General features: G+C 38.1%; 2 protein-coding genes across 5 annotated transcripts in view; both read left to right on the top strand.

Moving 5' to 3' along the window:
* Positions 1-46916: 46916 nt before the first annotated feature.
* Positions 46917-136811, top strand: LOC139463995 (serine-rich adhesin for platelets-like). Of its 4 annotated transcripts, none has more exons than XM_071245480.1 (9): positions 46917-47062; positions 66515-68249; positions 72834-72869; positions 120684-121219; positions 128456-128561; positions 130829-130920; positions 131676-131822; positions 132544-132622; positions 133209-136811. In XM_071245480.1, exons 2-9 carry the CDS (start codon positions 66569-66571, stop codon positions 133400-133402), a joined length of 2871 nt encoding a protein of 956 aa, XP_071101581.1. In that variant the 5' UTR covers positions 46917-47062; positions 66515-66568; the 3' UTR covers positions 133403-136811. The 4 variants fall into 4 exon arrangements, with proteins under 4 accessions (XP_071101581.1, XP_071101579.1, XP_071101580.1 ...); XM_071245478.1 differs by lacking the exon at positions 46917-47062 and adding an exon at positions 53119-53501 and having other exon boundaries at positions 66519-68249; XM_071245479.1 differs by lacking the exon at positions 46917-47062 and adding an exon at positions 53119-53501.
* Positions 136812-142542: 5731 nt separating this feature from the next.
* The window catches only part of LOC139463989 (arsenite methyltransferase-like), a 12266-nt gene continuing 10629 nt past the window's right edge, over positions 142543-144179 (top strand). The window contains exons 1-3 of the mRNA XM_071245468.1: positions 142543-142685; positions 143298-143448; positions 143772-143902. Coding sequence (XP_071101569.1) covers positions 142543-142685; positions 143298-143448; positions 143772-143902 — 425 coding nt within the window. The remainder of the gene's footprint in view (positions 142686-143297; positions 143449-143771; positions 143903-144179) is intronic.

Below are 144179 nucleotides of genomic sequence, written 5' to 3'. Positions count from 1 at the left end.
ACAAAACAACTCCTAAGCATGCATCATAAATCTGATCAAGTTCGGTGTCACTCAGAGATTGATCAAGACCCACCCCAAGGCCTATATTCAACCCGCAGCGAATGTCAGTACAAATTCCCAAACTGGAATCAATAATTTCCCAAGTCATATGTTGTTACAGTTAATATGTTATATCACAAACATTATGGCTTTGTAGACATGGGTAGAAGTGTTTTGTATTTCACTTATAACAGGACCACTAAACAGTCTCATTGCTCAGTTCAATTTATTCCACTGAAATTTAAAAAACAATTGAAAGCAATGTATAAAGACAATGTTAATATACCTCTAAATTCCAGAAACTAAGAACTTGTAAAATCCCAGTTTTGAACAAAATAAGAAATTTTATTTATCCTGACTTATTGCTTATCTCTCTCTTCCGAAAAGTAGTAGAAATGTCCTGTTCTGTGTTCCCAGAGAACAGTGAAAAACATTTCACCCCAACGCACCCTGTGTCCGAGCAGGTGAACCGTAACCACTTGACCAAGACCAGTAACTTGTCACTCTCTTTTTCATGCCATCTGTATATTTGTGAAAAAAATGTCTGTTCTCATAATCCAAGCTATCTGTTCAATACATTTTTGTCCCAAAGGGGCCTTATTTTCGGAACCTAGATAACTGTCATCCGCTTTACCAGAGATAATTTGACAATGCTGTTTTCTTGTTAACAAAAATGACATCATGATCACAGCGTTAGAAATGGGCACTAGTCGTGTAGTCCTTGCCAAACTGCCCAATAGTTAAGGTATCACAAGGACTAGTAGAAATTTGCCCTTTTGAAGGGTTTTGCTATATGTTATGATTGTTATCTGATTATAAGGACTAGTGGACTAAAACTGTTAGTTTCTACCGCTGGATCAATTGCATCATATTTGCCAGATCATTCTTTCTACAAGTTTGGCAAGAGATGGAAATATGATGGTGCAAATCTGATGAATACGGAGGATGTTTAATGAGTTTAAAGCCAGTCATGCACTCTAGCCATTGTAATAACAGACTTGTGCACATTGTCCTGGTGGAATAACACACCTTTAATGATTTTTGTATAATCTTTAGCCTTGATATTGTCACACTGTTGCCTGAGCAGATAAGCATAATATTGACAGACAGACCGGCAGACATTATAATAATGGCCATTCATGGTCTGCCCTGTCGACCAGGATTGCTGTGGAATCCCAGAAAACCAAAGCCATCACCTTGCCAGCTGATGAAACAGACTTGTCCTTGTATGGAGGAGGAGACATTAGATGTTTTCACTGATTTGACTATTTGGTATAGTTTCTATCTGATAGTGGTGAATCCAAGATTCATCCATGGGTTAAAAACTTTAGCTGGGTCTGCTTCAAAACGATGTAAATTCTCCCTAGAAAAGATGAATGGGGAGCGTTTCTGATCAGGAGCCAAAAGCCTTTGAACCCAGCATGCTAAAACCTTAGTCATTCCTCATTCATCAGAATGTTCCCAACTCTGTCATGAGATATCCTCCTGTTTTGGCGATGTGATGTGATGAGTGATCGATCATTTATAATCATATTATGTATTTTATGAACATTTTCAACAGTGGTGGTGGTTAAAGGGACTCCTGATCCTGGATCATACTCAAGGCTCTCTCTTCCTCTCTTGACCCCACTGTCCACCTCTTAACAGTGGCAGAGGAAGGAGCATCTACCCCAAAGTTGACAACATGTCTGCATGGATGGCTTTTGGAGTTAGCCCATTCAGTTGGAGATGCTTTATAACAGAGCTGTGGCCAATTTTATTAATTTTTATTAATAGAGAATTCCGAGTCACATTGTTGCCTGCCGAAATTAGCTGTCTGGTTGTGTATTTAGTTCAAACACAGCCTGTAATCATGGAAAGTTTTGTATTTAATACATGCAAACTGTTATGGGTGTACTATACATGTTTCTTGGTTAGGCTCAGAACTTTTCAGCAACCCCTTGTTTTTGATCTTGTTATGTGTATTTGTATGCAATTCAAAAGTATTTGGGTTATGGTGCTTTATTTTGCATATAGTTTATACATATATACAGCTTGTCTGGAGCCCTGATAAACTGTATCATGATAAGAATCACAATCAGTGCTTGATGTGTTTTTAAGCACCATCTTCTTCTTTGAACCATGAATACATACGTCTGAAATGCAATGTAGTTGGACGCAAGTTCGCCTTAACATGTTTAAGTCAAAAGTGAGGTTGTGATAACTCAATAAGGTCTAAAGAGCCTACTCCTTGTGAAAGTCCTACCATTGCCTGATATTGAAACAATATCCTATCAAAAGAAGTTCATGGTGAATGTGAGCCAGACCTTTAATTCACATCAGAAAACACCTAATATCGGTGTCTTATGGAAAACAAATGTCAAATGTCTATCACTTATGTTGACCAATATGGTCATTCTAGTCCTTCCTATTATTTTGGGGCAGTAGTTGTCCAAATGTGCCTCTGGACAAAGATTCTTAATGCACATTTGTACTACTAGCGTTAGGCTCTTCAGAAACATTTGAGTGAATCGTCATTTGTTGATTGAACTAACTATATTCATGCTGTTCACATAAGCATGATAAGCCACATGACATACAACCCCTGGAAAGTAGTTATGATGTTACTTTAATGGATAATTTTCAAGTTAACTTTCATTGGAAACAGACAAATTAGCAAACTGCCAAACTTTTAGTTTTTACCTAGCACTTATAATTTAATGACTTTGAATTAGTTCACAGAACTCCCAGAAAATTAAATTCCTGTTTTTGTTAGGTACACTGAAGACTACAACTAGTACTGGTACAAGGCTGAAAGAAATTTTGTTTATAGATCTGCTTACTTTTAAAATATATAAATACACAAAGCCTTTTAGAAAGTGGTCAAATTAAAATAATGTTATATTTGTGATAACACTTTCTCAGTAAAGTACAAATTCTGGTACTTTTTTGGGTAGAGTCCAATCAGGGATTCAAACCCACACTTTCAGAGTGAGGCACACGCTCTCATCGCCAGCACATAAGAATGGGACTCAAACGAAATAAAGTAGAAGAATTTGTACTTTCCTAAGAAAGTGTTTTCCAAATATAACATTTGTAACCTTAAAATGTAGGGGCAAACAAAGAAAAAGACTAATCATTGTACTTTGCTGAACGCAAACTTACATGTTCACCATTATAAAAATATGTGCTTACATCATGGAAGAGCTGCGAGACGGGCTTCAGGAAACCTTTTGAAGAATTAAAAAAAACTTAGAATGTCTTCTTTTATGTTTTTTGACACTTACTGACTATTCTTTTTCACTTTATAATCCATATAAACCAAAAACTGAAAGAAATTAGGCCCAGGCAAGGTTAATAATGTTAAAATATAAACATTTTAACCATGTTTTGACTGAAAAAGGTGAAACAATGTTTTCCAAAATATGAAGGCAGAGATATGGTATTGATTACTGGTATCATGGTATGCAATGAACAATAAACACTCAGTTTCAGCTGCCCCAGATGACATATTATTTGTTTTGCTCTGCCAAAACCATAGAAACTGTTGATAAAAAAATTAATGCAAAAATACCTCCATCATACTATCTCGCTGTTGAAACGTATTAAAGAATAAATATATAACATGCTTATATCCAAATCATAATTGTACAATTTGTGCAACATTTGCACTGCATATAAAGTCAGTAGAGCGAATAAGCAAACTAATTTGGCATCTCCAATGGCTGAAAAATCAATATTACCTTCATGATCACAAAGTAGGACAAACTCATTGTCAGCATTTGTCATGAAATGCAAAACATATTACAGCATTAGAAACTAACATTTTTAGTCCACTAGTCCTTATAATGGTAACATATAGTAAAACCCTTAAAAAGGGCAAATTTCTACTAGACCTTATGATACCTTAACTATTGGGCAGTTTAGCAAGGACTACACGACTAGTGCCAATTTCTAACGCTTGCATAATTACTACTACAGTGTTGACAGTACACGTAGGCTGGTTGTAGGAGGCGAATGAATAGATCATCAGGTCGTCAGGCTCCCTGACTTGGTTGATTGCATGTCATTGTATTCCATTTGACTGGACTGATGCTAATGATGTCAGTGACTGGATTGTCTGGAATGTTGAGTAATGTGTTAATATAAGAAACCAAATTACCCAGGGAAGAATGTTTTTTACATTTATAACTGGCAATAAAAACTGTCACAAAATCTGATTTATTAGTGTTCTCTTAACCACGTTAGACAGGCCTCCATGGTCTAGTGGTAAAGCATTGTTTGTCCGGAGAGCGGATGGTCCGGGGTTTGATCCCAGGCCACGTCATACCTAAAGACGTTAAGATGTGGTACTTGTTGTTACCCTGCGCTCAGCATTAAGGGGCTAAAACAAGGACTGGTTGTCTCGGTGTCAGTATACTGTGAATGAGTAGGGTATTCATGTTATACATCGGCATGGTATCTCAATGGGCGAGCACTATAAAAGTGACACCAGCAGCGGTAGAAAGTAACATTTTTAGTCCACTAGTCCTAATCAGATAACATTTTGCAAAACCCTTAAAAATGGCAAATTTCTACTAGTCCTTATGATACCTTAACCATTGGGCAGTTTGGCAAGGACTACAGGACTAGTGCCAATTTCTAACGCTGATCAGTCGGGAGTAGTACAAGCAGCCACACACACACACAAATGTGCATGTTGTTCACTATTTTAGAGCCATAATCTTGGATGCGACCCATTTCACCCCATTTCACCTCACCTTAACCATGTTAAGGCACCAGGTTCTTACTGTAACTCCTCCATAATGAATCTAACGGAGCCTTTGTTATGATTGGTACTCTAGTACAGGGAATTTGAACCCTGTATCTAGATATATATGATGTAGGCTAACCATCTCACATAAGAATTTCAAACTTATCTGAACGATACCATAAACATAGGGCATTTTCCTTCCTGCAATTTGGATTGTGCCTAATACTTTCCATGTTCATGTTCGTGTGCAAAGTGTCACCATGTTCATAGGGAACAAAAGCAAAATTGTTTCTTTGGATTTGATTAATATAGAAGGTTAATACATATTCCATCTTACTTCAGTGTGAGACACACTTTCCAGTAGAAATCTAGAAATGTTACACAGCAGCATGTGTTGACTAGTGCTGTGGTTGGGTGAGACACACAGGCCAGTCTGGCGCCAGTAGAAACCAATCAATGTTACACTACAGGACTATCACAAATGTGTTTTAGACTAGTGCTGTGGTTGGGTGAGACACACATGCCAGCCTGGCACCAGTGAAAACCTACTAATATTACACTACAGCACTAGTCTGAAATGTGTTGTGGACTAGTGCTGTGGTTGGGTGAGACACACATTGCAGATTTTCTAAATGTAATATATTTTTGTAAACTTGCGAGATTGTTGAAGAGCATATGTTCAGCGTGTTTTGGGGAATGGCATCACAGCCTTATTACCATCATTATGCCAGAAATCCAAGCGATATGCAACAATCTTTAATCTAAAAATTGTGAAAAATTGATATTTTTGTTTATGCAGTTTGCAGAATTGGCTATGGAATTTACAAAAAAATCTTTGCAGCAGAATAGTTGAGTGAATAGTTGTGGTCTGCTGTAAGATATTAGATTTCATGTAGTCAATGTATTGAAGCATATCCAGACATAAAGTTTAAAATATTAATGCTAATATTCTTTGTTCACTACTGTTACATAGGCATGCCGAGAAGCCGACATGTAGGACCTTCACTGGTCACAAAGGTTGCTGTATCGTACGTAGAACAAATGAGTTTATACATGCTAGACCTTATAACCAAGTGTTGTCAGGGTAATAACAGAACAATTTCATCTCTGATGGCAAAGCAGCTAGCAGTTGGATTTAATCATGTGAAGGTTTGGTGTTCATTTTGTCATCACAGTTTCATGTGTAGCAGTGTGATTCAAGTGACATGCATGTCATCATGGCCATGTTTGGGATATTGGTTAATCGTCCTTTGTCTCTTTTCTCCCAGGAGCAACACATGATGTAGGGGTGCGGTTAGGTCGTCCTTTGTCTCTTGTCTCCCAGCAGCCACACATGAGGTAGGGGTGTGGTTAGGTCGTCCTTTGTCTCTTGTCTCCCAGGAGCCACACATGATGTAGGGGTGTGGTTAGGGATGACTCTAGGTCAGGACAGTTATGATCTCAGAAACATTGTTTTAGTCCATATAAGTTATAATCCTTACCAAGAAATCATACCAGGTAGAAGTCAGTGTGACCTATTGTTTATGTGTGATGGAGTGGGATTCAGTTATGTTATTTTAGGCCTTTTTTCACACATTTGATCATTTTTTTGTTATCAAATACTATATTTGCTAGGGCTGGGACAGGTAACTCAGGTACTCAGGTTGGGTGGGTCCTGAGTTGGACCCGGGTACCCACATTACTACCCGGACCCATGGTTAGTCATGTGATATATTGTTTAATGACAAAAACTCACTATAGCTCAGTGGTTACACTTCAAGTCGCATTTCTTTCTGCTGATGCACACGTTCCTTTTTACTTGTATATGTTTGAGTAATGATAAATCTTCAGTCAACTTCAGTGTGCATCTGATCTGATCTGAACGTTTGATACATGTATCTAAAAGATTTTTGCCAGGGCCAGGGTCAAACAATTCCCAATCAGACATTTTGTTCCTATCACTTGAGACCTACAGTGGGTACCCGGGTAGGGTCGGGTGATAAGGGGTCGGGTACCCAGGTAGTAAATTTGGACTCGTCCCAGCCCTAGTATTTGCTGTATTAAGTGCTTGCTTATCTGTGCTTCCTGACCAACTTGTAGACCATTTTGTGTATAGTGTGTATATAAGACCATGTATAGTCTTCATACATGTCACAGTGACCCCTCCTTAGACGGAACTTTTACAAGACAGTCCATATTTCCTTGCATTTATTACAGATATTTTACAGATATCAGGAGTACAGAAGGGGTATACAATTACCAAGTCACAGCTTTGATCCATTTCAAGAAGGGTTCAGGGCTTTGTTAAATTTGCCTTGATTCATTGGTTTATTGACAGGTTGATTGCTACAATGGGTTTAGTACTTGTGATATAACAGCATTATTGACTGTCCTCCACAGACATCTCTGAACCAGCAAAACAGTTGTCAGGGAGTTGGAACGTGACGCTAGAATCAGCGACATGTGCAGGTTGAACAGATGTTCATTGATCGTATCTGTACTGATACTTAACGTCAATAGCTGGGACTGATGATGCATAGATATGGCCATAGTAATCCCATTCTAACATATCACCTGCGTATATTTCACTTTGGGAGTTATCGTTGCTGTTTTGAAGTGTCACAGATTGTAACTGTATATTTTGTTGTGATATGGTGTCCCTTTATAATATTGCAATGATATGATACATGAAAACTGTATCTTTTAGTGAATGAGTGAGTATGTTATTGGGGGACACCAGAAAGGGGCTTCACACATTGTACCCATGTGGGGAATCAAACCCAGCTCTTCGGTGTGACGAGCCAACACTAACCTACAAGGTTATAGGGCTGGCAATTAAGATCGATAATCAGAACTATCGTCGATGGGAAGAAATATTAACAATTATTGATATGAAAATTGTGTCATTTATAATATCTTACATAAACTATTGTGATGAAATAAAGTTTAGATTTACCAAAACAGACTTGTCATTGTCAATAATGGCAATTGCTGAAATGAAAAGTAATTATTTTGTTATATTTCAAATGTCCACAAAGTAATCCCTGCATAAACGTGCCTTCACTCGCCGGTGGAGTGAAATATGTTGATTTCTTTCAGAATTTTTCTTGAGTATTTCCGCAAAGTTACTTCTTTGATATTTATTGATAATTGATCGATATTTAGTTAACGATTATTGATTTCGGATCAGTATCGATAGCCAGCCCTACTAAGTTACCTGACCACCCCTACATTTGACATGTTAGGAGACATATTTCATCATCAAAGAGTATGAAAAGACACCCAACAAAACACAGTAGATGGGTGTTACTTAATGAAACTGTGCCTTGAGACTTTAGAAATTACAAAGTTTCAATCAATTTTCATGCAAATGTATGTCCCCTCTATATGCATGTGTATCATTGCACAATATGTGCACAGAGCACCAGCATTGTGATTCATGGAACATTTGGTTTTTCATAGTACTCCCTGTCACAGAGAATTGAAGTGGCCTTTGACACTTGCAATTGTAGCATAATAGTTTAATGCTCAGATGGATTAATCTGCATCTGTGTATAACAAAATTTTGGCATCATTAATTGAAATAATTTAAAATGATTTGAAACAATTTAGAATTACATAGAAGTTACCATATTTTAACTTCAGTGGATATTTATCCTACCGATCACATCAATAATACCTAATAAATTATTTTGTGACATCTGATCTTGCAATCTCTTATTATGAACATGATAAAATAAACCAATTTTTGATTGGCATTCTAGAAGTTGGTGAGTAAGTAAGAAAACATAGAACTTTATTGATAACAACTTCTAGTTTATTGCATATCGCAGTGTTTCGATGTAGATTCTTTCACTGTCATCAGGCTGGGCTATTGCATATAGAGATGTAAACTCCAGCTTGATAACGGTGTCATAATCTACATCGAAATATTGCTATATGCAGTACCCCAGTTTGATAACAGTGAAAGAATCTACATCGAAACGTCGCTACATGCAATAAATTAGAAGTTGTTATCCATATAGCTGAATACTAAACCGTTAAACATTGTACATTTTCTTAAAATAAACTGTGTACTAAATAACCTTCCTCCTTGCCTGGGATGCCTGGAGGTGAGGCCTCCTTTCACAAGCCTAATGTATCTGGTAATATGAAATATGAATGTTATTCCTCATTCTAAGCTCATCTGATGTAAGTTGAGGCCTGCCTGCTTGTCTGTCATCCGTCGTGCATTGTAAACATCATCTTCTGCATAACCTGTGAAGCTTAAACTTCCCTTGCTGATTCCAACCAATGATGACACCCTAATTTGTTCTAGAGGTTCAGATTCTAGTTTCAATAAATGCTGCCATATATATTTTTTTCTTAACCTTTAGCCTGCTGAATTGTTTTCACACTTCTTACCCCTGCCTGCTGGATTAATTTTAGCATAAGGCGCTGTAAAGAGGGTGGGTGATTTCAAGCAGTTGGTGATCATAAGAGAAGGGCCAATTGAAGAAATATTTTGCACATTTGTTCCCGATAGAAAACTACACATTACTATCTAAAAATATCCTGATGTTTTAAATCATACCAAGGTTAAGACCAAAGCGAAACACAAAATTTGTAAATTTAGATTTAAGTTTTTATCAACAAAATAATAAACATTGGTAAGTTAATTAAAGAAAGCACTATTATAATAAACATGATAACAATGTATTTTAGTTGCAGAATGACAAGTATTGTCGAAATGTAGTTACTAGTTTCATCTTTATCAACTAGTCCTCATTATTTAAGATATGTTTGTTGTATAACGCTGCTCTCGCTCTCAGCAATATTCCAGCTATATGATGGCAGTCGGTAAATAATCCAGTCTGGACCAGACAGTCCAATGATGACGTCATGAGCATCCATCCACACCATTGGGTTACGATGACATGCATCAACCATGTCAGCAAGCCTGACTACCCAATTCCATTAGTCGCCTCTTACAACAAGCTTAGTCGCCTTTCATGGCAAGCATGAGTTGCTGAATACCTATTCTAACCTGAACCTTCATGGGAATCATTTTTAGGAAGAAAGTATTTGGATGTCAACAGGGCTGGCTATCAATATAGATCTTTGAGATCAATAAGCTAAATATTGGAGAAGTAATTTTTAGCAAATATGTAAAAGCTCAGAGACAAAACAACATATTTCATGTCACTGGTAAGTGGTAACACATGTATGTATGGATTACTTTGCGGACATTTAATATATAACAAATCAGTTATTCTGTCTTCAGCAATGGACAAAAACAAGTCTGCTTCGGTAAATTAAAACTTTATTTCATCACAATAGTTTATGTAAGATATTATCAATGATACAATTTTGATATTGATAATCCTTAATATTTCTTCCCATCAAAGATAATTCAGATTATCAATCTTTTAAACCAGTTCTAACTGACACTAGTGACCGCAACTTTTCTTAATTTGATCATTTTAAACATTTGACTACATTTCCAGGTGTGCTACATCACCAATAAAAAGTGACATTTTTAGTCCACATGTCCTTTTAAGGACAACATATAGCAAACCCTGAAACATGAAAAATGTTCACTAGTTCCTATGATACCTAAAATTTTGGCAGATTGGCAAGTGACATGGAACTCACATGTACAGTGACAACACCATCTGGACATTTCATGATTTTATCAGTTTTTGATAGGACAATCTCTGTGCAATCACAAAATTTGGAAAAACCCTTTTGTATGACAGTTAGTTATTTTCCTAGAACATGAACCTATCTAAAACCCTGATGTATTTTTATTCAATGCAACTGCATGTGCAACAAATTCGCTAACACAGAATTTTTGCTTCTGTTCCCAAAACAGTGCACATTGATTGTCAATTATATTTCAACAACTAGTTGTAGATGAGCTGGTCTGTCATAATAAAAGGAATTATTTCAGCAACAGAATGAAACCTCCCGCAGAATGTTCATTTTATATAAGTTAAATAGAGACATGCATCAGAGTGTGAGGAAGCCTATCCAGAGAAGCCGGTCCTGAAGCGCATGGCTGTTACCACAGCCATATTGGAACTGTCATTTTTTATCTAACGTGAGTGAGTTTGCATTGACACTGTTTCTGTAATATTATGGTGTGTAAGCTTCATTTGGGTGGAAAGCTCAAAGTGTTTGAGGTCATAGCTGTTTACCACTTTGGTGACATCCACACACCTGAGTATGGTGCTGACAAACTATGTGATAATATTCATAACAAACCTGGGAATCAAACCCAGGATCAGTGGATGCAGGCAATAGGATGCAACTCACTACAAGGAATTTGAGACGCCTCAGATGACTAAGTCAGCAGTGCCCCCTTTACTGTTTTTGGTTGAAATTTAGTGTATAATTCCCAAGATAGTATTTCCAAACATGCAAAAGATGCTTTCACAATTCCAATTAGTAACATGTTTGTCCATTTCTCAGTTATTTGAATTATTCATGTCAAAGAAAGTGGAAATGTTGCTCATGCAAGTGCCCTGTGTATCTTGTTTCACAAGTAAACGCTTCAGTTAAGGTTAGTTTGTCTGTGGTCCTCCACATGTAAGTTGTTGCTGCAGAACTTGGTAGAATGTCTTTGAAGGGTTGTAAAATGCCCACCAAGAAGCCAACACTGCCCACATCTGTTCTTAGTGTACTGAAGTGGCAGTGGAAGATTCAGGGAACTTGACCAGCTCTGCCTTGTGTAGGCTATGGACTATGAAATCTTTCATAATACACTACATTTCTCATCTCTAAATTATTTTTTTCCTGATGCCTTTGATGGTTTTGTTTTCATAAAATACATATATTCCAAAGTCATGGTGCAAGACTATGCCTACAGGCTTGTCAGTAACAGTTTGTTTTGTCATGTAAAGGCATCAGTAGTCAATCGTTTGGCCAGACTGAAATACCGAAATCACCGTGATTAGTGCTGTTTGCTCTTAGAACATTAGCAAAGGACTATGAGAACTAAAATGTTTTTTATAATAGTTTCTAGGCAATTATATACTGCCTTTGTGCTCCTTTTTTTCTCTGTAAAAAATCCGTAATATTCGCAAGAAAACATGGACTGTGATGTAAATTTTTGGTCTAAATAGGTGAAGCTTATAAAGATTACTTAAAAATTGGTCTAGGAAATGGTCAGGGGGCAGTAATTGGACCAGGGCTACCTCTGCAAAGTGATTGTAGCCCAGCGACTGATGTAAGGGTGTGTTAAAGTATGGGAGTTACGATCGTCTCAGCGCTACGGTCGCTTTGTGGAACGGGGTCCAGGGTGATAAGTATGGCGAATACGGTAAGTATACTGAGAAGACCACCTACGTACCCATTCCCTGGATTAGTAAAGTGATGACTACTGAGCTTGCTAACACAGAACTCTGCTTTGTAGCTATTGATCAATAATGGGTGAATTTATTGACTTTTATTGGGTCTGTGTGGTTTGTAGTTTGAAACTGTAAACTGTTACTTAATGACTGACATGTCCCTTCATTTTATTCAATACCTGCTATGTTGAAGTTATTGAGCATTCACCTCAAAATGTCATGATTTGATAGTTTGGAAAGTACAGAATGGCATGTGATTCTCATGTCTGTAAAGTTATTGGGCTTTAAATAAAAGCAATGTGGCAACATGGCTATTATCTGAACATAAACATAGATTAATCGGGATCTAGTAGTCGCTAAGCATTATAAAGGTAATGCATTGTGAACAACCAATATCCTATTCATAAGAGAACATTTCACAGTGTGGGGATGCATGGGTGGCCCAGATGTGCAGAGTTGCATCCCTTAGGTTTGCCAGAAACCTATGATTGTGTGTTCGGAATCTTAGATTTGCCCCAGTTATGTTTCCAGGTTTGTCAGCGCCATTCTGGTGCTTTTGGGTTACAACATAATGGTCTTCGATCTACATCACCAGCTGACAGTCTATGATGAAACTGAAACCAAAGTCACTCATTAGAGTAAATGACAAATTGGTTACACTCTTCCAGGAAGGAATATCTCTTTTCAGAGATTTAAGGGAAATGTTAATCCAGAACATACTGGCAGTGATCAGTGAATGGGATGGATGAGTTTGAAGTCCAGGTTAGGAATTCTAGAAAAAAAATCTTGAGTTATTGACATGATTAAGGATGTACCGGTAGATAAAATTCTTTTGTATCTCATCACCTAGGCTGTAGATGTATCTGATCTTTCACCTTAAATGTTATGCATGTGATGTTAGTATTATCCACTTGAAAAATCCTGTTGACTTAACTATATTCAGAATGGATTTCTGAGAATCCATAACTACAGGTACACGATGGTTGATGATGTTTTAATAAGGTGAAAAGCCTGTCTAGATAACCTGATATACATACCCTACTTAGTGAGTGTGCATGTTTGTTGTTTAAAGGTGCACTCTGCAATATTCCAGCTATATGACAACTGCCTCTAAATAATAAAGTGTGGACCAGACAATCCAGTGATTGATATTGTGATTATTGTTTGTTTGTTGTTTAACATGTTTAAAGCCACACTCAGCAATATTCCAGCTATATGATGGCGGTCTGTAAATAATCGAATCTGGACCAGACAATCCAGTGATTGACATCATGAGCATAGATCCACGCAAATGACCACGCAGCAAATCTGACCACCCGATCCCATTAGTCACCTCTTACGATATTGTAAGCATGATAAGCAACAATCTACACTGTCAGGGTTTGATGACCCAAAATCAAATAAATCATCGACCTGACCGCCTATCCATTTGCTTGCTGGGGACCAATTCTTTCTTCTTTTCTTTACTGCCACATAACAGATTTGGTGCATAATTTCTGAATTTCTTCTGAATTTTGTTTATATCCACATGACAGACAATGCATATTTGTGGCATTTGTATTTGTGTTGTAGTTTGGATGATCTGCCCAGCAGACATTCTGCAATATGATACTTATGGACATAGTGAGACTATAATATGAAGTATTTAACTTTATGTATATAACATTGTTTGATTGTTAAAAAGTCTACTTTTTGCTTTGATATTACATTGTTTCTCTTTGAAATAATGTATTGACATATACAGTTTATTGTGAACAAAGTATCATGATGCCAATAATTTCAATTGTATTCTTAAGAACGAGTACAGTACTAGTCCTTGTTACTAGTAATTAAGGTTGAGTAATTTGTTTATATTTCATCTCGTGTCACGACTTTTTCTCGAAAATAATATTATTATACCTGTTTAATTTTATATATTCCTCACAAATGTTTCATACGAAACTAAGAGTTTACAGTTAATCTTTTAATAACAACATGATGAATCGAAAAGTAAACGCCTTGAAGACTGAGGTACTCCGTGATGTAAATGTCAGCATTTCAATTAAGGGCACCTGCATGTTTGGGAATAAAACAAAATATCAGTTTGGGCATAATTTTACATGCAATGTGGGTTCTTCAAAGTATCCGCCCACATGACCTATTTTGCCAGCAGGCATTCTCAACAATTGATATTGATTTTGTTTATGTTTACTGGTTTACTAGAGTGAGACTATCAGGCTTCCAGTGAAGACAGGACATCCGCAACTTGCTCACCGCTACCAATTTCAGGTGAAATAATCTAGTGAGCATGAGGAATATTTCACCAATGTGTGCCTGTCCTCAGATTGCGATTCTTCTATTTTTGTGTGGACTTGATCAGGTGGGATGGGGCAAGTTACCTCGAGACTTGTTTGCTTCAAGACAATGCCTGTATTTTTGCCATGTTTGACATGCTGGGAGCAATCAGTGAATCTCTACGCTATGTATCTTTACAGGTTTGATGATACTGGGACTGTTTGAACTAGTTGCCAGGATACATGTATCACCTCTGCCACTCTGAGATGTCAACTCGAATGCCAAGGTAAGTTCTTGATGTTCGTTGACATTCATGGAGGCTTTTGTGCCCATCTTCTGTCTTGACAAGTCATTGTCATTGCAGGTAAGTAGGTGAGCTTGTTGATAGGGAAATGATTGAGGCCTGACAGTGCCTTTATAACCAATATTAATTCTATTTATTATAAACTGAATTACAGATGCAAATACTGATATAACTGTTATCATTCTATTTGAAAATGATATATATTTATTGTTTGAAATTATTAATTGCTGTTACTGTTCAACATTAGTAGATTAAAAGTAGTGAAATATGTTGTACTGTATCTGTGGCAAATATAATCTGTAAAGGAAATTAAATTGGTGCCATTATTCAACTACCTATAGTCTCAGATGAGCATCACAAGCTTAATTCAAATTCTGCATCCACCCCATACATGACAAAATGCTATTTATTTTCTGTTTGAATTTCATAAATATATTGTCTTAAACAATGTTTTTGAATGTAAAAGTTTCTCTGGTTCAATGAATTTGCCAGCACCAAATTGGCACACTGCTTGGAATTGCTCTCATTTCACTGTCAATAAAGGTATTTTGATTAATTCATACTGCTATTGATGTTCTATATTCTTTATTATGTTTTGTATTGATCCAGCCTACTGGTTTGTTTGACCATATTCATCCAGTGCAGGTTCGAGGTTGGGTATAGCACCTTGTCCATGTTGTAGTTACAGACTGGTCATGCTACTGTCTTGAAAATATTCTGTTAATATTGTACATCTGGTTTGATTACTTGTTTGTAAAATGAAATAATATCAATTGTTTGTCAGTGATCAAATTACTCTCCAGTTTTTGCTGTGAAATATTATAGAAAAATAGAACACAAATAACTTCTTAGTAAATTCAGTGCTCAAAACTAAGGGGGTCCTTGGGGTTAACTAGCATAGCAATACCTCAAACAGTATATAGTTTTGATAATAGGAGTATTACAAGGAACTTGACTTTTATGTTTCCCCCAGGCGATTCTAGTTTAGAATTAGTCCCATGTAATGTATGCCTGTTGTACGAGGCGACTTAATGGATTGGGTGGTCAGACTCGTTAACTTGATTGCTTGCAAGCCATTGTTCCCCGATAGTGTGGATCATTACTCATCATATCACTCACTGGTTTGTCTGGTCCAGACTCAATTATTGTTAAGGTGCCATAAGATAGATGGAAGAAAGCGCTGCAAGCTGCTGTGCAGAGTTGCGTCCCTTGGGCACGCCAGAAACCTATGCCTGTGGGTTTGAATCCTGGTTCTCCCCGATTATGTTTCTAGGTCTGCCACCATGTTAGAACTGGAATACTGTTCAAAGCATCTTTAAATCCAACTCACTCACTCATATAAGTATTTAACATGCTTACTTGACACAAATGGTGCAAGTTTTGGATTATTAATCACTTTTGTCACATAAACTTTTCTTTTGAATGATTTTTATGTTAAACTGTTCATGTGAGTTTTGAGTAGTTAGTGTTAGTGTATTGAGTAGGTTAAATATGAACATAACTTTGCATTATGATAGCCACGAACATAATTTAGTGAGAGATAGACATCCACTGGATTAGACATGGTTGGTTTATTGCCTTTGAAGCAGCTGTGATTCACCGCTATTTCCACAGTATCATGAGCTGTTTATTTCCACCAGCTCACTCACAAATGAAATTAGAGTTTGTGCACATATACATTTGCTGTAAGGTCAGGATTATGGTTATGTATGTGATAGACATATTGCAGTGTAAGCTCAACTTAGGCCATGTGGGCAGGCACTTTCTGTGCCTCTAACCGCTGGCCTGAAGTCCCTGCCTGTTAATATTTTGTTAGGCTAGTACACTGTGCTGATGATTGACCATGGTACATTGTGTGGTGCCATCATCAACTCAGTGAAATGTTTATCTCACACTGATAACATATATTCAGTATAATAAATCACTACAACAATATCCACCATGATTTTGTTATCAGGATGTTATACTCACTCACTCACTCATTCAGATATGTAAAGTCAGTGTTAGAAATTGGCAATTGTCCTGTAGTCTTTGCTAAACTGGCCAATAGTTAAGGTATCATAAAGACTAGTAAAAAAATACTATTTTTAAGGGTTTTGTTATGTGTTATTGTAAGGACTCGTGGACAAAAAAACACTGATAAGATATATTCAATATAATAAATCACTACAACAATATCCACCATGATTTTGTTATCAGGATGCTATACTCACTCACTCACTCACTCACTCACTCACTCACTCAGATATGTAAAAGCAGTGTTAGAAATTGGCACTAGTCCTGTAGACTTTGCTAAACTGGCCAATAGTTAAGGTATCATAAGGACTAGTAAAAATTTACTATTTTTAAGGGTTTTGCTATGTGTTATTGTAAGGACTCGTGGACCAAAAATGATAGTTTATAACCCTGAAAATATTTTGTCAATGGATTTTAAGATCACAATAATGAAGGTTCTGGCTTTTGTACATGTTATTGTGCAATCTAAAAAGATTACATGACTGCATCAAATGTTGTCTTGAGTAAAAGTAGTTACCTTCTCATGTCAGTTGAGAACTTCACACACTTCATCACAAGCCAGGGACATGGGTGGTCCAGCCATCTAACAATGCATGCAGAGTTGTGTGAGTGAAACCCCTGATAACGAGTTTGAATCCTGGTTATCCCTGTTTATGTGTCTAGGTTTGTCAGCACCATACTCGTAGGTTCCACCAAAGTGGTGGACATCTGAAACCTGCATCACTTTGGGGTTTTCTCCCACACCAAGCTGACACTATGATATAATTGAAATATTTTATTGATATGAGCATTCATTCAAATAGAATGGAAACATAAAGCTGTAGATGTGCATGCTGTGTCCTAAAAACCTTTTGAATTTATTTTAGTCAATTGTATTTGACATCGTCCATTGGTGGGGTAGTTTTCAGTAGTTTTTGGCATGTCGGGCAAAAGGCTTGGTTTGAATTACAACACTGGCACTTAATGTGAAGCTCTTTCTTCGGCTGTGTTGCTAAATGCTGTGAAAGACATGACACATTTCTCAATGTTTTGTGAGGTGTCTGACTGATTTAATTCTGGGCTTTCTTATTTTCAAATTGTAAAGGCAGGATGATGAAACAATCGATTGGAAATTGAGGTGCTGGTCTGGGCTGACGTCACTGTCTCATTTTAGGTTTAATCTTGAAAATTGATCCAGGATGAAAATTACTGGTATTTTGAATTCAAGAAAGTGTCTCCATTTTGTCAAAAATAATCTCGTTCTGTCTCTACAGCCAGTAGTAATCAGATCACTAGTACATAATGAATGCTTTAAAATGTTTTAGCCACAAAATGTGTTTGATCAAAGGGTTTAAGATGGTTCAGGGTCGGTACTGAGACCTAGGCGAGTGCCTACTGTACAGCTCAGTGATAGATTGCTGTGTAATTTGTTCGTCTTTTTGATGTATTGAGGAAAATTGAATCGGAAATGTGCAAAATGGATACAATTATTTGTAGTATTGATGCATTAATGTATTGGTATTGATATATCCATTTATCATGTGTCTTTCATATTATTTCTCTCATAGATATCAGTGTGTTATATTGGTCTTCAGCAACCCATGCTTGTCATAAGAAGGGACTAATGGGAAAGGGTGGTTAGGCTCAATTACTTGGTTGATGCATGTCATCATATCCCAATTATGAAGAGTGATGCTCATGATGTCAATCACTGGATTGTCTGGTCCCGACTTGATTGTTTACAGACCACTGTCATATAGCTGGAATATTGCTGAGTGCGGCGTTAAACAACAAACAAACAAAACAATGTGATGTAATCATGATGAGAGGTTTTATCAGGATATTTTTAGATCTACTAAGGGTTGACTTCTGAGAGCCTATATAGGTATAAACTACCAAACAAGTTTTAATAACACAATAACCCATAGTCCAGAAGTTGAATGAACATGGGATTCAGTTCGCCCCGATTATGTTTCTAGGTTTGTCAGCACCATACCCGTGCTTGTGGGTTTCACCGAAGTGGTAAACGTCTGCATGACTTCAGGCTTTCCTCCCACATTAAGATGACAAGCCTTGATATAACTGTAATACTGTTAAAAGTGGGGTTAAACCCAACTTACTCACTCACTCACATTTCGCGAAAATGTTCAGTATCAAACATGGCCACCATGGAAGCCATATTTATAAAAAAAAATTGCCCGTTACTATTTCTAGTGAAGTTGCAATATCCAGAGTGTGATATGTCCCATGACACATCTTACAGTTTGATATGTTTTGTGATATTTGTCAGAACTACCTTTAATCTTTATGAATCATGTCTGAATCATGAATCAGTCTGCATTTCAGTGTAGATGCAGTAAGAATATCTGTTGTGTGTTACTTTTTGATAATACTTCCTGATCTTATGACATGTATATATTCCAGAATAATTCAGATGAGTTATAATGCTTGGCTCTTTAGATCTCATAAAGATACACATGTAGTATTTAAATCTTTCCTAATCATCAGTTTTCATGACCTGTATGTGACATCCTGGGGTTCCTCGAAGGTTGAATGACAGTATTAGTCGGCCGTGCCGTATCCCCGACACACTGACCGGTCTTACCTGTAAACCAGGAAGACACTTGTAAGTATCCCACTGCTGACTTCAAGGCTTCCTTCATCAATTAGCATGGTTAGTCATCAGCATGTTAGAAAAGAATGTGTAGATAACATTTCTAAAAAGTGTGGGCTCATGTTTATGATGAGTTGCAGTGGGTTTCAGGAAATGTACCTCAATCACTCCTTCCTGTGCTGGTCTCATTGAAGTAATGACACATTAGACTCATGTATGAGTTGTGTTTAAAAATGGATACATTTTGTTTGTGTCATGATGAAAGTATGAAATATTTGGAATGAGGAAACAGCTTGCAAAAGTAGGTACTTAGATTACTTTCCTGAAAGTTTCTCTGAATTTCTGTTTCAAAAACATTAAGAATTTCATACCATAAGATTGTTTTATCTAATAATGAATTGTATCCTATTTGGATGTACCTGTTTTAATCACCTAGACCTGGTAACAGAATGTGGATAGAGACATGCTGATATGCGACAGTCATGCACGGCTACTATCTACATTAACATGACATTTGTATGTCATTTGTAAGGGCTGTATGATTAATAATACTTAAGAGTGCTTTCTAGCTTTATCATAATGCAAATTTTATGTATACCTAACTTATTTTGTTGAATCCAGTTTGTGTCATTTAAACAAAAAGGGAAAACCTGAAAGTTCACAAGATTTATCTCTGGTAGCTACGGGTACAAAATGTGAAGGCCCGCCATGAGTACTGGGCTAACCAGTTATGGTGAATTTAAATGTGCAAATTGTTTTTTGTTATCCCAGTTTAATATTATTAAGTCATTTGTTGTTTCGTTTATGAAGCTATCAATATTAACATAGTCACAATCTGATGTATACACTATCAAATACTTCTAAAAATATTACAGTCATCTGTCAATATTGAAATATAAAGTCCATGCTAAACAGGAAATAATGCAATGACTGTCTGTCAAGGAAGTACTGTGGAGCTAATTGCTCTGTTTGGCCAGGTGTACCTTGCACTGTAGTTGTTTTGAATACATTGACATATTGAAAATGGTTAATCTGATACAAACTGGTTTCAGTTAGCTAAGTAACTGATTCAAGATTCTCAAAATGTGACTTTCCTAGAATTTGACATGAAAGTTTAAATAACATGATTAAATCTTTCCTGAATAAAAGCATGGCAGTATAAACATTCTAACTTATTATTTGTAGCAGGTAAACACCACACATGAAGACACATGATATATCATGTGTATGAAAGTTATCCATAAACACCTGCAGTCCTTCCATGAACTGTACCCTGAGTATATAACAGAGTTAGACATTAATTTTTATGTTCACTTGTATTCCAAAAGATTGTCTGCTACTGAGATGCAACTTAACGGTTAAAGTGGGCATCCACAAGGAAATGTCACCAGTCCTTCCTGAAGTTTACTTGTCTCTGACTTGTGGACTTCCGTTAATTTCTAACCCTGAAATATATCATTAATCATGGATGATGTTTAAACAGAGTCACATGCCCCGCTGGGAGGTTACCAGACTTGCCCTGTTGATACATTGGGATGTTAATGAATGATTGTAAAGATAATGAATTCATGTTCTGCCATGTTTACAGAGGGTCCAGAATACTGCAACAGAAATTAATGGGTCATGGGATCAACGTGATACATCGTGCTTGTTGCTATTACATTTGAATCCAGGACACTGATTTATATAACTGGGTGCATGGCAGCCCAGTCGTATAAGGTGCTGCATTTTGCTTTGCAGAGTTGCATCCCTTGGGCACGCCAGCGACCTTTGATTGTGGCTTCAAATCCAGATTCGCCCCGATTGTGGTTTCACCAAAGTGGTCAACATCTCAAACCTGCATCACTTTATGCTTTTCATCCACATCAAGCTGACATGCTGTCATATAATTGGCATACTTTCCAAAGCATTAAACCCAACTCACTCACTCACCCGTTATATAACATTCATTAGGGTTACAATGATTTTGCTAGTGGCAAATGACATATACGAAGACAGTCAACACCCATCTGTGTTATGATGAAATCCCACAGCCAAGTTTGAACCTGACAAACTAGCCTTCGTAAATAAAAGGCCTGTGATGTCTGTTGTATATCAATACTTCCTGTGAATGGTGTGAAGGGTAGAGGAAGTGGAACTGAGTCACCAGGTGTCGACACAACGGCAGCAGCACACCTGAAGGAAGCTATTGTGTTAGGCCGAGGTGGGGTCTTGTCATTAGCCAAACACACTGATCTCACGTCTCATCATCAAGATAAATAATGCACCTTGTTTTTGCTGTTTTTTTAGACTGTGTTGCATTCATCTTCTGCTAGAATTAGATAATGGTTTTTTAAATCTAGGGGAAGCCTTTTTGTGAAATACTTTTATGAAGGTTATTTTGAGAGGTTTGAAGGTATTTGTTGGCAGGGAAGCTGTCTGATATTTGGACAGATTTTGATTTGACCTCCTGCTGTGACAGCTTTGGCAGACCGTGAGGTAAATTTAGTCCACAAACATGACACATGATAGTTGCACTACTACATAGTTATTACTTTCACATCAGAATCAGACTTGTGGATGTATTAAACTTGCCCTCTCACTCATAGGTCCTGCTACAACTGGATTTCAGAAGAGCAGAGGCTCTGGAATGGTAGTTTTATTCTTGAGTGAAAATCAGGTGCTGTATGGTAGCCTAGTGGTGCGAGTTATTGATGGTCATCCTGAAGCCTTGATTTGATTCCCCACATGGGTACAATGTGTGAAGCCCATTCCCTTGTACCTAACTGTAACAACCATGACAAGATGGCACTTCTGGACTTCATGGGCTGGACCAATAATGTTTCACAGGATATTTATGTTATCAGATAAGATATGTTAAACATACCTGGTAAGTCAAAACTGGTTTGGTTGTTTGATTACATGGCCTCCACGGGTCAAAAAGACTGTCTGTCGGTAATGGAGAGGAAAGTGTGTGTTCTGTTGACCCCACTTGACCAGTGGTCAACATATCTTAATTGGCCAGTATCAGACATGGAACTTGTTCTCACAGACCACAAGCAGATAGACTGCCAATTGTGATTAGTGCTATCAACATCTACAACCGATACACTGATAACAGAATGGCTCAGTGAGTTAATGTGATGGGGTCTATACTTTGCTTCACCATTTCCAGACCTACTACCAGTTTCTTGGGTTTCACATTTGTCTGTGAGGGCTATGAGCATGCTGACACTAGATTAACTACAACACTAGATTAACTACAACACTAGAACTACAAGAATATTTTTGATGCATTGTATCTTTTAACTCACTCACTCACTCACTCACTCACTCACTCCATGCATATATCACTCGCACTGTTATGTTTCCTGAGACAAGCTATTGAACTCCTTACATCGTTTTCTTCAAGTCTCCATGAAAATGCTGTAGCACTATGTATGTAAGCATTGGCAGGATTTGATCGATGAACAGGATTATCAGCCTCTGGGGAGCAGCTCTCCATCCTGAAGGTTAACTGTAGATCAAATCAGTCAGTCCGCTTCGGTCAACTGAGAGCCAATGTCCATAACACAGACTCCCTGTGGCTAATGCAGTTTGCAGCATTTACCGAAATATGATGATGCTATTTAGTTTTATATGCAGAAGGGGGTGTTCTGGAAGGATGAATCAATAGGTGATGGTGCGAACGGAAAGAGGGTATGAAACAATGTGCCTATATATTGATTATTGCTTTATCGCATATCTTTTCTAAACCTGACTAAGGGCAACTGATTCTCTTGGACTTCATGGTGAGACGGCTTCTGTTGCAGAGCCAATTTTGTATTTTGTGATGTCATTTCATAGTGGAACAAAACACAGTGGTCAGGAACTCTGGAAGTGATAATTGGTAATCAATGGCAGGGTGATTTGACTTTTGATTCTCAAGGGGTAAGCTTCTGGCTCGAGGGTGTCTTGATTTACCAGTAATTGAAATCTCAGTGGTTTCTTTATGTCTCTGTATGTATTTTGTCTTAGGAATTAGCTCGTTGCTGATGTAGCAAAAACACATGTCGATTCTTCTTCATGGAATGAACACTTGAGTTGCTGCTTCTGTTGATTATGTTGATAAGCCACTGGTGTGACAATTTTGAGACCTTTTTTTTGGTTAATGTTTGTGATCTTGATTTTTGAGACAGGAGTTTTCTGTTGATTGCTATTTCTTGCATTTTGTTATTTGTGCATAAAATTCCCCAAAATGTCAGTCAGACAACCAGACTGGTAACTTGGCAGAGTTACCAGACCAGATAGAATGTTGCAAGTCCAGAATTTTCTAGACTGACAAACAAAAGTAACAAAAGGGTAAACAAATATTAGCACTGTGTAATGTTAGTTCTCAGAGAATAACAATAAATTGGTGGATTATCAACTTAGTAACTTTAACTCCTTGAAATTGTATTCATGAATAATGTGTTTACAGTGAATTTACCTCTTACATTAAATTAAACTAAAATGGTTAGGTAATTTAGGGAATACAATAATAGTGCGATCAGTGTATGCATCTTTTAGAAACCATCTGTCAACAAAATAGACCATCTCGGACTGTTGGGTAGGCAGGTATTTTAAACACTGGCAGTAGTCCAGCTATATGACAGCTATCTGTAAATAATTGAGTCTCGACCATACACTTATTGACATAAAGGATTGCAATCAACCAAGTCACTGAGTCTGACCACCCATTCCATTTGTTTTTTTCTTATAAGCATAGGGGCATGGGTGTCGCAGTCGTCTAAGGCGCCGCGATTCGCTGTGCAGAGTTGTGTCCCTTGGGCACGCCAGAAACCTATGATTGTGGGTTCGAATCCCAGTTTGCCCCTATTATGTTTCTAGAATACTGGAATACTGTTAAAAGTGGTGTTAAACCCATCTCACTCACTCGCTCTTATAAGCATAGGTGTATGTTGATCTATTCTAACCCGGCATCCCCATTGGTGGATTGGATGAAGATATTAGATCTATGGGTAATATTCACCGTATCCTATTTATCTAGGCAACTGCCTTCTTCTTCTTTTTTCAAAACCCCAGCAATCCTGATGTGAGTTTGACAGAATTAACACAGTGTGAACATGTATGAGGAGGTCACACCAGCACTCATATTTAATAACACAATTCACTTATTGAAATGTAAGCATTATTAAAGGTCACCATTATCTGGTATGATCACTGAATAAACTGAAATAAGGTATCTTATGTGTCAAAACTCTTTTGAGCTTCAAGTTCCAAGAATATTGAATATCTTATTAAGTGAACAAGTTTTGTTAATTATAAAACCATTTGGAAACCAAATTTCCTGACACATGTACCTACTTGTGTCTGAAGCATTTGAATGAATTGAAGAGGTACCTGTATAATTATTATAACACCAATACAGATATGTGTATAAGTGTGATAACTGTCATAACTAAGCTATAATGTCCAAGTGAATATTGTTAGTATTGAATATGTTCTTGTACCTTTGAGTTTGATGTGTCTTACAATTGAGAGATGGTGGTCAGGCTCGCTGATTCGGTTGACGCATGTCATCATATCCCAATTGAATGGATCGATGCTCATGATATTAATCACTGGATTGTCTGGTCCAGGCTCGATTATGTACAGACCGCCGTCATATAGCTGGATTATTGCTGAGTGTGGCGCTAAACAACAAACCAACCAACCAATCTTACAATAGATACTATTCCCTACATGTCTTTGTTTACAGTCATCCTTGTTAATGTTAGATCTCTTTCCTCGTCTATTGGGTTGAACATCAAAGTCCTTTCTTCTCCCTAGTGTACACAACATTACAAGTGAAACATCAAACAAAACTATCTGTTAATGACAGTCCAAATACTTGACAAGTAACAGTTATACATGATACAGCAGCTCTCATCAGGATGTTCTTAACGATTACCATTAATGATTGCTGAAGTAGGCGTTTTCACGGATGCATGTCAATTTCAAGGTCAGATATACATTCGAAAATGTGGAGTGATCTGCACGTCTCTCTCTGACTGCATGAGATTAATCAATAGTCTGATGGCTGAGAAATGAGCAATCTATACCTATGGAGTGAGACGTTTGTGACAGGAGCTGTTACTCTGGAATGTATGCTATTCTCCGGCAGCTCACCTGAGGATAATCATTCATTTGTATTGACCCTGTACTGTAAAACTAGCACGACAGGTTACAGGTGAGAAATATGTTCATGAACTTTCCTTCTTTTACTTGTGTATAAATTGTGCAAGATGCTGAAGTTAATTTTAATGGTGAAAATGCATGGATGATGGGTTCTATGCATCCAGCCATGGTTGAAAAAGTGTGCTGTTTGTTTTTGTGATGTCGGATGTTGGAGCAACTATGATGGAAAACAAAACAGTGTTGAGTCAGCACAGCCATTAATTTTCCTGGAACACTGGAAGCTACAGTCACAATTTTCAAAATCAGTAACAGCTGGTCTGTAGAAACTGCCAATTTGTAGTTGTCAGCTGTACCAGAAATGCTCTTTGCCTAACACATTTACCTTGATGACATGTGGTAATTACTTGGAGGCATATAGAAATTTATACTGCAGGTTTAACAGTTGTATTTCAGCAGAGAAAAAGTCACAATTTGTTGATGAATTTTCCTCATTTGGTTTGTATATGAGTATGTAAATTATCTCTTGGGAATGCTGCATAAATTCTACCAGCATGATCAGTATTATGTTTGGAGAAATATTAAAAGGAGCATCTTATCATCTATTATGGTACAGATAGTGATGAATGGTGTTGCATGAACATTCCCACAAAGGGTGTCACATTACCCACACCTCTGGATAACCCTGTGAAGATCTGGGTAAGAATTAATCTTCAGCGACCCTTGCTTGTTGTTATGAGGAAGACGAACAGGATTGGGTGGTCATGCACCCTGGCTGATTTGGTTGATGCATGTCATTGTGTCCCAGTTGTGTAGATATATGCTCATGATGTAACCACTGGATTGTTTGGTCCAGAATTGGTTATTTGCAGACAGATTTATGCTGGAATATTGCTGAATGCGGCGTTAAACACCAAACAATATTTGTAACTGAATACTGCATGTGCATAATTCGTGTGTGACTTTCTCCATGTTTTCTGTGGCCCTGACAGCAAGAAGTTGTTGTTATTTCTACTGTATTATGCAATCAGTTAGCATTTTGTTTCACTATAGGCTGTAAGGTAAAGCTAGCCAAAGAAGTCATCAGGCCAGGGTATTGTAAAATGCATGTAAATATTACTTTTGGACAATGGAAATGGCCTTAAAACATAAATTGATACACTGGTAGGCGTATCGTGCATCATATCAGGATAAATACATCAATGTATTGTGAACTGTGACAGCCCTAATTCATTCTGCATGCACAATGTTACTTTTGGTGTACATGTTAGAAATCTACAGTCAGTTGAAGATAAAATGACTATTTGTTCTGCTTGGTGTCATTATGCTGGCAAAACAATTGATGTGTAGTCAACTGCTTTGTTTACAGCAAATGTACAATCATGTATGTTACCTACTTGATGATAGAGAAGTTCAGCTTATTGACTTATCATGTCATCTGTTGGTTATGACATTTTTATTGAAATATCATAGCATGGTCTACTGTGGAAAATGTCTGACTGTTAGTATGAGATAACTTGAGGTAGGTGGTTTGTACAGTAGGGACACAATCTACTGTCGCCTTAGTTTTCTTCAGGGTAAGGTCAGAATTTAAGATTTAACCAGCTTCAATATACTCAATACTCAATATTTTCTTACTTCTGAAGTATAAAAGACTTTAATTAATGTGGAAGTAGTGGTCCGTTATTATAAACTTATTTTCTGTTCCCTATGGCAGTGTTGTATTGAAACCATTCTGTTGAGATCATGTTCAAGTGATGTGGATCTTTGACCATGCTTTGTGTTAGTCTCCGATTTGCTTGGTCCAGATTTGTTTTTTAACAACAAAAAACTCCGGGGATAATGCGGAAATATTTCTGATTGGCTGTTTTATAACATTATTTCAGTCTGTATGTGTTGAGACCTATTCATCCAGACAGTTACATCAAATCCCAGTGACATAATTTTGACTAACAATATTACAAATTAATTGAATGTGGTACCTGGTAATGTCCTTTTGATTTACAATGGATTCAATACAAAGTGTAATCTCTCAAATGCCGGCGTTCATTATTGACTAGGTCTGGTCTGGACTAACAATCCTATGTATATTTTCAGGCAGATGGCATTACAAATCTATTTACTTAAAAACAAATCCTTTTATTCAAGAACCAGGTACCGCAGAATTCATCTTTTCCCTCCATCACATCAGGAAAGCAGCCTGTCCTTGAGTAGAAACAAACTATAGGCAAGATAAGACATGCAGAAGAACATGTCTCAAGTGGCACTTGAATGAACTTCCACAAGATGTTATCAGACTAAACATGCTTGAAGTATTTGATTTAATTGATGCAAATAAATGTTTTGCAAAGTCTGAATCCATGTACTTGAAGACTAAGAAAAAAGTCTAATGTTTCAAATGTTCATGTTCTTGAAAGTGACCTTTTCTCTTCACACAGATGTTTTAGGTCATGTACCTTCAGGCCAAATCATTGTCATATATATATCATGTTTGACAGCTTGGAAAACCTTTAGCACACCAAGTGAAAATTGGGTGAAAATTCAGCAAGGTAATTGCCATAATTGCAACTGTAATAGGTTTTGTCAGTTGTCAAGAGCTAGCAGTAGTGTAATGTTCTTGTAACAGAGTGTGAGTGACAGATTGTCATGCATACTTCTTCAACCATAAGGTTTGAGATTTCGCCAAGGTAGGAGGGTGATAAGGATGACAGTGCAGTGAAATTAAGCATGAAAGACAGGGGGTCCTGGGCGTTACCCTAATGCTGTAAAGATGGTTCCCTAGCATCACACATCATAGCATCAAGCCTCAAGGACCCCAGGACCCCCCTTAGTAATGTACACTGCATGATATGTAGAATTAAGGCCAGAGTTTGTTGAATCTGATGATGAGGGGTAATTAGTGTCCTGAGATTTTGTCAAAGGAAAAAGGAAAACTCTTCAGAACATTACCTGTCCAATTGATCATTTATGTCTCAGGTTATGCTGTCTCTATTTTGAACACTGTCTTTGTACTGATAAAATTTCTCACAATACCCTTGCATGTGAAGATCAAATATACGGACTTGAAGTACTTGGTTTATTGTCATCATTTTGGTAAAGGTTCTCCCACCTGAATGACGTCAGTGATGATCAGAGCTACTGATAAGCCGAGTATTTGCGTAAAATACCCCCTAAAAATATTAAAAACCCAATTACTTTCGATCAACTTGTGTACAGAAACGCATGCATAAAATGAAAAGCTCAAATGTATAAAAACAGCTTGCGTAAATTCCCCAAAACACAACTACGAGCTAATTTACTTTCCGAGTCAAGCCTATATATTTTGAAAGTTATATACATCTAAAACATTATTTCATTTTTTTTAAATCTTAAAATGTTCACTAAATTTAGGAAAAACCCAATGGAGTGATTAATAGATGATTGAAAAAATATTGGTTACGCCAATGAAAAATGTCGTAACCCAATTAAAATAGAAACCCTAGAGTGAAAACTCAATTGCTCAAAAAGCTATCTGGAGCTCTGGATGATGCATGCATGGGTAATCACAGTGTCTTGGTATGTTTTACGGTAATTGTGTGTATGTGTCATGTTGTCACGGATCAATGTTGCAGATTTTGGAGGTGTGTTGATGTGACAGAGTTTCTTTCTGTATAGGATTTACTGATGGTACAGTCACGTTGTGTGGGCACTCTGTTTGTGATTACCAATGTCATCTTAGCAAGCAGTGGAATACCTTAGTGGACGTTGGTCAAGTAAGTTGCTGTGTGTGTGTTGATGTGTGCAATATTGATCATCTTAGGCAGTGTAAATCAGTACGAGCTGAATCTGACTTCTGCATATCATTTATAACATATGTTGTGTTCATATCTGAAAGTAGGAAGGTATCTATGATAGTTAAATTGTGTGGAATCTGCCATGTGGCTATGTTATTTGCATATTTGAAAATGATGTGGCTTCTGTTTTATGGGTACCACTATATGTTTGAAAATAAGGTGGCTAAGAAATTAACACAGGCCAGCTAGCCCAGACCAGTTTTGTATCCTAAGGGCTAGTAGAATTTGAAACATTTGGAGAGGTATTACGGTAATTATGGTAATGGTGTTGGTAATTTGTTCATTGGTTTATGCATGTTCAGAGGTGTAAAAGTAATGAAAATTCAAACTTATGAACATGCATAAGTATGAATTTTCATTACTTTTACACCTCTGTCATAAATATAACATCACTTCAATGAACTCGCTTAATATTTTTGCCAAATGAAAGCTATTAAAACCAGTATCCAGACAGCCTTTATAGAATGATTAAACTTCTAATTAAGAATTTACTTGTTTTTCAACAAGGGCATATTTTCTCTATTCAGGAGACATTAGGACTGCACTGAGTGAACTGAAGACGTGCACACATGTTGTCTAATATACAGACATGAGTCTAGCGCGGTGATGCTGCTGCTGTTTATAACAGATGTGGTGCATCATGGGTGTATTATGTTGAAGGCGAGACAGACTTCATGTCGCACAACGAACATGACTAATTTGTTTTGCTTGCCTGAAATCTGTTGTATCATTTTCGTTGGAAAATTATTCAGTTTAATATTGACTAAATGGTCCCATAGCACCCGAGTTGATTACAGAGCTACTCAAGGCAATAGCTCTGCAGATCAGCTGCACTGTTGTCCATTGGTTGGAGATATTAGATATCACTTCTCTGGCAGGTTTATGATCATGCGATAATTGCTGTTGTTTGTTTTTTGTTGTGTTATATTAAAATTGAATCAAAATTCAGAGATTTTTACTTTTCAGAGAGCTTTTATGATTGGTTTCCATGGTGAAAGATGACTCTGCATACTGTCTGACTTTTTTCTTTGATTTTAATGGTTAGCAAGATCAAAATTAAATTGAAACGATCGACTGAATGAGGTGTAGTGTCTAAATATGTCTAGGGTGATACTGTTCTAATCAGGATTAATATAGAATGCTGTTGGACTGTCAAATGATTTGTGATATATCAACGTCATCAATATAAACCGATAAAATGTCTCAATTCAAACACATTGGTGAATTCAAATATGTTTTGCCATAGACAAGGGATCTATGGTAATTCCTGTCAGTTTGTTGTTTAGCACCTCTCTCAGCAATATTCCAGCTTTGTGATGACTTGATAAATAATCAAGTCTGGATCAGACAATCCAGTGATTGATATCATAAGCATCGATCCACACAAGTGGGATATGATGATATGCATCAACCAGGTTAACAAGCCTGACCACCTGATCTCAGTAGTTGCCTCTTACGACAAGCATGGGTTGCTGAAGACTAATACTAACCCAGATTTTCACGGGTTTCATGTTATAAAACCTTTGTTATAAGTTCATGGATCCTGCCACGCCTAAGGGACACAGTTGCGGTGTTTTGATGTCTGAGACACCCATGCCACAACTATCAAAATTGAAAAACAATAAACATATTCAAGAAAGATCATTTCTAAGGTACACTGAATGTTATACTTCATATTGTTACACCAATTTGCAGAGGTAGACACCATGAGATAATTCCTGCTGATCCATAGTATATTTCTGACTTGTGGTATACTAGATTTTTTTAGAAATCAAGTCTTTCCTGATCGTCTCTGTACTAGTGGTCGTGTCTAAAATTGACTTGAAAAATAAAAGCATAAAAACCCTTTCCACAAATCATAAGAAATCTCAGTCCGTTGTACAAATCCGACTATATGTACACCAAATTTGTGTACTGATTCCCTATATATGTACTATATTGTACACCATGTCTACTGAATCTTTTTTCAATCTTATTATTTAACGTTTCAGGTTTTATGATTTCAATTTGTCAAACTGAAAACAAATTTGTGTTTCTTTAATGATGTAGATTGAAGGAGGTTCTATTTTGCCTCAAGGTGTATGTCGGTCACTTACATTTCAGTGATATTTCAGTGTTTATTTTGCGTACTGCAACAATACTGTTGATGTGGAGACTCAAGGGAACTGGCTTTCTCTAGTTTACTTAGAACAATCCCACATTTATGTGTGTGGTGTAGGAGAGGTTGTATTTCTCTCTGTGAAGAAGGCCCTGTAGCATGATGTAAAACACCTCCCTAGAACTGCTGAAGGATTTACTTTGGCAGAGGTCTGGAGTGTGTGTTTCCAGGAGCAATGTAGGTATGAGCTAAGCTGCTCCTGAATTCCTGAAGGCAGTCATCAATTAGATGTCCCTCCTTGCCACGTCTGTCTCGTTAGCTGGTGAAGAGGTCTCTGCCTTAATGTCCTGTCTAATGGTCAAACACAGATTCTGCCCATTTCTTCTTTCAAGCCTGAATCATGTCGTCACCTTCTTGTAGGAAACCTCCACAGGGTCTGTAGTAGATAAAAACTAGATTCATCTTCACTTCTGTCGCACAATATTGATTGGTTTGAGACTTGGACACTCTCTGCAAATTGGTTATTTTTGTTGGGTGAGGACAATTTCTCGACCCAAATTCTCAATTCTTGGTTGAAATAAAGTTGATTGAGTTGTGCTACTCAGACTGTGATTTCATAATCAATGATAATTGCTGATATGGTCATTGAAATCAGATTGATTTTTTACAAGTTTAACAGCACAGGTTTTGTCACACAAATTCTATTATTGCATAATGTGTTTGGAATAAAAGTGGCAAACCCTTTCAATAATCAAAGAAATCACTGCTAAAACCAGAGTCCATTGTACAATTCTGACTATATCTTAAGCATGTGTTGATGAATCACTATTAAATGGTGATGATACCAGGTGTTTGCAAAATGGTGAGCCTATTCCTGCTTCACCAGTGGCGACTGGCGACCATCACAATACATACAAAGGCAAGTCAATTGTTCATATGAAAAGATTTATTTCCTGGTCCTTTTGCCCATAACCAGCCCAAAATGATAGAGGCTTTGCAGTTATTTGAAGGTAGTCGTTTGTGATGAATGTTAATAAAACTGTTCAGATTTTCACGTCATATTGATACACTACAGATGACATAAGCCCCACTAAATAGTTTAAAATTGGTATCCAAATCTTTAAAAAAGAATTAAGGTAGAAGGCAGTTTTTTTTTCACACATGATTCTTTTTAAGCAAACTGTTGAAGGCATCTGTGTACAATAAATATCAACAGATCTGATTCACATGGTTCATGATTGTGTCATAGGATTATGTGTATATATTTATTTATTTGTTGTCAAGTACGGAAGAAGGGAACATACACTCTGATATCCTTCGTCTGTAGGTACTGGGGACAATAAATGATGGGTTTTTAAATGGCCTAACAAAAACTACAAGGGTATATATATTTGTTCATATCAACATGATAGAATATAGCCCTTAGCTGTACGGTTATTTTGTAGGGTTGATTATTTTCAAAACATGACCCTGTGGTTATATTTTTATTTACTTACATATCTATCCCAGTGTTTACCATTGTTCCTTCAATGAGTGAGAGCTAAATTCCCTCGGGTTACAAATGCTTGTCCTGCCTACATTGAAATAAACAGGAACACAACAATCCAATCCAATTCATGATCTGAACCTTTTATGTTTTCCTATCAAAAAGCAATTATTGGGTTGTATTATAAAATGCAGTATTAAAATAGCCTCTGGTCTAGTTGGTGACATTGTGCCATTATGTTATGTTATGTAATGATACAGACCACATACCCTTCTGTTTCCGCTTTCTGATTTACTTTAAACTGTTTTTGATGCAAATGGTATCCCAATGGTCATTACAGAATAAAGGTCAGGGAGCCTCTGTAGGGAGCTATTGTTTGTGGGGATCAGCTGGTTCTTGATGTGTTAAGATCAATCAAGTGAGGCAGTGTTTTGGTCAGTGCTGTAGGTGGTGGAAAGGTAGCTGGGGTCAGACTCTCACACTGGACACTGGATACTGTTGGATGGATGTGTGGCATTGTTAGGATTAAGAACACCCTGCCTCAAGAAGGTATATGTTTTTTCTTCAACTCTGCTCCAAATACTTTTGTGATACTTACATTATGTGAAGGATATGTGAATTGAATTTTTTATCAGTTAATGATTGTTTCTAGATATATTATTGTTTTTTTCTTTCAAAATTTATATATGCTTTGAAATAAATGATTTCTAGTAATAATTTTTATTTGTTGTGACATAAGTACTTGTTGTTTACTTTGTTAATTCTTGGCGAAGATATTGCTATAAATATTGTTAAAGTGTGTTTTTGGTTAAAGTACATAACATGCATCATGTAATATACCTTTTAAATTGTTTCGTGGAGCATCACATGGTTTGGCATGGCATTTTCTTGGCAGTGTTAAACTTTAAGAAGCCTACTTTGAGGGGATGCAGCATTAGAAATTGGCACTAGTCCTATAGTCCTTTGCCAAACTGCCCAATACATGAATAGTTCAGGTATCCTAAGGACTAGAAGAAATTTGCCCTTTTTAAGGGGTTTGATATATGTTATCATTATAATATATATGTTATTTTCTATTGCTGGGGATGTACAAGAGAAACAGTATTTAGAACATAATCTATGGCAGATTGGTAAAACCATTCCTCACTTGTGTACATCAAAATTCTTTTTGATTTTTTTGTGTTTTTTTTGTGTTCGGATATTAATGATTCAGGGCAACATGGGTGGTCCAGTTATCTACATTTTGCTCTGCAGAGTGGCATTTCTTGGGCATGTTAGGTGTGTCATAAACCTATGATCAAGGGTTCAAATCCGGTTTCTGGGTTTGTTGGTACCATACCCTTGCTTGTGGGTTTCCAAAGAGTGATAGTCACATTGGACTTCCCTCTTATATGAAGCTGACATGCAGTGATATAATGGAAATACTGTTGAAGGCAGTGTAAAAACAAGACCCGCTCGATTGATTCAGACAGGCAACAACTTTCCCAGACTTTGTGTACCAGAAAAGCCTTGCATGACATGTTGCAATACAAGGTGTGAATAATCTACCTTACAAATGTAAGTCAACGAACATGACATATCCCCTCTCACTATTCACACGTCATGTCTACAAGTTCTGTTGAGGCTGGGATTCAACAATAGGTCCATGTAGGCCTGCTGGGAAATTCTTCTGATACCTTCTCTAGCCTGTCCTTCATTCCCCACCCCTACCAGCTCCTGTGTCTCCTGTTTGATCTCCAGACATCAGTAAACACAATACACTGGGGGGTGGGGACCAGGAATGCCATACTCTGATAGCACAGGCTTCACCCCAGTGCTCCACCCCTCCATGTAGGTTCAGGTGAAGGTTGATTGCAGGGTCACAGAGGAAATGTTTTGGGTTGTGTTGGTTAACACTCACAACAGGCATTTTTGAGTGTCAGCTATCATACCCTTTCTTATGGAAACACAAAGGGTGCTGACTAGACCGACATTTGGTCCCAGAATTAAAGTTATCTTATCCAAATATATCTACAAAATAAAAATAAATAATCCAAATGGAGCCCAGAACATCCCTAATTTCAATTATATTTTTAATTTGTAGAGCTGAAACTATCTAGACTTGCCAAATCATTGTAGACTTGAGTTGGACTCATTTTTTAATTTACACTCTAGGGTCTTGGAGGCAGACTAGATACTGCCCTATTGTAAGATTTGATGATTTCCAAAAGGTTTTGGTCTTGTTTTGACAATGAATGGCAGATTCAACAGTTACAAGGGAAAAAGAAAAAAGTAGATCTTTGTTAATGTGGATGTTTGGTTTGAAGTGTCATGAATTGAGTGTTTCCAGCTGCTAGTTGAGGTTCTGGTCTGGTGAGTTCAGGAGCGTTATGGCATCACTCCACTGTAAGAAACAGATGAGTCTCACAAATGATATAAAAAGTCCTTTATCATCCATGAGAATATATTTTTTCAGTCTGTTTTACAGCATGAACTATCATGCCTTATTGATCTAACTCATTACAGCTAATGGCTTAGAGTTCAAAGGAGCACCTTTACTAGTTTTCAGATTGCATTAGTGACATTCTTTATGTCTACCCTGTATTTGAAATTAAAGAGGGTCCTGGGGTCCTTGAGGTTGTTCCTATGGTATTAGCATCTCAGGTCCACGGGAAGCTATAACTTATGACGTTAGGGTTATAACAAGGCCCTCTTCTTTGTTTGAATTTCAAACTCTGTCTACCCATGTCCCAATTATGAACCACATTGTGATTCTGAGGTAGAACGTGTCTGCGTAATCCTATTTGTCATAGGAGCTGAGAGGGCAGTGGTGGCCCAGTCATCTAAAGCGCTGTAATTCTCTTGCGTCCCTTGGGCATCCCAGAAACCTCAATTGTGGGTTCAATTTCCGGTTTATGTTTTTTCCGATGATGTTTTAAGTTTTTTCAGCACCAAGCCCATACTTGTGATAATTGTCTGAGATGTGCATCACTTTCCTCCCACATTAATCTGACGTGCTGTGAATACTGTAACAATGTGTGATTTGACTCATTGTAAGAAAAAGTATAACTTTATGGATATCAACTTTTGTTGTTTTGCAAATAGCAATGTTTCTATGTAGATTCATCCCCCGTAATCAAACAGTTGGCTCATTGTGTATCGGTGTGCCCTGACAGTATGGATCATTGCTCATACTGTCACCCACTGGTTTCCTTGGCCCTGTTTCCATTACCTTACAAGCTGAAATGAAACGGTTGGAATATTGCTGACTTTACACAAAACAACATTCACTCACCCCCTTGTGTTTGGTGCAGAAAGTGAGTTATAGGGAGAAAGTGACATTTCATTGTGTAAGCATCCCCGCTGAGACTAAACAGAATTTTAAGATAGACATTTTTTTAAAACATCACCTTCCAAATGAAAACCACTGTCTGAACCTATAATGACCATAACTATTGCCATGCATTGTCAGTGTTTGGAGAGGAAATATTGATGCTGGCATGTGTGTGAAGAACAATAAGCAAACGCTGCTATTTATGAGTAGTCGGCCAAAATACCATTTTAAATACGCCAATCTGCTGCCTGCCCAGTAGCTCTCTTTAGCTGGTCTTTGTAGAAACTGATCACGACCAGGGGGCAGCAATCGGGGGATGAGGTGTCTGTTTTCATGTCCGGGGAGAAATTGCTTGTCCGTTTCATTGCTGTTGAAGGTCGTGTGTACCAAGTTATACTTACAGTTTTAGTGAGGGAACAATTGGTCTGGTAGCCTCCAGTAATTTGGTTACATTTTAGATGGAAGTCAGTCAGTGCATTTTTTGGTCTATTAAGTCAACAGTACATGGGAGCTGGATGTGTGTGATGAGAGATAATGCCTATAATATTACTGGAATGGAATTCGAAAACGTGATCTTCATCTTAAGAATTAGCTTTGTTTGTTCCCCAACTAATGATATAAGCTGCAATCATACAGATGAAACTGAGAATATAAATATAATAAGGAGATGTGTTCTTGGTTGAAGGTTTATGGGGTAGCCAGTTACTTTAAAACACTAATGCAAGAGAATAACCAGTTTAACCTGCTGAAACAGATGCCATTGGTAAGAAAAGGCCAAATAGTGCCAAAGTGGTGAAAAATATATGATTTGATCACTGAAAATCAGTACTGACACAGGGTGACCAGATATTGACAAAAAGAGTAGGCATGTCCTGCCCTAGCGTAAGCATATGCTACTGACAATTTGTGTAAAAAAGTGTTTGTTGCCTAATGACACACAGCATTACTCCTGCCAGGCGATGGCATCCTGTAAACAAAAAATAATCCCATTCCCTACTGGTGCCTGTTTATACAGTTTCAATATCAATGATTGATTGAACCATGGAACTGAGCAGCGAAAATTTCAGAAAGTCAGAAAGAAAATAAATCTTGATTCCAAAAGATTTGAGGTTGTGTTGCGGTTGGAGGTACAGGTTTGCAACTTTTTGTTCAGACAAAATCTTCAAATTTCAAAGAACAGTTCAATTCAGTGAATAGCAGCTATTATCATCATAGTTCTACTGTGAAAATAGACAGCATCACTATCACACGTAAACATGGTAAAACGAGATGAAATACATGAAAGATGGTGTTAGTCAAAAATACTTCCTTGGTGTTGGTGATGCTCCACAATTTCTGCTATTTGGATTACCTTTTTGCAATGATACTGTGATTTGTGTGTTTTTTTCATTCTGTATATATGGTATGTCTCAAAATGGAAGTAAGTTTTTTTTATCTGACATCCAACTTTTGAAGTGCTCCCTAGCTATGAGGAAGAATAACAACGTAACATTGTCCTGGCTTATTGTGGTTACCTGTAGCTTTTCCAGTAGTGTGGATAGTTACTCAAGTGCAAAAAATGCTGGGGAAAAATTGTCCTCCGAAAACCCAGTTAGCCAACATGGCCACATTGAAATCAACAAATTTTTCTTTTCCCTCCTTTTCTTTTTTCTTTTGAATGGGGGGCACTGAGGTGGCTAATGGTTAAAGCGGTTTGATTCTCCCCAATTTGACTGTGTGAAGCTCATTTGCGGTGTCCCCTGCCGTGCTGTTGCTGGAATATTGCTAAAAGTGAAGTAAATCCATACTCACTCACTCACTCTTTTGAATGCCAGATATGAGCACGAGTGATCATGGCGATGTACTGATTATATGATTTTATTGATAGTGACGATGATTGAGTCTTTAAAATTTAGTGCTCTAAAGCAGTTATTCAAAAAGGGTTTCTGAAAAACATTTTTGTTTTAGCTACAGTGTGATGTGCGAAAGCTCAAATCATGATTGTTTCCTTTCTTGTCTGTCATATTTCACATTATTCTTATCAGAATAATTCAAACTTTACTGATTGATCTATAGTCAATGTGTTTTTTTTACTCAAAGTCAAGATTGATATTGTTTTTTAAAAAAGTTTTGTCCAAAACTAATGATTTAATACTAATTTAAGTGATCATAATAGTGAATTATGCTTTCCTAACTTTGTTTCAAGACTATATGAAAATCCCTTTTTATTCATATTTTCTGCCGTTGTATTTTATTCTAGGGTACCTATTATCATGATTATGTTTAAGATGAAGGTTATGAGAAGGACCCTTGATGTTATTCTTTTTACCAGCACTGAGGATGGAGAGAAACATCGTTTACCCACTCATTGGCTGTGATATATGGCTGCACATTATCAGTCTGTGCCAAAATCTTTTGAGTCTACTTGCCCGAAAGTGTCTCTTGACATCTTTTTCAGTAGATCTTAGTGTTAATGAACAGATTTCTATTCGCAAATCTTACTAGACTAAAGACTCGGGCTACAGACTAGTGGCTAAAGTGACAGACTGCACTATTACTGAAAGATGTGTGAAACCTTATCTCAACTTGTCTTGCTTTTGCCTCACTCACATAACTTTTATGAAACTATGAAACAAGTCTTTACAGTTAAACCTCTTTTGTCCAGATCCTGTTAATCCAGTAACCTCATCCACTGATGATTGCTGATGGGAACGTTTGTAAATATTACTGACTTCTTATCTGGAAATTTGTCAACATGATTTCAGAGAGAACACTACTGTCCTGATTGACAGGTGTCACTTTTTATATCTGATTTGAACCTTATTGGATTTGTAATACAGGTGTTTTACAGGCTCAAGACCCTGGAACATCTAATGATAGTACCACATCTGTAGTGTCCTTTATTCTCACAATTACCCTAATGGTGAGGCAGTGTGGTCTAATTGCTCTTACCCCTCCCCCTGCCCCCCAGTCTTACCTGCCATGATCCCAGATGGTGTTCAGCACCTGACGCATGCCTTCCTTAACACTTGATTAGGAACTAACTGGAAGGCAAGCATCTTCTGTTCTGCCTTAGTTTCTCAGTTGCCACACCCCTGAGAAGGGGTGGGTTGGTTGATGAGCCTAATTGTTGTCATGACCATGCATACATTAATCTACATGGCATACTGTCATGTTACGATGTGTATCCTACCTCCACAATTTTGTACCAGTTTGGGACCTATTTATTGAGAGTTGTCAAAGATTACCTTCAACCTAAAACAATAGGTATCAAAGTTAGTAGTTACTAGAATAGAATTATGATCATGGAATAAGTTTGTTTAGGTCTGGAATGTATTGCAGTTCGAGTGCTGAGAGTATTGGATCAGTATAGGATGATGTGGAGAAGTATTTTTCTCTGTAAATTGGGGGAATGTTTGCTTGTATAGATTTTATGAACCATTTATGTTGGCTTACTACTTATCCAGCCTGTGAGAAAACGTGGGTCAGTAAGGTGTCCAGTAACACATGCTTTTGGAAAGCAATCACAACCAACTGATAATACAGGATTGGACAGTCAAAATATGTGACCTGACTGATTGTGTGACATCGTTACCTGACTGTACAGATAGTTGTTTGTGCTATGAACCGCTAGTTTTCCTGGCCCAGGCTCAATTATTACAAGTCTCTTTGAAAAAGATGAAATTTTGATGACTGCTGCTTAAAATAACAGTCACCAACTCACTGTCCTTGTCCCATATCAATCCTGGCAGTAAGACCGCAGGGGATTACCTGTCAAGCACCATTCTTTGCATCAAGTCTTATCTGAGCTGACACTGGTCTTACTTTGGAAGTGAGACAAGCACCTGCCCTTCATGCTGCAGAAAGACCTAGTTATACTTTTGATGAGCCATCAAACTGTCAAGTTCAGTTAGCATATAATTGGTCCTTTTCGTGGTTCAGAACTTTTTCTTTCATGTTTTATTGCAGGTCTGTGATTGTGACTGTCTTGACCTCCCAGTCATAATGATAGTTCACATGGGAAATCAGTTGTTGATCAGATTCACTGCTTAACCTGACATCATGCCTCGGGTGACTACATCTTGTTAACCTACGTCCAAGTAGCTAACTTCTACACTCTTCATAACAGGCTTCTTAGAAGGCACGGAGGACATTTGGGTAGGAAGATGAAAAAGGTTGAATGGAGATACTATGAAGCATTAAGAAGGTTGATAGTTTAAACAGTTACTGGAGTAAGGTTGAATGAGGATATGGTCAAGGATTAACAAATTTGAATGAGGATATAATCAATGATAAAATAGCTAAATGGAGATACAATGAATGAATATAAAACGCTGGAATCATGGAATGTAGCTAAGAGTTATGTAAAACTTCGCTCGCTCGCTCGCTCACTCACTCACTCACTCACTCACTCACTCACTCACTCACATGAACATGTCCCCTGATGGTTTTGGCATGTTTGTTGTCTCTTCCTTTCCTTTTCTTTCCTCTTCTTTCTGCTCTTTCCCTTCCTTCCTCTCCACCATGATTCCCCCAAGTCCAGCCATCTTGGCTTCTGACCAGATGCCGTTCACTGGAACATGATTGGAATTCCTCCTGTCCCTGGCAGAGATGGCCAGCTTCTATTGTCATGTAATGATAATATACACATGCCCATCTTCCTCCAACATCAGCAGCAGCATCGTCTGTCTGTCATCACCTCCCAGCAGGCACTGGACAGATTGGGTCTCTGCAAGGACATGGATTCCACTGGATCAGGAGGAAATCACAGAACTAACAAAAGTATTCAGGTTGATGTTTTGGGGAAGTAAGACAAATAAATCAGGACCTACTGATAGCACACTCTGTTTCTTCCAAGAATAGGAGTAAGTTGATTTGTATCGATGATAATCATATCTGGAATTAAATTTAAAGAAGATTGAAAATATTGTGTGTTGTTGCATTATTAAAGTTGGTTATCTGTAAACACATACACATTAATATTTTGAAATCCTATTTTATTGATCATTTTGTAAGTTGTTTGTTTTTCATTTCGTATAATTCAATTCTGATGAGGACTTTATGCTTTATATCCTTTACTGGTAAGATGTTTAATTATTGGAACAAATAGAGTGTTCATATGCAGGGCCAAATACACCATGAGCTGACTTATTGAAAGCTTTTTTTGGAATAGGGGAGCAGTCATCTAAAGCACTGCTTGCGCTATTTCCTGGCATGCCAGAAATCTATGGTCATATGTTCGAATTCCGGTTTGCCTTGATCTTGTCTCTAGGTTTGTTACCACCCTAAAATGCTCTTGGGTTTCACCAAAGTAGTAAAAGACTGACACCTGCATCACTTCAGTATAGGAGAAGGGTTTTCTATCATGATGATGTTGAAGTTGATACTTCAAACTGTAGATGTCATACTTCATTTGATTAATAGAAGTTGCAGAGTACCATCCCCAGAACACAAGAAGCTTGCCCCAAACAGGACTCCCATTATCTGGGCTATTTCACTGTCAGCTGTTCCTACCTATCACTGCATGACCTGTTTGCAAGCAGCTGTGATGACTAATTCATTTATTTCCTTGTACCAAACTATCTCACACTTGCATAAACTTGCATTCTTACTGAGTATACATCTTGGAATCATCTGTCTTGTAATTAGTACATGTGCAAGAAGGGAATTCTAGGTGGGGGAGGGAGGGAGTAGTCATGTCATTATCTGTAATGTAATGTATATGGTTATGATGACTGTTTGTTCTGCTGGTCAGGTTAAAATTAACATAATTAAGTTTGCTAGTTTGAGACTAGTAACATTCAAGAAAGGATGAGTGACATTTCCTTGTTTTTTTATTGTGGACTTTTACCATTGGGTAGATGGCAACTGATTTTTCAGTGAAAATAAAATTAGGTTTCTCACCCTGCAGATGATGTTACAACAATTACAGGTGACTTAAGACCTTAGAATCAACTGAAACATGACTCAGATGAGAAATGAATTCTGCGTAAATTAAAATAAGTGGAAACTGATATTTAGGGCAGGCTGAAACACCACTTCACAGTACACTATGACAAAACATCTGCCTGACTTCCTTGAAACCTATTGTATTTGGGAAATACTTTCAGCGATAAAACATACATTTGATGGTTTGTGCTATCCCTGCTGAGATTGTAATGGCTTCAGTGTAGAAGAAAGTTCAACTTCATGACCCAAGGTAATTTTCGTCTTGAAACCTCAGTGTGCATGGTGTGGCTCTGACTTAACCTCCTCCTACTGAACTTCATAAAACACAACTTGCAGGGGAAATGTAGATCACTTCCCTCTGCTTATATTTCCCAGTTGAGCAATAATTGCAGTGAAAATGATGATAATATTAAGCAAAGATTTTAAGATATATTTTTTTCATGGAAATGATGATATTTTTATCTTCCAGAAAGTAGTAGAACATTCCTGCTCCAAATTCATGTGTTTTGAATGGCCTCTGCAGCAAATGTTATCCTTGCTATGTAGTTCAGACAGATAAACGTCGGATTCTCTGATACCGATGAGAGCTGAGATTCACCTTCCTCTCAGAAAACTAATGCTGAAACTAATACAGATGTTACAGGAGTACCACAATTCTGAAACAGGAATTTACACCAGTGGTTTATGGCTGCGTAATACGTCCATAGAATGTTGCACATTTCTTCAATAAGTGATGTGAGTGCTATTATTTTTTATGGTGGACAAAAACTGACTTCACTGTCAAGCTGTTTCAAAGTTAACCAGTAGAGACATGAATCATGGTTCAGCAGTGTCTTAAAATACTTGTATAAACGCCTAATCTTTGTCTCATGAAAGTGTTTTCTGAGTTTCATATAGACCAATATTCACTCAATGTGTATTAAATTCAGTTTTATGTAGTCACTGACATGGCATTGGTGTTCACTCTACTAACTATCGCTTCCTCCAAACTGGCTCATTTGTAAGCATAAGCTCATCACACATACGTTTAGGGTTCTTTTCCCCAAGTTGGTGCAAGTGAACCCTGCAGAACAGGTCCCAAAGCTTGCTCTCACTCACTCGCTCGCCCACCCACCCACCCACCTGACCGCCCGACCGCCCGACCGCCCGACCGCCCAGCCACCCAACCCCCCAGAACCTATGATCTTGAATTCACATTCCATATTCGCCTTAATCATGATACATCCTTCTACATTAAGCTGACATGCTGAGATATTACTGAAATACTGTTCAAAGCAGTGTAAATCGAACTCATAATGCACAAGTGTTTACTGGTATCTGTAGTTTGTTTATGAATTCCCAGAATGATTCACTGCTCTGAGTACTTGATCTGAATATGGCAGCATCAGGGCCAGACCCTCCATCACTCGTGATCAGTGCTACCTGAGTGGTGTGATATATCAGGGCACACCGTGTGGGTGGTTGATAGTGATACCACCCTGCTGTTTTCTCAACAAATAGGCTGTCTGTTTGCTAAGTTTCCTACACGTTTTACATTCACCATATCTACGCAGGAGAACCCGCATAGGCATACTCTTAAAAAAGTGTGTTTTCATATGTAGATGTGATTATGTCAGTTGTGACAGACCCACTTCTGAAGTGATACTTAGTGGTTTTTGTTTTCTGTTGTGCACTGATATGAGAGGCTTGAGTGACAGGATTTTTAATTTACATGTCATTCTCTCTCCTCCTCTCTCTTTTCTCTCTCTCCCCAAACACACACACACACACACACACACACCCCCCATCACCACCACCACCACCACCACCGAAGTAGTCTTGGTCCAAAAGCTTCCGTTCCAAACTGATGTTGGAGGTTTAGTATGTGTTGATCGGAGCATGAGTTGTCACAGGGTTAGATTGCTAATAAGCTGTTGATGTGTGATTACGGATTGTTATTCGAAAACTTGATTAATATTTGTTCATTTGTTAACATGTTCAGTGTTTACTGAGGGTCGGAGAGTGATAAGAATTTACAGAACTGGATCCTGTACACAAAGCGATCTTAGCACACTACAAAAACTTTTGAGACGAATAGCCCGAACATGGTTCTTTGCATAATTTTCAGTAGAATTTAGTGTCATTGTATGGATTATTATTAACTGAGCCTACAACTAAGTACAAGACCGAAACCAAATTTTACTAGACTCAGGCTTCAGACTAGTGGCTAAAACTGCAGAATGCAATTCTAATTGATAAAATCACCTTTGCAGACAACAACCATTGAGTGTAGTAGCTCAAACTTGGCTCTTAGTATCATCGTCAGTACATTTTATTGTAAACATATGGTATTTTATTAGCTGATCTTACTGGACCAAACAGAATTTTACTAGACTCAGGCTTCAGACTAGTGGTTAAAACTGCAGACTGCAATTCTAATTGATAAAATCACCTTTGCAGACAACAACCTTTGAGTGTAGTAGCTCAAACTTGGCTCTTAGTATCATCGTCAGTACATTTTATTGTAAACATATGGTATTTTATTAGCTGATCTTACTGGACCAAACAGAATTTTACTAGACTCAGGCTTCGGACTAGTGGCTAAAGTCACAGACTGCTTAGTTCTAAGATAACTATAATCCTGGTAAGGATGTTTTCAAGGAAAGTGACAATGTTTTCAGCACTCCAAAAATGAGATATCCCCTTTGTGATACCTATAACATTGTTTGACACGGGATGGGGATTGATGCAGGGAGAATCTCACCCACATGTGTTTTGATGTCAAATATATCAATACAGGCTGTTGAAGAAACAAAACTCAGGCTTGCTGAGGAGGTTTTCTATTTTCACTAATGAGTGTTGTTAAATTTGATATCAGAATTGTGACATTTTATTTATTATCCAATAACATTCTTACCGTATTCTACGTAAAGGCACTCTCAAAATTAGAAATAGGATGCTCTTATTAGAATGTTATTTTGGTGAAAAAAACCAACAGATTTGATAGATAAATTTCGTGGTTAATGCTGACAGCCTGAAATGTTTATGTGCGACAGATATATTTTTCAAGAAATTTAATTGCCCATAATTACAGCTGCATATAACACACCAGTGCGTATAATACGCTAATAAATAAGTCTTGTGTACATTGATCAATCTGAAGGGATGCTATGTGGGACTGTTCACTAGCCAATATATTAGAAATATCGCCGTGGGTGCTTATTAGAGCGGGGCGCTTATTACGCTGAATACAGTAATTGTTAGGTACAATGTGTTAATTTGATGACCATCTTGAAATTATAAAGGTGCACCTCACCATGCTCACAAAGAAACCCTATTTGCAGTATAACTATTTTATGTAACGGTATGATATCTAAGAGAAATTCCCACCTAAATGTTGTATATACATGTGTTAATTAATTTAAAACCGAAATGTCCTTTTGTATGAATGGTAAATTAGTCAAGAGTTTAAATTCATCTGCAGTCGGAGATGAGGACATTGTAACATTTCTATTTTGATATCATGCCTATAAGACACTTTCACCCTGCTCCCAATCACATCGGCATTAAAATAAGTTATCAAAATTTATTTTAATTAAATCTTAGAAACATAATGTTCATAGAATCACTTTGTGTTACATTTGAACATTTGAACCTCAACCTTTCACTAATGTCAATTGACCAATGGATGTTCAGGAAAACAATATCTCCTGTAGCCAGTATTTAGTAATACATTGTTCACCAGGGGAAACCTCCAATATGGCCTGGCTGTGGTGGGTGTGTAAGTTTACCCAGACTATTAAGCAATGCTCTCACTGTCGGTCACTGTTGTGGGCCACCATCATGTACCAGAATGTAAGATTCATATCTGCTCACAAAGACTGTGGAAAAGTGCAATTCCCCAGGAATGTTCACTGGAATGTTATGTGTAAAGGTTGGTGAAAATAATAGCTCTTATTACCATGATTAGAATCAGTGGAAGTTATACATATGTTTGATGACATAAGGCAGGTGTTGTGAATTCACTCAGTGAGTAGAGAGTGAACACTCTCACACCATGAAAGGGAAACTCTATATACCAAGATTACCCTGTCAACAACTGCAGGAAAAGAATCTGTACATAATCAGATAAAAACAAATGAAATTGCACTTTCTTCCGACAGCAGTGTTTTATCAGCAATGAACTTCCTTTTGCAATGTCTTCAAAGTCTACACACTGTTACTTTCATCTGATTCTTATAAATACCATAACAACCATGGACACGGCATTGTCAGTAAATTTGAATTACTTGTAAGTTCAAAGGATTGCAAGTTAACTTCCATAACTTATATATATGACTATGATTAGCTGAGGAATGCATATAGTTCTCAATAATCTTGAAACATGCATGAAGTAATAATTAAAGAAAGTGTCTCGCATTAATAACACCTTACCATGCTTTTCAAACAGGGATTCAACTTAACCTGAAGCATTTACTAGACTGAAAGTGATAATTAGGACACCCCTAAAAGGCTGAAATTCAGCCTTTGGGATACCTTTAGGATTAGACAAACCGACTGGCTAGTGCCAGTTCACATCCCTGCCAAGGGTAATAATGACAAAATCTTGTTTTCAATTATCCTGTTTCATATTTATTTTGGTGAATGATACGGGTACTTAGCCCAGTGATATAATACTGTTCCCATGTTTTCATTCTGTTCAGAGCCCCATCTGTTTATTATGGGCATTGTATGTCGCTGACACTAGTAGTAGTAATGTTACACATTAAACTGGTGTGTACAGTAGCCTATGAGTCAGTGGGGCCGTGCTCACATATAGGTGTATTTGTGTGTATCCACATGGATCGGCAGATCAACTTCCAGAGGAGAGTGTTTGTGTGGGGAGAAACACCCGATGAAAGCCTTGCTTGCAGGACCTCCTGGCTCCAGCTCCTGACAATTTGTAACGTTCCCATGGAATAACTTTATTGGCGATACATTGATGCTGATAGCAGTCTCAACTTTTCAGCTCCATAATAGAGGGTAAGTCTGCTCTTTCCTCACTTAGGAGAGCTTCAAAAGTTTTTCATCTGCCTCAAAGGGAAATTTACTTGAATAACCTGAACGGGTTTATATTGAAAAAGAATGTATTGTGAAACTTTTTTTTATGTTTCAGAAGATTTATATATCTTAGATTTAAGGACAGTTATCAAGCAATAGCAAGCAGTGTTAGGATTGTGTGGAATCTGGGGTCCTTGATGTTTTCTTCCATTGTATTTTAATAATCTTTACCTTTAACAAGGATAACTTGACTTTTATCCATAATTTTGAACAATTATAAGGATCATTACGTCATGCTTCGTGAAGGTGCTGGTACTTGTATCTACCAAACCTTTATCTAGTTACCAACTGACTGCCAAGAGAAGATTAAGATAACTAGGTAATAAATCATGATTCTTATTACGATGGAATTCCTCATTGAAAACAAGAAAATGTCATTGAAATGAGGAAGGAGAGATTCTGTTCGGTGAGCCAAGTCCATAATTAGTTCTGAAAGGTCCCAGTTGGCATACTATTTAAGATGCGCAAGTTTGATAGTTTTTTCATCCTTCCTCGTCTTTACTGCGGCCCAATGAGTCAGCCTACTAGCACCAAAGGCCTCTCCAAGTGCATGTGTGATGGCCTACAGCCATGCTAACCTAGATAAGATCCAATCTCCCTGGTGGTGAGAGGTGCAGGCTATTTACTAAAAGACATGTCTATTCTTCCCTGAGCACTATTGTGAAGCTTCTGCTGCAATCACACCCTGAAATTTGTCCTAAGGTTATATGGTCTTGATGGGCTGCTTCAAGTACTGCTGGCATTTGGTACAGGGATACCTCTAGACTGGCTACTATCAAGTGGCACTGGCCATGTTGTTTGACTGTGGGTTATGTATGTTTACACATGTCCTGCACATGAGAATTGTTGAGTTCTCACAAGGGTATATGTGGGATAAGTGATATGTTTATTATGTGGTTGGGGTATGCAAACAGTCATTTGGGAACTCATGTGAAATGTAGGATGACATGAGAAGTTCTCTTTGGTACTGAGGTCTTGGCGTAGTGGTGAATGTATTCTCTGGTCCTGCTTATCTGGGTTGATTCTCTATGATTGTACAGTGTGTGAAGCCTACAACTAGTGGCCCCACCACATTCCTATTGTTGCTACTCACTTTGTGTTAAAATGAAACTAACAAACACCGCTGTAACCAGAGTCCATTGTACCAGTCTGTCCTAAGCCAGAGTTTAATAGAATTCTGTTTGGTCTAGTTACATCATCTAATACAATATGATAACACTAAAATGTGCTAAAAAATGATGGTAAGTGCCAAGTTCGGCCTAGGACTCTATAACAGAAGCATGTGTTTATAATTCACTTTCAAATGGTGATCACAAACACATGCAAAGGCAAGTTAATTGTCCACCTGAAAAGATTTGAGAACATATAGTACAAGTCATACTTGGGAATTACAGCGGACATAATTTTTGTCACTTAAGCATGGTGCATTGATTTTATATTCTTCACATTTTACATTGACTTATATATTCCTGTTTAACAAAACTTTGGATAGAATTTGTTTATCATTGCTTTTCCTTTCTGTTGCTTATTGGTTAGCCATTTTGAACAGTGTATTCCTATGTGAAAATTTAAAAGATAAAACTCTGACTACAAATGTGTTTTGATAGGAGAACCTAGATATCAGAATTGTTCAAATTTCAACACACACACATGATATACTAACACTGTAAAGGTCTTATCACCATCATCAGCCTTGATGACAAAATTTGTGGATGTCTGAAAATGTTATCATGGAAGCAATGATAAGCATGGTTGCTGACAGATACCAACAGTAGAAGGAAGATAGCAATTTGGAAATAATTAGGTCACACCGATTTGTTAACCATGTTCAGAATGTCTAACCAAGGCCAGTGTGTGGTGTGGGAGATAATGTTTACGTTCTTACCTCCGCTGACAGTTTTATGATGAGGAAATGATAATCTAGTCTTCTTCTTTAATCTTGTAGAGAGCTTTCTCCTCTGAAGTCTACTTGAGTCTTTTTAGTATTGATACCAAACATATATATATACTTGAAAAAGAGAGGGTTAGGGGTCATGATTATTTTTCGAGATTTTAATATGAAATTGTGTGCTCAGTCTTCACCCCCAAAATATCCCCACAAATATTCAACTTATTTGTTCAGTATAGTTTGTTTAAAGTTTTGTGCTTTTCGTATGATCAGATGAATAAAATAATATGCATATCATAATCATGTTCTGCAATAAATCATGTGTTTCTTATGATAATCGTGTAGGGATGTCAAGGTGTGAAGTGTAAGAGAAATAGTTTTGAATGATATATAATTCAGAAACTGAGGAAAATCTTGTTTCATTTAGAGATTTTGCATTACAGAAAGGGCCACGTCGAAGGGAAAATAAAATGGTTCAGGGTCTGTGATACACCCTAGATTGTAATAGATTAGGGAAGATGGATGTGTTAGGAGGGAAGGCATAGCAGGGTGTCTAGATGAGTGAGAGTGTCAGGGGTGGCAGGGTGTCTAGATGAGTGAGTGTAAGGGGTGGCAGGGTGTCTAGATGAGTGAGTGTAAGGGGTGGCAGGGTGTCTAGATGAGTGAGTGTAAGGGGTGGCAGGGTGTCTAGATGAGTGAGAGTGTAAAGGGTGACAGGGTGTCTAGATGAGTGAGAGTGTAAAGGGTGGCTGGGTGTATAGATGAGTGATAGTAAGGGGTGGCAGGGTGTCTAGATGAGTGAGAGTGTAAAGGGTGGCTGGGTGTCTAGATGAGTGAGAGTGTAAAGAGTGACAGGGTGTCTAGATGAGTGATAGTAAGGGGTGACAGGGTGTATAGATGAGTGATAGTAAGGGGTGACAGGGTGTCTAGATGAGTGAGAGTGTCAGGGATGGCAGGGTGTCTAGATGAGTGAGAGTGTAAAGGGTGGCAGGGTGTCTAGATGAGTGAGAGTGTAAAGAGTGACAGGGTGTCTAGATGAGTGATAGTAAGGGGTGACAGGGTGTCTAGATGAGTGATAGTAAGGGGTGGCAGGGTGTATAGATGAGTGAGAGTGTAAAGGGTGGCAGGGTGTCTAGATGAGTGAGAGTGTAAAGGGTGACAGGGTGTCTAGATGAGTGAGAGTGTAAAGGGTGACAGGGTGTCTAGATGAGTGATAGTAAGGGGTGACAGGGTGTCTAGATGAGTGATAGTAAAGGGTGACAGGGTGTCTAGATGAGTGATAGTAAGGGGTGACAGGGTGTCTAGATGAGTGAGTGTAAGGGGTGGCAGGGTGTATAGATGAGTGAGAGTGTAAAGGGTGACAGGGTGTCTAGATGAGTGAGTGTAAGGGGTGACAGGGTGTCTAGATGAGTGATAGTAAGGGGTGACAGGGTTTTTTAGATGAGTGATAGTAAGGGGTGACAGGGTGTCTAGATGAGTGATAGTAAGGGGTGACAGGGTGTCTAGATGAGTGATAGTAAGGGGTGACAGGGTGTCTAGATAGATGAGTGATAGTAAGGGGTGACAGGGTGTCTAGATGAGTGAGTGTAAGGGGTGGCAGGGTGTATAGATGAGTGAGAGTGTAAAGGGTGACAGGGTGTCTAGATTAGTGAGAGTGTAAAGGGTGACAGGGTGTCTAGATGAGTGAGAGTGTAAAGGGTGACAGGGTGTCTAGATGAGCAAGAGTGTATTAGGTGAGCAGGGTGGCTAGATGACTGATAGTGTAGAAGCTTCCTTCCTGGATGATATGTTGATGAGGTTGAGAAGGGGAGTATGGAATGAATTAATTAGGTGTGTTATATTGAAACAGTGTTTTGATGAGTAAGAATAAGTATGGGGAGGTAGCTTCGGATGGTGTTCAGACAAGTGACAAAGTTTGAAAATACTCGTCTCAACTGTATTGATGTTTGCAACACCATCTACAATCTCTGCAGTAGACCCACAGTACTTGGCAGCTTGCACAACAGCTGGCATGTTGACATCAGTTGGAATACACAGTTATGACTCAAACATGCAATATACAATATATGCATTATGCTCACCAAGTTTTATTACTCAGACTTCGATCCCAGTCTACCTGCTTTGATGTAATTATGCTGCACACAGTAGCCTTGTCTCATTGATTGGATGGGACTATTTGTGGGGCATATCAATGTCTTGTACTTTCATTACACATATATATGCACTGACAATTATCAAAATGACAGACCCGCTATATATCATTAGGTGGCAAAAGGACCCATCTTGTATTATTTCACCTGATAATTGGTAAGCTGAGAATAAGTTATCAGTGTTAGAAATTGGCACTAGTCCTGTAGTCCAGAGCTCCAGATAAGCTGCGTATCTGCGTAAAATACGCATCAAAAATGCAGAAATATGCAGTAAAATAAAATCCAAGCGTATCAAATAAGCAACGAACATTACAGATTCGCTACAAAAATAAAACCTGTGCGTAACATCAAAATATTGTGAAGTAATCCTGCATATTCGATTAGCCAATCAGCAACTTATTTTGAAATTATAAATGGACATTCCGTCAACCTTGCCAAAATCCACGATGACAGTGACATAATGATCATTTGCCATCACACTTTCTTGAGTCCTATAAAGCTCTCGAACCCACACGACACCAGTTTGCAGGGACTAGATGTATAGTGTTTTTAAATATTTAACTTAAATACCCACATGTGTAAAAACTAGTGGGTAACAGAAATTTGAATACGCAGATAGAGTTACTGATACCCAATGATTTTAAAATGCATGGGTAAAATACCCACAACACCAAAAGCTTATCTGGAGCTCTGCTGTAGTCCTTACCAAACTACCCAATAGTAAAGGTATCCTAAGGCCTAGTAGAAATTGGCCCATTTTAAGGGTTTTGCTATATGTTATCATTATAAGGACTAGTGGACAAAAACTGTTGGTTTCTAACCCTGGGTTATGGATAAATTGGTGTTGGACATCATCATTTTGCAACACAGGCCTGTTTATTGGAATGTCCAACAGAAAAAATTTGAAAGATATCCATCTGATGTTGAATATTTCTGGTGAAGGATACACCTATGGGTGAACTGTTATTACCCATGTGTCTATTGTCAAACTTTTTTGTCATTTGTGATATCAACAATTAACTAAAATCTAAAGGGTCCAGAAACTAAAGGATGAAAGAATAGTAAAACTATACATTATGATATGACCTTCACATTCTTTTTCTTTGACATTTAAGCTCTTTAGGGGTTTTCACACTACATCATGAAACTTGTAGAAAAAGTAATTTCCAGGTCACAGAAACCCGGGGTTAAACCATCACACTGACAGATAATGTTTATAGTTGTACATTATGACATGCGATTTTTGTCTACTTCTGGACAAATTACATTGTAGATGGATAGTGTTCTGTCCTATTACACAAATACACTTGCTCACCACCTGTTTGTTTTGTTTGAGCCCATGTGGAGACAGGTATGTATTTGGATGTCCACACACACAGTGATGTACAAAGCTGGGAGTGAGCCAGGCCTCAGGACACATGCTGTATGTTTAGACAGTTATTGGGACAGAGATGAGCGAGTCAATCGGACTGGAGCCAGGTTAGCTCACTGGTTGTGATCTGAAATAACTTATTTCCACCTCACTGGACAGTATTTTGTTGGTGATTTCATGCAGGTGTGAGTGTGAAAAGACAGCTTTGAAAGCACTTTTCACTTCACCGTATCATACGTCACAGTTCTGACCTGGCCAGTGAATAGGATTGGGAAAGCAGTCTGAATATGAATCCATATTATTGTGCCTGGTGGGATTGTGCTTGAAGTTTATTTTTTGAAAATGTATTTGGATTTTTATACGATGGATACATGATGCAGGTGGTTTGTTTTGAAAAATTAATTGCAGTGGATTATTTTAGAAATTTGAAACAACTGAGTGGCTGGAACAGCTCTGCGGATGCACTAATGTGGGTGTTGGGACAGTGGAAGGATGCTCCCCAATAATTGGTTTAGGAAACAGACTATAGTTCTTCTGGCGGGGCTTACACTGTGCTGTGAATTATTCCTGAGGTATGCACTGCCTTGAGTGACACAGAGAAACAGAATCTGCCGACTACCAGAGGAGTGAAGCGGCACATCCAGGCAGGAAGCTTCTGTCAGAATGCCCCCTCCCCGAGTGTTTGGTTGGGTAGTAGCTTTTTCCAATCCTCCACACAACTGTGTCTGTAATTGAGTACTACTACGCTGCTACCATTCATGAGGCGATGTGCATCCCACTTCTGACACCAGTTGGGGAACTGTCCTATATCCTTCAATTACACACAGCAGGCAGGGACTAAGAGAGGAACTAAAGGCGTTTATCTTTGTGAGACTTTTTTACTGCACTATGGGCTGTTATCACAGGCAGTGAAGGATTACTGGTCAGTCTCAGCTAGGATTTCCATGTCATGTGAGTATGGTGTAATATTCTTGCTGTGGACCTTTATATTGTCTCAGGCTATGAATGACTTGGTAATTGCAAGTCAACAATTTAGGGTGTGGGGATTGTGATTAGCCTGTGTTAGTATATTTGCATTGATCTGCTTCTCTGTTTATGGTTTGAAATTCTCTTTCTTCCCGCTAAGTGTACTGGTTTCTGACTTGAATCTTTTAGCGGGAGAGACGAGGGTGAGAGATAAGTGGAGATATTTCACCTTTGACCTTTCAAACTGCTTTAATGACTACACCAGATCAGTTGTCGCATCTGCTTATGAAATTAAATCTGTAATTTATTTTGAATTAAAAATCCATGTGCTGATTTTATGTAGTAATATTAGATATGAAGAAATGAGTATTATCGTTTTGAACACTGTCAATAAAATCAAATGTGATACAAAATCCCACTTGAGAGTACAGAACCATCCTTGAAATTGTGTGAAAAACTGTTACATTTACTTTCCTACCGCAGGGCATCCGTTTGTTTGGCCAGAGGTTCTTCTGATACCTTATAGGTATCAACTATTCATGCTTTGACATTTCACACTCAACATCTCGATCCCCACATTTAAAAGGAAGGTATATATAGTTGCATTGGCGGTGTAATTTGGAAATACATAATGTGCTCAGTGTAATATAACAAGTGTGTAATGTAACACATGTGTGGCCTGACTTCTACCCAAGGCATTTAGCTGTCTGCATTATATCAAGGTTCATCACCCTCCCCCTAGTCCTGCACCATGACCGTGGAATATATTCATTTTATGAAAAAATAATAATCTAGAAATGCATACAAAAGCAAGTCTAGCCAGCTCAAGCTAGCTCTATTCCACAGCATAGGGAATTTTTTTATTTTTAGAGTCAAGAAGGATATTGTGTAATATAAGATTTCAGAGACTAAATGTTAGTCTACCCTCCCCCTGCCTTGGATATTTACAGCATTTTATCAAATATATGACAGAAGAAAACTGTCCTGTCATTTTTGCAGATTTGGTAAAATGTAATCGAATATGTATGATACCTATGTCTGAAACTTATTAGAGATCACATATGGCAATTTGACTTTTGTCTTGCTTGTTATATTTCATGCAATTGAATATGTTAAAAATAATAATAAAGTTTTGAAATGGTATTAACATATTTATAAAGTATCAGAATAGTGTCAATAGGAAAATTCAATGTGGTGGATATGGTTACATCACTGTTCAGATGACATATCAAGGCTTATATCAATAGTTTTTCCAGGTGTAAAACGTGTGAAAATATGCTCTATATATACAGATCTGTGGCAGGATAGAGAGATGCTCTATCTGTTGTTGTCTGTTGTAGCCGACACAAGGAAGCGCTATCACAGAGTTGTGGCATGACAGATACTCCTCTCTTGTCAAAAATGGCTGCTTGTTTTTGTTTTTATATTTTTTAAATGAAACTCCACACAGGATGTTGGTTCCCCTTATTGAGTTGCCTTCAACAAATATTTCAGAAATTTTATGGAATTTGCATGAGGCACCATCGGAAGACAATTAGACAGGTGCTTCGATCTAGTGCATTAAACACACTGCAGGAAATGTGAACATGTTTTTGGCATTGGTTAGTAAACTTGTCTCTTTAAATAAAGGATGAAATATATTTATGTCAGCTTTTTCAGGATATAAAGGATGTGTTCTAAATATGAAAGACAAATTAATGTATTTGTTAGCTGAGATTGTTTTTTGAATTGACTTACCAGTGTAGTTGCACTATGCTTTTTACTTCTCACTGATTTATTGCCCAGGAACAGTAACAGAGGTTGAGGCTTGGAAACAATTACAGCAATTCCAACAATGTTGAAACTGTTAACCCCTTTTAAAACTGATCTTAAGACCTATAAAAACAAATGCAGGAATTGGAATGTATGACTTATTAAACTAACTCCACCCATTAGAAGGTGGTGGGTGTTTGGTAATGAGACATCAGGAAGGGTTGAGCTGGGGAAAAGGTTATTAGCATGTCGGAGCAAAAAGGGCGAGACAGATTCCTGCAGTTCCGTCTTGTAGCCTTGCTCTATGATGCCCAGGGAGGAAACATAAGTAATCATGTTTATAGTACCTATGATATCCTGAGTGCAGGGGATCTATCAGTCATGACGGTTGGTATGGATGTCGTGTGCACCTCTCCCTGCTTTCTAGGTGTTATCAATGTTACAGGAAGTGGTGAGAGTGTGAATGAACACTGGAAAGATAATCAGGGATGTTTCTGTTTTCACACCACTGAGTATGTTTTGATAATCTTGTGCAAAGCCTGTGGTTATGTATTAAGGTAGATGTTGCTGTAGAAGGAAAACACTGTTCTGCTGTGTCCATTGTTTAATTGTGGCTCTATTTTGATTTAGAAGAGCTTTTGAAAAAACAGTTGAACTTTAAACAGGGGTTATAAGTGGAATTTGTCACATTCCTGAAAAGAAACTGTCTGGCATGTTGAATTGAAATCTTATCATTTATGGAGACTTGTGTTTATGTTTTCGTGTATAGAATCTCAAAGATCCATGATATTTTGATGTTTAACCACCATTACAACACATTGCAGCACATTTCCAGGGTACAAACAACAATGCATGCTATGCTGCATGGCTTGGCATGACATTTTATGTTGACAAATGAGTCAGTGATCACAATCAACTGTTTGTTGCTCACATCAACAACAGTGCCAATTACAACTGATGGGAAATTAAGTTTGTATTTATTTATTCTATTTTTATTGTTTATTGCCAACTTTGGTATTTATGACAGATTCATGTGCAAATTACAGTGTTTAAAACTAGCAGTAGTCTTATAGCCCAAATCAACATGCTTATTAAGAAAATGTACAACTTCATGGATAACAACTTCTGGTTTATTGCATATAGAGACATTTTGATGTAGCTTCTTACACTGTTATCAAGCTGGAGTGGAAGGATCTACAATGAAACGTCTCTGTATGTAATAAACCAGATGTTGTTATCCATAAAGTTGTACGTTTTCGTACTTACTCACCAACTTCTTCAATGCCAATCAGACTGTTAACATGCTTAATAGTTAAGGTATAAGTGAAGATTTCAAATGGGTAGATTTCCTATACATCATAATAAGGACTAGTGCCATATGTCATAAATAAGGAGGAGTGCAGTACATAGTTAATATAATGTAACATTTTGACAGAACCAACTTTGATATATAAGATTGTGTCTACAATATCTCTCAGAGCAACAAACAGAGTTGTCTCCTCCACTCTGACCAGGAACTGCTGATTGTGGGCTCCGAGTCTCAGACTTGGATATGATAATGAACCTTTGTTTGTCAGTATGTGCTTTCACCAGAGTGGTTACATCTCAGATTTGTGCAATTTTTAGGTTTCCTCCCACATTAAGGTGACGCTGTGATAACTGAAAAACTGTTCAATGCAGCAAAGGACCCAACTACCTCACTCAGATCACGAAAAGATATTTCCAGTTAGCTTACATGTTCATGATTGCTGTCATTGTTGTAGTAGAAATGATCAGTAATATGTCAACAAGGGCATGTATTCAAGACAGTTCTGTACTCAGTGGAAAGTTTGCATTGTACATTGTCTCTAGTGTTGTGACTGATGAATATTGAATGGCAGTAGTGTTTGATGGGGATATATACTCAGACAACTACACCCATACATTGGTATTGATTTCCAGCCTCTGTATCAATAAAGACCCTGTAACTACAGCACAGCACAGCACATCTAAATCACTGCCAGCTAAATATTGAATTTTGCAGTGTAAATCTGTAGATTTGGGAAATGTATTTTCCTGATAAATTGTAGCTTTTGGAAATAACTCATATTGATTCTGATAGTTCAATGTGAGTTGAGAGAAGTTTCTCGTTGTTTTTAACCCTGCCTTATCACTACACTTCTATACTGGAATGATGAAATATTACTGGGTTATTTTTGCCTTGGTACCTCAGTAATCAGTAATATTGCTGAGTGGTGGTTTAAGAAATAGGTCACTTCTTGGGTTTGGTTGAGTGTGAAATTTGTGTTTGGAGTACAACTTTTGATTATAGCAGTTTCAATGGTATGCCAAATGGGAAATTACTGTATACATTTAGGACTTCAAGGGTGAATAATCACAAAGTTCAAAGGGTACAATTTCAGATGTCTGAAGCTTGACTCATGTGAACTGTTGGATGGTTGTGTGGAAACAACTGTATTGACCTAAACAATGGCAGTACAATAATAAAGCATGACAATATATTTTATTAAATTAATTTGAAACAGCAACCTTCATTGTACAACATGCTCAGTAGGTTGACAAAATTTGCTCTATCATATATCCCATGCCAATACGTTGTATATCAGCAGTTGGGGTTGCCTACTGCTCATCAAGCCAAGGGTCTGGGTTGGATGTCCTTACACTTGGCACCGTGTGTGGGTACCATTTGTGGTGTCCCCCGCTGTGATATGGTGGGGCTATTGCTGAAAGTGGAGTAAAACCATACTCACTCACTCACACGTGCCTTAGGAAGGTAGAAGTGCTGAAAGAGGAGTCTGTCCGCTTACTACTGATCAAGTGCTCAGTTACATGGTAAGGTCAGTTTTTCATTTTCAGATTTCAGATATGAAGAAAGGTGCCAAATGTCAGGAAAACCCTAAGCATTGGATAATGTTTTGGGAATATTTTTAGCAATGATCAATGTATTCAGGAGTTTGACATGGTAACTAGTCTGATAGTCCATGACTTGCAAAATGTTGAAAGGGTGAAAAATTAATTATTTTTTTCACTAGTCTTCAAAAACAATCTACAGAGTTGCCATCTACCTTAGGTGATATTCCGCAAGGAAATTACACTAGTCCTTCCTGAATACCTTTTAGTCTCAGTACTTGTGATCAAAGTACTAGCTATGGTGGCCATCCGGTAAGTTGTTTAACAACAAGCACAGCATCCTGTGTAACTAATCTTCCCTGGAATCCCAGGAGAATTGAAGAGAGTAACACAGAAAATGTTTATCAAAAGCATCCAATGTTTACCTTTTTCTCAAAACACAGTCGTACCATGCAAATATTTTTACCTTGATTTTACACTTTTGAAGACAATTACTATATTATTTTGTCAAAGAAATCAAGAAATATTGCAGTCAACACTTTCATAAACTGCACCAGTGTTGGGTTGTATGGATTGTTGTAGTAAACATGTACAGCTAACAAACAGAAGGTGATTATCAGGACGATGATGTTTAATAGCATTCCCTGGGTTCGTTTAACTTCTCCAGCAATTCAAGCAGCTCTGATTTTTCACAGTTTGGTGCCATCCTTCATCACCTGCTTGCTAAGTTGTCTGAGCTGCAGGGTTCCACATTGTTACAGTGGACCTTATTGGCACAAGCAGCTAATTTTAGTTATGGCACAGGAATCTAGTGAGTCGGTTGTTTGATCATATTCACGGGTCTGAGGGCACACCAGCAGGACAGTTCATGACCAGTTTGGATTTTATTCCTCGATTTTAAGATTGATGCTGTACAAGTGTGTTTTTGCTTTAATATGTATGAATCTTAGGACATTATATATAAATCCAATGCTAACAAAAATAATAACATGTATATAAAAATAATACAAAGATAAATAAAAAGATTCCTGAGCACCTGATACTCCTGGCACTTGTGGTAGGAAACTGATTATATTTCCCATGCATATTTACCATGTCATATCAACACAACACATTGCATTTAGTTTGAATATATCCCAGTGGTTCATATCAACGGACACCTCTCTCATAGTCTGTGTCAGGCAGACTAAACCCTGATGTTTACAGTGACTAAGAAACTTTAAATCTAACTTGTGGAATAAAAATGTGTAAGAAAAATAGTTAGGGTAGTGTAAATGTTTGAAGATACTGCATTATTTCAGTTTATATAGTGCAGTATCTTCAAACATTTACGCTACCACAACTATTTTTCTTACACATTTTTATTACACAAGTTAGATTTAAAGTTTCTTAGTCACAGTAAACATGTGGGTTTCGTCAGCCCGACAATATCCAGTGGATGCTCACAAAATCCAAATATAAAGTTACTCATTAGAAATTGAAAAGAAAAATAATTGAGACAAAGGGAAGTCATATGACACCTTGTTACATGCATCAAATTTCCTTCACGTTTTTGATTATATAACATGTAGAAGAAGTAAAGATCTTCCAACTCTTACATGTGGACATGGAGAAATGATTTGTCTGGTGTCTGACGGTCATGTTAGGTGTAAATGGGCCTGAAAATATAAGCCATTTTTCACGCAGTAGCCTCTCCTGAGAGTGAGATTGATGTTTCAAACAAGACTTGGGTGGCCAAGTTGTCTAAGGCATTTCAATTTGCTGTGCAGAATTGCATCCATAGTTAGGTGTACCAGAGACCTATGATATGGGTTCAAATTCTAGATTTTCACTAATTATGTTGCTAGGTTTGTCAGCACCATATCCATGCTTCTGGATTGCATCAAAGTAATGAATGTCTAAGACCTGAATCTCTGGCCATTCCTCCCACATCAGCTGACATGCTGTGATATGATTGAAATATTTTTCAAAAGATGTGTTAAACCCTTGTCACCCACTAAAGTTTCTTACTCAAAAACTCAGCTTAAGCCTTTCAAACTGGCACTAATATAGCCTGGTGATTGTTTTATAGGTAAGGCATCCAGAGGGATTGCCTTGTTTTGTGTTTAGGTTAACAATCGGTGTCTACCACTGAAGTGAGCCACGCCCTGTTCTTTTGAACAATATGACATTTTCTTGAGTCTGTAAACTATGTTCTTTAAACAAATACCTATAAAATATGGATACCCAAGTGTTGAAGTTACCTGGGTGGAAAGAGAACCATTGTGATATGGTTAATAATGTATTTGCTGACTGGAGCAATGTTTGTTCATTGTTAGTGGTGCAAGTGTGACTGTTCCGACTCACTACACTTGTGGTTTGTTATGTTTGCCTGGCTCTGGTTCAGCTGTGTCAGCCAGCACCTTGCTATAGAGTGAAGAGACTTCAGGCCGAAGGCCACCCTCTTGACTTTCAGATATCCTGTTTTGTGTCACCGAAAAGGGTTTGGTCAGAAATAGATAAAGCTTAGTAAATTTATTGCATGTGGTTTCATGTAATTTGATTGGCTAACCAAACAATTATGTTTGCGTATATGCTTCCATAAACCAAATTTTTTTTAGGCCAAGCCCTACTACAGTTTTCTGATTGGTTGATAATATAGTGGGCTGGCTTCTGTTACATTATTGTGCTGAATTTTTCGTATCATTATCGACATTTTTTGTGTGTTAATAATTCAATAATCAGTTGTTATTGTTGACTTATTTATTGACAAGAATGGAGTTCAATATATTTTTGTGATTATTTAGGGGGCTTTTCGTTAACAAATAACCAAAATAATACTTCATATTTTTCACTCTCTTAGTAGGACCACCTCAGTTTAGACGTTACTTGTTTGATTAATTTTCATGGTGAGAGTATTTGTCAGACCTGAATGGGTCACTGTCCACACTGTCAGTCATGGGTTTGTCTGCTCCAGACATAGTTGCTGTTTGAACCCTGCTGTAACATTGGTGTGAAATGTCTGGCTTTGCCATGACCACCATATGTGCATACTACCAAATCACATTTTGGGGTTGGGTTTTTTGGTTGATGAATAAGTATTTTGGTTGAGGGGAAACATTTCTCATTGTGGTTTACACACACAACATTGCTAGGGTTAAAAAGTTTCTAGAACTGGGCGGTTAACATGCTTGTGATGAGATCAGAGATTTTGTAAACACTCAAGGTTGCCAGAGACCGAAAAACAGTTGAATACCTGCCAAGTTGAAAAAAACAGATGTACCATCTTCAAACTGTCTTCTAAATAGGATTAGCTAAAGTGCTAGCTTCAGCTTAGCTCTGTAATTGACTTGCTTCACTCACATGTGCTAACAAAACTGATACTCTGATGGCAACAACAAAGACCATGCCGACCCTTGGCCATCGCCCAGGACAAACAACTACCAGTAGGAAATATACTGACTAGATGCTCAGTGCCTGTTGTCCCAGGTGTAAATAGGCAGATGCCATTTTCTGCATACTACAACTCTTTTACTTGTCAACATAGTTCAGTCCTCAAATCATTTCCTGTTATTTCCTTCCATACCAAAGATGGAAAATGAGTGTTTCTTGTGATGGCGAGGGAGGCGTTTCCACCGATTGTGTGAATTGTTGTCTTGATGATGGCTGTGCAGTAATCACCAGGTGCTTGGGGTTGACAGGTGGGAGGTTGGAGAGGGATGTTGGGTATTATCCATGCATTGTGTGGTTGGAATATTTTTAGATAGAAGTTTCTTACAATTTTTTTGTTAGAATTGATTGATATTGGTACAAGAACTTTTTAATTTTCTCCAGTAACAAAGTGATGCAGATGCCTTTCATTGTGGTTGTGATGGACATGTAATAGCCCCATGTTCCTTTCGATCTAGGATGCTGGTCGATAGGAAATAATGTAACTATCAGGTTGTGTAAACATAGGCAGAAACAGAAAAGATAAAATGTGTAAAAATACCTGTTTTGACCCACCTGCCCAGGACGTCATCAGGACATGTACTGTGAGGGGACACGGAACATGGTACACTGCTTGATGATGACAGTTTGTCATTTTGATGTTGACATAGCATTTGACTGCATGTGGCTGTTTGTGGCTTGATGTTCCAGTTTTAAGAGGTAGGTTGGACAAACAGTCTTAAGAGTTCTATGGCTGGAGCTGGACAGTTTCGTCAAAGATGGTGAAGGTGATGATTTTAAAGGTTATATATTGATAATGATTGGTGATATCAATGATGATTCTGATTGTGATATCGATGACTATTGTGATGGTGATAGTTATGGCTTTATGTGCAAACATAAGTCTTTCTACAGTTCAATTTCTAAATATTGGAATATTTTGTTTTCATGCAGTGCAGAATATATCTGTGGCCTAGATATGAGTAGAAAACCTTGGGTCTGACCTTAGTATCAACCCCTGGAACCCATAGGGATATTCTGTGTTGAAATTGGAACCTAACATCCTTTGCTGGTTGTAAGGCGACATTGTGTGGTCAAACTGGATTGTTTGGGCCAGACTCAACACAGTGCTCGACATTAACACTGGTCTGCTGGTCTGAGTCTAGTATGTTTTCTTAAGGACCAGTAAAGTTAAATGAATGGTGGTCCAGTGGTCTAGTGTTATTTTGGGGACGAACAACATAATTTATACTTAAAGCCCAGGCAAGTCTAGATCAAACAAAACCAAGTCTAGTTTTGTTGATTCCAACTGAAAACAGCAGAATATGGAAGGTTCTTTTAAAGAAATAAAATTACATATAATATCTGAAAGAAATGTTTTCATAGACTAGGTTTTAGTTTAAGTTCCCAAAGGACCTGTAGATTATTTTTGGTGCTGGTCCTTTGGACCACTGACACATCTTGGTCTGTGTCTAGCACTGCAAAACATCAATACCTGAATGTGGTGTTGTGTAACAGTTCTATGATGCAGTATGATAAGTGATGTTGATGTTGAAGATGACATTGGTTAATTACACTGTCAAGCTGCTGTAGTGAAAGATGATGATCTGTGGAAATGTATTCAGTTTATTCCAGATCAAGTCAACTCTTTTTCATTACGCATGAAGAGAAACTGATGTGAAAAATGATCATTATTACAATTTCTGATACAAACCATGTGATCCTTTTCAGTAAATATACCATCATTACACAGCAAGGATACTCTATAGTCTTTTTGAAGCTCCAGATTCCAAAGGAGCTGTCATCTGTTTTGGGTCTAGTTGTTCATGATTAATTAGACTTGGGTATGTTGGAGGTGTGTTTTGTGATCAAGACTGGCCTGGTTACCATCAATTTGTTAGTTTTCTCAGGTGAAGGGAAGTCATGCCAGCAATAGAACACCCCTCAGCTGCCATTGTTTACCACATCGACCTCCAGCCCTGCCTTTGATTAACTATTCTCGCCACTTTGATTTTCAGTCAGTTTGATTCGTCCAGTTATTTATGGTAGCCTTATTTGTAGGACCATTGGTTGCTGGAGCATCATGTTCCGTTACTCGTTGGAGCATCATGTTTGTTCACTCATTTTTCACTGCTGTACAGTGAAAAGAATCACATAATTTGTCCCTTGCTCGGTCCTCATTGATTTTCTTGAATGTTTCCGTGTCTTGACCCCATATGTGTCAGAAGTGTCAGTGCTTGACCCTTTCGTATTGATTTTTTCAGGGCTTGAAAAAAGGCTGTCCATCACCATTTTCTCCTCATTATCTTATTATTTATTATATGCATACAGCTTGGAGGGCAAGCAGTGTTTACCAGTTGTATTTATGATCATAATTGAAGTGATTTTCGAAGTAATTAGATTAATCCTTTATACAGCGTGTACAACATCTACAGTAATTGAATTTCAATTTAATTTAACATCTATGGTCACATACATATCTACTTTATGCTCATCAGATGACGATAGTGATGATGATGTTGATGATGGAGATGATGATTTATGATGATGATGATGATGGTGATGGAGATGATGATGATGATGATGATGATGGAGATGATGATGATGATGATGATGATGATGATGATGATGGTGGTGGTGGTGGTGGAGATGGTGGTAGAAATGGTGATGTTGATGATGATGATGTTGATGATGATGTTGATGATGATGTTGATGATGGGGATGATGATGGGGCCAGGGTACAAAGCATGAACATGACTTGTTATGACGGAAAGTTAATAACATTGATATACACAATATAATACAACTATTGCTATTTTCAAGGTCTCAGGAGGAGATGCAGATTCTTTTTGCATGAACATTTTGTGAATAAAATAGGAGAGAATTTATGCAGAAGGCACTGGTAGATTTAGTAGTATTTTTAGTGATACTGGGGGCATAGCTAAGGCGGATGATGATATTAGTTCCAGTCTCAGATCTTTGTTAAGAGGGCCTTTCAACCGAAAACGTTCATCATCTTTTTGTTAGTTTTACAGAAGGTACATATTCTTTCTGCTGATATGCAAGGTCAGATAGGTAATGGTGCCAGTTACATTTTCAGTCCAAAAATATTTTGGACATCTCTCCGTTTGGCACCAGTCCCATTGCTTTTATAACTGTGGAGGATTTAATGGCACTTTTAGCAGTATTGCAGCCAGGTCACAGCATGGAACATCAATAACAGGCTTCACGTGTGCCTTATGTGGAGAAGCCAGGTCTTGTGATGTTGAGCTAATGCAAAATGCAATGGTCTCTCCGCCAAGGTGTGGACAGAATAACATTGAATGATGACTGTACTCATGGTACACATCTAGAAAATTAAATTTTGCAGTTTGAATTGAATATGCCTTTTAATATGTTTTAAGTCTGGTAAAACAGTTGCGGGTAAACTGGTGAGAGATGATGCTTTGATGTCTTTAAGAAAAGGTTGTCAGAATTATGTCAATGACTCAAATGACAGAAGGCTGCTGTTCTGTCTGATGTGGCTAATCATGTTGAAGGTTATCACACATAATGATAACACTGCAAACTTGGGTAGATTTGTCTTCATTAAGCATTGATTGTCCATCAACATGAAACTGAAAGAATTATGATTAATGACTACTTTACATCATGATGATGTTGTTTGTTGTTTAACGCTGCACTCAGCAATATTCCAGCTTTATGATGGCGGTCTGTAAATAATCGGGTCTGAACCAGACAATCCAGCGATTGACATCATGAGCATTGATCTACGCAATTGGGATACAATGACGTGCATCAACCATGTCATCTAGCCTGACCACCCGATCCTGTTTGTCGCCTTTTCGACAAGCATAGTCACCTCTTACAGCAAGCATGGGTTGCTAAAGACCTATGCTCTACCCGGATCTTCACAGGTCACATTATAACATAGTCAGTGTGATTCTTGTATATAAATCACACATTAGTATGTTGAATGAAAGTTTCAGTAGAATATTCCCCAAGGACAATGTGATTATCTAGCTCTTGGTTGTTAAATTACTCACTGGCGATTGTCAATGTGCTGCAAACTACATGCAAATTAGTTACTGACATTCTGTTCTTGAACCAGCTCATCATTTGTTTTGCTTCATGTGAAGTTAATCTATCTGCCATTGGAAGCAATCAATGATCCTGATCAGTTTGTTAGGCTTATAGACTTTATTGATTTTACTATTGGCTTGAAAGGTGTTCAGGCAGACATGATTGCCACAAGATGAAGAGAGTGATTTAAGGATATATCACCCGTAGCATGAATAAATAAGCCCAACTGACCTGAAGTAAATATTTTTTCATTCATTTATCAATACTTTTCATCCAGCCTAAATCATAAAACGTCTTATAAGGCAGCTATAGAAACTCTTTTCACTCAGTTGTCCATATATTGATGAAAATGAAAACCTTACACAAGTAATTTCCACTAGTCCTATGGATACTTGAACTATTGATCTGGCTTTTGGTTTCGACTAGGACAAGTGCCAGTTTCTAAGCCTGTGTGGACATGATGGGCACATGGCTCCAGGAACCAAGATATGTTACAGACACTGTGACAGGGTAATGGATCTCCAGGTTAAATGTTCCTGGTAACCGTAGAATCTGACTGTGCTATAAACATTTTGTTTGGCTAAACAGGTCTGTTGGCATTCTTTCAAACAGACTTAATTCTCTGTAAAAGGGTTTTTAAAGAATGTACTAGTATTAGTGAAACCATAGCTGAAGACGGCTTATTATGGCTCATGGTTACAGGCCCAGAGACAATTACTAGTATCATATGTATAAACAGAAATTCTTCATTTCAGGGTGGTTCTGTGAATGCTGTCATTATGAGGCTAAGTACTGGGTAGGATCTTCCAGGGTTAGTTTTGTAGGTTTATGTTCATAATGGAATAGATTGTGTTATGTATGGAATAGATTGTGAATGTTTGACTTACTTGTGTTCATTGTTTCAGACAGGCCTTCCCTGGTAGGATGTGTGTTGGAGAGAGTCTCCTGACCAAGCAGTAATGGCAACAAGTGGCCCTGTGTCTGTGTTAGATAGTGGTAGAAGAGAAGCTGCTGGAACATTGAGGGACAGAGTTACCCGGCGGCGGAGTCCGGCACGCTGTGCCAGTAGGTCCTCTATTCATGAATTACAACTTAATGAGCTTCAAGTGAATGACTTTGATATAGATTATAGGATTCCACAGCCGTACAGAACAAGTTTCAGTGCCACCCATTCTGTGGAGAAGAAGGTAGGACGAAGCAGATCCTTAAGTCCTTCATCTAGTCTGAGGAGTGGAAGAAGGCCCAAAGGAGCCAGAAGTAGGTCCAAGAGTCCAAAGCGAGTGACATATGACACAAGAGTCACTGTGCGCCACTCGGATACAGAGGATAGTATGTTCACAGAGCTTTCTAGTCATGAGTTTGAATCTAGTCCACAAAGTTTGACAATCAATTCGCATCCAAATAAATTGAACACTTCAATACGATCTGCTGATTCTGGGATTGATTATTCTTCCCAGCTGCGGGACATCTCTCAACAGATATACAAGATGGATTGGTCCCCACATAACACGCTCGACAAATCAAGTCGCCATCCCCACGGGATTCTGAAGGACAAACAAAACTCAGTCAATGTGTCTCCTGTGTCTCCCGTGTCTCCCCTGTCTCCCCTGTCTACTGTGTCACATGATAGCATACAGGTCTCCCCGCAGAGTCCTGTGTCAATTGATATTGGGAACAAAGAGAACAGTCCAGATGGTTCAGTGAGTAGAACAGGAGATACTGACAAGAGAAGGATTATCACGAAAGAATATTGCTATGACCGAACCATAAGCTACAGGATTGCGGTACAGGAGGAACCGTCAGATGAACATATCGGGGAGGAGATTGTTGATGGTAAGCCTGCCAAAGACAAAGGTGTGAGGAAAGAGAGGTCCAATACTCTGCCAACACAGAACCTGGAAAATGGGCAGCTCTCCCCCATGAAGAAGAGTGTCAGCACCAGTATTAGCAATTTCTTCCGGAAGATTTCACCGAGACTTGGAAGAAAGAACAGCAAAGACAGATCAGGCAAGTCCAGCTCGGCTACTGGGAGTGCACAGAGCCTGGCAGTAAGTGATGGGGCGTCAGATGGTCATGAAAATGATCGCTTCTCTAGGAGTAAAGTCAGGAGGTCATTCTTGAAGCTAATCGGCAGATCGAAATCCAGGTCAAAAACTCGTGGAGATTCTGGCCAGATTTCACCACAAACAAAAGAAGGTCATGGCTTACCAGATGCAAATCCAGACCATAGCGGGCCTGTTACCCCAAAACAGCAACAGCTTCCTCAGTCAACCAACAGATTGATGAAATCCATTGAGCGCAACTCTTTGTCAGAGAGAGATGTATATTCAAAGTTCAAAGAGAAGCAGTCGCCTAACAGACCGAATGAGGTAAGCCCTGGAGGAAGTAAACCTCTTGCTGTTCGCCCAGTGCAAGATTCAGCTAATGAGTCTGGTTACAACAGTTCCAGCATCACTGTGGACAGTGGGCATATCTCGGACACAACATATCAGTTGGAGCAGGAGAGGGGCAAGCCCAACCCGCCCAAGTCGCTAGACGTCATGCCGCCAAGGGCAGTCAAGGCATTGCAGACATCGGTCATCAGCAGCATATCAGGGGATGAGTCCATTGGGGAGTGTTCCCTTGATGTCAATCTCACAGGTAGGTGCTGCTGCTTTTGTAGCGAAAGATGTATGTGTCATCAGTTATGTTGAGTTCATGTGATACAGATCAGTTCCGGGACATCTGCTTTTCCAGTACCTCACCTGCAATGTTAGATGTTGGAAATGCTATCTTACAAAATGTATAATGAATGTATGTCGACCTTTCTCATAGGTTGGTCAGGGCAAACAAGTTATTGTTTCGATTTTATCTGGATCAGTGACAGAACCTCATTCAATAACGCAATCTTAGCATTTTTATTGTTATTTTTGATCAGTATAGCAGATCCCAACATCTTATTAGCAAAGAATTCTTAGACGTATGATCATCAGATCTGATCACCATATAAATCTCATTCAGTAAAGAAATCTTAGTGATATTATTGTCAAATTTGATTGGTAGATAAGATCCCAGAAACATCTTATTCAGCAAACAAATCTTAGCGACCTGAGCACCGTATATTTTATTACAGTTGCAGTGATTAATTAGAGACATTGTTCATTTTGTGAAACAGATCCCCCACACTCTATGCATTAAAGTTATCTTAGCTTTAAACCTCTTCAGAACAGCAAAACTGTAACATGGAATAAAGTTAGTGTTCTAACAGCTGACTTTGTAGAACAACCAGGTTTTGAAGTAAGGAAAGTGAATTTTCCAATGAACATGCTGAAGTATTGGTAATTTTCTCTTGAACATGTTGAAGTATTGGTAGTTTTCTCTTGAACATGTTGAAGTATTGGTAATTTTCCTTTGAACATGTTGAAGTATTGGTAGTTTTCTCTTGAACATGTTGAAGTATTGGTAGTTTTCTCTTGAACATGTTGAAGTTTTGGTAGTTTTCTCTTGAACATGTTAAAGTATTGGTAGTTTTCTCTTGAACATGTTGAAGTATTGGTAGTTTTCTCATGATCATGTTAAAGTATTGGTAGTTTTCTCTTAAGCATTTAAAAGTATTGGTGTTCTCAACAGAGACCGACAAAACCAAGAGAGTAGAGTGCACTGAAGTATTGGTAGTTTTCTCTTGAACATGTTGAAGTGTTGGTAGTTTTCCCTTGATAATGTTAAAGTATTGGTAGTTTTCTCTTAAGCATTTAAAAGCATTGGTGTTCTCAACAGAGACCGACAAAACCAAGAGAGTAGAGTACACTGAAGTATTGGTAGTTTTCTCTTGAACATGTTGAAGTATTGGTAGTTTTCCCTTGATCATGTTAAAGTATTAGTAGTTTTCTCTTAAGCATTTAAAAGCATTGGTGTTCTCAACAGAGACCGACAAAACCAATAGAGTAGAGTGCACTTGCTGTGGCAGTGTGTTGGTACTGAATGAAATATTGCAAGTTGTTACAGATGTGAATACAAAATGTAAATTGCACTCCGAACTGTCAGGAAAATGTCAAAAGAAGTTATCTTCGTACTTCTTGAAGCAGGTTGTTTATTTTTCACCCACTATCTGCATGGAAGCAGATACGATACTGTTTTTCAGAGTTCATCACTCATCTCAACTTCATAACGACTTTCCGAGCTGCTGTTATGTATATGTGTTGAATCTATAAGTGTATAATAGTCTTTCAGTACCAAAATACTGCTATCAGAGAGAACAACTTTCATTAAAAGTGTGAGTAATTGATGGGCCACAAGTGGTTGTGCACTGTAGTCCAAATAAGTCAAAAACTGTTATTTGTTTTCGTGCGCACCTCACAGGGTAATTATGATCCAAGGTTTCTCCTTGAGGTGACAGAAATAGATGTTGTTTTCTCTCTTACTGGAACCACTCCAACCTAGTTCCACAAATACTGGAAGAAAATGAAGAATTTGGGGCTGATGTTTATTCCATGCTTCAGCTAACACTGCAGTACACCTCTGCCCCAGAAAACAAAATATCTGTAATACTTCTTGGCACAGTGTGTAGACTTCCTGGTACTATATGTATAGCTTTGCCAATCGTTTCTTTTTCTTGGTTAGAACTCATGGTCTCTTTGCTTAAAAAAGTGTACTAAGTGGGATAAATTAATCTGTAAACCTTTTGGCTCTAATTCTCTAAATGTTTCTCAGTGGATTCAGAAACCGTTGACACAATATTGTTCACAGGTGTATTCCTGGAGGTAGATTTACATGTACTAAGGGCTTGACTTCTGAGTCTAAATATGGCAATCTGATATCTGGGTGTTAAGATGATGTAAAATACACCCCAGACCATCACAATATTGAGATGTTGCACAATGTCAACTGGCTAACAAACTGAATTCTTTGACCCGAGCCACCCTACACAATAGTTCAGAGTTTCCACAAGATCTGACTTCAAATTTCCATTTCAGTAAGACCCAGTTAGCTGCTGATATTTTCTTGATAAATATGACTGGTTTTTTATGATGATGAAATATTATTAATTTTTACCATGTACTGTTTAACTTGTGTGCACATATGGGAGGTGCCCTGTTTTGCTTTGCCAATGGCTTCCATCATCTTTCCTTCTCTGACTAATGTTATGGAGAAAACATGTATGGTTTTGCAATTTGAACATTACAGAAAAGTTCACTTGGTGTCCTCTTGAAACTGCCGAGCAAAAGAAGCCAAAACATGTTTGGAAATCACTGTAACCTCTCTTGGGTAATATTTGTTTACACACAAGAATTCAATTAAGCATGTTTAGCTTTAATGTAAATAAGGTACATGATCTAAAAGACAATAAACTTGTGTAAAAAAAATAACAACAGAGAATTCTTTAAGCCTGTGGTTGTCATAAGAATACATTGTTGGTTAACAATGTTTTCTTGCTTTATCACGGAAATAGAGCAGAGTTTTTTTATGATGTGATCTGTTTGCTGTTTACTGTTATTGTGCTACATAAACCTCTCATTCATAAAACAAGGCTTAGGAAGGTTAATTGCTTGTAATTATTTGGTCTATTTGTAAATTCTTGCTTAATCATATGGCTTAACGTTTTGTAGAGTGGCTTAATGGCAGATAGGAAAGAAGAAAGTGATCTATTTGTGTCTGGATGTATGTATTTGCAGAAACTTGCATTCCTGGGGGACCTCCCCTGGCACGGTGCCATCTCAATACACGTTGTGGAGCTAGTATGTTTACATATACCAGATACAAACTCATTCATAGTTTGTTTACAGGGAATAAAAGTCAGATTTGATAACATATGTTTTTGAAGATGATGCAAAAAGGTTAACAGGTGGAAGGGAATACTGTGTGATGTGGAAGTTGACATACAGAACTCCGAGTTCGAAAGAATGTTGTCATCAGTTGCTCCTGATTCTGTAAGCCAGACAGAGTTATCTCCCTTAGTATACTATTCCATTAATTCATCTTCTCCAAGTCTATTGCACTGAAAATATTACTATATAAATCTTTTATAATGCAAATCAACATGCTTTCTTTTTAGAAAGATTTCATTGTGTATTAAACTTGTTAAATATATGTGGAGAAATTCCTTAATGTTGTTCCTAGTGGGTTTCAAATTTATGGTATTGGGTAATAGTGTTATGTTCAAACTTTTCAATTGATATACAGTTGTAAAAAACTAATATTCTTTTGAAGAAGTTGAATGCCTATGTAGGGAAATGTTTGATATTCATTTTTTATTCAAATGAGTGAGTGAGTGAGTGAGTTTATGCCACTTTTAGCAATATTCCAGCTATGTCATGGCAGGGTACGCCAGAAATGGGCTTTGCCTATTGTACCCATGTTGGGAATTGAACCCAGGTCTTTGCTGTGACAAACCAACACCTCCCCTTCAAATCAGTAGTTATTTATGTATAGAGGTACAGTTAGCAAACTTGCCAATATATATCAACTCTGGTTCAAAAGATGCTCAGATATTCTGGAATTTATTTTGATAGAATCTTTTTAACTGCTGCAGGATTTGATAAAAGGTGTTTTCTTTATGCAAATTGATAAGACAACAGTTTTAGCTTTCAATATCAAATTGATTGTTCAAAATTCCATGACTTCGACATAATTTGGAGTTTACACAGCCATTTATGTATTTATTTAAAATAACTTTGAAAATGTTAGGCATGATTCAAATTAAGAATGTCCATGTACATAATAAGTAAAAGGTTTTCAGTTGAGATATATCTGGAAGAAAAGGAACCACCTTAAAGGAAAAGCGCCATTTTGAAGAAAGTAAACATGTTTCAACACAATAACAAACATGTGTTTGTTTGTGTGCCTGAAATAGTACATATATGTTGTAACTCTGTGATGAATAAACTTTTAGAATTTTAGAAAATACTAAAATTATACTTCTGTAAAAGGACCGCTAGTCTAATTCACCTTTTGAAATTTTTTTTTCCAATTTTAAAAAAATTGTACTTTTTATATATTTTTCTTTCATGTAATTTGATAACTGGTATAAGTGCACTTAATTTTGTTTTAATATTTAATAAATCAATCTTATAGACACGTTTTTGTGCTCATACAGAAATCCATTGTCCATGGACAGGCATTCGCGTGTATAAGTGGTGACACACACACACACACACACCCATGTATGGGTAACAGGTCCACATAACACGTAACTAGCATCGTAGTCAAGATGATCTGAGTTTCATATTATGTCTGTTTTATTGCAAGGAAAGGGAAGACCATCTCCGATGGAAGATACGCCAGGCAAGTGTTGTTCTGTTCATGTGGTGGCGGTTGCTTTTTAATTTTGCTATTTGAAATAAGATTGTGTTCATGAATGGTATTTGTTTATTCATGGGAATCAAACATACTTTCTGTATGATCAGTCCATGGCACGCCTCGCTTGTCGACACAGTTAAAATATATGTGGTGGATGGGACACGACTAGGTGGTGGATGGAACATGACTGGGGATTCTATTCTTTCCAGAGCTCCAGGTCCCATGAAGATCGGGGTTAGAATTGGTCTTCAGCAACCCATGCTTGTCGTAAGAGGTGACTTGTGGGAGGTCAGGCTCACTAACAGGGTTGATTCATGTCATCGTATCCCAACTTCCTGGAATGATGATCATGATGTCAATCACTGGATTGTCTGGTCCAGACTTGATTATTCACAGACCAGTATCATATAGCTTGAATATTGCTGAGTGTGGCGTTAAACAACCCACAAACAAACTAACCAGCGCTCCAGTTGTTGCAATAGGGTTTATCTAGAACCTATAGAGGCCAATATCAGGCCCCAAATCTGCGGCAATGTCAGTAAAAATTCCTAGATTAGAATTCAAAATTTCCCAATACATGTTATTATAGTTACAACTAATATGGCTATTTTGTAAGTGATATGTATTTTGCTGATAACAGTATCAATATAGAGGGGTCCTGGCATGCTTAGTTTTACATTACTGCATTGAAAGCAGTGTTCGAAATACATTTACTCCCAGTTCTGAACAAAATAAAAGTGTTAGTCCCAGCTTACCTGTCATGGGTACATAGTTTGCCATCCTAAATGATCCCCTGTCCTTCTGTAAATATATAAAGAGAAAAGAAGGAGCATGCATTTGGTGCACAGCAATATCTTTGTACAAACAATTCCAAGCGATAGCTAGTGTATATAAATGTCTTAGCACAACTTTTTAACTAATCTTGTCATCTCATGAGGAATATATATAGCAAGAAAATGGAAGAAGATTATGTCTGTCTTTGTGGCAGGATTGATGGCTGTCATGATTGATCAGATACCAGCAGTATATCCATTTGCAAAAGTTGATGTTGGCTAAAATACATCACTATAATTTAGAGCCATGTTTTACCACTGCTATAGAAGCATTTACTCTGTAAAACACAAAATACAAGTTACTTCCCTTTAGCTGCTTTCATTGCCCCAACAGGAAACACTCTCACAGTGAAAATACTTTTATTATGAAGGTGACTTATCAACAAGATATGATTACATATAAGTTAAAGTATGTTCAGGTCATTTTTTATTAATTACTTGTGCAGAATAATGACAACTTGTTTTCTTCATTACCTGATAATAAGCTGTTTATGCTATCCAATTACCTCTGTGGCAAAGAAACGCGATTCTCTGGTCTACTTTGTTTTATTATTGAAAGACAATTATTTTTAAAACTTTGTGAAATTATTTTCATTTCTGAGACTTAATGTTAGTGTTAGTTTTGACTTCAATCTTCAATAAACAAGTACTCAAGAAGCCTCACTGTCTGCTCTGTTCAGAAACATGAGGACTAGACATGAGGCTGACATGTGGCCATGTGTTTGATGGTAACTGAAAGTCATCCAAAATACCCAACTACTAATGTGTTGCTGGTTATATGTGTGCTAGATGTTAAAATCACCAGGAATGCTTTCATGCACGCATCAGTCCCATTTGGAAGAGAGTGAGCGGATATGTGTCATAACTAATTACATTTGGGCATAATGGTTTGAGATTTCAGATGCTTTTATCACATGTTCTTTGCATTATGTTTTTTACTTGTTGATGTCCTTTTAAATTTGAGTTGAATTGTTAAGTCTAGCTGATTGAGTGAACTGTTTTTTCCAATGAATGTAGGACTATTATCATGCAGAAGTAGTAATACTAATTTTAAATTCAGGAGAATGCATTAATTGTTGAAAAGATAACCCAATTTAAAAAATCTATGTCATGGTGAAATTAAAATTTTATGTTTTACCTTTCATTACCAGGGCTCTAAGTGCAATGGGATTTAAGTTGTGTGGGCACTTACTTGAAAAATGTTAAAATAAGGGTGTGTTAAACACTGGTACTGTGGTAAAGCATGTCACCTGTTGACCCTGGCCTTCTCAACCCATCGTTCAGTGCACCTGATGATTACTTGGAGTAGTGCTGCACAGGTGTGGCCGGGGAGGGACTGCACATTGCACCATAGCATGACAGGCATATGTGAAATGCAGTGGGTGGGCTGTCAAGATGTAGTATATGGTGGTGCACCTGTGTCGTGTTGAGTTGGGACTGTCAGATAACTGATTGCTAGTGCAACTGCACTGAGCGAGAAACTGTCTCGTTCTACATATGTGCATATTGTATGCAACCCACTTGTGTACAGTGATTAATTGTAATTTTGCTGATATGTGCATTAAACCTCACAGTTACTCACTATTTGTCACTGACTTTGAAGGATATCCCTTTGCCAGCATGAGTGGAGACATCATGTTCCAGCATGACACAGGTATTTGACCTGCAAGTTGCACAAATTTAATATTTGTCATGTGAGTGGGATGAAAACCGGTGGATATGGGACATTTATAACAGTCGTTTGTGCCTGTAAATGGCATTAAAAATTAGGGTTAGCCTGGTATCCTATGTGGAGTGAAGTTTTCATGAGCTATAGTGAATGTAAAATACAATTAGGTACATTTACTTCTCAGTGCAAAGGTTTCTGGGCTGATTTTCTTTCTAGTAGTTTGTGATTCATCACCTACATTGTCTTGGGGAACGCTTCACTTGGTCTAGTTAATGTTGCTTTCAGTTTGCGACTTTAGGCACTAGCCTGAAGCCCTAGTCTACCTACTGCAATATCTTTCTGTCTGACATGCTCAGCTCATAATATTTTGTATATTACAGTTAAGGTTATTCAGTAGACCTGGTCGGGCAAGTAGACAGGGCACTGACACTGTCCAATAGAAATGTTCCATAACTTTAAAGTCAATACAAAAAAATGAAAGTAACTATAATATTTTCAAATATACTTAGGAATCACTTTCATCATTTAATATTTGATTTACATAGTGACGCCTCCATGGTCTAGTGGTAGTGCATTCGCCTAGAAAGCGCTAGAGCCGGGGTTCGATCCTGGCCTGTCATACCAAAAGACGTAAAAATAGAGTACTTGTTGTTATCCTGCCTGGCCCTCTGCATTAAGGGGCTAAAAACAAGGACAGGTTGTCTCGGAGTCAGTATACAGTGGCTGAGTGAGGTATTCATGTTAAACTGTGGCATGGTATCTCAGTGGGCTAACACTATGAAATCAGCTTTAGTCCAGACTAGTACAAACAGCCACATGCACATATAAGTGCAATGATCTTGGACATGTTGTTAAACCCCATTTCACCACACCTCACCTAATTACATCGTAAGAAATGACCAGGCCTGTCATACCATTGATGTTGTGAATGAGGTAATGAGTTGATTGCCTGACTGACAGGTGTTGACGAGGAGGGGTAACAGCAGCATCCACGCTCACATGTACACATCAACCATCGCTCGTATTCTACTTCCTCATCTCAGATAATTGCGTCATCTCATTAACTACCCAGAACCAGCATTCATGTTATTATCATGTGGTCATTTGTAAAGATGATCTGATCGATAATCAAGGTCTATATTGTGATAAAACAGGTCTTACATTGCGAAATGCATCAAATCACGTGAGCACCTTGATTAAAAACATGAAAATATTTGGAAAATACCTGTTGACAACGAGTTGGCGGTGCACACGCTTTGCAAATCCTGCAATCGACCAAAATCTGCACGACAGTTTACGAACCAGATTTTGATTTCGATGTGCGAATTTGATTGCACTATGCATTGAGTCAATAGTCCAGCCAAAATGTAACTCCATAATACCAGCCTAGTGCGGCAAGGGTGGAAACTGGACTTTTATAGTCAGTTAACTGATGGGAAGATGGTCATTTGTGTGAGTGAGTTGTGTATTTGTTATGGGTTTACATTGAACACAAGGTTGTGTTTGTACAAATTTATTTTGTGTACATTATGATGATGTTTACACGAGGTGAGACTCCAACACAATACATTTTCTCAAGATCGGCAAGTCTTTATGGCAGTATGACTTCTATGTATATGTAGTAATGTGTTGACAGTTTTATGATTGCTGTGTCAAACATTATCAATAAAGTGATTGTGATTTGGGTTCAATTCAGTGATAGTGTTTAATTAACATTTCGGAATGTTAGGTTGATGTGGGAGGAAACCCTGGAGTGATGCAGGTCTTACACGGGAACCCATGAGCATGGGTATGGTGCTGACACATAACATAATCAGGGCGACTCTGGAATTTGGAATTCATACCCATGATCATAGAATCTTGGCATATTAGGGAAGCAACTCTGCACACATAATGGCAGCATCTAACAGGACTGGGTCACCCTTGATGGAGGGCCAGGTTTGACCTACTTTGAAGTGCAGTGAGATAGCCCAGTGGTTAAGGCATTCATTTCTCATGTCCTGGGTTTGATTCCGTATATGGTACAATGAGTGAAGTCCATTGCTGTGACATTGGTAGAATCATGCATCACATATACCCACTCACTGAATGACTGCATAATGCAACTACATGGGAACAATTTGTCAGTGGCATTCGAATGATCACATGCCAAGTCTGAAAATTGCCACTCTCACCAATAAACTTGTTATTCATCACAGCTAGATATCTTATTAAAAACAAAAATGTGAGGTGCAAGAATAGTGGTATATACATCACTCTCAGAAATTATCTGAAAATGCTGTTTCAATGATAACTTCTGATCAGGTGGTCAGGATCTGTGACTTGGTTGATAGCGTGTCATCATATCCCAACAGCATCTGAGCTCAAATCAGTTTAATTTGAAATTAGATGAATTTCACTGACATTTTCTTATGAACAGTCATTAATCAAGAGACCTATTAGCTTGAATTATTCAAACAATTCTCATTTGATTTGATTTGATTGTTGGTGATGAATGTAGATGCCCTGTTTGAACTTAACACTATGTCCCACTGATACGTTGAGATTTCCTTGCCTTCACAGATTTTTTTGAAGAGTGTTATGAAGTGGTTCCAAATTGAAATGCAAACATTAACCTATAAATTGGTTTGTACAGAACTAAGTTGTGAAATCAGTAACTGACCACAATCAATAAATCAACAAATGATGAACAAATTATATTGATTACAATCACAAAAGGCAAAACACAGGGTCAGATGAGTGGCAGCAGCAGCAGCAGCAGCAGCAGCAGCAATTTGTAACAGGCACAAGAATATATGTCAGAGCTGTCATGAATATCCAGAATTAAGTCTCTGTCAAATGTCTTGGAGGCATATACTCCTTTCTTGAATCCAAAATAGTGATGGAAGCTTGCATAAAGTTGATGTTTTCAGAGTATCCCATCCACACTAGGCAAGTCAATAAGACACAAGTCAGGTTGTAAAAGACCTCGAGTCAGCATCATGTCTCTTGTATATTATACTATTAGGTGCAGCCAGCCTTCTAGAAACTGTCACATCACGAAACGTCTTGAACAATCAAGCATGCTCTGTTTGTTTTGAAGAAGCAAGGGAGGTAACTCTAAATCACAATAAAGCAAAATAAACTTACAATATCTACTGCCATATAATGAGATATTCTTAAAATTCCTGAAGCCTATTGTTTGTGTGAGTACTTTGGTTTGGAATTTTGAAGATATTTACACAAAACATATCATATCAATGTGTCATAAGCATGAAACTAAACCATTCCTGTCATATGGAATGAGAACTGGCTTACTCAGGAAACCAACTTGCCTGGGGACAACCATTGTCTGCACAAGAAATCACAATTATGTTCAGCCATTTCTATTTGATGAATATGTACATACAGTAATGTGATAGCCTATTATGTGTAACTGATATGACCTGGCACAGTGGGATAGGATATTGTGGAATGTGTTTAATTTTGAGGGGCTAAGTACACTTATGGAATATTGAGGGTAGTGATTGGGTAGCTACGTTTAAGGTATTTTCTAGTCGGGTGATAGGCAAGGGGTTCAGTTCTTGGAGTGTGGTACAATTTATGATGCGCATTCTTGGTCAATACAGTTGTGATATTTCTTAATCAAGGTAGTGTTAGAATTTAATTTCTTTTACACTTGTCAGCTAAAGTGATAATGATACCCTACAGTAATTGTGGTAGTCCACAAACAAATATCGCTATGTATATAGTCTTTAGTGAATACATGTATTACTTGTCTCTGGGTAAAGTCTAAGACCTTTTTAAAATTTACCCCGTGGGGATTCCAGGTTAGAATTGGTCCCCAGCAACCTATGCTGATCGTAAGAGGCGACCAAATGGATCGGGTGGTCAGGCTCAGTGACATGGTTGATGGCGTGTCACGGTACTCCGACAGCCGTTGTCATAAAGCTGGAATATTGCTGAGTAAGACATTAAACAGCAAACAAACAATATGTTCATTTCTGCCCAGGAAGTGGCACAGAACCATACTCCTGAAAGTAACAGACTCCATTCATAGTTACATGAGCTTTGGAACAGAACCAGAACAATCAGAATATTGGATATGGATAAAATTTGACAGCCGTCATGATTATTATATTGTTAATGTTAATTTAATTTTGTAAAATTTCATGGTGAATATTAAGTTGGAGCTCCTGTGCCTCATAGATATTTCATGTGTGTCTGTTTGTGTGTGTGAATACATATGTGATAAGTGTATTGATTAGATGTGAATAGAAATACATTTGGTATTTTAACAAATCAATCTCATTATTTATCTATTGCCAGCTGTGACACTTCAGGAGAGGCGTGTCTACTTTGAAACCCCGAAGCAATTATAGAAAAGTAAATAAACAAAGTGGACTATTAATCAGCTGATATACACCAAAGACAACAACAATGCTATGGCTTTTGCCTAATAAGTAGGAATCATTAGTCTCAAAACAAATTAATGTCCCTTCTCACAGAGAAATGTGTTATGTGTGTAACATGACCCGATATAAACCTAGTTGTGTTACCCCCCAGTGTAGAGCCACAGAATGTGTGTAGAAGTAGATCTATATATATGTGTCCGTGTGTGTGTTATCCTGGATATGTAACATTCCTGCGTGTAGGAGATAACAACAGGATAAAGATTGCCTTTTTCTAGACACAAGCTTTTCAAACTCAGGTAAAACTGAAGTTTCTTGAACAAACTTGTGTTTTAACATTCCTTCACTTTAAAGAAGTTAAGGAATTTAACTGTAAAGTCACATGTGTGCTGTGGCTATTTGCATTCCTGTTTGTCTTTAGAATGAACACTGAACCTTCTGTGACAAAATGTGCATCAGGAGGTTGAAATGCTTGTAAAAGTATTAGGATATTAACATTTTCATTGGACCTTTAAAATAAGAAAGAAAAAGAAGAGTAATTTTGATTAGTTATGTTTTGCACTCATATTTTTCTGAATTGACAAATCCTTATTTTGGTATTTTGGCATCTGAGAGACATTTGTGTTTTATCTTCTTTTTTCCTTTGTTATATGGTGTTGGCTGAAGAATTGAGATAGATGTACATTAACAAAGCCAGTTGTTGAAAGACAGTTTGTACTAAATTCTTTGAAAATATCTCCTGTTACTCAATTAAGAGTAGTGGATTTTTCTTGGATAGAATGTCTGCCCGAGAGCGGAAGGTCGGTGGTTTGACCTCTGACTGCATCATACCTAAGACGTTAAAATATGCTACATGTTAGGGGCTAAAACAAGGACTGGTCGCCTTGAAGTCTGTATACAGTTCCGTATTCAATGTAATAAGCGCCCATGGTGATATTTGCTAATATATTGGCTAGTGAACAATGTACACTAGCCTTATATATTCGTGTATAATACACAATCGTGTGTTGTATGGACTATTAAATTCGGGCAGTTAAATTCTGGAAAAGTATATCTTTCGTTTATTTAAAACGCACCGACTTTTCTTTTGTATCATTTCAGGCTGTCAGCATAAACCACAAAATCTTCCAACTCTTTCACCAAAATTATATTCTAATAAGAGCCCCCTATTTCTAATTTTGAGAGTGCCCTGTCGAATATGGTACTATATATAATGTGTTTGAGTTGGGTATTTGTGGCATGGTATCTCAGAAGGGTAGCACTATAAAACTGGCATCAGTCTGGACTAGTACCAACTCACATGTGCAGGCATGTTGCCATGTGTGTGCAGTAATCAGGAACACAATCTTAAACCCCTTCATTTTCAAACTGAAGAGATGTACCGGTATTGAAGTAGTGAAGATTCACTTGGGAGGTTTCAGATATATTTGTCAGGATCTGCATGAGAAAGTATTGTACATCAGAACATCGATATGGATTGTGAGGTTATCCAGAGGCTATTCTATCTGCAGAAAACTTGGTACAGTTCTCCGTGTGGGTGTGTAGCATGAAGCCAGTGTTTGAGAGATCTTCCCAATAGGACTACAGTAGTGTTATGATGCAATACTCGGCTCTTTCATGTTCATGACTGGTTGATGTTTTTTATATTATGAGGATCTGGGTATCCTTAAGGGTTTAGAATTTAGTTTCTTCTTAAGGTCATTAATTATAATATTTTCATTTATAATAGATATAACTTTGATAATTGTGGCCTAATTTCTGAAATTCTACATGAGGACTAGCTTGCCTTCACCACATATTCTGAACACTAGTGACATAAAAACCTTGTTTTACAGGTTATGTTTTGAGAAACAGATGTTCCAGAGATGTTGACTTTTTCCATCTGGGCCCTCTAAGATATCTGTGAGAGATGATATATTTTATATCTATGAGTGACATACAGATTCCTGCTATACTCACACCTGAGGGGCAAGCACGCACCAGTAAGCAGGAGATATTCTCATTATTTGTTCTCCTGGTGCTAATACCCTCAGCAAACTAAGGCTACAGGCAACACGGACAGCATCAATTTAGAATGAAGTTTTAATGAATTTCAAACAGTTGCTTTCATTTAAAGACCCCTGTCTCAAAGGCATGCATGTCATGTTCTTGTGGAGAAAAACAAAATGTGTGGACATTCTTTTGGTGAATTTGAGGTTCTCGTGTTTGGAACATATGTGTTGGTGGTATTAGGCTTGTTTACTTGTAGGTTTAGCCCAGCAAGGGTATTTGCCCAGGTGAGGTGTCCGCTACTCCTGTACCTAAGATAGCCCTGAGAGGCTCCTGTGTTGTGTCATGCCCAAAGTCTGTTTATAAACATGAAGGAGATTTGGGGGAAAAGTATGAAAATCTGATTTGGGGGATGTAGTTGTTTGGAAGTGGAAAGGGATCTTGTTTAAAATAACATGTTATGTTGAAATATTTTGAGTTTTAATGTTTGAAGATTTGGCATATTTTCGAAACCTATTGATTCAGTGGGACTAAGTAAATATTGATGATTTTGAGCCATACATTACTTAATAGAACATATGTTTTGAATGTGTGGTAAGTGTTTAGTTATGTTCTTAGTTTTAGAAGAAAAAAGACAGGTCCGGTATTTGTGTGTTCAAAAGAAATGGATCTTGAGATGCCAGCCCTTTCATGTATCTTATGTATGTTTGTTGTTGTAGCGCCACACTTGGCGTATGATGGCTGTAAATAATCAAGTCTGTTCCAGACAAACCAGTGATCGATGTTATGATCAAACATCCCACACACTCCAGGTACAATGACACACAATCAACAAGTTGCAAAGACTAGCCACCCGATCCTTCAAGTCGCCTTGCTTATAAGACAAGCAAAGGCTTCTGGGAACCCCATTCTGACCCGGAATCCCCACAGGGTCTTTAGAATATAAAAATATGAGTATCAAGTTCATGTAACGAGTCAATATTCGAGGTCAGTTTTAGTTAGTTTCAGGAAAGTTTCCTATTGTTAGATCTTCATTGAAATTAATTTTTTATCACGTGATATGGATTGAAGTTCAGGTGATATGGATTATAATTAACCAACAAAATTCAAAGATTCTTATTTGAGATATAACAAAGTATCTTGATCTCCACATCAAGTGCCTCCAACCAATCTCACATTGCTATTTTTTATGTTTTATGCCAGAAACATTTGGTCAAATTATAAATGTCAGCTAATTCCACTGAATGTCTGAATTTGTCAAAAAAAAGCTCTTCGAGCTGTTGCTGCTTGACAGGTGGAGGATTACTTATGAATTGTAGAAAATTGTTATGGCTTCAAGTAAGTTGGAATAATTCATGACTGATGTAAAAAGTCTGCATGCTGATGAGGGAGCATGTTTTTTGACACAGTTGTATCAAGATGTTAGACAACTGCTAGTTGACCGCGAGTCGCTGGGCTGGAGATAAGGTAGAGGGTAGGTGTTAGACAGAACATGGCGGTGTGTCTACCTGATGCACATACAGCCAGGGGAGTCGGGGGCAAGTGACATTTTGGCAGGGGATGTGTTGTACATATGCTCTTTACTCTCTGGCTGGACACAAACCTCCTACATGTTGGTATGTACTGATTTCATCCCTTTGCTGTTTTGTACCATTGTTTTCACTCTTGTGGTGAACTATTGCAAACAAGTAGTGATAGGATATGTACTTGAGATAAGTGACCATACAATGGTTGCAGTGGTTGCATTGGATCATTCTTGTAATTTATTGCATGTCAATAGCCCCCAAAGTAAAGCAGTTGAAATTCTTCTTTTTTTTCAAGACTAGTCCAAAGGACTAAACCTCATGTCACTAGTCTTCAGAGATTGTAGCTGGTCATGCTTCAACAAGATAAAAGTGTCAACCCATAATCATTACTGTATTCATTTTCTGTCAGTTTTATTCAGTTAGTGAACTTAAAACATTGGGTACTAGTTCAGGATTATAGCCCTCGAATAATTTAGTGAATGAGGGCTACCATCAGTGGATTTTCACTTGTCCTCAACACAATTGTGTAGTCTTGTGCTAGATTACTATCATGAGTTTAAAGGCTTAAGTTAAGTATATTGGGGGTTCAATGTATATGAAAAATATGGAAGCAGGGTTTTAGGACTCTGGGTCCCTCTCAAATGTGGTGACCCTGCAAAGTGATCATTACATAATCCAGCCTATGAGGTTCATTGGGCTTTCCTGTGATACCTGATGGAATGGTCCTACATGAAGAGGAAAGTAAAATGATGAGGGTTTCTTTAAAATACTGAAGTTGTTCAGTGCTACTCTTGATTTGAACTCCCAAGCATCAGCTTTCTGCTACTGACAATACTATTAATGATAGTGATTTTTGAAATGGTTGCCATGTCACCTAACACATGAACAGTTTCACATGAAATTATGGATTGGCAAAGTACTTGATCTATAGTCACTGCCTGTTCTCACAGGATGTTGTGAGATACAATCCTCATATAACTGTTGTGTTGGGGCCAGATGTGACATTTAGTTGAAACAAGTGGTATCCGCTCTACATACTGTAACCACTAGACCACAACACCAACAGGCTGTAAGCACAGGTGAGTATCTGCTGTCTCAGCAAATTGCTTGTTGTAGGTTTGCAGTTTGTTAAATGCCATTGTGTTGGACGACAGATAAGCATTCTTTGATGTCGTGTCTTTGAGGAGTACCAACCGAAACATTTGGCTCCCTGCCACATGGACCCTGTATTCTGTTGGTATATGTCAGTTTGACAGGTAGGTTTAAACCTAAGCTTGTATGGGACAGTTGCCAAAGATTGCAAAGTTCTGAGATAAAGTTATGATATGGAAGGTAAACATTTTGGTCTGATGTGTTTATTGATCGAAAGACCTTCCTCAGCTGTGATATTTTTGTCCAAAGCTTCAGTGAATTTTCAACTCTTTTGAACCTTTCCATGTGAGTGATTTTCTTAATTCCAGTTCTTTGAAGGCTGGGTGATTGCAGGGCTTGATATGGAGATAACAGCAGCATTGTGACTTTGATACAGTTGGTTATGGTTTGTTTGGTCTAACCTTTAGCCATGGTGTTGTAATTCTGCTGTTATCAATCAATGTCTGGGATAGATACAGCTGCACCGAGATGGTGATATCAGTGTTGCCATCTTCCTCAACAGCCATCCCATGTCTCCTGGCTCACAACATGTATACTACACATACATGGCAGTGTCTGCCCTACGTTCAAATTTCTTGGTTAACTGATCGTAAATCAGAGCCTAATCTTGAAATGGGTCATGAATCATCACCTACTTGCACTGTATGTGTGTGGAAGTTTTTACCTAGGTTCTGTCATAACTGAACCGATACCTTAGCCATTCTATCTCGCTCAGTATCTAGATTTAGATGACATCTTTTTTAGCAAGTAAAGGAGTTTGGAAACATGTCTTGTATGCTCTTTTGCAAGGAATTCATGGTCAATACTTTGGTTGTCTTGCTCATCGGCAAACTTTGTAAGTGTAAGGCAGTGTTTGTAATCTATAGAAAGCGAAATGATTTAAGAATAATTGGAAACAGTTTGCGGAAACAGGGATGCAAAGTTTATAAACCCCCCAAAATGAAAACATAAGGACACCCCTAAAAAGCCCAAAATTGTACTTGTTCTTTGGGAAACCTGTAACGCTGGTACACCCGACTCGGCAAGCAGCATAGTGCCAATTTGTTTACCTATGTTTAGGTCCAGAGTTTTCACCCAAGTCTAATTCGACTGATATTCATTGTTGCTACTGGGGCAGTTGGGTATTCCATCCGTGTTGAAGAGTTTGATCATCAAAACCTGGGTTTGATTCCCCATGTGGTACAATGTATGAAGCCAACTCATGGTATCTGAATGTGTGTAATTACTGGAATATTGCCCAAAGAGGCATACAATCATACCTTCTCATTACCATGACCACTGCTGCTACACTGGTCCTTGTTGATCAGATAAAGCCATTGTGGTCTAACATGTTAGTGGATGTGTCTATAGTTATATAAGTCATTGTTGAGTGTTTAACTATGGATATATAGGCTTTCATGAACACTCTATTTCAAAACAACCCAGGACTAGGAAATACTAGGGATCAGATTACAATTACTGGGATGTCCATTATGGATGTGAGTGGGTCCAAAATAGCAATGTTGGTACATTGAATATACAGAGAAAGACCGTATCCAGTTTTTTTGCACAACCTTATCCTAAAGAATGAATGCTGTGGCTGATTCCAGACATTGAATCAATACCATCCTATTGATGCAATGGGGTTCTGTGAAGAGGTCAGGAAGGCATATGTGAGGTTATTAATAAATAGTCTTGCTCCCCATTGTACACATAATCAATAAGAAACTCCCCACAACTAATTTACCAAATGTATTGCATTGCACTTTGTGATAGTAATTAGATGTCCTGTGAGATCTAGTACTAAGGGTATCATAATATTGCTAACTGCAGGAAGTCACTGTGGGGTACGGTGCTGGAAATGGCTGCTTCACAGTGGGGTTATGGAGGATAGTTCTATTTCATGTTGGAGTTATGGCTTGTTTGTGGTAGTCTATCAGTTTTTGTGCAGTAGTGAGCAATGTATCAGCCATAGCATGATGGTCCCACTGTGTGGTTAGGACTGAAACTTGAATCCCAGTGACCTATAAAATATAATGTCAGCATTGGTACATGCAGTTTGGGTGTGATGGTACACTATTCCAGCTAGATCAGAGAGATGGCCTGCCTAGGTAGCTATTCAAGTGTTTGGTATGATCCTCTCTACCCCAACATGTTTGATAAAAAAAATTCTTAATAGAACTTTGCATTCATGACTCACTTATATATATATGAACTTGTTCTTGTTGCTATACAGATGAAATAATACCGATGCGATGTTAAATTTTAACTCACTCACTCTACCCCTACAGAGATTCCCAGTAGGTTCCCAGTACCTCATGCATGTCACAAGAGCTGACTAGAATGATGATTGGGTGTCACATTGTGAGACGTTGTTGGGTGTAGGGGCAATGGTGTGGGTAGCCTAGATGTTAAAGCTTTCACTCTTCACCCCAAAGACCCAGATTCGATTCCTTGGGTACAATGTGGGAAGCTCATTTCCGGTCTTCCCTGCTGTGATATTGCTTAAATAGTGCTTAAAGCTACGTAACACCATACTCACACACTCGTTGGATGTCACCATGTACCTATGGCATTGATTGATGCCCATGCTGTCAACCATTGGTTACCTGCTATTTTACAGGCTGCTGTTATATGGCTGAAATACTGCCTCACTCTACAGCCATCTTGGCGTTGGGATCCATTATGGTATCCCTACGACAGGTAGAGGTAATATCTGTTTAGGAATTTCATTCTAGGTACCAAATCGGGTCTACAATCACCTTCCAATATACCCTATCTGCATATGAAGTATCAACATCAAGATATCAAAGTAGGGTTAATATTACTTCATACAAGTTCCATGGTTGTACCATGTTGTAACAAGATGTCCACTTGAACAGTTCAGTAATATACTTAAAAAGACTTAACGCCTTTCCTTAGTGCTACTACTTTTGTAACTCCCACTGTAACATAGAGTTGGATAGTCCTAGCAAGAAGATCAGTTATGGAACTGACCCCTGGGCTCTATGCCACAAAGTGGTCTTGGCATAGCACTGTCATAAGCATATGATAAAGAATGGGTCATTGGGAATTTTTTATCCTTTAAGATCACTTTGTGAAACTGACCCCTGGACTACTAAACAAAAGTTCTGAATATTAGGATGCTGTCTTTGTGTTGCAACCTTTGACATTACCAGTATCACAAAGACCTATTGAAACCAGTATGGTCAGTCTTAGTCCTACATTCCACCATAATACATAAATCAGTTTAATTGAAACCCACATGAACTAAGTCAGTAAGTATGTGTTAGTAAATATTCCATAGTAAACATTAGGTAGTGTGCTCCTCCAGCTTTGTGTGGAGATATATCAGCAGCCCGGCCAGTATGACCAGCATGTGAGGTGATTCCTGTATGGCAGGTTGTCCTGTCGCAAGCCCATGTCCTAATCCACCTTGGTAACAGCAAGAAGCTGACAGGCCTGTTATATTACTGGGACACAGGCATGGTGATTGTCAACTCCCATGAGTTATAAGCATTCATGCTTGTCAGTAGTCACTACACAGTTTACAAGAACGTTAGTTGTGGCCATTGGTAAGTTAAGGTAAGTCAGATTTAAAATTTGACATCTTGATTATGCTCGAGTCCACCTTAGTCATTTGTGAAAATTACAAGTTGTTATATATTATTTGATATGTATAATTTTTTTAGGTTTGGAAGGTTATGATTTTTATTACTATTGAAATTTCTGTCATTAACTTTTGGGTGAGTAACTGAATATTCTCTTATGCCACATTGTGCAGCTTATTACAGTTCAACTGGAAGTTGATTTTAATATAGCAAGGTACCTTTAACAAATTCCTGTTGGCCAAAATACAAACTTTTTGTTTAGTTATAATTCTAACAATCTACTGATGTGCAGGTATAATGTCCCCAGCTGGTGTGACACTTTGAACACTCATTATTGGATCTAACTGACTGTCTTTGTGTTTTGAAATTGTCATCTTCTGAGCCAGCTGATTAAGTGTGGATGTTGGAGTTGTTTTTGTTGTAGTGTTTCTGTTATAATGTTGTAAAAGTTGAGCTCTTCTTGAAGGCTATGACAGTGAGTGACATTTAGTGTGTGACCTCTCAACATGGCTGAGTGGTAGGACAGTTTAATCTATGTGGTTGCAGCACTTGTAGCAACAGCTGGACAAGAGACCCTTAGTCATAGCTGCAGAAATCAATCCATCATCACATTGCCTCTTCTCATGTTAGAAGCAGTGATCTCATGTGTACATGCCAAAAACTAGGGCATCTGAAGACAAGTGGTTCTTCTTGTAACACCCTGTAGAAGGATGGAAATAAGCAAGAACATCTACCAGTCAAATGTGATAACATATAGCATTATACTCTCACAAAATGTTTGAAATTCTACTTGCCCTTAGCAGACCTTTAACATTCACAAAACTGGTCAGGGCTGTATACAGTGGAACTTAGTAATTCCAGACTAGTGGCCATAAGAATCATCTGTATTATGTTTTTAGAAACAAAGTAATCTTGATTAGTGAGGTTTCCTTGTAAATATGAAACATCAAAGCCAAGGATAACCTGCCTTGTTTATCCCCCGAAACAGATTCCATTGGGCGTAACAGGCAAAATAGCGGTGAATATTACATGAATGGATCACTGAAAATCAGTGATGACACCAGGTGTTACCATGCCCTGCCCTAACGGCCACACCCGCCTCCAATTAGTCTAAGCTACATAACAATGTCAGATCATCCAAATAAATGTTTTTGCTGTGGTCTCATCTATAGAGTACATATGAATACATATGAAAAATGTGTGCCCTTTTTCAGAATTTGGGTCAAGGGACCCATATTTACCAGAAATGGAAGGTGATATTGTTTTTTTGAATGGCCAATGACCTTCATCCCTGACAGTATGAGGCACTCTTTGAGGAAATGTTAGGTAGTTGTTTTCAGTGATCAGTCTGAAGACCAGGGTTTGATTCTCTACATGTGAGAAGCCCATAGTGTGTCCCCTGTGATGTGGCAGCAGTATTGCTAAATGTGAAAGCGTACAAGGTTTTCCTCATGTCATGCTGTAGTTACCATATTCCAAGGGTACTTGTATGGTAAATTACCCATCCTAAAACAGCAGGCACGCACACATGGCCAGTTCCCTGCTGTCCATCAGCGATGCCTGCTCATGGTGTAACGTTATGGTAGTTATTAGTAGCAGCATAATGGAAAAACAGGGTCTCATTTAGGAGGACCGCTGTGACTTGTTGGGAGAATCAGTATTTGTTGACCTGATTGATGGCCAGATATTCCTCATGAATAATCAGTCTTCCTGGCCCTGGTTAACATGTTTTGGCTTATGATTCAATATTACTGATAGACTGAATACTGATGTACTGACCATGTGTTTGGCCATGTCTTTGAATCACTTAGCTTCAGACCTGACTGTATCTGGTAAATGGTCTCTTGGCATTGTTGGCCTCCAGTAACCAGAGGCTGGCATGTATCAGTGAGATGTTGTAATAGGAAATAAATCATTTGATGAAAAGCAAATATGAAATGTCAATGCCTGACAATAAAGCTCTCAATTATCCCCTGAAACAGATTCCATTGGGAGTAAAGGCAAAATAGCAGTAAGCAATTTATGAATGGATCACTGAGACACAGTGATGACACCAGGTGTTTGTGAAAAGGGTAAGCATACCATCATCCATCTGACTCCTAAGTTATCCAAAAGGGAATGCATCACCATATATTTGAAGTGATTTTAACTTATTCTTGGTCATCCATTTGTCCTCTGGATACAAGTACAATAAAATGGAAAAACAACAACTAATTGCTCCCTTTGTATCAGCATTTTTATTATTATTTCAAAATGGTGTTTGGTTTCAGACAACTGATATAATTTGATACATATATAGACAATCACTGTGGCTCTTTTAATGCATCAATGGTGCAAACACATCTTCAAATTGGTGACGTGTTTCATCCATGATTTTGGGGTAGACTAGGTCCATAACAGCCCCATTGAGACCTCTCCTGGGGATCCTTGAGATGATACTTTGCCCCCTACCCTTATCTGAATGAGATGTGGTATGCAGTCATAAAGCACCTACACAAACATTGCCACATCCATCAGCGGGACAGACAAGATGAGGTCATTATCAGGAGGATGTGAATGGTCAGGTCAGGGATGAAATTTGGATTATGTAACAACCAATAGACAAAGCAGGGAGGGTGCCATGTCCTAAGTGGAGTAAACTTGTTTGTCCTCCCTGTGTGAAGCATGCAGTAATGGCAATAGGTTTGTGTTGTTTGGGGACCTGGTGGTGTGTGCCCTCAAGCATCTGGCCAGCTCACGGTCTGTGAGGTTCCTTTGTGGCCCCTCTGACTTAGATCTAGATCCATCACTGTACGGGCAGTTACCTGGACACGAAGCTGTGATGGGGAAGATGACTTCCTAATTTAAAGTTTGCAAAAGTGTACGTGAAATTGTCGTGCATTACTATATGTTATGAATCGACAGAATAGCAAAATTAATGAATTACATAGAAATAATTTTGTCATTTCTTCCAAAGTTATCAAAGTCTGAATATGGTGCGGGAGTGTTTGTATTATTTTCATGTCGGAATATCAGTATGCTGTTTTACTTATCCATTTTGGATATGCAAAAGCAAATATATATCTCTGAAACTTGATAACTTTCATTGATTTACATAGATAATAAACACCATTCAGTTGATTTATTGATTAACACCATATGGCTGTTGCTTGGACACACCTGTTTGAACAGGCTTTAAAATCTGTATGGCTATATACCTTTGTGGTAATAAAAAGTTTAGTATCTTGTTGGTATAAGGTGTGAAAAAATACCAGTTGTTAACACTGCACACTAACGTCACCAAATGAGATTAGTCATCTCTAAAAATATCAGCAGCATATTCAGTCAATATTTCCTGAATCATACTGGTATCATTTTATATGTAACCCGAACAGTATTACACAAGGGTCCTTATATGTCTTACAGTATCGCAGTCCATACTCCAAAATTATTAACATGCAATTCTGAGCCAGGTTTCACCTATGCAAATAAAACTGTATTTCGTTGCCCCATTACAAAGATATTTCAAACTGTAATTTATCATCACTTTGTGTTGTGAGTCTGTAGTGAGTCGCAGGTATTGTTCCACTCGTCCTCCTGTGAGGGGATATCACATGTGCATCTAGTGTGGCAATTACCAGCCTGGGTTACAGGGCCAGTACAGCCAACAGCAGACCCCCATTACTCCACCACAGAGGTCCTCCCTCCACTCCTGCTTCTGCTGCTGATTCTGGTCAATAACTAGCACTATGCACATTCTATAAATAGCCAGCCACGTAATAACTGGCTGGATGTGGACATTTTCCACGGGATTACTCATGTGCAATGACATCTGTTGAGGCGACCATCCCTTGAAACACCTGAGACATTTGTTGGGGTGATGTCGGATTCGGTGGAGGGCTGTGACCTAAGGAGTGGATGAGGCTTTCTTAGTGAGTTAGTGACAGAAGATTGTGAATGTAGAGCAAACAGCAAGGCCTGACCCCATTTGCTGACCTGCCATTTAGAACTGTCAGTGAACCAAGGGAGATATGTGCTGACAATAGCCAGTCCATTCAACTCTGTACTACACCGACTGGACAACATTTTACTTCACTACCATACAGCATTGTAGCTTAGGATTGGGGAGACCTGGATTTTTGATGAGTAATAGAATCTTGAAGTGCTCTGAGAGGAAGGAAGAAGAGGACATGGTGTACACACGTGGAGTGTAACATACAGAGGACCAGCTAGAAGGATTGCTGATATCTCGGCTGGAGTGTGTAGTGTGTGGGGAAAGATCTACAGATTACCCTGATCAGGACTACCCTAGCTAGTCAGGAGACCAGGCCTCACAGTTTGTGTTTCTCAGTTGTCAATCAGTTGAGGCCTTCATTTGTGTGAGCCTGTGAGCCTTCGGTGAGAGATCAGCTGCATGCTGCCCGACCTGTCTGTCTCATTCTCGTCTCCAAACTGCATGTTGCATTCCTTAACACACTGACCGGCTCCCTAGCTAATGGACTAACCTGCACCACTATATATGGCCCGTGGAACCATAGATAGAAATATGGTCTTGACCAAAGGTATGTTTACAGACTACAAAAATATTTTGTTACAAAAAAATAATCTGTTCAACCATTGTGGTAATGTTTTAGCATTTGTGTGCCAGTACTGATGACCAATTAACTTTCAACAAATACATGTTCCACAAAATATTTCACAAATCTCTGAAAGTTGTTTATTGATTTCAGTGATTTTTTGGTGATAATTATGTTTTTATTCAAACCATTAAATATCTGCATATTGAAATATTGTTCAGCATGTTTTCAAATACCAAGCCTATTGTATCCAAAATATCAACGTGTTTTGGTGATAGGATGGGATGTTTTCATTGACCTCAACAAAACTGAACAAAGAAGGTCACATCCCATGTTTCCTGTTGTAATTATTCATCATGTGCAACAAGTCTGTTCCAATGGTTATATTCTTGTCACTGTATGTGGCTCACTCAGGTGCAGGTAGTGAATAGTGGAACAATGTATTCAGCATGACATCAGAACAATGTGAGTTCATGAACGGATAAAAAGATTCATGAAGAGATAAAAAAAAGTCAAAGAGGTCTAATTTTAACGCTTTGTCACAGTCTAGTGACTGTCAAGTAAGACTGCTTATGTAAAGTCAACAAACTCCATCCCTGCTGCAGGCAAATTTAGAAGACAGGATTAAGGAGATGGGATCATTATCATGAGGTTTATTTGATGAAAACATTAGGTTAGGTCTAAATTTATCTGTCTCGGAATCGATAATGTCAAATTTGACTTGATCTTGTATTGTTTGAACACTACCATCAGTCATTTGTAGACATGATTCCTGAAGTTGATATTAAAGTCACGTCTGTCATGGTTGGCCACAGTAAGCCCATGCTGTACTGGAGATAGGTTGATGAGTTCATTTCGTGATGGTTTGTCATGGTCTAGTTAATTGTTGGCTAAAAAGTCTGCCCACGATTGGTGTATGCTGGTCTCGTGTTGCTGAAGTTAATATCTCGCATACCTGAATTTCAAGTTTAGTCTCTGTAAGCTCCCTTAACCTGTTTATTACACTTCACTGAGCTTTGATGTCAAAAGGGCATTGATGCTTGTTACTAGCTGTTCTGCATAAAATACCAATTGTACATTAAAATAGCTCATGGTGTACTGAAGTGCCATGGGGGAATGATCAATGTTTTTTTTAAAATATGAACTGTTGGTAATCATGAAAAGCTATTGTCAATTTGAATTATTATATGGTATAATGAACAAGAATATTAATGAGTTGTTGGAAAATAGAAATTCACTGTGAGACTTTAACAATAAGATAGTTTTGTTTACACATTTAAGACATGATATTGAAGTTCATTTCCTCCTTTATTTAAAGCTTGTAAGAACTGTTATCATTTCAAATAAATAGAGGCTGATTTTTGTTTGTAAACTAAGATGTTCTTGGATGACAAAATCATTCGTATCTTTTGTCCATTTGTCAATAACATCATCATCTCTTTGAAACAAGGTAAGTCTTGTAAATTCCTTTGCATGGATGACCCAAACAGTATTGTCCCAATAGAATTCTCCTAGAATTCTAGTACATTTTCAACATGGCCACAGGGGCAGACATATTGAAAAGTCTTTTAAGCATGTATCAGTGCATACTCTGATATTCTCTTTGTTTTGAAGCCATTTTATTAGCGCTTAACCATCTTATTTTGAAAATGTACTATTAATAAGAATTTAGAGACTTAAATATGAACTATTATTACAGAATCAATAGCAAATCAATAGCAAAATGAAAGAATCTGGTGTTCCTTAACTTCTTTTGAGTAGTATATATATATATATATATATATATATATATATATATATATATATATATATATATAATAAAATAATAAAGTCCACGTTAGTCCATCATCTTCTTTATATCAGTTTCATACATAGTATTTTCGCTGTCTCATGACAGCTCTTCAGTGAGACAGCGAAAGTACTATGTATGAAACTGATATAAAGAAGATGATGGACTAACGTGGACTTTATTATTTTATTATATATTACATGTACACCGAGTGAACATTTGCCTCATTTTTGTATATATGTATATATGTATTTAAGTGTCCCCAAATGTCATGTCATATATATGGAAGTTAAGCCATTGTTTTGGTTATACCACGCTTATGGATATATTGTTTATCAAACCAACATATGTTGTTACTGCTGGGAGACTATGGCCATTTCTCACCATGGCCTACTATGGGACAAGATTGGTGATTTATGAGTTTTCCACTGATTCTGTAACACGTGTATGTAGATTCACCTAATTCAAATAGTTGAGGTTATTGCAGTAAACTGTCATTTCATTGCCAGGGAAATGCTGATACCAGATAATGGTCTTCAGTTTGGTTCCATGACCTCCGACAGTAAACAGCGCCGATCTTGTATATTTGTATGAGTGTTAGCTTAAACTTTCCTTCCGAAAGATTTCTTGACCTCATGCAAATTTTGGAATGAATACAGTGATAAATACAAATAGATATCAATTTTACCCCAAAAGCTCCACAAACTTGTTTTAACTGAAACAACATAGAAGTTCATTTATTCAAATACTGCAAGACATTCTAAATTTGCCACTATTTGAGGAAAAACAGTTTTCCAACCAGCAGTGTGAGAAACAAGAGAAGAATTTCATATTCAGCTGTAGCATAAAAAATCTACCACTCAGTTAAACTGAATGCATCCAAGTTATGGAAAGAATGAATAAGTAGGTAGCATCCCCTGGTCAAACTGAATATTGGATCATGCATCCCTTGGTCAAACTGAATGCATTTTATCATGCATCCCTTGGTCAAACTGAGTACTGGATCATGCATCCCCTGGTCAAACTGAATATTGGATTTATGCATCCCCTGGTCAACCTGAAAACTGAATATTTGATCATGCATCCCCTGGTCAAACTGAATACTGGATCATGCAGCCCCTGGTCAAACTGAATACTGGATCATGCATCCCCTGGTCAATCTGAAAACTGAATATTGGATCATGCATCCCCTGGTCAAACCGAATACTGGATCATGCATCCCCTGGTCAAACTGAATACTGGATCGTGCATCCCCTGGTCAAACTGAATAATAGATCATGCATCCCCTGGTCAAACTGAATAATAGATCATGCATCCCCTGGTCAAACTGAATACTGGATCATGCATCACCTGGTCAAACTGCTTATTGGATCATGCATCCCCTGGTCAAACTGAATACTGGATCGTGAATCCCCTGGTCAAACTGAATATTGGATTGTGCATCCCCTGGTCAAACTGAATATTGGATTGTGCATTCATGCATCCATAATTCATAATGTTCAGTCTTTGATTTTAATATGTAGGCAAACTGGAAAATATATGGCTTCAGACTGATCATGTAACCTCATCACTATGTCAGATCTTAGCAATCATCTTTATAATTTTCCCAAGATGCAGCAACAGTTAGTTTCAAACATTCAGATTGGTATCACTTTGATGATGCAGAGTAGTATTAAATAAGATTATCAAAGCAAATTATGTGAGTTGATATTGTGAAAACTACATGTAGTCATTAATCAAAATCCTATTTATCGTGTACACAAAACACACTGTTAAACTGTTTTTCTCAACAATTTCACAATATTTTAATGACCATCAGATCATACTGAACCTTAATGTAAAATGTATGATTGATATTGTGATGAAATAATTATTTAGACAGAATATGATTTATGAATATGAATGATCAATATGGCACAATTATGCAAGAAATTACATGGCAGTATGGGTGTCAGTAACCTCCAGCTGTGATGCTGTTCCTGCAGCGTGACACAGAGTTACATCACGGGGCAGATTCCGTCATCTCCCACACCTAACACTGCCTGTAACCTACTGCTCCAGGGGAGGAATTTTTACCTGGCTTAAAGTGAAAGGTGTGTTAGATAAAACCAAGGCCAGCTGCAATCCATGTAGGCAGCAGGGCGTGACTCTTGTTTTACACACCATTCTATAACACAATACATGGAGAAAGTCTGGTCCACATGTCGTGTACATATTCCTCTATTATTGCAGTTGGCTTGATGACAGCAAAACACTTTTGCAGAAAAGAAGTGTGTTATGAAACAGTGACCAAACTCATATCCTGTCTCCCACAAACAAGAACAGGCACTGCACCCTATTGTCTCTGAGTAATTAGAGGTAACTTTAACTGTTAGATTGATACACAGTGCAAAAGTATAGTCAGTAATGAACAAAGTGGTGTTAAAACGACTTGAATTGGACCTTCTAAGACTGCCAAATTCTCTGAGACTTGTATACCTTTGACAGGAGTAAAACTGATTGAAGATTTTTACAACTAATATGTGGATGTATTTCGAGTGATTTTCAGCAGTTCAGTTTGGATGAATCATCTTCAGAGATTGTTTTACAAGCTGAATGGACTTAGAATATAATGGCAGTGTTTCCCTAACTATTAATTACATTTCACTCAGTTTCAGTTCCTCCACAACTTTATAATCACTGCATGCTCCATTAAATACACTGCTTGGGGCATATACCTATCTCTCCATTGGAACATGTATATGCAAGAGGATATGTCAATCTTACCCTCAACCTGTCAAATATCAGATAAGTATCCATAAAGAGGGCCATGTGATCAAGGTACTGTGCCCCTCTTGTGGATGGCATTGGGAGATATTGTCATTACTGGTTCAGGAGTTGAGACTTGCAGTGTTGGCCTGGGAACTAGCGAACTATGTTGTGTGTTGAAGGTAGGCAAACCTGGTGTAAATGAAGGTGTTTGGTTGGAGAAAGTTGCCCCTCTATTGTCAATGTTGTTGTTTGGCCAAACTGTTTTGTCTTTGGATCTGTTTGGCCGATACAAACTCGAATGATTCTTGTTGTGAACCGTGGAATCAAACACCTCTACTTTTACTCTTCTCTGTTTCTGAAACTGCTTGAGGCATCATTTCGAGATTTCATGTTTTCAAGTCATTGCCCTGAATAGAGATATATTATCATTCTTTGTTAATGGAAAGGTGATGCATGCAGATTTACAGTGTCATTTTATAATTTTGAACAAAATTTATTTACCATTAATGCATTGTATTCTAAAATAGAAATAACAATTCCGATTCATTATGACAAACCTGAATTGATATTGTCTGATCCCTTAAAGTGTTTGTAATTAAGCATGGGGGTCCTTGTCCAGGTGAAGAGTTAGGTGTTCTCTGGGGTCAGTACTGTAGAATCACACCCCAAGACCTACCTTAATGTCAACCACTGTCATACAGAGAGATATGCTTATCAGATTTGACTTGTTCTCAAAGATGCTTCCATAATTTACATGTTACAGTTCACTATAATGTAGGACTGATACGATTCACTCGCGTATTCGGTGAATAGAACCGTATCCTTTTTTTAATTGAATTCATTATTCATGGCCACAAGAATCAAATATTTATGAATATGCAATCAAGTGCATTTACATACCCTGTACCTAAAAATATCCTTAAGAACATTTTATATGCATAGATTTCTTCCAAAACAACACTCTTATGATATTTAATTTAACAGTATTGCGGTCACTGGTCATTTGAGCAGATACTAGAACCTGGATATGAGCAGTATATAAATGTATAATATATTAATAATTAACAAATAATGTCAAATAATTTATGTTTTTATTGTTTCACCGAATATGACAAATAATACATAAACTGCTGACTTGTTATTGTATTCGTGAATTAATATTCGTATTCATTACCCATATTTGTGATACGAATTGTATTCGCCGCATTGCAGCCCTACTGTAATGGGATAGAAAAATCATGCTAACAGGGTTTTTTGTGCTTCATGTCAGTTATCTTTATTGTGCTCATTGACACATATATGGACCTGTTTTATGGATGCACTATGTCCATGGGTCCTATAACCAGCAGTGAGATCAAGGTGACATCTAAACAGTCCTTGCCTTTAGGGCACTTTCCTCGTGAGGCTTTTCCTCTCAACCCTGTTACAATGCTGTGGGCAAGACCATATGGGTAGTAATACAGGATGTGAGTAGGTACATGTGATCTATAGCCATAAAATCATCATAAAAGATAACTGTGGCACACTGTCTCCATACGTCAATTTTTACTAGTGAAAAACCAAGTACAATCATGTGACACTTGTAATATTCCATGTTGAGTGATACTGAGGGATATGCATGCAGTTACAGCAATGGATAATGCGAGTTGCAAGCATAAAGTTCCTGTCCATGTTAATTTCATGAAGTAATGAGGTTAGCTCAGTGGATGTTATTTATGGCATGTCAAATGCAGATGCTGATATTGAAATGGGCAATTTGTCTTTCCTATCAAAATGCCCACCACATCTTTGTGGCTATTTCACAGAATTTGTTATAGGTGATTATTCGCTGGAATATTTTCATTTCCTTTTCATCCATCCATTTTCTATTTTAAGGAATTTTCTCTGTGTATTTGAGAGATGCATGAAATTGTTTGTCAAGTTTCCCTGGTGCTTTTTTTGTCCTGCTGGTATAGCAGCTTTCATTGTTGTCTCATTGAGAGTGAGGAAGTCCTCATTTCTTCTAGATGAGAAATAAATTGATGTATGTGTGGGTGAATAGACTGTGGTAGGTAATAAATAACTGTACATTGCCAATAGAAATATATCTCTTTGCCTGCTGACACCTTGTCAATGAATCAGACCTACTGTCTCTGAGGAAATTGCTATTGACTAGCCTTCTGCAGTAAACGCCCAGGAGTAGCTCATACAGTTGATTTGAAAAAGAGTGATCATTGATCGATATATAATTATTTTCATGGAAATTTCAAAATGTGTAAATAGTCTTGTGAATTGCAATTCTTGTCATTTTTTTAAATCAGATTTGTAAGGTTTTTTTCTTTCTTGTTTTATTTAGATAACTAACATTATGAGTTGTTGTAACCTATATAGCATCAGTCTGCTTGGTGTTGGACTGGCATGACATGATGCAAGGAAGAATTTGAAGGTGAAATTCTATCCTTATGAAATCATGTAGGGCTGGGTGTGAGACTTGTGCAGGGTTTGCTGCCTTCTCCACTGCAGTGGTTGTTGAGGGAGGACCTGCTGGTGGATGTAGGTCATATCACTTGTGGATATCTTGTGCTTCCTGACATTTGCAGGATCTTGTTTTACAGGACCCATGTGACAGGAAACATATCCGTATAGTTGTTTAGTGAGTGTAGGAAGGGATGGATCCTTCTCATAACCCTCAAATATAAATTACACATGTTACAGATGTTCTTAGATTAAACTACTATTGCTGAAAACATTATTAAAAACAGGATCTCCCCCTCTAGTTTCAAACATAGATGTTTCTTCAGAGAACTGAAGATATATCTGTTTGATTAGCCTTGCTCCAAGACAGTTCTGAAAGAAAAATCCATGGATGTTTAGCAATTCTATCTTCCTAATAGGCAAGTCTAGATATGTGGACAGTACAGGACTCCAGTCTCTTACAGGGACAACTTGTTCTTAGTATTTACATAATCTAGAACTTATGATTTAACAATTATTGCCTTAGAGACTTGTGCAAGTCTACTGTTTGATGTATGTGTGATGGCTATCATAGGTATGAAGAGAGTAGGAAGTTAATGTTTATTTTCACTTGTCCCTGACAAAGACCTGACACACAGTATCCATGTACCTAATGGTGGTAGTCCACAAGAAAATGTCACAAGTCCTTCCTGAATGTTTAAGTCTCTTACTAGCAGACTTATGTTAATTGTGAACCCTGAGTGTGGAAATACAGTAAAGTGACACCAAACAGTGCTATTGCAATGGTTTGATACAAATATTTATACTGCAACAAATGAATCCCTTTTTCTTATATCTGTCATCCTTTGTTGATAAATTGATGATGTTGTTCCACCAATGTAACTACATTCCAGTCTGCAGTGGTCTACTGATGACTATGAGGCAGATTCATGTATCAGTCAGAATATAGAGACCCTTGTGTAGGATATACTGCAAATCTAGCCATTTACCTTGGCTGGCTGCCCAAGTTGTACTTAACCAGGTAGACATATGATTCATATAATGCGTTTAGTCTTTGGGTTAATCATAAAGACTTACTGGTGCAGGTACCTCATCAACATGGCAATCTGTAGCTATGAGAGGTCGCTGATCATTTGGGTTGAGTCACAGAAACAGCTGCCAGTATAGTATTTGGATATCGCCTGCTTAGTGCTCAAATAGTATGTGGTTAGTGCTTGGATAGTGCCTGGATAGTCCTTGAATGGTGTCTGGTTAGTGCTTGGAGTTAGTGAGTGAGAGTTCAGATTTATAGTCACATTGGCAATTATTTTATGTTCCTTCAACCCCCATTGAAGGTACAGCCACTAACAATCACGGTTATATAATCATTCTACCAAATTATAGTCACTTACTTTTTACAATACATATTATCAAAATTTATCTATTAACTCAGCTTGGATAGGTTGTGGGTAGTGCATTGATTGTGCCTGGTTAGTGCTTGGATAGTGCCTGGTTAGTGCTTGGATAGTGCCTGGTTAGTGCTTGGATAGTACCTGGTTAGTGCTTGGATAGTACCTGGTTTGTGACTGATAGTGGCTGGATAGAGCAATGACTTGGAACTAAAAGTCAAGCAACTCTCAACTATGACCAGGCTGATGTTGTTTCTCATCATACCCTAATGGCATTTAGACTTTGTTCACCTTGTTGATCACAAGTTTGTCTGATGTATTTAGTGTTCCTCCCCTCAAACAGTCCCCCAATTACTCAAAGACAATACACTGTTTTAAGGAACTCTGTGAAAGGTGTTCAGAATATTGTTCAAATAGATGCATTGGTAAGATGAGTATGGCAGCTGTTATGTTACTGTCTGCTTACTAGTACTTGTTCATTGTATAGTGAGGATATATCCCCGATAATACCGGCATAGCTAAAGTGTGAGGAACCCTCACAGGGACAACCTTCATTAGTGAGGTTGGTGAAATAAGGGTGAACATTTGTATCATGCATATTCATAGGCAGCGATTCTTCACAATTTGATAAACCAGTATCCTAGCATGACACACTTTTAAAATTAAATTCAGCCGAGTGATATCTCTGAACCGGTAAGACCTTATCAGAATAAACACATTTCAAGAAATCAATATTTTGATGCAGGTAGTCCATTACTACCATTCATTGAAAGGAAGGGAATTTGATCTCCAGAATAATTCTGTAAAAAGGTTACTGGTAGTCTTCTACTCTCATGTGAGTGTCAGAATTACATGGTTCCCATTCCCAGCTGTAGGTTTGCGTGAATCATCTAGCGGATAAAAAAAGGAACAGATGAAACCCTATATTTACATAGCTGCACAGGTAAATCACTTAAAAGATATTCTGGTCTCCCAGTGTTGAGCTTCATGCCTGGAAATGCTTATAACTGTCAGAAGCCTGTGTTGCCTTGTAACAGCACACCTTATATCTACATGGTACACATTTACATGTTTTCTTCATTATGTTTGAGGGCATTGTCGACTTGCAATAGTAGTTTGGAAGTACTTGGTTAGACTTTATGCAATGCCCTTTTGGAAGTGTTCAGTTTACTGGCTGCAGTGACCTTTAGGAATTGGTCATTTTTACTAGTTGCAATGTCCTTTAGGAAGTGTTCAATTTTCTGTTTGCAGTGCCCTTTGAAAAGTGTCCAATTTTACTGGTTGCAGTGTCCTTTAGGAAGTGTTCAATTTTGTTGGTTGCACTGTATTTTATTTTAGGGGATGCAGTGTGCTTGTTTGAAGTTTTGTTTACTATAGTTTACAGTGTCCTTGAAGTGTTGGAGAATGTATATAGGACATGATTAATGATACAGCTGCTTGCAGAATTCTATTTGGAACAGTAAGCATCGTGCTTGGTAGGAAGGTATGATATAATTACACCAGTTTATGGTTATTGATCACCTGATGGTACTAGGGGAACAGCTGGGGATCTCCTTGTGAGAATTGTACCATGCTATTCAAAGGAGCATAGAAAAAAATGTTCAATGGAAAGCGTTATATATTCAGGAATGTCTTTCAAAGTTATTATGCTGAGGTCTGAACTTTATTGAATCCATTATAATAATATGGGTTAATTCATTCAATTCTTCAGTTATCGCAAATTCTTACCACAAATAGGGAATCTATGTCTGGAATGATGTCTGTCTAAAATAGGATGATGTTGCCAGTGTTCTAATCACAAGTGTTCTAATAACATCTTCTAAGCTCATTAGCAGAAACCTTGAGATTGTGTCATTCTAGACAGTATGAATCCGTTGTTGAAGACAATTGAGTTTATGCTTTATACAAGCCTTTTGCACTGCTAGATGATAGAACAGATGCTTGTTTTAATTCCTTATGTCAAATTACATACAGGATTGTGATGATTCCATGTATGGAAATGTCCTTCATGCTGTGCTGATATTGCACCAACAGTGCCACAAATTGGTTCCACATCAGCCTAGCTCCTGGCTGTGATTGCCTTGTCTTCCTAGTAAATACACATAAATGGAATGTGTCTTCAATGATTGATGTGGATTGATATCAGCAAATTATGTGTACTTGTTCATTCAGTTCTACAGATAAATGGCCTGAGCAGAGGTCTATTAGACAGTAAGCCTGTTAGTGTAAAAGGTCTGGTAAAGTGGTATCCAGTGATGTTGCAAGAGCCAAATGGCATTTGGACGTTTGTATTATTTTCTTTTTTTCTTTTGATAGGACATTCTTCTGTATGATTTCCAAATAGGAAAACAATCTTCAGGACATTTTGGATGACCTATGTCCTAGAAAATGAACAAATTTGAAACACAGGTATATTATTTCTCCTTTCCTTCCTTTTGATGTTAAAAAAATTTTAATGTAAATTTGTAGCTTATTAACATTGTAGCAGAAGCTGCCTTCATGGTGAAGTACTGAAAAGGTCCCCGAAAGATAACATTTTTAATGGAATAAATTAGCATGCAGAACATGAAAGAATAGTCATTGTGTTTTGTCAGAAGGGAGATGATGATGGTTGTTCTTGAATGACATCTTTGTTGTTGAGTATCTTTGCCAATTGATTGATGTCAGTTAACGAGATGTTTTGTAATCAGTGCAAACAAGACTGTCTCACGTTTGAGCGTATTGGCAAGGTCTGCTGTATGACTCATTGGTCCTCTGTTCAGCCTGAGATTACCACTGATCGTGGCCTGTAGCCTGCGTAAGGGACACTGACACTGTCATTACGTAATGACAAGCTCGTACAATGCTTCAGACGCTACTCATATTGTGCATCAGTTCCTTATCTCGCAGTCTCTTCTTTGGGAGTGGGATGTAGAAGAGGTCTCCAGTTCTTCATGCTTGCAACTTTAACTTGAATGGTGATGGGATGTTACAATGTCTGCTGATTATGGTAGTATTTGAATGGGTGAATGCTTAGGAAAATCAATTTCAAATGTGATCTAAAGGTTTATTGTGTCAGTGGCGTGGGTTGATGTTCATACTATCAATCACTTGTTTGCAATGGAATTATAGTGGAACCCCATTAATCCAGAATTAATGTTCCCTGTGAAGTTGTCTGGATTAGCGAATGATCAGATAAAGGGATCATGGGTAAGGTGTAGGATCCTTTTGTACATATAAGTGTCCCCAGGAGTCAATTTCAAGGGTGTCCAGATTAAAGGGGTCCTATTTAATTATTTTTCATTGTACTTGTTTCACTATATTCTCACTCCATTGTTTCATCTTACATGAGATTGAATATTAACGTAATTGTTGATATAGCCACAATATCATCATAAGGTGAAGAGAGCAAAATGATTATTATCAGCATTTGAAAATATGGGATGTCCAAAAGACATACATTTTGAAATACTTATAGGGCAGTTATGTCCCTACATACATGATATACCTTGTGGTAACATTAAAAAACAGCTTTAAATTTGAGAATGATTGAAATCAAATGTTATTAAAACATATGTTACAGGATGCGAACATCATCCACCTAGTAATTGTATATTCAGAGTCCTATCAAAATATTCATATGTGTTTTCATATAGCATTAAGAGGTTAATAATCAAATTCCATATGTTTCATCACAATTAGTTTAGGATTAAAACATATTGGATCCAACCCCCCAAAAAACCATATGAAGGATAGATTTCATATTCACATAACCGCTGATTCAGAACTAACAGTTCAGTTCTTGTCTCTTTGTTGCAAATCTCAGTGCAAAACACCCACCCTGATGTGACAAATCTTTTTGTTGGAGGGGGAACCGCTTTGTGTCCTGATTATCCCAGCTGATGCAGACAGAAGGCTGAAGGTTATGTAATAATAGACAGTAGTGCAGGCGGGTAATTATGCTTTTCAATAAAGACTGTCCCAGATGCAGCCGGACTCGGGTCTAGGTCTTGGTGCACTTGCCTCTAATTGATGGGGATGCTTCAGTCATTCTGAAAGTTGGTGAGTATTGTTTGCGACATGTGCAGCCTCTGTTAAAACTTGGATCAGGTCTTTTACGACTAAGTATTGCTTTCGAGGTGTTGGCGCAGTTTTGAGGTCAGACACGGACTGGTTTTGTTTTTGTTGTTGAATTATTGTGTCTGTTATGGTGGCACTGGTGGAGTGATGTCTGCAGTATGGCTAATTTGTCTCTTCATGTCAGGGTTGAAGGAGTTTTGTTATAGTGGCAACTTCAGTAGGTTGTAGGTGGCAGGTATTCATTGGGCTGGTACTGTGGGTGGTAGAGGGTCAGGTTATCCCTGTGTTGGGTACACCAGTTGTCTGCTGGTGGTGGCAGGGTTTCTCTTTTTCTCAGTGCAGCTGTTGTTTTGTTTTGGTTGCTGCTGACATGGGGCATTTCTGTATTGGGTGGGGAGGTGTTTTTTGTTCTGTTTTGTACATGCAGTGGGGTATTTTGTCTTGTTCTTGTTTGAGGGGTATCATGTTTTTGTTTTGATGGGCATATTGAAATATTTTTTATCTGTTCTTGAAGCAGAAATGGTTATTGCTATTTTGTTTTGATGCAAGAAGTTGGGTTCTTTTGTTTTGTTTAGATATATCAGGGAGTCTGGACTAACATTTTGTGTCTGAAGTGAAAATATTTTTAGATTATTTTTTGTTGTTAAATTGTCTTTTTATGTATACAATGGAGGAGCCAAGGAAATATATTCATTATCAGAATTTGAAGAAATCTAGACTTGCTAAATTATTATAGGCATGCCAGGATTTTTCAGCTACTTTTATTTCAGGATCTGTATGAGCATCTACAGAGACTTCGATTTTGTGTTGGGGTTCTGAAAATGAGTACCGGGTATTTGAGGTTTATCTCAGTGTCAATAATGGGACGCTTCTCCTTTTTGAGTCAGGTTAGTTGTGTAATGACAACTCACTTGCCAACATCGTAGTGGGATAGGTCTGTGTATTTTAGTTGCGCGAGCTGGTTAAGTATACAATTTAGTGGTGGCGGTTGCAAATGTCATGTCACTGATGTAAAATGTCAGATGTCTATGGAGTGTGGGGGAGGTGGACAGGATGACAGGGTGGAGATGTTCACCAAAGGTCTTCATCTAAAAAAACCAAACAACTTTTGTGTAGAAAAGCATGTCATGTAAACATTATATTCAGTGCTAATTTGATCTTTGTATTCAGTCAACACTTTTTTGTACTAGAAAAGGGGTGTTAATTGGATCAGTTTATTCATGTAGACAAGTTTAAATAATTAAAAAATCTTTACATGTAAATTTTAAGATATGTTCAACTTTGTTAGGTTTGCATATAAAAGAGGTATCAAATACTTAATCATTACTTTCAGTCATTTGAAACCAAATCGACTTTTTCTTTCTATTCTTGAAACTCTTCAACACAAGTACATTGGGAATGTGAAACTTAAATTTCTATGCACAGTTTTAATATTTTTTTCTATGAAGACTCTTATCAATTGTATGATTACCCAAGGGCGGCTTTGATATATCATTATTCCCTTACCAATATTCTATATGTGATATCTTCCCCAGCTGTCTGAAGCAGATACTGGAAGGAAAATGAGACTTATCTTGTAAAGATGTTTTTGTTATCAGTCTTCCACCTGATTACCTACAATAACTAACATAAAAAGTGTAATGGGTGCTGCTATGTGCCGGCCACAGGTGATTCGCTCCACCTGACTGCAGACACACCACGCTACTTAACCATAGCATCTGTGTGGTTTGCTGCAATGTGAAGACCAAAGAAGGAGATGCTGATTAAATGCTGATCTCAACAGATACATATACTACTCAAAGAAGTTGAACACCCAGTTAATCTGCATAGTCATATGAAAAAATCAGGAGTTCTTTAACTTCTTTTGAGTAGTATATAAATGAGATTGGCTTAATAGTGTTCAGGGTTTGGAATGCACAAGGAAATGTCACTAGTCCTTATCATTTTACTTGTCTCCAACTAGTTAATATCGGACTCTGGTGTTTGGATATGTTCGTGCCTCAATTGTTTTTTCAAGTTTGACAAGGATGACATTTGTAGGGGTATTTATTCGATGGAGGCATTTGTTTATCATAATTTGAATCTATACTTTTGAATTGTATGTGTTTAATGGTATGGAACTATGTGATGGAGGCATGTATAGGCTATTACTCATCAGTCATTAAGGGCGTAGAGTCACATGAAGCTGTGGTTGTAATTAATGCTCTTATGCCGGTTGTGATGGGTTCTTTCTTATGGAATTATATTTACATACACCACATGACCTGTCTATCCAGGATATCATATTTGTAAGTATGGTACTGTGTTATCCATAGATCTTACTCCCAGCTAATTCAACTATGAGATAATTGAACATTACCATAGTATGGCAATATAATAAATGTTTGAGAGCTGCGCGACCTCTCAGTCATCATCCTGTCAAGCAGTATTGATGGGGGATACCGTGTGGGACCTTAAGTAAGGCGTCACACTCTCCCATGCATTATGCATGAAATAATACTGTACTATGCGATCATTTCTTGTCCATAGTCAAAGTTGAAGAGAACCATTTGTCCCAGAAACTCCTTTGGTGGCACCAAGGGAGACATGCTTCCTCTCATCAAAGATTTTGATCCTGTTTGGAATAAGATGGGATGTACTGATAAAGTTTGTGTCGTGCTTCCATGTTGCAAGTGGGCAATGATTTTTGGATTCAGTGAGAGGTAGCTGTACATGGTGAGTATCTCTTGTTGATGCAGTTTTCAAAATTATGGGGAGTCCTGCAGTCCTTGGAGTCTTTTATGGTTTGTGATCTAGGGAACCCTAAACTAACTTTCTATTAGGACCCCTTGACTTTCATGTTTAACACTGTTGATGTGTAGTTGTATTGATAGTTGTAAGTGTTTATTGTAGAAATTGTTATCTGACATCTTCTTGCAGATTCACTGTTGTGCACTAACATGGAAGAGGCGGTGGGGTAGCCTTGTGGTTATTGTGTTTGTTTGTCATGTCAAAAGACCTGGATTCAATTTCCGTCATGGCTAAAATATGTGAACCCTCTTGATTATTGCAAAAAGCAGCATAACACTCAACTCACTCACTCACTCACTCCTTGCATTGAAACTCACTGTACTGAACAGCTCTTCATCTTTTGACGCCGACCAAGTCTTGACTAGTTTGAGAAGTTTAATCAAGAATCTGATTTGTGTAACACCCTACATCTATGCTAGAATGTACCTAGCTGTGATGACTCCACTGGAAGAGACTCTCGAGGACTGAATGTAATTGTTCTCCTGCCTCAAACAAAGTCTGCCTGTCTACTCAATTCAGTTTCACGTAGGCCTGATTAGCTGTAGTTTTTACTTTAAATACATTTCTCACTACATTTGGGAGCTTGTATTGTAGAACATTTCACAAAGTATGTTATAAATAACAGGCAATCTTGGATGCATCTGAGTCTTCCAGGATTTAACTGTTTCGAGTGTCTCCAAGTTTCATTGATCAGTGCTGACCTGCTAAATGTCATGGAACGGATAATGGCTATTCTATGCATGTACCTGATTATGTGTATACACCATTGGTATTTTTCATTATTTTTTCCTCAGTGATTGATAGATATATTTCCTGTCTTAACACCATAGCTTTTTTCCAGCTATGTTTGGCACTTAGCGTCAGATAAGGAACCTTGTGTGTTATTAAGCTTCTGTATGGAGAGATGTTGTACATTATTGACTGGGAGGAGAGGAGAGGAGAGGAGAGGAGAGGCGAGGGGACTTGGTCAGGGCTGGTAAGGGCATTACCCTCACTTCTACATGGGTTTGCAACCCCACACAAACGTCTGGCTCGTAGTGAGAATGTTGCAGCTCTGACGAAGTGAGTAGTATGCAGGATGCAGAAGAGAGAGTACTGTGGTATATGCAGACCAGGCCTGGCAAGCCTGGTAAACCAGGGAGGAAGGAAGGGGATGTCGGGGTAATCGCTCCAATCACTCTAACCTTTCCTTCACTTCATTCTTGCCGATCCTCGCTCGTCTGTCTGACATGCTGGCTGTGTGATAGTGTACACTACTCCAACCTGTGTAGGTGTTGTAGTAATTCCGGGGAGTCTGGAGGTGGACATGTGGAATCTCTTGCTAGGGTATGTGTTTGCATGTAGACTCACTGAACCAGGATGGGTGCATGTACCTGTGTAAGGCCCAGTCTCATGACAGGGGAACATCATCTGCTGGAGTTGATTGTGTGGTGAGGATAGATCAAAAGGTGAGAGGATTATGAATTGAGTTACGTAGGACGTGGGAGGCATTATGATAGTGTAGGACTGTGTATGTTTGTGTGTAGCTCGGGGTCATGTCAGATGTGAATGAAGGGGTGTATGTGGTGAGAATGATTCCATGTACATGTGTAGCAGCATCAGCAGCAGTGGCAGCAGCAGCTGTAGTCTGGTAGAGTTCAGGAGGTGATGATGATATGAGGAACTCATGTTTGTGTCATTGATGACTGGAGCTACTTCAGTGAATGATGGCTGCACTTGGGAGCCATACTCACATAGTCAGTTCACCTATGAAAATACCATTTACACATAAGATCATGTGTTATCAGATAGACCTGTAGAAATGTGTATCTTTGTTGTCAACCACCAGTTTGCTTCAGTTATCTACATGCTGCCCTGATACTGCCAGCAAATTGCTGGCTGTGGTGTAAACCTTATAGTCACCCTGTATTTGTGACTGCTCTCACACGTGGATACACCTTTAGTCGACAACTGAGAAATGTAAGGAGCTGTTCATGTTAAAAAACACCAATATTACTTTAGTTAATCTGTCTTGCCATGACAGATTATCTACTGCAATATAAAAGAATCAGGTGTTCTTTATCGTTTTTGAGTAGTATCCATCCTAATTTCTTCAAAATCATACTCATCCAAGAAGGCACTATATTTTGCTGTCAGTGACTACTGTGTACTTTGGAAACACTGATACATTAAATTGATCGTATCCATTTGTGACACGTAAACACATTATTGTACTTAAATTTATGGTTGAGCAACCATATTGATAGGTAGTGAGTCATAGTTGTTCTGGGGCTTGATATCAACACTGTTAACCTGATACTTGACTGTTTATGTGGAGCGAAGGTAAAAGGGGAATATAGCGATTTAGGTACATACATATGCTAGCAATTACGGCATTACAAATTGTGAAAGTATTTTTGAGTATGAATCTCATCCTGGACCATTGCACAAAGCGATATTTCAGGCTAGACTGCCATTTAGACTTCTTAAGATTTTTTTGGGGTTTTTTTGGGGGGAGGACTTGTTTTTTCTAACTGGGTTATGTAATATGAAAGAATCCTGATGGTATATCAATAATAATCAGAAACTGAAGAAATTTAGACTTGCCAAAGTTTTATAGACTTGCTTTGTAATTTATTGATTTTTTTTCCTATCAGAATCTGTATGAGAAACAATATTAGCCCTGTCATGTCCATGTTAAAGCAGGGAGTTAAGGTCATATTCACACTAAAGTGGCATGTGAATGAGGTCCACGAAGTGGGGGTAATGATGAAATTATTTGGGTATGTATGCAGAAAAACTGTTTTTCAGTTTGTTTGAAATACATAAACTAGCGAATGTGGAAACCAACATGAGATCGTAATTGTCAGCACTACACATGATAAAGATAAGAGAAGGTCTTGATGTCAGGCTCCTTCACTATTAGTGCTCCTTCACATGCCTGACTTACAGGATGTATCAGCCATTGTGAGGGGAGTCAGGAGATCCTGTTTGTATTTATACTTAGTTAAACAGGGAAGAAATAACAGAAACTGATGACAGAAGATTTATGGTGTACATTTGTGGACAACAGAAAGCTGTTTGGTTAGTCCAATACTTGTTTCCCTGAATGGATTCCAAGGTAGTATAGGTCACTCACTACCATATGCTTGTTGTAAAAGCTGATGAAAATGGGGACTGGGTGTCATGACGTTTGACCAGACCGATTGTATGTCACCACACCTCAACTGTGTGACCAGACTGATTGTGTGTGACCAGACTGACTGTGTGACCAGACTGATTGTGTGTCACCACACCTCAACTGTGTGACCAGACTGATTGTGTGTCAGCACACCTCAACTGTGTAACCAGACTGATTGTGTGTCACCACACCTCAACTGTGTGACCAGACTGACTGTGTGACCAGACTGATTGTGTGTCACCACACCTCAACTGTGTGACCAGACTGATTATGTGTCACCACACCTCAACTGTGTGAATTGTTGTTCATGTTATCGACAACTGGTTTGTCTGACTCAAATATGTACTTGCTACATGATATAACTGAAATATATCTGACTGTGCCATAACACAATAGTCTGTCACTCATGTTTAGTTTTCAGCCATTGAAAAAGGAAATGTGTCATTTATCATTATGATTTATGAGTGAATGCAAACTGCTCTTACTTTTTAGGTTGTTACTATCTGTTACATTTTGTAGTGGTTGTCTACTACATACAGCAGTAATATCCTTATAGTTGATACCAAGTAGGTGTTTGCTGGGAATGAGTAAGTGAGTTGGGTTTTAAGCTGCTTTTAGCAGTATTCCAGCAATATCATGGCTGGGGACACTAGAAATGAACTGCACATTGTATCAATTTGAGCAATCAACCTGAGCCTTCATCATAACAAGTAAACACTTTAACCACTAGGCTACCACACCACCCTGTTAGGACTGAAACCAGGGTAAGCACCGTCACAACAAACCTGTCTACCTCACTACCCAAGGAAATAGAATTTGCTATCTAAATGTATAATAATGCAGTTCTAAGTGTGTCCTGTGAAGGGTATATCAGCATATTCAAGTAGGTTAGGGTAAACAGATGACACATAGATGTCCCAACAGTCACCTCTATTATTGCTGATTCAGCAATCAGCAGGCTTTACCATACTGGGCAATAAATACCTCCCCCATTTCAAGACTGAAGGACCTGGATAGGGATGATGACCGGGTCAGATATTCAGCGTGTTGGTTTTGTTCCGCAACTGATTTAATTTGTTCCAGGTAAACAACGGTATTGACGGCAGGAGATAGTACTGCTTGCAGGGTCAAACCGTTTGTCTACACATATAAAAAATACTTGAGACGGATCAACACGTAGGCTGCAGTAGCTAACATTCTTCAAGGGGTAGCTTGGGTGTCGTGTGAATAGCCGACCGGTCTTTTATAATTGACTCATCTCTTGTGTGCTCTTGGGTGTATTGGCGCATAGTGAACGTTTTATCTATGTTTGATACGAATGAGGAAGGTCAAATATTTGGGTATGATGTCAAGTTATTGATATCCTGCTCAGTGCAAGAATGGTAGCTTGTTTTTGTTTGGGGTCTCAGTACTGCCTTCAACCCGACACCTATCCCTGGATATATAATGAATGAATGATATCAGACTATGTAGGCGGGTATGAAAAGAATGAATGACGTTCACATGACATAGAGCATTTTTGAATTTCAAAGAAGGATCGGTCTATTTGCCTTCTAGATATAGGCTGTGATTAGATATTTTGGCAGTTGGTTTTTGATTTGATCTGAGGTGTTTGAACAGAATGGCGGTTAAGGAAAAAAACTTGTGGAAAATGTTTGTTGAGGTTTACAAGGAGCAGATACATCAGTATATTCACAGTGAGTATGAGTTTGAAGCCACAGCTTGGGTACATGCGAAATCTGGGATTACTGACAGGAAATATGGGACTGATGGCTGGTTTGTCTGACAGCACTATTCTTGTGTGCAGCCTAGCTGTGTCACTTTGAGATTTCCTTCCACATTAATCTGACATGCTGTGATATAACTGAATGATGTTCAAAGCTGCGTAAAACCGGACACACTCAATCAGTACTGGTTTGTCTGACAGCACTCTGCTTGTTGGTTTTGGTAAACATCTATATCTGTATCATATCAGGCTTTCCTCCCACATTAAACTCATCTTGACATAGATGAACTCGTGTTCAAAGATGGGTCAAGTGAAACTCACTCAATCAGTATGTCACCTTTTGTCTGCCAGTTCACTTCAAATGTCTGTTTACATTTTACTTTTGTTTAGTTTTGTAAAATATTCTTCTTTATTTCAACCCACTGTTGTTAATAAGGAGGACTTGTCTATAATAACTATGAACAGAGTTCTTGACCAGTAGGGTAAGTAGGTTATGGTAGTCCTTATTGAAATCAAGATGTTAGAAAAAACTCCCTGATGCATCCACAACATGCCGATCACATTGTCTGACCCCCTTCATGAATAAATGATATTGACTCCAGACTGTTTTGTCAAGGATGAAAAAATGAATGTATTTCAATTATTTGTTCATTCACTTGTATGTTTTCAAAGACATTTGAAAGTGGATAAAGATTATTGGTTAATGGATAATAGCTGTGTTATGATGTGTCTAGATCATTGTTACTTGCAGAGATTCTGAGGAAAAAATATCCTGGATCATTAAAGGTTGTTGTGACATTGTCACACCAGCAATTGGTTTGCCAGAAGAAAGTTTGTCAGTGGTGTTATATTTAACAAAGGCCTTGTCTGCACTGGCAGACTGCAAGGCGACAGGGAACATGATTGCGCTGCCTGTCACATGTCCTGCATTACAAAACCTATGGCATATAGTACTAGATGTATACACACTACAAATGATGTATTCAATGATATAATAATTATCTTGTATTGAAAATTGCTAACCATTTACTGATACTTTTACAGAAAATTCTCGAAAAATCATTTCATTTTGCTGTATCATGTGTAAACTTATTTTCTTCTGGAAAAACTACAGTTACAGCTACCTCCCGCACAGTGCTCTTTATTGGGGAATTGTAAGAGCAGTGATGAGCATGACCTGATGTGGCAGTATTCAGATAGTCCAGTCATGTATCTCTCACTTATGGCATTATTTGCGTGTCTGTATTCATAATTGGCTTGTTAGGGTTGAAGCTTTGTATGCCTCTATAGAATCTGCTTATTAAATTTAGGAAAAACCTTGGTGCCAAATTGCTTTGTTGACATACGTCTCATTTAGTTAGGTATGGTAGCTTCCATGAAAAATGAAAATTTTATATATTGTTTGTATAAGTATAACAAACTTATGTAGAACATTTTCATACTTTATTTACATATGATTATTCATGTTAATTGTAATATTAATTTCCTATTTCTTTTTTTCTATTTTACAAGTAGTGCATTTCCTTTACCGTCAGAAAACTCTTAAAGCTCTTTAAGACATGTCTGTTTTGTCACCAACTCTGTTTCTGATAACATCCACATTCCTAAAAGATTTGTTCATGTTTACTTAGATCATGTAATCTCATACATATGTATAGGTATGTGTAGATGATAAGTAAATCAGTTATATACCCACCTACCTATCCACATTGTTATCAGTAAAGTAAGACATACGTGCCCACCTTTGCTACAGGATATCCTTCTACACCAGTACAAACTAATCAGGAGGCACAAATAGGCCAGCATGTGACTGCTGGCCGTCGGCCCGCCCTGTATCTGCTGACTGTTGTCATGACCAACAGCAGCTCTTGCATGAAACAAGTGTCACCATATGATACACATTATGTATGAGAGCTGTAACCATTAAACATATACTGCATTGTGTTCTGGTGCATCATGTCGTGGGTAATGTTCCATGCCACGGGATGACAATCAACCCAGTCACCGAGGCTCGATCAACCCAGTCACTGAGGCTCCCTCAACCCAGTCACTGAGGCTCATTCAACCCAGTCACTGAGGCTCGATCAACCCAGCCACTGAGGCTCGATCAACCAAGTCACTGAGGCTCAATCAACCCAGTCACTGAGGCTCGATCAACCCAGTCACTGAGGCTCGATCAACCCAGTCACAGAGGCTCGATAACCCAGTCACTGAAGCTCGATCAACCCAGTCACTGAGGCTCAAATCAACCAAGCCACCGAGACTTGATCAACCCTGTCACCGAGGCTCATTCAACCCAGTCACTGAGGCTCGATCAACCAAGTCACTGAGGCTGGACACCCATGCCATTTAGTCACTTATACTGACAAGTATAGGTTGCTGGGATCTACTCGAAACCAGAATCTCATAATATGTGGCATAGCAATGAGTTGCGAAAATACAATTTTCTCTGGTATCTACATGCATTTTTGAGCCATGAAGATCCAGGTTTGACGAGGTCTTCAGCAACCCATGCTTGCCGTAAGAGCCAACCAACTATGCTTGTCGTAAGAGGCGACCATCGGGATTGGGTGGTCAGGCTCATAGACTTGGTTGATGTATGTCATTGTATCCCAATTGCATGGATGGATGCTCAAGATGTCAATCAGTGGATTGTCTGCTGTCATATAGCTGGAATATTGATAAGTGTGGCGTTAAACAACAAACATACATTTTCAGTGAGTTAGTTTGTTGTACTCCGCTTTTAGCATACAATGCAATATTACAGTGGGGATACCAGAAATGGGCTTCATACATTGTACACCTGTGTTGCATCAAACCCGGGTCATTAGCGTGACCTGCAAACACTTTGACCACTAGGCTACCGCACCGCCCACACAAGTTTTTCAGGCACACTAGATGTTTTGTTTGGGTCTCTATTCATTCCATTTTATGACAATGGTTGACAATTCATGAATCATATTGTGTCATAACCTGTTTCACACTGGGCAGTGAGAATACTGATATTGTATATATCATGATACAGTCACTTAATATTTGAGAGTAATTGTGCTGTTATGAATAAATTTGTGAAATGTGAGGTGTTGCTTGTATCACGATACAGTCTTGGATTGTGATGGATCAAAGCAGCATTGTATTGGCACATCTCCAGGAAATCACTGAAACATTTTCACAGATTCAAAAACAATATGTGTAGATTAAGTTGTGGTTAAATCAGTTGTTAATTACCCAGAAAAATTGTGTTGAAGGGTTTATACCTTGACATTGTTTGTGGTATTTTGAGGCTGTCTTATAAGGAGAGATGTTTCACCTGACTGCTTGATTATGGCTTATACACTTAGACTGGGCGGTGTGCATGACTGGGCCTGATAGTCTTTAGTATACACAACAGCTGGAATGTCATAGTACATGTGGTATAGCTGCTAGTTATCTTAGTCAGTTGGATGTGATGTGGTGGTGACTTTCACCTGTAGTAGATACGTAGGTTAGAGCCTGTCTTGTACCATTGACCCATGCAGGAGAACTTGGTGACCTTCTAGTGGGGCTTTGAGGACATAGGTAAGATGCCTTCTCATAATGTGTTTGAGTATTTTGGATGGAAATAATTTTGATGATCTTTCAAATGAATTTTTTTACTGTTAGGGTGGGAGTAAGGTAATATTGTATTCATCATACATGTCATGTGGTCATACTTCTAATCAGATGTGTGTGTGCTGATGGTTGTTGCAGAACAGTTAAGATATTGAGTGAAGTAAGAATATTTCAGGGCAGTTAATGTAGTTCTGCTTCTGAAGAATGTTTGCAACATGTATGAATAGTGTTTGTCAGTACAGTTTGTGAATGGTTGATATAACTGTAATAAATAAATGATAATCTTATCAACTGTGTGGGTTTTCAGTTCACATACTTGTTTTTTGTGTATTTCAATTCACATACTAGTTATTACTAGTTTTGTGTGTGGAGCCCCAACCATGTATATAGAATAGGCATCATTTTCAGAACATCACTGGCACCTAGCAGTTTGCCTCCAGCAGGAGCTATCTTGTCATGTTACCCATTGTTCCAAAAATAACTACAAAAAACACTGTTTTGTGGTATGTCGTTTTCCAGCACTGTGACATAAATTGGTTACCAAGGATACTGTGAAACCATCTGTTAGATGGCCTTTCCAGATTTTCTGTAAATAACTGTGATTACTTTTAGGTAATTCTACAGCATGACATGCTGTTGTGGTGTGTTGTTTGCCTTTTGACATTAAGGAGGCCACTGAGAGCCATAATAAGACTACATGTAGCACAACATTGGTACAGATGTGTTTTCTGTCACTCCAAACATTCCATTAAATGTACTGAAAAATCAGAAAAAACTTCTTGACCAAAGCAACTTATATTTAGGTTAAAGATTGGTATACATGGTTTGTTTTAAACTGCAAACCTGTGAAATGAGATTTTCTGAACTATTGAATTATTGCAATATATGGCCTTCTAAAAATATGTTGGCTATAGAAAATGACTAACTGCCTTGCTTGTATGAATGGTTTAGTAAACGTTTTGGTACTTGTATTATTGATTCTCATAGTGTCTTCTTCATGTTTTCATGATTTTCACAAGTTGTTGCTTTTTGTTTTATGGGAAAACAGATGATTGAGAAGGATGTTAATTACCATGTGAGAGATGTCACGACGTTAAGATTCAGAATGATGATGATTGGAACATTCTAAGAGGTTGAGAGAGAATGTTTGAAAGAAAGATGTTACAAATGAGAGGGAAGTTACAAAGAGAAAGATCTTTAAGGTTGTGAGAGAGGGGTTGGTATACAGTATACACTCAACTTACTCTTCACACATAACATGAGATCTGTAAACATGTATCATCCAAGAATAGGCTATAGTGAGGCTGAGGGATGCAATATCGTTGTGAGCTGTACAGATGCTTGGTAGATGGTGTTGGTTACACTTGTGAAGCTCAACTTAGCTCTCCTCAGCTATATATACTCCATCAACTGCCAAGTGAAGGGCACTCAGATGCACATCACCACTCTCACAATACTGGCATACTAACAACCAACCAGGAAGAGTGTGTTTTTATGACAAGGAGGAAGTTGACTTTAGGATTGGCTTCTGGATCATAATTTTATATCCTAGAAATTTGTCACTTACATTTTGACATCTATATTTGATTGTTTTTAACAATTGAATTGAGCTTTGTTTAAATTATAGCATTTGAAACACTTTTGCTGAAAATGTGCGTATGCTACTTAGAAGTGTCTGTAAAGGTCTTTTCATTTGCTACCACACTAAATATGTCAATACTCAAACAGCAGCACATGATATATGCTGAGCTATGGCTGGAGGTCTCCTGTCAGTCCCGATCACACATTTCCCAGAAGTACCTGGTCAGGCCCTAATCAGTGTAAAGCTGTGGACAGATTGAGCTGTTTGTATGGCCATTATTGAACTGCTAAACACCCATTGTGTGTCCACAAAGCCTATTGTCCAGTGTACAGGTAACATTGTTTGGGTTGCACAACAAAGGGCTGAAAATGACTGACTGATTATCACTCCAGCTGAGTGTAATCCTGCAGTTGGCAGTGTGAGGGCTAGAGGCCCAGACTTGTCTCAGTGTGTTTGTGTGTATATAACAAGAGGCATGGACCCTGTGGATATACTGTATAGACTAGGAGTAAACCCACAGTGTGCTGCGATGGTGCAGTGGAAGGAAGGTATATATCATCAAGTACAAGTGGCTTATGTCCAGGTCGAAAATAATTTCAAATTTGGACCTACGTGTCCCAGTCACTAACAATAATATGTAATTTTGAAGCATGTTTAGACTCTGATCTAAAGTATACAATGGCTGGAAGCACATATGATGGGTTCATGGACAACTGGCTCATGCCATTGCTGAAAATAGTTCCAGAATTTGTGGAAAATATTTCCTCAGTGTTATGTAATTTCATGCTTGGACATTGATGTGATGTTTGCATATTGTATTGAATAAGGTCTAAATAATTACTTGGTATTGGTTCACCTTCAATCTACATAAGTTACAGGCTTTAGTTAAGTAGAGTTCTATGATATACAGTGTGCGAGTATGTAAGGTTGAACTTGATGTTGTTTGCAAGACGGTCCAGGGGTATGGAGTATCCAGACAGCTGGCAAACAAATTCAGTTTTATGTGTTGGTAAAAGGAATATGCATAATCCCAAATGTCTTGTATGTACTGTTTCAAAATTAGCATTTCAACTATGTTAACAGATGTTTGGTTTGTTTGTACTCTTCCCTCTATTTTTGTTTTTATCCCCCATAATTAATGTGTAATCTCTACACATGTATGCACTACTGGCACATTAGAAAGACAAATATGTGAAATATTACTTTCAGGTTTATCCAATATTATAGCATGAAGCTATTCTAGATGTTCACTTTTATGAAATGTGCTTAGGTCAGCAAACAAATGGAAACCACAATCTTCACCATGTGACAATGTTTTAGTTGATCATAGTTTCCTTATTTCTGTATCTGAGGTCAAATAACATGGATAAAGTAATCAGTCCTGTCCAGAACTAAGCAGGAAGTTGACACAAAGTGTTGAAATATTGCCTTGATTATATTATGCCCATTAGTGAATAATACTAGCATGTCTTAAACGTTTGACTTTTTCTGGTAAATGTGAAGTGTTCTGTATCCACTGTGAATTGTTTTCATTCTGGGATGTCCTGGAATCTGAAAGAACAAATTGTTGCTTGTGTGTTTGAGTCATCTGAATGTCTCTTGCCCTGCTGGTGACATCACTTGACCTGGCTAATTCCATCCTCCAGCTGGAGGTCATGTAGCATAAACCGCTCCCAGTAGATTTCAACATGGAGGAAACAGGGAAACATCATTACCGTAGTTAACACAGAACATGCTCTATTATTACTACTCCGTGGGGATTCCAGGTGGGAAAATGTCCCCAGCAGCAATGGATCGGGTGGTCAGACTCCGTGACATAGTTAATAGCATGTCATCATACTCCAATAGAAAGGATCACTGTTTGCAATATTAGTCACTGGATTGTCTGGTCCAAATTCGTTTATTTACAGGCCCCATCATGTAGCAGGAATACAGTTTTAGTGTGACTTTAAACAATTTGACTACATGTATGAGGAAAAGATGATGTATGTTGGCGATACATTTTGTGAATCATTTTTACCTATATTTTTGTGTCACCATGTTATGGGTTTTTGTACGCTAAGAAACATTCATAGTTTTCGCTAATCGCATGAACAACTTTAAAACATCTCACTCACTTATAAAAAACAATTTTATCTTAAAAACAAGCCATCATCTGAGTATTTGCACGGTATGTGTGGTGCCACACCCCTTGTTATAGAGTGAGTAATCGATAAAGATGGCCGACTGAAAACGTAATCAGAATTAAGCCCAAACAATTTAAAGGAACGCTTAATGTGTTGACTACGGGATGTATGATATGACTGTGTCTTGTGGCCAGGAAGTAACAGAAGATGTTATCTCTGTGTATCTAGTGTCCCAAGTATGTGAGTATGTCCACCCTGTTTAGACTTCTAGGATGTACTGGACGACAGTGCCGTCTGCTCATACTGTACAAATACACGAGGATGGGTGTTTCTTATGGTCACTTGGTTACTTGATGATGAGATTAAAACATCTCTTTTGTCAGTTTCAGTATGATTCAGTGGGGAAGTTGAGTCACTTTTGTTTCAGTTTTGGTACTGCATGTGCTTGATAATACTGTGTTATCATCACATAATGTGTCTGCTCAAGAACTGACAAGAAGAGATGTGCAATTTCTGGTTTGAAAAACATGTTGTAGAAGTATGAGTTTATCCTTTCATTTTATGAACATAGGTACATGGATGTCAGCAGCTGTCTTGACATTCATTGATCTTTGCTGTACACTTCAGTTCTTGCTTGTAAGAAGTCATGTTTCTGATTGTATCCTTTCTTCTTCCAGCAAGTGAACCGTCCCTCCTCAGCCAGTCTACAAGCTCAAGACAGGCTGTGATTGGCCAGGAGTCTTCAGAAGGGACCATACTTTCGGACACCAGTTCAAGCAACAGAGGCAAGGACAAGGGATCCCTGAACAATGTTCTGACAGAGAGTGACAAAGAGAATGCCATACCGGACCTCAAGTCACCATCACTTACCAACTCCTGGGACCTCTCCCCACAAGACCCCAACCGGAAACCTTCGTATTTGAAAATAAGTTGTGCGGTTAGCGGCTATGGCCGATACAGTCAGTACTCTTCCTATAAAAACATAGAGAAGCGTTCCCCTTTTTCTAGTACATCGTCCCTCCGCTCAATCCCAAGTTCACCGGATATGCCGTCCGTACAGAGTCCCAGTGAGGACAGGACTCGTGATGAGTGTTTGCGATCAGCTCTTGGACAGACACTGCAGAGCCCTCTTGTGGCCAATGGACAGTCGACGAAAAATGGAAGTATACTAAATGGACATGGTCAAGTGTATCCCACAGGAGATAAAATCAAGGTGGGTTTATATGGCATGTTTCAGCCTGGGTGCTCTTGTTTCAGGTTCGTCAGTGGATGTTTCAACATTTTGGATTACTTTCTATGATAGGTTTGTATTTTGATGTTGATGATGACTCTGATGATGATATTTATGTTATATGGTATAGACGTTGAACAGTTATTTTGCTTTAAAACAGAGCTTGGACTGGAATCCCTAGGCAACAGCATATTACAAAGTTTAAATCCCTCTTTTGTCACCAAATGTGTATCAGCGATGTTGGATTTATATTAAGTGCCTAAAACAACATAATGATTTTAGCAACTTGCATTTTACTTTTGCCATGTTTACCATGATTCCAATTGTGCTGTTGGCAAGAGAGAGTGCCTCATATTTCTCCTGTGATTCATACTGACCATTGAGATCAATACCTATTTCACTTCTCTCTACCACTGTGATGTAAGGGAGCCAGGCAAACGTGTTGCGGAATCTTAGTATTATACACTCTACACAAGGTCACTTGTTACAGAAGTAATGGTTGCCCTGCCATTGCAATACATGTATATCTTGAGTTATCTGCCCTTGCTGGAAAATGACAGTCAAAACTGAGCACTGTGACTTCATTCCTGATAACAGTGACTCATTGAATGTAATTAATATCGGACATCGTGGACATATTTGTGTAGTTTATTTCTGTAATAGAAGGAAGGGACTCTGGGATAGCTCTGTGTTCAGCTTGTGATGTTTATGGTCTCTACTTGGGTACAATTTATGAACAAATTCCTTGTGTCCCTGATGTAATAAGGCTGCAACAATTGACTAAAACTGTCCTGAACTCCGATACTCCATAAGAGGGTATCCTCGTCCTATCCAGCACTATACATACATGTATAACAGAAATACAGATCAAAGTGATGTTGAACCAGCTACCTCACTCACTCTCGGTAGAAACTATTGCTGCCAGTTTTTTTTATTTCGGCCATTTATAAGTTTGCAAGAGCTTCACCAGCTATTTTCTCTCAGAAACTGAATTGTCTAATATACCATATTTGTCTTGAAAACATTATCACATGAATACATATTTATATGCGAGACTATCAAGGGAATGTTTAGTTATTGCTACAAACTAATATGATTCCTTTGCCCCATTATCTTGTAGTGATGAGACTCTAAGTCATTTATAAGTCAGTGATTTGCTTCAGCTGTGTCCAAGTCTCAATGGGTATTCTGGTATTGATATTATACAAAGCTAGACGTGTAGTGGACACCTCATACATAGGATTTCTCAGTAGAGGAAGTAACAGCAGTAGAAATATCGACTGAATCTGTTTGCTGAACATAATGGTAAATATATGGTATTTTCTAATATTGTCAATATAGTTACTCACTGGGAAACAATTTGCTGACTTGGTGAATTATCTCCCTGATATTTTGTTTGATAAGTATGGTGATACGTTGTATACAAGAGGCTGATAATTCAGGGTTTATGTTAGGGGAGATAATCCATATGTAGTAGTATCATGATCGTTTATTCATATTCATATTTGACATTTGAGAAGAGATTATTATTAGATTATTGGTTGATAAAGAAGATTTAATATTGACATGTGCCATTTTCATTATATGCTGTTTCATTTGATAGAAGCGAAATAACTGAATAAATGTAGTAGGTTTGCTGAAGTAATACTCAACATATAAAAAGATATGTTGATTTCATACAATTCCTCACTCAATTGTTAATACCCAATCATAAATGTTAAGATTAATAAATTCAAATTCTTATTATACTCTAGAGTTGTTACATATAGAGATCTCCTAAAACAAATATTGTGATACCAATATCATGGATATCAATATTTGGCTTAATGGAAAGCAGTTTTCTTCAATTATATGTTTTTAAACTGAAGTGAAAATATTAATGTATGAGATGGTTATGAGCTATTTTAGTCCTGCTGATAAAGGAAGATTGGCAACACATTTTAGTGGCAGGCCAGCTGATGATACAGGTGTGCTGCTGACAGACTGGGTGACTCACCCATCAGCAGCACACCTCCTGGCCTTCGGGCTAAGCATCCCATGTGGTGAATACATACATGATGGTGTCCATGCAACATTCAGCCTCACTAGGTAAATGTAGGGAGTATCTACAATCTGTTTTACCCCTAAAAATTTTGTAATGTCATACACCACTAGTCCAAATGAGCTCTGGACCATGTATACACCTGGAAAACCATTAAGCACTGCATCTTAATTTATTTTCATTTATCCTGAACCGCCATGGAACTGTTGGTGACACATATGACATCGATTGCAGTTGAATACACCTCCAAGTTGTTGCCTATACTGTACCTGATGTGAAATTGGTAAACACGTACAGATTCACATCATATGATGCAAAAAAGCAGGTGGAGGCTACTGAAAGAGTCTAATTACCTTTGACATGGAACATGTGCCATTACATAATCAGATCAGGGTTAGAATTGGTCTTCAGCAACCCATATTTGTTGTAAGAAGATACTAATAGAATCATATGGTCAGGCGCTGACTTTGTTAATGCATGTCATCAGATCCCAATTGCATAGATCAATGTTTAAGATGTCAGTCATTGGATTCTGTGGTCCAGACTTGATTATTTATGGACTACTATTGTACAGCTGGATTATTGCTGAATGTGGCGTTTAACACCAAACAAACATTACATGTATGAAAAATTTTGATTTTTGTATTTCAATATGAGTACAGAAACAAATGACTTCAATTTTGTCTGAACTTTAGTGCAGGATATGATTTTATAAATGGCTATCCTATGGAAATATATAGTAAACTGTGCTTAACCATGACAGGGTTTTTATATGCACTCATCAGGTCCACCCCCTTATTTGGTATATTTGTACAGCTGTATTCGCCTCTTGTTATGTATGACATTCATTCCAAGGTTACACGTACAATTCCTCAATTTATATTTTAGAGACAAATTTGAAAGTTGCAGTTTTATGATGTCTAAGATCAAATAACTTCTATTATTGGCATGCATACACTGATACTGCTGTGAATGTAGTTGCTAGCTACGGCACCTTCGTGCAGCATCAACAGTGCTTACATAACTCATGTTTTCCCACCTTTTCTCAAGTATCCATGGAAACAGGATGATGTTATTATTAAGAATAACTGTGACCATGTTACAACAAACTGTATGTTACAGATATATTTGTTGCGTTGTGATGGTGATAGACAGGAAAGGTGTCCAAATCCAACGCGAGTCTTCATAACTGGTACATTATGATTATTCAAAATCTTTCTGATAGGAGGATATTCTAAATCCACATCTCTGGCCAGGAACAAGCACTCACCAAAGTGTGATTCCATGTGTCGAATATGTTATTCCATTTGATGAAAGATAATGAAAACTTGATTGTGTTTGAAATTGAACAAAGTCAAAGGGTGATTGTCACAACAGTAATGTTACAAATGAAAGATTTAGGGGTCCTTTGTTTTAGATATTATAGCAGACAGCTCAAAGACCCCAAAGGCCCACCTATATTTCTCACACTGATGTGATATGACAACACATAGGCACTATAGAGATCAATGCGTAATTTCAGCCCTCAATCTCACTTCCCATATAGGCAATTAACATAGTTTCCAAACCATACATATCTATTGTGGCTTATGAATACTTCACCTAAGCTTGACTTTCTACTTAGTTCATCTATGAGTAGTGCAAATATTTATCGTGCAGGAAATCAAACATTAACAGGGAATAATGTGTAGGAGTTCGAAGTGGTTCGCATACCTTCTGCTTATATGTAAAGAAAGGTACTTGCTTAGGTTAAGATTTCAAGGGGACATGTTGCTGGAGTTTGGTTCAGTGAGTCAGAAGGGTCTTTGTAGAATAATGACCTGTGTTTGCTCCTGTACAATGCTGTATGGTACAGTAAGTAATAAACATGTAGATCCCTATTGTAATGACGAGGGGCGGAGGTGAACCTGTGTGGCTTGGGTCTAGGCCTGGTTCTTTGTGAGACTACAATGTGTTGATTAAGGCTCTATCGATGCACTGGTATGCTGAATGACAGGATACACAATATGGTACATGCTGTTCAATACTTGTCGCTTCACGGTTGAATTATCAAGATCTGCACAATAGATCTAAAAAGGGTACTGGTCAGTGTTTTAGCTTTGTCATCAATTTGAGCTTCATTCATGGTGTGCTGACCATGCTAACATATTCATCCTATTATTGGTTGCAGTAGGTTAGTCATCTGAAGTGAGTGAATATGGTTTTACACCACTTTTAGCAATATCACAAGGGGCACTAGAAATGGCCTTCCCTCTTGGTACCCATGTAGGGAATCAAACCTAGAAGTGTGAACAATTTAACCATGTGGTTACTACTGGCTACTCCTCCTTCCCAAGTCATTTAACCAGATCAAACTGTTTATCAGGGTACAGTGCAACTTATAATCCAATATTCTGAGTAAACTGTATTTTATGTTTATGAACAAAGATTTAGAAGAAAATATTTTTAAGATCAGTAACAATTAATGTTCAGTGTTAGCCATTTGTGTGCTGGGCAAATAAAGTGATAACCTTAGAGCATTATAAATCAAATTTATGCATAAAAATATTTTTTTAAATTAATAAAGTGAAAAGCATTTGAAAGGAACTGATATTATTGTACAGTAGAATTTGTCAAAGCCTGATTCTGTGTCATCCAGATCTATCGATATTAGATCCAATATACGGTTGCTAGATTAACTATGTTAATTTATCAATAGGTAAGATATTAAGGAAACATTTTCTTGATGTCATGTTTTCATATTGCTACACAACTCATGCTGAAATCACCCTATTCCAGACCACTGTCTAAACTGTACCAAACCCTCAATCCCATACAAGTCTGGTTTAGACAGATTCCACTGTATTATTAGACTGCTAGCGCTACATGCAAAGCCTGTTTAATTGGAGGAATGTGTCTGGGCTTGATAGGAAGATAAGACATGTACCTGTGAGGGCAGCACACTGGTGGGAGCAACAACAGGTCTTGGAGAGTCCCCCTGCACTGTGACCCAGGGGTCAGTCAAGTCCAAGCACTTGTGTTGACTCCTTAACCCCTTGGGGCCTTTATTAACAGGCTAATGCAAACACAGGACATACAGCTAGTAGTGGAGCTCCTTTATACTACAAGCCTTATGACCACCTTTGATGGAATATGTTGGATAAAGAAATATGATTGGTATTCTTATATTAGAATGGCATTTTGATAAGCAGCCACTGCACTTGGGAGTTTAGGATGAGACACATTTGAAATTCCACACACTGATCTGAAGTTGGTTGTGTAATTATTGACTGATAGTTCGAACTCATATTTGAACATAAGTGAATAGAAGCCTGTGCCTTTGGCAGTTGTGCTTTGTGATGAAGACAAGTCTCTATTGTGAGGATAGTTGTCAGGAATGTGCAATGTTGACTGGAAATGCCTCGTTGACGCAACATCAGCACAGAGCATTGGGGACATTCCAGCAACTGGGATTCTAGCTGTTTGTTTTATTTTCATGTGTGGAAAGATTGATTAGTTTACGTCAGGTTTTTTTTAACTTGGGATGAATTTTATCCATTCAAAGAATTATTGTATTCAAGAGAAAAAAACACAGTTTTGTCAAAATGTAAATGTAATAACATAATAATCTGTACGTTATTATATGCATAAATTCTCTCCAAACTGTCAAAGCATGTAGACACCTTAATCTTCTAGTTCTTTTATAATAAATACCTGGGCCTTGTTTGTTCTTGCCAGTGTTCACTGGTAATATACAGACAATCTCAGTTGTAGGATAAAACAGCTACTGCAGTGAAAGGTACAAGAGTTATGCCCCTTGTCAGATAAACCTTTTGTTGATTTTCCTTACAGTAACAAACAAAACTGACTTGACATGAAATGTATTTATATAGATCTTGAAAAAGATGTTTTCCTTGATTCATTTACAAGGCAAAGCTGTAGGTGTATTTTTAATATTATTATATCTCTAAACATAGGTGCGGCAGATTATTGATCTACATGCCTGGATCTATATATAATGTTGAAAATTTTCTCGTGTGACTTCTTATTGCCTGTGTGTTACCTTCAGTTAATGACATAGCACCTGGCCACCTGGTCATCATTCATTTTACTCACACACCATGACTCACAGCTCTCTTGAAGCGTCAGTATTCCCACATCAATAAACAATCAGATTATAGGACTGTTTGTAGAATGATAGTTAAGTTGTTGCATTATCATATTTGTCTTAGATAATAACTATGATCACTCCCTCCAAGGTTCTGAGCAAAAAAATAATAATCCTAGTTCCTAAAACACCAAGTCAGATTACTGAAGTATTACTCCTTCAAAGAAATAGTTTTCAACAGTCTAATAGGTTTGAACATTTTATGCATGATGTATCATAGAAACACTGTAAGAAATTAAGGGGGGCGTGGGGGCTTGGATGATTTCTGCTGTAGTTTTTGAATTTAGGGCTCCCAAAATGTTTAGGGTTTTGCCTGAGTAGGGTACTAATAAGGAGCCCTTGAATTGACTTCCATTTCTGATTTCACAGCACAGCTTCTGACAAATTGATAGGTTTTGACCATTTACAAGATGATTCATACTGTCCCTGAGTATTCAAGGTTCAGTCGGAGGGCCAGACAATGATTCAGTGGCTGGTTTGTTTACACATTAGTAGATCAATTATCTATGTGGTATATTGGTTTAACTGGCCATACACCAGGTACTTGTCAACCCTGGACCAAACACTGACACCTGCCTGTGAAGCTTTGGCTTGGATCAGCTGCCGTAACATCCTCTCCCAGTCACCCCGACCCTAGGTCACAGCGACATCACAACAAAGAGCTCAAGTTTATTTTAATTCAAGAGTCTTTTTTAAAAAAAAAATTGTTGTCTATTGTGCATTTTCTTGGTTTTTCTCTTTCAGTGAAATATTTTGCAGTGTTTTTTTTATTGTTGTGAGTTATAACAAATTAAGTGATGACTAATTATATAAAACGACTGATCCATTGTGATGTTATTCTATGTTGTCACAGAAGTGTCTTAAACCATATTTGAGTATCTTCATTACCTATTGACTTCTGTTTATGTGGTAGGGCTTTTCCTGTTTATATGACAGTATGGTGGTTTTGTGATGAAGGCTACCTGCTGTAGTATTGTCAGCTGTGTTGAGAATGACTTGCTTGACGAGGCATCGGTTGTCTGTGTTGCAGGATGGGGAGTACTACCTGCAGGCCACCCAGCTGGAGGAGGACAGACTTCAGTCCTTGTGTGACCAGGCTGACACAGAGCTCAAGGAGCACATACTGCCAGAGGAAGGTACGTACATCACCCAAGTCCCCAGTAACTTACGCTTGTAGGGTGGTCAGGCTCTGTGACTTGGTACATCACCCAGGGGATTCCGGGGGACTGGCCCCCAATAATCTACACTTGTAGGGTGGTCAGGCACTGTGACTTGGTACATCACCCAGGGGATTCCGGGGGACCGGCCCCCAATAACCTACACTTGTAGGGTGGTCAGGCTCTGTGACTTGGTACATCACCCAGGGGATTCCGGGGGAATGGCCTCCAGTAACCTACACTTGTAGGGTGGTCAGGCACTGTGACTTGGTGCATCACCCAGGGGATTCCGGGGGACTGGCCCCCAGTAACCTACATTTGTAGGGTGATCAGTCTCTGTGACTTGGTACATCACCCAGGGGATTCCGGGGGAATGGCCTCCAGTAACCTACACTTGTAGGGTGGTCAGGCTCTGTGACTTGGTACATCACCCAGGGGATTCCGGGGGACTGGCCCCCAGTAACCTACACTTGTAGGGTGGTCAGGCTCTGTGACTTCGTACATCACCCAGGGTATTCCGGGGGACCGGCCCCCAATAACCTACACTTGTAGGGTGGTCAGGCACTGTGACTTGGTACATCACCCAGGGGATTCCGGGGGACTGGCCCCAAGTAACCTACATTTGTAGGGTGGTCAGGCTCTGTGACTTGGTACATCACCCAGGGGATTCTGGGGGACTGGCCTCCAGTAACCTACACTTGTAGGGTGGTCAGGCTCTGTGACTTGGTACATCACCCAGGGGATTCCGGGGGACTGGCCCCCAGTAACCTACACTTGTAGGGTGGTCAGGCTCTGTGACTTGGTACATCACCCAGGGGATTCCGGGGGACCGGCCCCCAATAACCTACACTTGTGGGGTGGTCAGGCTTGGTTGATAGCTTGTCCACATACCCTGGCATCTTTGATCGGTACTCATAATAACATTCACTGGATTGCCTGGTTCAGATTTGATTATTTACAGGTCATTGGAATATTGCTGAGTATTGATTTAAAATATAATCAAACAATTATCAGACTATTGAAGGCGTGTTTGGTATGGCAGTAGTAAGGATATGGTAAAAAAATACTTGTGTGACAATATTGCAGTGCAGGTACAACTATGGCTGTTGTAAGGAGATAATTTAAATACTATTGTGATAATATCGTCTCAGAGGTATGACTAAGACAGTGATATTTGTGATCACTTAAAAAGTACCTGTATGGCTCCACCCAATAGGTTTTTCTTGCATTATTCAACTTGAATCTGTTTTGAAGTGATAAATAATTCTGTGACTCTTCGAAGAAGGTGTATTTGGGATAAAAAAAAGATTGGAAAAGTACATAGTATTTTTTCATGTTATTATGGCTATCCCTACTATTCATAGTGTTGCCCAGTTTTGATGTAAACCATCAATATTTCAACTTGTCACTGAAAGATTGTCATTGGACGATGGATAATTTGATGCATGGAAAGTTCAATCAATAGTTGTACCTCTCATGCATTGTAAGTCATGAATGGTTGAATGGGTTTTCAATAGATTGGGAAAATGCAAAAAATGTTTGATTTGTTTGTTAAGGGCTCAATCACACATTCAGGATTTTAACTGTGGTCCTTGATAGGACCATTCCCGATTAAAAATTGTCAAAAGGCTGATCAAGATCCTGTGATTCGTGGTGGGGATTCACAAAATTTGTAAAAAAAATTTATTTAATCATATATCAATCAGATATTGTCCAGGAAGCATCCCGATTCTGCTGTGTTCAGCCGAATTCGTCCCGATTCTCCCGTTCTCATCTGATTTGTTTCTCATCAAATCATGCCCGTTCATCACGACAGCGTCTCAATCCAAAGGACACCGTCCAGACAACAAAGGACATTGTTACGATTTTGATCCGGTACAGCAGAATCTGTCACGACATAGTCACAATTGTAATCCGACTAGACAAAATCGTCTGAGTTTGCCAAATGTTACGGGATGCGCCACACTGACGGGAGTGCTTGGCCCACCTCTCAGGACTTTTCCCGATCCGTGGGACTCTGTTACGAACGTATACGACTGCGTACAGACTGATAGGACATTCCAGATCATTGAGGATAGTAATCCGACTTTTTCACTTTTCGTTTCTCGGGCTGTCTGATCTCAAACGGGTACCATAATCGGCGTGAACACAGCCTAAAGGACATCATGTCCAATTTGAGACACGTAGGAACCAGTTGACTTCAATGTGCATTGTCCCATGCTAATCATTGACTGTGTTTTTTGCAGTGTCGGGTAGATTGCGAGCAGCTGTTGGCAAGGGCAACTTGTTAGTCACACAGAAGTTTCAGCAGTTCAGGGACTTGTGTTCACAACACATGGTATGTATCCAGTAAACACCTGGGCCCGTTCCACAAAACGATCGTGACGCTACGACTGTCGTAAGTCCATTTTAAAGTAAAGTATTCATGCTACGATTGCTTTGTGGAACAGGGCTGTGATATGATTTATGAGAAATGTCACTTTGAGACTTGTCTTAAAGAATTTTGATTAGACTTTTTCTGAAATATTGTTTGATTTTGTTTACATTGATCTCCAGCTTACAGATTATAAGTCTCAGTATTTCATACATTTCATTGTGAAAAGGGTCATTCATTAATCTGGAAGAAACCAAAGCATTTCTTTTTATTTCAAGAAGAACATACAGGGCTCGATTTAGCCATATGAAACATGCACTTGTGCAGCATATTATTGACAAATGCAACCTACATTATTTACTCTATGCATCAAGTGCATATAGAAAGAACTTTAAATTTGTGTTGCCTAACGCATACATGTCCAAATGAAATCAATCTTTGAACACACTCAATACCTCTAAAGTTAATTTACCATGCTGTATCATGGTTTGCTGCAAAGTTGCCATCTACCTAATGCTTAAAGGATAGTCAACAAGGAAAAGTCACTTGTCCTTCATGAATTTTACTAGTCTCAGACTAGCAGACTTATGTTCATTTTTATCCCTGATCAAGACTACAATGTATAGCTCCATTAACTTATCTGTCATCTGTGAGAAATTAATAAATATATGTTTCAAATATGGTGTTCTTGGATCAATCAGTTCTGTTTGACCCGACAGTGCCCCAAGGCTGGTGAGAAAGAGACGAAGTGGGAGGATCTGCAAGGATTCTGGGATATGATCAAGATACAGGTGGATAGTGTAGACGACTTGTTTGCTGAGATTGCGCTTATGCGGCAAAACGGGTGGAAGGAGATTCCACGACAAGTGAGTTGTCTTATTGATAGCCAAACACATGGTTAAAGTCCTTGTATATAACAATACTGGCATTCACTGCTCATATCTTTAGAATTAAATATTTATCCCTGTCAGAATTTCAGGTTAGAATTGGTTCCTAGAGTTGTCTAACCTGAGTAAAATAGATTGAGATTGTACCCTGACAGCATGGATTGTTGCTCATGTTTTGATTGACTGGTTTGCTTGTTCCGAACTTGATTAATAACAAGCCACTGTGGCATAGAGGGAATTTTGCTGAGTGAATGTTAAAAAGCATTCAGTCACACACTTATGCATTCAGGTCTAGAGAGGGGCGGCTGGGTAGCCTAGTGGTCAAAGCGTTCGCTTGTCACGCAGAAGACCCATGTGTGATGGGTAAAATGTTTGAAGCCCATTTTGGGAGTTCGATGTGATATTGCTGGAATATTGCTCAAACTGGTGTAAAATATAACTCACTCACTCTCAGGTCTTGGATAAACTTTGTGTAATATGTACCAAATTTTCTGTGTCCCATATTTGATACTGACAAACGTTTCACTTGAAGTTTCTTGATCAATATTGAGGAACTCATTTTTTGTAATGTAGTTTACACATTTGAGTTCAGGTATGTCATGAGTTTCAATGAGGCTGATGATATATTCCAGGTTTTGAGAGACTACTTTCTTAATGGGAATATTCCTTCCTTGACTAACAGAGATGTTCTAATTTTCAGCCATCACGGAGAAGCTCCGCAAGTTCTAGTCCAAAGTCTGGCAGTCTGTCTCAGGGTAGCACACCCTGTCACACACCAGGTAAGGAGGCTGCCCTATTCTTTCCTTGAACACTTTCACTGGGGACTAGTGCAGAATGGGTCCCTAATACATGATGCATGTCATCAGAATTGGGAGTTGATGATCTCATGGATCAGTGTTCATCTAATAGGCCATGCACTTCTCTGCCTGTTTGACTCACAGTTGTACCCACTGAAAGGAAGTTGAAGCAACATAACTAATTATCTGGACGATGATGACTTCAGAGATATATTACATCATAGCCATAATATCATTAACTTTAGAAATCTTAAGATTTTTCAACAGACGTCCTCTTCACTGTCAGTTATCTTATGATCTTTTGCATGGGTAGCAGTATCAAAACCGATCTACTGCGCTAGCACAAGGCAGAAATATGTCCCTTCATTTCTGTGTGAGATTGGGTTAAAAAGGACATGTTTATCCCAGTTATCCAAGTAACAGTCTCTGATATATTCTTTGATTGATAATTATTGAAAGGTTTTTCACGGTTAAGAGTAGCTGAGATTTTGAGTTCATTTGTACAAGTGTTGCTTGAATGAATGGTCTATATATGTGATATGTGACAATTAGTTGTTTGGTTTTATAGGATCAAAACGGAAAGGGTTGAAAACAAAAGATACACCCGAGTCTTCCCCAGAGAGAGTACAGAAGGCACGTCTTGCCTCAAAAGCTCGAGATGACGCAAGGAAAAAGATGCTGGCTGAGAAGAGGGCTGCGATGAAACAGCAGCAGGCAAACCAGGAAGTAGAAATCTACATGCCTGAAAACACGAAAAAATGACAACAAGAGTAACCGTTCCCTGTTGAGATTATTGTGTACATCAACAACTACTTCATATGTATAGTTACCAAATATATGAGACTTCCAAACAAGATGGCATTTATATAGGAAATGTGTATCATAGGTATAGTGTATACTTATGGAGAAGTACATTCATACCAAGTGCAATCATATTTCATGTCTTGCCTAGTCACCATCTAGCAACCCTTACTTCCACGTTTCGTGCCTTTTTTTCGTTGACAATTGTAGATAGTTGACTTTGTGGAGTAAGGGTGGCTTGGGTTGAAATGATTAGGTGAAAATCGCTCATGATCTTTTGGGCCAAAAGCCTCAGGTGAATGATGAAATCAACAACATCTTCATATTTTCAGAGTCGTTCCATATCCACAAAATATTTTCAAATATTGATGCAATCACAAGTGTGTACTTGATCAGGTATGAACTGTGTGACGATACAAAAATCATTGTTCTTTCGTCTTTGTACTATGTGAAAATGGACTTTTGTATTTGAGAGGCTTTTGGCTCCAAGTCAAATCATTAACGTTTACTTGCAATGGTGCGTTTCTGTGTGCATATATTTGGTTTAATTTGTCTTAAGTCAATTTTGAAGGTGCACATTATGAAACTTTGTTAGCCTACATATTATGCAATCTGCTGAACATGCTTACCAGAACTATGCCTTGTTACTATCATTATTATGATGTGTATTTTTTGCATTTGTTATCGCAGTATTCAAAATGATAATGACAGTGGAAAATATTGTTACAGATTTCTAGTTGGCAAGGGATGTGGCCTCACTTGAATTGGAAGCATTTCTTTTGTTCATGTAAATACACAACTAAAATTATACTGGAGTACACAATGTTAATTAGGTTAAAGCTGTAATAAATTATCAGATTTTTATCCCCGCCTGGCTCATTTTTTGGTCATTATATAACAAGAAAACTGCTAGATGTGTCCCCTAATGGCTTCACTACTTGAAATACACCATAAACATTGTCCTACAAAACATTCATGCTTCATGAAAATCACACCTGTGTGTATCTCTCACACACACACACACACACACACACACACACACACACTGACACACTGACACACACACAAATAATTGGTTTACAGTTTTACATCCCATCCGCCTCACATTTGAAAATAAATTAGATGAATATTTAATAATTATTTGTGTGGCCTAAAGAAAAACACATGTGATTGCACTGAAAAAGATTTTACTTGATGGAATGTTATTAACTAGATATGTACCAATATACCACTGTCACAAAATAATGTGTACATAAAGAATTTAATCTGAACTCTTGTCAGCTAACGTACAGCTATTGGGCCATATATCAACACTATTTATTTGGGATATTTTACAGTTATGCTAGCGCATTATTTCATTTGGAAGAAATGAGTGTTTTTGGTTATTGTTTTGTATTTGTAGGCATATTTTCATGTACTTTCTCTATTTATTGTGCAAGTGTTGATACAATGAAATAATTTATGCCAGTATAGGCAATGATTGTTTAAAGGTGCTCTTACATCTCAAGGTTGTCTCAATAATTCCCATCACAGTATTGTTATGTTGTACCATCTATAATGCCAAGAATTTCACAAAACCTGCTAGGAGTACACCTGCTACTTCAAAAACAAGGGCAAGCAACCTGGCGTGGTATTATATTTTTATGACCTTTCCTTCGGATATGGATGTATTATTACCTCCCTTTGATCAGTTTCCTTACAAAATGTTACTTCCCCTTGGTAACAGTCAATTTCAAAATTCATGATTTCCTTCACATCTGAAAACAGTTTTTGATATTTCACGATTGATGAGAATTATGACATTCCCTTGGCAGAGAGTTGAAATGAAAATTTAATTTAAGACCATGAAAGCTTTGTTAAATTGTGCACACAAGGACAGCTACATTGTGTTTGAGGAAATATGTTGTGTTAGTATCAAGGCAGCAATAATGTGATGGAAATTGTGTAGATAAGCTAGGAGAGAATCAATATCATGTACGTATCCTGAATTTTCATGTAAAATGTACATATATTTTCATTATGAGCGTATAACCCTTCCAGTTAGCACATACTGGGACCTACACCAGTCAATATATTTATGATACTTTCATGTCTCAGTTTCATACAAAAGTGGAGTGACAATTGGCTTGTCAAACACATAGACTGTACTAGCAAAGTAACCGGTACATTTCATGTTATTAATTGCATATGACATGCATGTTAATGACAAGTCTACCAGCAAGTGATATTAATGTATTATCTGTTCTAAAGGTTTGGGGTGATTCAGACTGCTATACCACCATTGACAATTGACAAGTCAAACTGAAAAATTGATTTTTGATAACAAGGAAAATATCACTGCTTATTACAAGCCAAAGATATTTAAGAAATTATGACATTGCTTGTGCACATCTTTGACACAAAATGCCAAATTGTTCATTTGCTTCCAAACAGATGGACTATCAAAGTTTCTGCACAAATTATACCGAACTTACATGAGAAGCAATTAATAGAAACATATTTGATTATTTTTCTATTCCCAAAGTTTTTCTGTTTTATTATGAAAATTGGTTTTGCATTAAAGTGATACAATATCACAGTCTAACTGATATATAAAAATAATTATCCCACCTATATATGTGAAAGTGATAATCACAGGAGGTGCCAGTCATTTTGGCAAGGACAAAATATAAACAATAAGGAATGTATTACCAACAGGTAAAGCTTGTGTAACTATCCATGCTGACAGAAACAGACCTGGAATATTGTTAACTTGTATCGACTATATGACCAAATTTTGTATGGTGATGTTAAAGTGGTTTACAAGTACTAGACTTACAGAATGTAGATTCTTGTATTGTTGATCAGTGTTTGTGACATGTGGCTTTTTAATCAATGGATGATTTCTTTGCCCATAATTTGTTACCAACGACGTTTTGGAGCCGGGGAAGTTGCCTGGTTTGTAAAAACAATGATCATAACTACAAATGGTCAAAAATATATGCAGAACATGCCTGAAATATCCAAACTGGATACCAACCTAAAATAGTTAGTTTTGACTTAGTTGTTTTGGTCATCAACCTGAATATTTGAAATCATTGTTTGATGAAGTTTTGCCTTATAATTGTACAGTAAATTTTTCATCAAGGGTTTTGAAATTCTTGAGAGAAAGATGCATTTTTCATTTGTTTATTGGATTGACATGTTCACATTGCAGGCTTCCATGTCATGATTACGTTGCAAGGAGTACACTGTAAAACTTGGGAGACAATTCATAATTAATTAAAGGCCTTGGAAACAAAGAAATGACATACAGTATTTTGCTAATGAATCTCCAAGCTTTTAATATTGTGCAGTTTGATATGCATGTCAGAATAAAATGAAATGAGAAAAGAGCAGAAATGGTCTTTGTGTTATGTCAGTTGGGCAGTGAATGAATGCTGAAAAACAGCACAGTCAGCAATATTCCACATCTCTCATGGCGGCCTGGCAGAACAATGCATGCTGTTGGGGGTCACTTTAATGACTCTCTATCAGCATATTTTGAGCACAAGGATCGATCACTTGACATGCTTGATGTTCTGAGAAATAATGTCTTTGGAGTGAACAATCATTGGTTCAGATTCAGATTCATCCCAAATAGGATTAATTCTTGCAAATGCCCTACCTTGATAACATCCCAGCCATAAATACTGTATTTTGGCTGTCATCACACCATAAAATCTTGTCCTCTTCACTGTCTGTCAGACCGCCTCTGTGGTCTGGTGGTAGAGTATCTGGCCGGAGAGAGAAAGGTCGAGGGTTTGATCCCTGGCTTTGTCATACCAATGGATGGTAAATGATGGCACTTGTTGTTACCCTGCCTGGTGCTCAGCATAAAGGGGCTAGGTTGGCTCGGAGTCAATATACTGTGTCTGACCGGGGCATTACTGTTAAACTGCTGCATGGTATCTTAGTTGGCTAGCACTATAAAATCTGCATAAGTATTAGCAGTCTCTTTCAACTAACTTGGTTGGACTACCAGCTTCCCCAAGCCTAGTTTTCCTTTAACCCTCATCTCTCACTGAGAGGTTGTATCTGTCATTAATGCTTTGATGCTTAATAGCTCTTCTCTGGACATCTGAAAGTTGAACACTGAGGTTTATTGGAGTGCTGTTTGTTATTTCCCTCACATGTGTGATACATAGTATTTTGTGGACCTCGTCATTCTGACATGGTGGTATGATAACAACCATTGTAGAAACAAGATCCCATGCCAAGTCTCCTATGACAGCTTGTAGCACTTTCGGTGATGCCAGGATTGTAGTGATAGAAGCTCCCGTAAAATATGCCTAGCCTCTTTATAATATATTCAACCACACAATGGAGGCTGCACTAATGCAGGTGACCCAAACAATGTAGGCATCTGTAATACAGGTGACCCAAACAATGTATGCATCAGTAACACAGGTGTCCCAAACAATGTAGGCATCTGTAATACAGGTGACACACAATGTAGGCATCAGTAATTCAGGTGTCCCAAACAATGTAGGCATCAGTAATTCAGGTGTCCCAAACAATGTAGGTGTCAGTAATTCAGGTGTCCCAAACAATGTAGGCATCAGTAATTCAGGTGTCCCAAACAATGTAGGTGTCAGTAATTCAGGTGTCCCAAACAATGTAGGTGTCAGTAATACAGGTGTCTCACAGAATGTACGCATCAGTAATACAGGTAACTCACACAATGTAGGCATCAGTTATACACGTGACCAAAACAATGTAGGCATCAGTAATACAGGTGTGGTCAGTAGTCGATAAACATGAAGAGGAAAATAATATGCTAATGAACAGATTCAAACAACTAGAATCCCAATCACGTTGAGAAAACTTACTCTTCTTTGGAATAGAGGACGAAGTCTCTCCACAAAGTGTGAGGCGGGTGCTTGGTGGGTATGTGAAAGAACATCGAGACAAAGGTGACGATTGCTATCTTACATACGACAAGCTGGTGGTGAATCAGGTGACTTACAAATACGACTGGGAAAAGAAAACCATCGTCCCGATGGAAAAGCGACAATACACCCGCCATCAAGCCACCACCCTCGCCGACCCACATCCGGGACCTCAGAGCTAGCAGACGACGTGGTGACAGCCATCCCGAGAGAAAATATATATAAAAGGAAGGCTTGTCAGATTGTGTTTTCTTCCTTACAAACGTACTGCCCAGGCCTCCCATTATATTGGGATTTGTATATGTAACTGATGCTGTACAACAGTAGCAGCTAATATACGAGACTGCACTGGTGTAGGACTCTTAGAGACAAAACTGTACACACTGTGTAATGAATATCCAGGGTGGTTGTAAGTTTATTGGCCATCAAGGTAATAGTAAGTGGAACAGAATCTGACCATCTTCCCTTGACAGTCGACTTAGCTTATCATGCACATGATAAAAAAAATAGAATAAGTTTAGAAAAAAATAGCACAAATTGATCTTATTGACAATGGCCCTCTTACAGTTTGTCCTGATAGATGATCTGCATGTGCAGTTGGAAGAAACATGTAGTACTGATAGAGTATTCCAAATGTGTTTGACAGTGGAGACAGAAGAAAAAGAAGCTTATCACATGATGTATCACGTGAACACACGCACACACACACACACACACACACACAGGCGCTCGTGCTGGCATGCGCACCTCACAGTATAGACAGATTTCGGTGGGACCAAGCACATGGGGGTGAGTTTGCAAACTTTATGAACAGTTGCATTGACCATTTTTCAAGATTATTTGTTGGTTAGATAAGTTTAGGATTACGAATGATAGTGGACATTGCAGTGAGTATTTACACGTCAAGAAACGTTTTAAAGTGTGAGTGAGTGAGTGATTGAGTTAAAATTTTAAGTAACATCGGCAATATTTCAGCCATATCGAGACTATCAATAGTTAAATATAATACATATATTGAAACTTATATAAAAACCTGCCAACGAAGGACAGTAAAATAACTAGATTTATCACAGAAAAGGATAATAAAACTAGTATGAAATCATAAAAAAGAATAGCACTATACATAACGATACAAGATAAAAACGGGCTATAGATCGCCAGCAACTGAAGGTAGACCACCATACTGGGGACCATGGGGACTTACAGTACCTTTGCTACCTGCATGGACCCCAGCCGGATTTACATCATCCCTTCAGCTGTTGGCGAGTAATGACAAATTTAGCCAAATTAAAAGAACACATATTCTATGATTAAAACTATAGTACGAATAACATACTTTGAATATTATGGACTTACGAGTTACGATACCCTCTCAGGGGGACAATAATGTTACACTACTTTAACCCCCATCGAGGATACAGACACAAACATTCACAGATATCAATTTATTTTACTAATGTTAAAAAAATCATATATTTTATACAAGTTAACAAAATTTATGATAAAACTTTATTTCTTTTAAAAAAGCCAAAAATTAAATGTGAACTGATATTATTAAAAAGATCCTTCATAGGTGTAACCTTGAAATATTTATCCCTTGTGATGGAAAAATCAACACAGTCAAGCAGGACATGCTTGACCGTGATTCTTTTATCACAAGGGATGCAGAACGGAGGATCCTCACCTTCAATACATATTCATTGGTATAGCGAGAATGGCTAATACGACATCGTCGTAAAATGACCCCTTCAAATCTGGACTGACAACCCAAGTAGGTGTTACCGATGTTTGGTTTAATGTCATGTAATTTATTGATTCCTACTTGGGTGTCCCACTTCTTTTGCATCAGATCACGGATATAGGTTCTAATCACTGGCTTGAAATCAGTGTATGGAATATGAAGTGGTGTTGAGTGCTGCTTTAGCTGCATCGGCCATTGTGTTTTCTACGTACGTACATATATATCATTCTCCAAATGTGCTGGGGAGAAATATTCCATCATTTCGGGTTTAAATGTGTTTCATAATCCCCACTGGCTGCTGTTGAAGTGACTTTCACCTCAGGTGGGATCTTAAATGTATCCGGGGCGGTCGGGTAGCCTAGTGGTTAAAGCGTTCGATCGTCACGCCGAAGACCCGGGTTCGATTCCCGACATGGGTACAATGTGTGAAGCCCATTTCTGCTGTCCCCCGCCGTGATATTGCTGGAATATTGCTAAAAGCGGCGTAAAACCATACTCACTCACTCACTCTTATATGTATACTGTGCTAGAAAGGATGTGATGATTCCATTGGGGGATTATTAGTTAATATCATTACTGTATATAATCATTGGGTTGTGTGTTTATTTCTGCACATATGCTTTTTGGTATCAAAAATGCGTTTGTATAATCTTCAACAATATCGTTTTCTCCTTCAAAATATAATCATCACATTCCTAATTTCACATGGATTATTGTTAATTCTTTTAAATATATGTTCTATGCTCTTTCTCTCTGTACAGCCTGGGCACTAACATCGCCAGCCATATCTGTTGATTTGGTTTAGGTGTCTCCCAGAATGTGCAGCCAGGAATTGAACCCTGTAATTTTATGCTTCAAAACGCTATCATTACTGTGTTTTTGTGTTGTCATCTTTGACTGGGGTACTTCGCGCCGTTAGCACGCTGGTGTCTAGCCGGGAGAGCCATATTTCAGAAATGGCTATTGCCGGTAGAGCCACATTTTCAGCTGAGTGCATTTCACCTACTCTAGCGGGTAATTAATTAATCCGATTACCGATACCTTTATATGAATGTCCCACATATAAAGGTGTTCTTTAGAGGTACCTTTAAATGAGTGTCCCACATTGTCAAGGAGTGCACTGCAAGGATCACAACTCACGGTGAGTTGCTCCACGCCATTGAGATCATGGGTCACTCCCACGACCCACTACCATTCGAGTTTGAGGTTGATGCCTTTAAGGCTAGCCTGATGGAGAGAACGAGGACAGAATCGACACCTATACCCACTATCTACGGAGAGGAAATATCCAGACTACGCCAACATCACGACAACGTCTCAGATGACCTCCAGAAGCAGATACCAGCCCAGAAGTGTTTCACCACTATCCTCTACCGCCAGAGACACAAGACCTTGCCCCGCCTTCCTGACAGCAGACCCCAGATCCAGCTGGAGGAGAAGTACTCCCAGACTGAGGGAGGCGACCAGTTCCTACACCGTGTTAGTGACGACATCCTCATCTTCACTACAGACAAGAACATTGAACATTTGTGTACTGCAGACATTGTATTTTCTGATGGTACATTTTATGCCTGTCCCAAGTTGTTTGATCAGATTTATTGTTTACATGCGGAGGTGTTTGGCCATATGTTTCCATTAGTTTACTGTTTGTTGTCCATCGAAAAAAAGAGTGTTATGTCAACATGTTTCAGTACCTATGCAATTTTGCTAGTAGAGGAGGTCTAGAGTTTGCCCTACTTACAATTCAGTTGGACTTTGAACGTGCAGCTCACAATGCCGTGACTGTAAAGTTTTGATGAATATGTTATCCTTGTTGAATAAAAAATGAGAAAACAAGACTTGTTTTGTTATATACGGTAACCTCTTAGAATCACAAAGCATGTTTTGACAGCATAGCCGCGAGAGCCACATTATACAATCACGCAACCATAACCATTGCCGCGAGGGCCACATCAATTTGGGCTATCTATTTTCGAAATGTGGCTTTGCCGGCCTGTAACCACGCTTGCCCATCCCTTTCCGTGAGACGAAACTGTTACGTAACCGTGGTGATTTCACAGGTCTTACATCATTACTTTTTGATAGTGTTTCATAAACACGTGCTCGTGGTATAGTCGGAATCGTACAATGGACTCTGCTTTAAGCAGAGAGTTCTTTTGGATATGGAAAGGGTTCTGTCGCTTTATTTAGTACAAGCAGCCCTCAAACACATGCGTGCACGTCGCTTTATGAGTGAAATTATATCTGGAACATTAAACCCTACCTCACTTCATCTAATTCTAAGCCACCTGAATGTGTAAACAGCATGAGCGTTGCTGTCAACAGTATAGGTCGTACTGTCTGTAAGCCGATTGGTCTTCACTCATAACGTGTTTCATCATCTATAAACTGCCTGCAATACATGTCCAGGGAACAGGTTTGACGCTTCCTCTTAGGAGACACTATTCAAGATGGCCGAGATCAATGACTACGTGAGGGACTTCTACAACTCCACTGCTGTCAAATGTGACTTCATCTGCGCAGTCAACGACTGGGACCTGACGCCATCCATCAAGAACATCGTGTCTCAGATACACCCTGAGACGATGAAGAGGTAGATGAATTGTTGGTCACACGAGTAGTAGCTCTGATGAACGACGTCATGATCATATAATGTGTCTTTAAAGCATAGAGGCTGTCTATTGGACGGGATGAGAAGAATGATTGTTATCAAAATATATAGAGGAGGTTTTCTTCCTGGATGGAGTATTTCAGATGCCTAACATTTATTGTCCCCTGACGTGTTATGACTGGAATATTGTTAAAACGGCGTAAATATAAATTGTCAATGCAAGAGAATCGATTTTCTGCCGAAACAGATTCCATTTGTCGTGTAGGGCAAAATAGCTGTGGAAATTATGAGTGGACCACTGAAAATCAGTGTAAAAGCTCACTCACTCTCGCCTATGGCAGACAAAATTTCTGTCTTTTCTGGAAACATAAGAACATTCACTTGTCGTTCGGGTTTGGAATAGCCTACATCCACACGTCAGTGATCTGTTTCCAGGACAGTACTAAAAGAGGAAAGGTGACATGGAGTTGATGCTTCTGTCTCATCTCCAATATGAATGCAGAAACTAGTGTACACGAACAGGGGATAATTGTACATTCAGTACATTTATGACGAGGACTACTTTAAATATGAACGATCTAATATCATTTCTAGGTATTATGGTTCAGGGCTTGTAATTCCCGAAGGCATAGAAGGAAAGCGTGTCCTTGACATTGGGTGTGGTTCTGGCAGCCTCGTTTTCATCCTCAGCAAATTAGTTGGACCAACCGGAAGTGTTGTGGGAATGGATTTAACCCCAAATCTTGTAAGTACAATGTTGTAGAACTGTCATATGTTTTCCACAAAGAAAATGCCGTCGATCTTGTGTTTAATCCTCAAATTGACTTTTCTACTAGTCATAGGGGAGTCAAACCCGGAAAATCCCACTTCATTTATACGAAAAAGAGTATTGTATGTAATAATGACGTTTTTCACCTGATCGTTTAAATCGTTAATCTGTAAGTCTTGTGTTTGAAGGCGGCGGAGGTTTTCTATTTATGTAAGGGTTACTGAGATGGGCCAACGCAACATACTGGAACTTCCTTTGACACTAAAACTAAATGAATGAATTAAACTATTTTTTTTTAGATTTCAGAGGGTAAGAACAGGGAGGACTATCACCGCGATAGTTGGGGATACGACAAGAAAAATACGGAATTCTTCGTAGGCAACGCCGAGAACCTTTCCGAGTTGAAAGATCAGAGTTTTGACATCATTGTGTGAGTGGTATTTACATTTTATAGACAATTACATCCTCACTGTCAGTATCAACAAGTCGTTTGGGCTGCAAATGTTTGTTGTTTAACAACTAAACTTCCCGGTTTTGCGAAAAAAGCATCAAACACTTTGAACTGTTCCAAAATTTATTTTATCAAAATGAACACGCGTATGTGATGAGCACTGACCCGAGTGGTTTGGGTGTCCTTTTCGTCAGTAATAAATAACCCAGTCTGGGGGCGACAAACCAGTGATTGATATAATGAGCAACGATCAAGT

Source organism: Haliotis cracherodii, unplaced genomic scaffold, assembly GCF_022045235.1.
Source record: "Haliotis cracherodii isolate W230 unplaced genomic scaffold, xgHalCrac1.p SCAF_16, whole genome shotgun sequence".
Classification (NCBI taxonomy): Eukaryota; Metazoa; Mollusca; class Gastropoda; order Lepetellida; family Haliotidae; genus Haliotis; species Haliotis cracherodii.
The sequence above is the reverse complement of the archived record's forward strand: the minus strand, read 5'-3'. Positions and strand labels throughout refer to the sequence as shown.

Coding starts and splice junctions, on each gene's coding strand:
- LOC139463995 (XM_071245480.1), top strand. CDS start 66,569: ATGGCAACAAGTGGCCCTGTGTCTGTGTTAGATAGTGGTAGAAGAGAA. Junction 68,250..72,833: donor CCTTGATGTCAATCTCACAG/GTAGGTGCTGCT, acceptor TTTTATTGCAAG/GAAAGGGAAGACCATCTCCG. Junction 72,870..120,683: donor TCCGATGGAAGATACGCCAG/GCAAGTGTTGTT, acceptor TTCTTCTTCCAG/CAAGTGAACCGTCCCTCCTC.